The sequence below is a fragment of the Misgurnus anguillicaudatus genome, chromosome 9, assembly GCF_027580225.2.
Source record: "Misgurnus anguillicaudatus chromosome 9, ASM2758022v2, whole genome shotgun sequence".
Taxonomy (NCBI): domain Eukaryota; kingdom Metazoa; phylum Chordata; class Actinopteri; order Cypriniformes; family Cobitidae; genus Misgurnus; species Misgurnus anguillicaudatus.
In genome coordinates this window covers 1,571,831-1,693,726 of record NC_073345.2, presented here as the reverse complement: position 1 = coordinate 1,693,726, position 121,896 = coordinate 1,571,831, and the positions used below count along the sequence as shown (strand labels likewise).

The window sequence follows — 121,896 nt, the reverse complement described above, 5'->3', positions numbered from 1 at the left end:
GAGGATCAGTTGGGAGGACAGGCGCATCAACATCAGCATCCTGGAAGAAGCAAACATGACCAGCATCACCACCACAATAATGCAGTACCAATTACGATGGACAGGCCATGTCATTCGCATGCCCAATACACGTCTTCCTAAACAAATTTTGTACTCTCAGCTAAAGGAAGGTAGTCGAGCAACAGGGGGGCCGAAGAAACGTTTTAAGGACAACATCAAGGCCATTCTGAAGAAATTCAACATTACATCGAGCAACTGGGAAAACATTGCACTAGATAGAAGCACCTGGAAAAATTCCTTGCAGGATGGTGCAGCACATCATGAAATAGAACTTCGTCGTGCCGCAGAGACAAAGCGACAGCTTCGCAAGGAGAAAGAAGAAAAGGCTCAACCACCATCAAAACTCACTACCTACCCCTGCCCACACTGCACCAAAGTATGCAGATCCCGCATTGGCCTTTATAGCCATCTGAAGAACCACAAGTAGACCCAAAAGAGAGGACAGTCATACTCGATTCGAGTGACCGCCGATGATGAGCAGTGAAAAAGAATACCCAGAGACAAGGCACGGGTGGTGGGTCACCAAAAGCTGACCTCCCCCCAGCAGAGGCCAGCTTTGGAGCTAAATAAAGGCAGGCCTGTTGGAGGGGATCCTTGGGGGAAAAGAGACAAGCATAGGTCCCTCCCAAGATGCCACCTGCTTCATACAAGGTGTGTTCTTTCATCTCTACATGGGACACAATCACATTCTATAATCTATTTGGACTGTCTGACTTTGGCTTGCCTATTGCCTTGCAGTGTCTGGCAGCACTGTGTTAAAGCCACCAGCACGAGCACCAGACGATGCTGATCCAGTGAGTACTCCATCAAAGGCATACTGTACTCTCTCTGGATTCCAGAAGGTATAAGGTATCATGACAAACTTGTGAAAGTACTATTCAGTCTACAAAGGTGAGGAGTCATCATTTGGATCCATCACAAAATCTCATTTCTTTTACAGGACCCAGTGTCATTGGTGGACTGGACTGCACACACATGGATAAAAGCCCCCTCAGGTGCCCATGAGGCAGATTTTGTAAATATGAAATCTTTTCACAGCATTAATGTTCAGGTGAACATAACTTTTTGATTTTTTCCATTGAACACTGGCAAAATGACCTGGCTCAGTCCATGACTCCAGAATCTTTCAGACCTCTGAAATCTATCAGCGCCTATCACAAGGTAAGCCACACAACCCCTATTAATAACCACTTTTTACATAATGTCTGTGTCAAGAATATCACTCTGTTTATGAGGTAGTAATGATGAGATTTTGTGTTGACAGGTGAATACTGTAGTGTGTTGCTGGGAGACTGCCAGCCTTTTTTCCTGACACCTTTCACAGACCCTCAGGAAGCACAGCAGGCCTACAACTATGCCCATGCCAGGACCTGGGCCAGAGTTGAAATGACCTTTGGCCTCCTGAAGGCACGCTCTCACTGCCTTCATAAATTAAGGGTCAGCCCTGTGAGGGCATGTGACATTACTGTGGCTGCTGTCCTCCACAATGTGGCCTGCCTGAGGAAGGAGAGGGCATCCAGAGTGCCGCCAGCCATGGACTGGGACAATCCGGATGACGACAGTAGTCGGCTGCTGAGGGACCAATATGTGTTGAATTATTTTAGTTAGTATGTGTGCTTTCAATTTTGTTTTTTTATTGATTTGGCTTCTTTTGATGTTTGTGCTGTATACTGTTTGTAATACAAGCTTGCAAGGAGGCTACTGCATCCATTAATTGTCTTGTTTTCAGTTGTCTGAAATTGTCTGTTCAGTTAATGTGTATGGATTTGTCCTGCATTTATTTCAGTGTGCAGACATGCAGGGTGTGTTATATACAGACCTTTGAATGTGTATTTATCCTTTGGTTGTATAATATGCTTTGATTCTGTGCTTTCCATCTTGTAGAGTCACTGTGTGACTTCAGTTTCGAAAGGAGCTGATGGTTTACCTGCTTTGTTTTGTCCTTATTCAATAAAGAAACATAATGTTACACTCAAACTTCTCGAAGAAGGTAAATCTTCACAGAATGTTGCAAAAGATGTTGTTTGTTCCCAGTCAGCTGTGTCCAAAATCTGGACCAAGTACACATCAAATGGAAAGGTTGTAAAAGGAAAGCGTACTGGTAGACCAGAAAGACTTCAAAGCACCAAGACAGAAAACTTAAAGCAATATGCCTTGAAAACAGAAAATGTACAACAAAACAAATGAAGAACAAATGGGCAGAAAGTGGAGTCAATGTCTGTGACCGGACTGTAAGAAATCGCCTAAAAGACATGGGATTTACATACAGAGAAGCCAAATGAAAACCATCATTAACATCTAAACAAGGTTTCAGTGGGTTAAAGAAAGACAATCTTGGACTGTGGATGACTGGATGAGAGTTATATTCAGTGATGAATCACGAATCTGCATTGGGCGGGGTGATGATGCTGGAACTTTTGTTCGGTGCCGTTCCAATGAAATTTATAAAGAAAAATGCCTGAAGAAAACATGCAAATTTCCACAATCATTAATGATATGGGGTTGTATGTCAGGTAAAGATATGGGAGAGATGACAGTCATTACATCTTCTATAGATGCACAAGTTTATGTTGAGATTTTGGACACTTTTCTTATTCCATCAATTGAAAGGATGTTTGGTGATGGTAGCATCATTTTTCAGGATGATAATGGGCAAAATCTGTGAAAACATTCCTACAGGAAAGATATATAATGTCAATGGCATGGCCTGCCAATAGTCTGGACCTCAATCCAATTGAAAATGGTCCACGAAAAGGCTCCAACCTGCAAAGCTTATCTGGCAACTGCAATAAGACAAAGCTGGAGACAGATTGATGAAGTATATTGTTTGTCATTAGTTCAATCCATTCCTCAGAGAATTCAAGCTGCAACAAAGTACTAGTAGTGTTTTTATTTGGTGATTCCATTTAATTTTCCTCAGATTTGTTTGATTCCATATTTTTTTCCTCTGTTTGATCTGTAAAAACAGTTGTAATTGACTATAGTTATCTTTCTTTGGTTTTTTAAAAAGTACAGCCAGAAGTTTGGATTGTTGAGTGAACATTATTTTGTGTCATATAAGTGCTTGTTTTTTTTTCAACACAATTAAACATTTGAACGAACATCATCTGAGAGGGGTGACTTCATACTTTTCACCAGGGATTGTTGTTCACAGTCTTTGTAATGTGTTTCAGCAAAACACTTTAAAAAATTTTACTGTGTTTACAAACAATTCTCTGAAATGACTTTACAAGGACCTTTGTCTGAAATTCATTGGCTCCAAGTGAAAGTTATTTTCATAGCTCAAACTTAGTGGGGGTACATTTTAATACAAATTACTAGACTATGATACCAGTGGTTTGAAGGATTTATAGACATTCAGTATATAGCCGCTACGCATTAAACCTTTACCGACATTGTTCAAAATAAAACAATAGATGTGTTTCACATTGTATAGAAGTTCTGAGCTGATCGTGGCTTGTTTTCATTGCAAACATTTATTAAAATTTATGATGCAACAACGGTATCTCTCATAAATGCATGGAACAGCTCATGGAATGACAGATGAAACATTGAGGAAAAGTACAGAAAAATAAAATGCATGTGATGTATGTGCCATTCCACTGCAACGTGATAGAAAAGGATCAAAACTCCACCCTTTGTTTTTCACCCGGTTCTGAATGTTTTTACACTTAGCATGTTGTGTTTATTAAAAAATCTAATAAAACAAATTACGAAACAAGGCATGCATAATATTTTAATCCACAATGAAATTAAAAACCATATAGGACATCTTTAAAAATAAACTCATGTATGGCATTTATATAAATTACACACGGTCCGTTTTATTGGTTACTTTCTGTGCGTTGAGTATTTCTCTCCAATTCTCATTCTTGATCAAGGCAGCTATAGTAGAACTGCTTACATCATCAAGACAACTAGATTTTCCACTCCTTGCTATTGTTATTATTGGTTAGCGCTTAAATGTTATAATCTATAGGTATTTGTGTAAGTGGTGTGCTGCCCCCTTGCTCAGACAACTATGAGACACTTGTGGTCACAGTAAAGATATTCTTCCATAGCTTTGCTGTTTATTGACATGTGTATCTTAAATTCCAAGCCATAATTAAAAAGAAAACGATTGGTCGATCCATTTCAAGAGGCTTTGAGTATCGGAATGTGGCAGTACATTTAACTTCTAGAAACAAAAACAGATATGCAATTCAGGATGACCACACCGACAGACTCTTGGCACAGACAGTCAGAACTTCATCCTGAGGACTGTGGCCACTTATTCCTTCCTGTTTGAAGTTTCTATTGTGATTTTGATGCACTTCTATTAAATCTTTCTGAACTGGACTTGACGGTACACATGTAGCATCATCATTTACAGTAGCTGCATTCTTTTTACAGCTCTAGAGGTGAGAACAGAAATGGATAAATGACATAAAAAACACCAATTACAAAGAAAGTAGATGTTAATGCAAAGATTTCATTGTTTTGGATTTATCAGAATCGCTGATAGTTTGTTACTTTCATAAGAAATAACGCGAGAAAACGGTTGATCAACTTGGACCCATGAACAATAACAGTCCATTGGAGTTTTTCTGAGAGTGAAGGCAGGCTGTATGTGGCGCTGTTCGATGGCTCGTTTTCTAGTCAATGTATTGCGAGAGCCAGCGGAAACCTTCGCCGTAGCCCTGTCTCTTCAGCACGCTGCACATGAACACCTCCAGTGGTCTCGTGTTCAGCTCTTTGAGAGGAACGTTGCCCTAAAGAGACAGACGAAACGCATTCATGTAAGAAATAACATGATCTGTTAGATATCCCCAATATATTTTGTAGAACTTTAAAACATGGTTAGTTCCAAAAAAGTTACTGTCCATGCTGACATCTTACCTTGCCTGTTGTCTGACCGTATAGTCCAAAGATCTCACGTAGTTTCTCCTCACTAATGGCTTCTGGTTTATCAATCTTGTTGCCAAGAATTAAGATTGGCACATTTCCAATGGTTTCATCTGTCATGAGTGCCTGTTATTCATGAAAAAAACGATACACAAAACGCCATGAGATGCCACCCCATCCTGCAAACATGCCATGAGTATTCAAGAAAATAATGTTCTTAAGCTTACGTCAAGTTCTGTTTTGGATTCGGCCAGCCTGCCGTGATCTATGCAGTCAACAAGGAAGACGATGCCATTAATGGCTGGGAGGTAGTTCTTCCATACCCGTCGAGCTGAACGACAATACAACCAAACTATAAGCATGAGGCCAATCTCATTTAGACAGACGCTAAGGTGTTTATTCATCTACTTACCTTGAGCATGGCCACCCAGGTCAAAGGTGGTGAAGGTCATGCCAGCAATCGTCAGCTCTTCTGAGGCTGTAAAGGGAAATAGACAAACAATTAAATCAAAGACTGTGGCCTGATGCACAAAATGAGCTTAACAAACACTTTTTTTACTTCATAAAACCTGATAAATCCAACTTGGGTTAAATTGACTTAATCTCTCTGATTCTGCTGTTTATCCGGTTTCTTAAAGGGCCTGTTTATCCTGATCCCATTTTACAAACTTTAGTTAGTGTGTAAAGTTGTTGTTAGAGCATAAATAATACCTGTAAAATGATAAAGCTCAAAGTTCACCGGCAGGCGATATATTTTCTTTAACAGAATTCCCCTTACAAAGCCTACAGTGAACGAACGGCTGGTTTGGACTACACAGTTCTCTACTTCCCGGTTGAATGACGTCAATAAAAAGTTTTTGACCAAACTCCGCCCACAGGAATACGTCAGTCGCCAGCTAAGCTCAACGGCTCTGGCTAAGCTAAGCTGCTGTCGAATCACAACACACTAAACAAACTACACAATCAGAACTCGTTACGGATTTCTAAAGGAGGGACTTCATAGGACAAGGAAGACATCAGCCCATACCATGAAAACAGCGGTATAGAGAAAAGTTAATTGTGTGAAAAATACTGTGTTTTTACACACAAAACATGAACACATATTACTGTAAACACAATCACAGCTTCAAAAACACAGGAAAAACGGGATGATAATTACTCATACACGTGTTCTCATTAAAGGCAGACAGATTCAACAAAGGAGGAGTTTAAACCCACGTTAAAGTCACCATAAAACGTAAGTACTGATTGTCTAATTTTTCCAGTGGTGACATATATCCGTAACGGTAGAAAAAAGGTGGAGCTGTTCTTGAATTCGTCCATCAAGAATTGATTGGATCGTTTGAAGTAGGGTCATGATGCTAATTGCTGTGATCTTTTCCCGGACTCCGCCCACTTGGCATACCATATGAGAGATCGTTTCGAGGAGGGAAGGAGATTTGCATTTTTGATTAAAGATTGAGGCCACGTGAATTAAAAAAAAATACTGAAGCTCATAAATAAAGTCATTTGTAAAAAATATTCCAAAACAAATTACAGTTTTTAATTTAATATCGACTTTAACCGCAGAAAGCAGTGTTCACAGTTTGCTTTTGATAAAAGCCCAAGTTCTCCATTGATAATAATAATAAATTTCATGTAATTATAGTTAATATAAAAATATGTTTAACATTCACCCAATTTAGTATTAGTGAAAATAATACATGTAAAATAAAATGTTAATAATGACAAGTCCAAGATAATGAAATCGCATTCTGGCCCCATCAATTCCAAAGTAAACACAATCCTCTTCCACTGATTCAAGGTCCAGTTCTGACACTCGTGTTCCCATTTTATGCACTTTCAGTGTTGGACAGGGGTTACTATAGCTGTGTAGCCGTAGATGCACTGTGTGCTGACATATTACTCCCATAACTTTGAATAGATTTTTATATTGCTTGTTGTAAAGACCTTCTATTGGCTTGGACCAGACAGGACAGTCTTCGTTCATCATTGAGCCTTGTGCACCCAACCCTCTATTGCCAGATTTGTCTCTCCTTGGACCACTTTTCCTAAATTCTCACCACTGCTGACCTGGGAGCAACCCATAAGCCTTACCATAACAATTTGACAGGTGGTCAAAACCCCTCAGATCCATTTGTTAGAACCATTTTTTTTGCATCAAACATGCGATTATGAGAAAGTAAAAGTGACAAGCTTGTCAAGTATGCAACGCATACTCGAAATGTGAGCTCTGCATTTAATCCATCCAGTGAGTAGTGAACACACGTACTGCAAGTCTTGAACACACACATAGAGCAGTGGGCAGATATCCCACCGCCCAGGGATCAATTAGGGTAAGGCGCCTTGCTCAAGGAAACCACAGTTGCAACCCGCCGGCCGCGAGCCTCGGACCGGCAAGTGGTTACAAGCCCGATGCTCTAACCACTAAGCTACAACTGCCCCGAACTGATTTGCTTACCATCTGATCTACCCAGAAAAATGTGTGGCCTTATTAGATGATCAATGGCTTCACCTGTTGTGATTGATCATAATGTTTTTTTTGGCTCATACAAACACACACGTTCAACACACCAAGACACCTGAGCATTTTAAGAACACATTGGTTAAAATAACATTACCCCCAATGATACATAATTGACTTTAATATCAGTGTGCAATGTTTGGCAGTAGAAATTTAATCTATAATAAACCTGTATTTAAATATTAAAACCATTATTCATAATTATGAAAAAAAAGTGAATTAGGAAGTGTAATTCTCCTTTACTTTGATAAATTTTGTTATGTACTGGCCTAATACTACAATCATTGAAATTCATTGTTTTCTCATTAATCTACACTTAATTTCCCATAATGACCAAGTGAAAACTACATTTTACAAATGTCTGTAAATGTTTTCAAACTAATTTATGAAATAGCAATATATACTTACTTGGGTGTAAGGTTGGCACGTGCTGACCCAGTCTGTCATCTTTAAGCATATGGAGTAGGGTCGTCTTGCCAGCATTGTCCAGGCCAAGAAATACTAGTTTGCCCGACTTCTTATACAGCCCTAAAACAAGGAGAAAGAGACTTTATAGAGTCCTCAAGCCCTTCATCAAGATGATTTCAAAATGAAGAAAGAACGAACGAACGTTGACAAACGACAATGAACACAAAACCACACAAGTGCAGTCTCAACAGCAGCTGCTCATAGTCATAGATTTCCTATATGCTATACGTATAACAATAATATATCACCTATAAACAATTATATACTACTAAATTAATGCCAGTTATTTAGACATGGTTCAGAATTGCAGGGGTCACAAAATCGCTAGCCTGACGTCGTGGGGCTATTGTGCCTTCCATTTGGGTTACCAAAATGTATCTCTGCCATGCCCATCGGGCTATCTTAGGGAGGAAAAATATTATTTAATGCTTTTGCATTCTCTCACACATTTGATTGGGTAATTATGTTTTATGTAATCCGGGCTTTGAAATTGCATTTGAATGGGCACTCGCTTGTTAGTTTTACTTTCCATTCACGATTGCTCAAACTGTATTGATTTGTCATTGATTTATCTGGATCTGTGGCACATTCCCTCCAATTTCCTCCAACTTCGTCAGCAGTTTGAATGGAAAACACACAACATAACAGCCTGAGTGACACTTTTTCTGCACCTGTTACATCTGTTTGTGCATGAGGTCATGTCCATAAATCACGCAATAAGTCAATAAAGGAATTATCATGACATGCCTAAGGTCATTTTCTAATAACACCCTAATAACTGAACACAGAACTTGCCAGCATCGATCAATAGCGATGTTCTTTTATTTACCATGAAAACTATACCTGTTAAAACGTAATAACTACAGTTGAAATGTATACAACTCACTTATGTTACGTACGATTTATTTGTTTCAGGTAAAGACAAAAATGCAGACATCAGACTGCACAATGTTTGATGAAAAAGGAAACATAAGAAATACATGATATTTACAGTGTGAAAAACAACTTTGTAAAAAACTTAATACAGTAGCAGAATACAGTTACTAGTTGCAATCTCTATAATTTAATTACAATTATTTTCTTACCAAAATACAAAAGGCAATATTCTAATTCTGGTGAATGTTAAATTTGAACTGATTTTAAAATTCGACTCAATTATGACTGAACTAATCTCTCCATTCAGTCATCAGGGTGCCATTAAACAAAGAGATGAACACAGAGAACATGTAACGACATCCCGATGACTGAACAAAGAGATGAGCTAAAGACACCCCGAACACAGAGAACATGTAACAACATCCCGATGACTGAACACAGAGATGAGCTAAAGACACCCCGAACACAGAGAACGTATAACGACATCCCGATGACTGAACAAAGAGATGAGCTAAAGACACCCCGAACACAGAGAACGTATAACGACATCCCGACGACTGAACAAAGAGATGAGCTAAAGACACCCCGAACACAGAGAACGGTTAACGACATCCCGACGACTGAACAAAGAGATGAGCTAAAGACACCCCAAACACAGAGAACGTATAACGACATCCCGATGACTGAACACAGAGATGAGCTAAAGACACCCCAAACACAGAGAACGTATAACGACATCCCGATGACTGAACACAGAGATGAGCTAAAGACACCCCGAACACAGAGAACGGGAAACGACATCCCGGCGACTGAACAAAGAGATGAGCTAAAGACACCCCGAACACAGAGAACGGGAAACGACATCCCGATGACTGAACAAAGAGATGAGCTAAAGACACCCCGAACACAGAGAACGTGTAACGACATCCCGATGACTGAACAAAGAGATGAGCTAAAGACACCCCGAACACAGAGAACGGGAAACGACATCCCGACGACTGAACAAAGAGATGAGCTAAAGACACCCCGAACACAGAGAACGGTTAACGACATCCCGACGACTGAACAAAGAGATGAGCTAAAGACACCCCGAACAAAGAGACCGGGTAACGACATCCCGACGACTGAACAAAGAGATGAGCTAAAGACACCCCAAACACAGAGAACGTATAACGACATCCCGATGACTGAACACAGAGATGAGCTAAAGACACCCCGAACACAGAGAACGGGAAACGACATCCCGACGACTGAACAAAGAGATGAGCTAAAGACACCCCGAACACAGAGAACGGGAAACGACATCCCGACGACTGAACAAAGAGATGATCTAAAGACACCCCGAACACAGAGAACGGGTAACGACATCCCGACGACTGAACAAAGAGATGAGCTAAAGACACCCCGAACACAGAGAACGGGAAACGACATCCCGACGACTGAACAAAGAGATGAGCTAAAGACACCCCGAACACAGAGAACGTGTAACGACATCCCGACGACTGAACAAAGAGATGAGCTAAAGACACCCCGAACACAGAGAACGGTTAACGACATCCCGACGACTGAACAAAGAGATGAGCTAAAGACACCCCGAACACAGAGAACGGGAAACGACATCACGATGATTGAACAAAGAGATGAGCTAAAGACACCCCGAACTAGGGATGGGCATAATTAATCGACGATCGATAATTGATTGTTAAGAATTTCGTCGATCACGTTAATTTGTTATCAATTAATCGAATGCATTTTTTTATCTAACTCCTGTTTCACAAATACTCCGTATGCAGTGCGTTTGCGTATATGTGCAGCGAATCCGTCAAGCACCCGTTGCAGTGTGCTGCTGACCGCTTATTCTGCATATAAAACGTTCATGTGATTTGACACTTTCTGTGAACACTTTTCCGCATAAACAATAGAACAAAGCATCATTTTTTTTCACAAAACGATATATTTTAGATATTATTTGACAGACTAGTAAGTGTGGATTAAGGATGTTTAAAATCTCTAGCCTGGTGGTCAGGATCTGAATGGATCAAATCAGCAGTTTTGCAATGCTTTATTTATCTCCACATATATCATAAATAAAAATAAGCAGAGTAACTTTGCAACTCTACCCTTCCACATTATATATTTCCTACTATGTATGTATATGATTTCCAAATAATAAACGAGAGTATTCAACGACAAAAATCGTCTCATATGGAAATAAATCCTCACAATATTATTATTTCTCAAAACTTTATGACAAAAATAAGCAACTGTATTCCTACAGTTATTCAAAGATGCAGACATTATTCCGCATATAATTTGAATATTATATAAAAGTATTCATTTAACGGCACGTTTCATATGGCAAATAAATATCCTCACATTAACATAACAGCATAATGAAATTAATAAACAGACAATGAAACAGGATTGAAATATAAATTGTATTATTATTACCGGAAAAAAGCAATATTGCTAAAATAATCTCTGAGGTAAATGCGTCAAAAACGCTGTTACCCGCACAATAGATCTAAATGAGCAATAACAGTGAAAAAAAGCATTATTAGGCCATGTCTCAAAACTTTATATGACAAAATATATTTAAAAGTAATGTATACTTACAGTTATTCAAAGATGCACACATTATTCCATATTACTCCCGTTTATGAGCACGTTTGTCTCTGGCCTCGCTCTGTTATGTAATAGATTGACAGGTGCGCATCTCCGTCTTTCAAACATATATAATTTTGTAATTACTACCTTAGGAAAATTAGCCATGATTTTATCATTGTGAAAATGTTTTTTTTTTTTTGCAGATAAAAAAAGTTTTGTATTTACGCAAATTTACTACAAATAACATGGGTATGGTATATTGTGGAGTTGGAGACCATAGTTAATTTGTGTCTACTGTTGTTTTACAACAAATAAAAACTAAAAGACTATGTTAGTATAATTAAACAGTGAATGAGGCTCACAAAACGCACGCTGTTTCACACATACTCTGTATGCGGAATAAGCCAAGTTAGCGCTGAGGTGCATCCCAGTCAGTCTCCTCAGAGCGGCTGTTTTCGGCGGCGGCTGGACTGACGGTCACCATGGGTTGCGGTCGCGTCTGACCCCAAAACATGTTTTTATTTCTCAAAAAAAAAATCAGTAGACTGGTGCAGAAGTTTTATGCGAGTTACTAAAGTAAGTTATTTTTCACGAGGCTTTAATGCCTAATTTGTTATAGCCTAATGTTAGGAAGGCTAATATCTTGCACTTTCTTCTGGCTTAAATAATTTTGAGTTACATTTTGACAAAACCTTTCAGATCTAAGTATTATGTTTTTTGTTTAATTTAATGTTAAACATGAATCTGTTTTTTGTTTTTTGTTTTATTTTGGAACTAATGAGGTCTCTGTTTAAGAACGCTGGCTCGCAGCTGCAGGTTCCGCTGCTTTAGAGCACCGCACATGCAGGCACATATATGTTTGAAACATAGTTTAACTGTCTGCCACAAGTTGATCTTGTAATAAAGGTCTCATCGAGGAAAAACACGCTGTATATTTGTATTCATTGCATTTTTTAAGTATAAAAGTTAAATAACAAATTTTATTATAAAAATATTAATGATTAATCGATAGTCGATCGTTAATTCTCCCGACGATCGACAAAGAAAACTTAATCGAATGCCCATCCCTACCCCGAACACAGAGAACGGGTAACGACATCCCGACGTCTGAACAAAGAGATGAGCTAAAGACACCCCGAACACAGAGAACGGTTAACGACATCCCGACGACTGAACAAAGAGATGAGCTAAAGACACCCCGAACACAGAGACCGGGAAACGAAATCCCGACGTCTGAACAAAGAGATGAGCTAAAGACACCCCGAACACAGAGAACGGGTAACGACATCCCGACGACTGAACAAAGAGATGAGCTAAAGAGTAAAGACACAAAACACTAAACAGAGATAAATGAATGATTGACACTGTGATAACTGAACACAGAGGGAAGCTAATGACACCCCAATAAATACATTTCACCTAAATAAATACATGAGTGTTTTAAACAGAGGAGCAGAAACAGCAGTTAATCATCATTTAAATATTTCACATTGTGTTTTTGTATATATAAAAAAAACATTATGTAAGAAAGAGGGGGAAGACAAAAAGTGAAATATCAAAAAAAAATGTTTCAGTTTGAATAAGTTAAGATAAGTGTTGATGCTTTGATACATCAATCCACTGAGGACAAACAAGAAAAACAAGGTCTGCAGGAGCAGTCGAGAGTAAGTTTTCCTGCAACAGAAAACAGGACATGATTCATCTGTGACGTACTGATACTTCCCAACAGCTTGATGGCACAAATTGCAAAGGCATCTGACTTGATAAGAAATCAGTTTATTATATCATGTATATTCCTCCCATTACAAATAAACATAAAATCGACAATGCAATTAGTTGTTGCAGCTCTAGGGGAAACTATAACTTTGCAATCAAAAGGGGCGAAAAAAACATCAGATAGTCAGATAGATGGATGGATAGGTAGGTAGATAGCTGGGTGGATGTATGGATGGGTAGATAGAGAGGAAATTTGTTTCCATGATAAGTGCCATCAGCTGCTTTACGCACCTACTAGGGCTGTGCAAAAAATCAGTTTCATCAGTAAAGCCAGTTCCGTGAATAGAAGTAAATCGTAAATTAAAAGTGAAGCGACATTTACTACACAGAGCCGTGGTTCACATAGAAGCTAGGCAAAATCGCATTTATAATCGAGGAAAATCGACTTTGCATAACTTCTCTGTGAACTACGGCTCTGTGTAGTAAACGCCGCTTCACTTCTAATTTACGATTTACTTCTATTCACGGAACCGGCTTTACTGATGAAACTGATTTTTTGCACAGCCCTAGTAGGTGCGTACATAACACAATCACAAGCATAACATGATTATAATGAATTGGGTCACAATGACAAGAGAATTGCAGTTTGAGCCTCAGAATCTCTCAGGTTTCACTTGTGCTGCAACTAACAACTACTGTGCACTAGGGATGCTCCGATCAGGATTTTTGCAGCCGATACCGATCACCGATTTGTAATCTTCGTGATCGGCCGATACCGATTCCGATACCGATTTTTTTAAAGCTGATATGCAAGCTTTTTGATGACTAACTGTTACAATCTTTCTAAATAAAATAATACCACTGATGTTGCCTTTGTTATATTACTTGCAGTAATTAGGTATATTATTGTTTTAATAGAGACTCAAATAAATAAGCACAACAAATATTTATTCTGCAAAGAGAAATTTAATATGGCTTTAAAAAGGCTTATGTCTCCTAAAAGTACTGAAAATAAAACACTTCACAGACTTTACTGTAGTAATTAAATATACACGCATTCGTATGAAGTATAAAAATTCTTTAGTCAAGAGCAGAGAGTGATTTTATTGAGAGATGAATTAGGTTACTGCAGCTTTAAGACGTGAGGGAGAGATCGCTCTGTTCACGTGCACTGATGACAGGCTGCTGTGTGTGTGGCCGGCGGCTGAACGCAGACAAGCAGCTGTGAGGAAAATTAAAGTTTAAACGCTCAAAACTTTAAGACGCATGCAAATAAGAAACTTTTGGCATGAGGATGCAATTGTCCGTGATAGATATGTGTTGTATACGCTGTTTGATGGGGTTGTGAAGACGCCTCGCGCTGTTTACCGGAGCGCGTCCTCATACGCATATCTCTGTAAAGGCAAAGAGAGACATACAAATCTGCACGCTGCACATGAGCAACAGGTTGTAAAAATGCTTATGATGCTTTACAACCTGTTGCTCATGTGCAGCGTGCAGATTTGTATGTCTCTCTTTGCCTTTACAGAGATATGCGTATGAGGACGCGCTCCGGTAAACAGCGCGAGGCGTCTTCACATCCCCATCAAACAGCGTATACAACACATATCTATCACGGACAATTGCATCCTCATGCCAAAAGTTTCTTATTTGCATGCGTCTTAAAGTTTTGAGCGTTTAAACTTTTATTTTCCTCACAGCTGCTTGTCTGCGTTCAGCCACCGCCTACGTAAAAAATGTCTTTAATTGCAACCGCATTCAGGATCCTTTTGATGACAAAAGTAAACAGAAAGATCGGTTTATGAGATCGGCAGATTTAGCGAGCACCGATCGAGTCATTTAATGCCATTATCGGCCGATACCGATCGGCGGCCGATCGATCGGAGCATCCCTACTGTGCACCAAGGTCGAAGTGCTGCAAACTAAGTGCTCTTCCACCATACAATATAGTTCTCATTTTTTATCCACTTAAAAAAATTTCCACGTTTTATTTTGTGCCACCAAAGTTACTGGTGTAACTACTCATGTAACAGTCTTTAAATAGGGAAAACATGGAAGTGTTTGGTGGCTTCTAAATTCATCCCTGTTTGGATCCTAAGGAATAAATGGGGCTAGGCTAAATGCTAACACATTCACAACATGCTGTACAGAGATTAAATGTACGTATTGAAAAAACATAGGTATGTATTAATTTGTTTAAGTTGAGGTAAGAACATAGCAATATATTGGAAAACTGTTGTGTTTGAATGTTTGATTAAAGGGCACCTATTCATGTTTTTACATTTCTGTGTTGTGCAAATGATGACACATCGTCTCCAAGGTAAATCTCTTTTTCTGGACTACAACAAACACACGGATTGTAGGCAACAGTTAACTTCCTGAGATTGGTGATGTAGACAAGACCGACATTATGTTAATTATGTTAATGAAATACAGCCTGTAAGTTAACTCCTGTTTGCATCGCATTGTGACCGAATCTTTCAAACATGGTATGGAGCGTCACATTTCTGGCTGACGTCAGAGGTATTCAGGCCAATCACAACGCACGGATTAGCTGGCCAATCAGGGACACATCGCTTTTCAAATCGATGAGCTTTGTACAAAATCTGTGGGTTTCAGGAAGAGAGTGAAATCTGGAGCTACAAAAATGTACGGTATGTGGAAAAGAATGTGTTTTTTTAACCATAAACCATGCAAACACATTGTATTATACCAAATACACAAAATAACGTTGTTTTTTGAGCAATGAAATAGGTGTGTAACATTATACTAGACCCTTGCATCACAGGAGATCTTAAAGCTGTCTGTCTCAATGTCAATAAAACATATTTAATAAATATTAATATAGTTTAATTTTTGTGCGTGCCAAATCTATTAGTTTTACAAGTAATTTTAATGTATGGATGTGTTCATTTTAGTGTTCATTTTGCAATTTTCTCTGTCAACTTAAAACATGTGTAGTGCTGTCATGTTTTGTCAGATTCCAACAAATCATGCATTGTTTTAAAGTTTTTTAATAGAGAATGTCAAAATATAAAAAACACATTTTTGTAAATTTGCTCATTCCGACTCAATTTGCCAGCATGGATCACAAATGATGCAGCAGCAAACAGAAATGGAGAAAGAAAAGGGTCCTCTGAAAGAAAAATATACAAAATAATGGCTGATGGTTCTGTTGAAAATGTAAACAGGCTGGTGTGAACATACATTTGCATAAAGCATCTATATTTGTCCACACCCATGTTGATTAGAGTATTAAAAATTCTTCAATAATGTTAAATTAGGGTAAATTCGATCATGCAATTAATCTAGATTAAATATTTTAATCGATTGGCAGCCCTAAAATATATATACACACACAAACACATACATACAATACTGTGGAAACGTCTTAGGCCACCATGCCACCATTAGATTTGTCGTTTTTGAAATGGTGATCATATATAATTAATCTCAGTCTCCTTATTAGAATACAACCAAAAAATACAGGAAATGTGTATATAGTATCAAAAACAGTTTAAAGTATAAGCTTATGTGTCAAGTTTTTAGGGTAAACTCCACTTCCACTTGAGCAATAGCAGGATCTCCTTAACCTATATGATATAAAATCCTAATCTCTAATTCTAATCAAATGACTTCAGTCTACTCATAAAAGCTCATGATGTGTTTAGTGACAAGAGAGGTCACACTAAATACTGACTTGATGCCTGAAGACGACATTTAGCTCTAAAAATTGTATTTTGTGTACATATTTCCTGTATTTTCTGTTTGTTTCTTCATAAAAAGAGTGAAGGAGTTATATGAATGGACTTTCAAACTTCGCTAAAACAACAAAGCTGTTGCACAGTACTGTACATACATGCTTATATTAACATTTAGACGACACTTTTATTCAAAGTGACTTAGAAAAGCAAGGACAAAACAAACAAAGGTTTAGGGTTAACAAAGGCAAAAACAGAAAAAAAACAAGAATTTAATAACTTACTTAGGAAATGTAGAACGCTACTGAAACCACTATAAACCCAATCAAATATGAAGGACATATCCAGGCCGTCAGAATTCTCGAAAGGAAATTAATAAAAAAAAGTTTAAGAAAACCATGTGACACTGACCAAATTACAATTAACCAATAAAGCAATAAAAACATTATAAGTACCAGACAAAGAAAAAGTGTTAAAGAGCAAAAGCTATTCAAACATCAGAAGAGCTCATTTAACATATCCACCAGTTCTCATTAATGGTATAGTTCACACAAAAATGAAAATTCTGTCTTCATTATGGTGAATAAATAATATTGTTACAAAAATGCATAAAGGTCTTTGTTTTGTATGTATTTGTATTTTCATTTTTGGGTGAACTATCCCTATAGATGTTAGTTCTAGATTCTAGACACAGAAAGACAACCACTGGATTCAATAATATTACCAGGTAAACTTTAGATACATCATCACTTTTTTTACTTTAAGAAATGTGCATGTCTAACATTACTGATGCTTTTAAAACTACTAGCCTACTGAATTAATTCTATGTAACATTAAGAATGGTTCATAAGTTGATTAGTGCTACAATAAAACACATGCACGCGCACAGGCATGGTAGAAAAGCTATGTTGCTCATTCAAGATAAGGTTCAAAAACAGGTATGAATAATGCAAAACAAAACTGATTCTCCTGGTGATAAGCCTGATTTAAAACTTTAAAAAGCATAAGTCATAGTCTAGTTGTCCACGTGGGCTTCAGGTCCAGTGTTTGACTGAACGTCAGTAGATATAACAGAATCTGTGTGACAAGCGGCTCAAATTACACAAGCTGTCATTAGTGGACTAAAGAACAGCAGTAGTAAAGGTGAAGGACACATGTTGACAGATGAGATACACGTCAGCACGTCACCGCCTCTGATCTGTGGATCTGACACTGTCTGTCTGTTACTCACAAACAGAGGAGTGCTTTCTAAACTACAAATACATTCACTAACAGAAACAAACACAAAAATACAGTACTAACACAAAGTAAGCTAATTTATAATATATCGTATATAGAAAACAAAACGCAATCTCACTGTGAGATTACGAATTCTGCCATTCATAGTAGTTTGCTTTAATATTCTGTCATTAGACGAAGATAGATCATCTAAATACATAACCAACAATAACCAATAAAATATGAGTAAAAATATTGAAAAATAAAGAGAGAAGTATTCAACGATTAACAATTGAATGTAATCATTAACGAGTAACAAACAATACGTGAGCGTATTTGATCCGATCTGGTCTGGTGTTAATTTGAGCGTAATGTCATTTGTAAGGATGATCTTAATGATTGTATGCATGTGTAAGTTATGTACGTACGTGTCATTGCTGATGATGCTGATCTAGCAGCGCTACACAGATAAAGCCACGTAAACATCAAAATAGCCAATCAATCACATATGTCAGTTCTCATAGGAGTGTGATTGTGGTTATTGGATATAGATAAGTCTGATTTGTGTTAACTTAATAGACTTCACTGTTACACAACTGTATGCGGCTAAATTCTAACATTAGCTTTAGCATGAGCGCCCGGCAGAGGCGAAACGTCACACATCGAGGAGAAAAACACATAATAAAACATGTTCATTAACATTAAACATACCTCGAATGTATCAACAGATGGGTGGAAGTTTTTTCTCTGGTGCTGAATGAGTGAGTATTAAAGAAAAGTTGGGTGAAGATACTCTCAGCTCACAGCCACGACACACAGCAATGGCTCCACTTCCGCTGCGTGTCACACTCGAAACTGTCCGGCACTGAAACAAGCTACACAAACAACCATGACAGCACAAGACCTATTTGATATAAATGCGTTCACAAGGCTTAGTCTATGCCTAATCACACAGAGAATTAACAACAATTAATTTTAGATATGACATTTCGGTCTATTTAACTTATGCATATAACTTAGCATAATAAAGACACAGTAAAATGATAACATTGAATGTAATAATTCAACGAGCAACATTTTTAGTAGTTAATTACAAAATAATACATTTGCATTTTTGCGACACATATTTCTTAAACGGTAATTGCATACGGTTTGCCCTATTATTTTCTAGAATTTTAAAGAGTTAATGTCGAATACTTTAAGGTGTGTTTTTAGAAACCCGCTGCCACGGGACGTGTTTCCGTTACGGGCGAAAGCGATACTCCACAGGAAATGCCACGTGTACCAAGTGCGCATGCGTGATTTTAGAGCTAGCGCTTGACTTCCGGCGAGCGGAAGGTGCTGGTTTATCGGGTGTGATTACGAGTACAAGGAATGGACTGAACCATGGGTCAGTGAAAGTGGCCCGTATTATACACACCGCTGAACATTTATTTTATTTGTCAAAGTGTCACACATCGCGAGCGAGGTGTTTGAGTGATTAGACTGGTCACGTGAATCTGCGCCTTTCAGAATGTCCAACAGCGGTTTCGCTTCACAGAACGGCGCTGGAGGGACTTACACGAACGGTAAATAAAACTGAATTTTACTCTGGTAGTCATACTGTTGACATGACTGAAAGTCACCATGTAGTAAATGTCGCCTGCAAGCGCTTTATGTATATCAAAATAGCTGCCAGTAAAGTGTTTCGCAACCTGTTTCTTAGGCCGAGTTCTTTCAATACTTTAAACTCGTAGCGTTGCTTTCACACTGCTCGCGACACGACACGACACGACACTCTCGTGACTGTGTGTTGTGTTGTGTGGCAGCTCAGTTGATTATATTGTGTGAGCGTTAATTGTATCGATGTGAGTCAGGAAATGCTTGTGATTTAAGCCGAGTAAAGTTCACAGCTAACTATCAGTCAAGGTAGGGTAAACCAATCTGATTGACGTTAGTTAGTGGACAGATTTAAACTTGATATGAGGCAGCTTCTGACAGCTACTGTGAGAATGAAGTCAAATGAGTTATAAACTGTAAGGAAAGAGACAACAACGCTGTTACGTCAAAGTTTAAGTTTTAGTACTGGTGTAAATATATTGTGTATCAGATGATAAACTGCTTTCATTTCGTCTGAGGATAATGTATTTCTTACCAAACCATCCAGTGTCATTTACGGTACTTGAATAAAAGATACACAGAAAGCAAAACAATGCTAGTTGACTTGTGATTTTACTAAGTATTTAAAAGTTGACAAATGTGTTGTATTACAAGTATTTCTGACACATTTTAGGGATGCATTATAATGATCAAATGAAAACGACAATTGAAAGTAGATTTGGTGAAGGACTTGATTCACTAGAATAATTCATCACAAAAGTTATCATGTTACTACATGCCATATATACAACATGCAACTCTTATTATAACTATACAATTAAATGATATAACCTTTATATAACTATGTAACTTAAATAAATAAATTGTTTGTAGAATATATACTTTAGTACAATGTTGTGGATCAAAGTAGTATTTTATTTTGACCCAAATCACAATTTGATCAGTGTTTGAACTTTGATAGATATTTGAGATCGAAATAATAAATATTACTTAGGATGTAAAGTCATACATAAATATTTTTAGGTCCGTTTCATTTCAATATTTATCTTTTCTTATTTTTTTAAATGCAGTTTTACTATAACTAGCTGTTTATTGTGAAAAAACATGTGCAGATGAGATGCTTTTTTGGAAAAGATCTAGTAACTCATACCGGTGTGCCTAAATATTTTTTCGAGGTCACACGCAGCCATTCAGTTATCAATGCTCTCAAATTTGTGGTATAAACGTTTACGTGCACGTGGCTTCGTCTGTCTCGCACACCCACACTGGTGAATCCATTTATCATCGCACAGCAGTTTTTTCGTAACTGTAAAGCTCCATGACATATTTCTCTTTACAGTGTGTCGCTCAAGCCATTTACGGATTGTGGTTATATCAGATCCATAATTCATCTCTAGTTATGCTATAGCAAGCATTAGATTAGTAAGACCATCTATATACATACTAGTTAATATTGACAGCTTTCTCTGTAGAGATAATACAGTTTTTATTTTTTAAACAGGGTTGGTTTTATTTGTAACACTGTTTACTGGTTCTTTTCCCCTGTAGGTCCATCACCGAATCCCGTTGCGTTTTACCCCTCCAATCAGGGCTATGTACCACCAACTCAGGCAGCCTACATGAACAGCATGCTGGCAAAGGCTCCAACACCACCAGGGCTGAACACCAGTCACCACCAGCCTTCACCTGTCGGCATGACCCAGCACTCCCCACAGCCTGTGCCCCTGCATGTGTCCCCGAATCACAGAACTGCACAGGCACCTGGCTCACAGAGCTCGCCCAGCCCACTGCTGTCCAATAGCTACTATCAGCACCCTCAGCAGCCCCCAAGCTGGCAGTACGGGGGTACACCGCCTCCTGTAGCCAATCACGTGAGCTCCTCTCTGAGCACGGCACCTCAGCAGCCCTCATACAGCAGTGGAAAAAGCACACCTCCTGTCTTCCAGAACACTATGCAGCCCGTCGGATCAGTGCCGCCCTATTCCTCTTTGAGCAACCCAGCTGTATCTGGTATTACTCTTACTTGAAAATTTTTGATCTGAAGTTTTATGAATTTACAAATGTTTTGCTGAATATCAGCACAGCTGTGATTGCCTGTGCCAAATAATAGCCAGAAAAAGAAAACACAAAAGCTATGGCTGATACAGGCTGCCGATTTTCTTGAGACGATATTTGAGCCGATACTGCTTTTGCTCACTCAATAGGCTTTATGCTCAGCTGCACTACTTGCTGAACTTCAGCCAGCTCCTTGTTTCCTGTCTGCCATTATTAGACAAACTGATTAATCCAGGTGTGTCTGACCTCAGTAGTCACAACAACAATAATCAGACACACCTGGATTAATCAGTTTGTCCAATTATGGCAGACAGGAAACAAGAAGCTGGCTGAAGTTCAGGAAGTAGTGCAGCTGGGCATAAAGCCTATTTATATCATAAAAATAACGCAATGATAGTGCCAAATGTTATAAGTCTCAATTTAAAAAAGTAACATTTATTGAACTAAAAAAAAACCATATTTAACAAATAGGAAAAACAGGTGAGGGTGCATGAACTGCGCTCTCCACAATGATGAGGAACTATCAGCAAAGGATATTGATTTATAATGCCAGAAAAAACTATCGGTGAACACAGTTGACACATATCGGCCAATGCCGATACACATAAAACTCGCAAGAATCGGCCTGATTTCTCGGCCGTGCGATATATCGGTCTATCACTATACTGAATACACCATCGCTGGGACTGGGTATTGCGACCACTCTGACCATTAGATGTTAATCTTTTTTTCTTATGATTTAGATTCTATTCTACCCGATATTGATTCGTTATCAATATTTCGTTAAAAATGTTTTGCAGACACTTTAAGAGCTACATGTAATGCACGGACCGATATACTGTTACACGTGCGTTTTTAATTCTGAATTGTTCACATTCAAACAACAGACTACATTTATGAGGATAATTGTGCCATTTAAAAAAAAATGTAAGTATGCATGTTCAAGTGCAAGGAAACATGAACCCAGTTTTCACACGCTTCCTCAAATCAATATTGTTTTGAATTGAAAATCGATTACAATCAAAGAACCTGTATTTTTTACCCAGCCCTAATAAACATGTCTGGCAAAATGTATGAATGTAAATCTTATGTTTTAATGTTTTACAAAATTAAAAAAGCGTCCCCTTCCCTAACCCCACATGTTGATTCAGTAACGGATTTTCTTATCACTGTAATATTCATGTTTTTACAAGTCAGCAGATTACAGGCAGTGTGCATGCATTTGTTAAATTAAAATTAATCAGGTGGTATACATGGAAATAACTGGTATTATTTATTTAATTTAAGCTGTTCTAGCCTGCTGAACGTTTTGTACCATTTTATTTGTAATAGCACCACCTGCCCTGAATGTTGTGGCACCACAGACCCATCATCAATATGGCCTTCCACCCACAGTTGGACCAGCAGCTATGAGAGGAACCCCACCTCCCCCCGGCCCACCAACTGCTGCTGTACCACCACCGCCACTCGCCACCCACAATGACGGTAGGAAAGCTTTTTTGCACATTATTCGGGTGGTTTCCTGGACAGGGATTAGAAAAGTCCTAGACTAAAACAAGTGTAAGAGCTGTCCAAACTGAAAACAACTTGCACTGACATCAGTAATGTTATTAGTAAGGCATGTTTGGTAAAACTAGTTATATTTTCCAATTAAGGGCCTAGTCCTGATTTAAGGTAATCCCTGCCCAGGAAACCACCTCATTGTGTTTTAGATCAAGTTTAAAGTCAATATTGCATTGATTAACATGAAGAGACAAAACTCATATGTGGTTCTTCATTGCGTGGCTCGGCAAGCTTTAAGTTGTGGCTCACATGGCAGTAAATAATACGGTGATATGATCATGAAGGCATGCGCTTTTTCTGTCTTTTCTGATCCAGAAGCTAACTTTGTTAGAAAATCATACCCATTATATCAAGACGTGTGACGATAAGCATGTTCAATCGTATGCTACGCTTGCACAGAGCGATTGTCATATGACAACAAAGTACCGTGCGGTCAGACTGCGTGTTATGCTTTTGAATTGCTCTCGCGGGAAAGTAATGTCACTCGTCTTTTGGAAATCATCTTGTCTCATTAACAAATTTGACTGGTAAATGATAAAAAATGATTTGCCCTTGTATTTACTGCATTGCAACAGTTTGATAAGCAGACATGCTTTTTATGACTGGATGTAACTTTTGATTCTTTGCTGTACAGGCGGTTCTCCTAATGACTCTGACCTATCAGTGTGGCTCTCATGAAAAAAACAGTGAAGACCACTGATCTAAAACATTATTTTAAAAATGCTTTCTTTGAAATTAGATGCAAGTGTTACTTAGATGTAAGTCTCACTAATTGGAGTAAATTATCACAAATATTTTCCATTCACACCCCATTCACACATCACTTTCATGGATTATTAGCAAACGTCAGACGCTGTAGATAAAAAAACTAAAAATGCAGGACTGTAAATACATCAGATGTCTTTACGGGACCTTTACGTTATGTGTGTGTATACATGCACAGATCCCAGAAAATCATTAGCAGTCTGAATAAATCTGAATAAAGCATTTTCTGTGTATTTCCGTGTAAAAGGGCTTTGTGGTCTTTACTGTAAGTTATTCAGAACAAGAGCATTTTTAACATCAATTTGGTTTTATTTAGTTGTTTTGACACATGAATATGATCCAAATATTTTTTTTTTAATAGAAATAGTTTTTTACTAGTGAAAAGTGACACAATGCTCAAATCAAGGTATTACCTAAATATCGTTGTCCATAAATGTTTGGGCGAAAACTGCATTAAAATTAAAGTATTTTTCCTGAAAGATAACAAATCAAATACACACTCATTTGCAGTCTGTGTTTTTTGCTCAGCACAACATTCAGTAGCGACTATGGTGTCAAAGCACTTTTTTAGGACAGATTTGATACACCACCAGGCTGTCCCAATTTATGCAAGAGATGATCCGGTCACACTTTATTTTACGGCGTCACTGTTACCGTGTAAATTATACATTTAAGTACCAAGTAATAATCATTAACAACATTTACTTACTATAGGGTTGGGGGTTAGGATTAGGGTTTGGTTTAGGGTTAGTTGCATATAATTATGCATAATTAACTGTTATTACTATAATAATTACATGTAGCATGTGTAACAAAGACATTGTAAAATAAAGTATTACCGATGATCCTATCAAATCAATGCAGGATAAGATTCGTATTTTACCTAAACTTAATTGAATAAATGCTTCTGCATGATGTATGACTGCTCATTACTTCATTACTTAACTTCAGCACATTTTTGCAGATAATAATAGTTTTCTTGAACGTTACATTTTTTTAATAACTATTAAAACAAAATCTGTTAAATTTGATAACTAATTGAAGCATAATATATTTGGTATTGTTTAAATATTTCTTCTGTCTAGTTTTGGTGTGCTACTTTCAAAAAGTGAGATTATTTATTGGTTTGTAGTTTTTCAATTCAGATTTATTAAACTGCTTACATTTCTAAACAATTTGACTCTTATTGGCTGCTTTTTGTTCTGTATTCATTTGCTTTAAAATATAATTAGGAAATTGACCCGCAACCAAGTCATAGTTCTCGTAAGTGTGATGCTAACTAATCACTTAACAAATGGTGCTTTTCCTCCATAGCAGGATCATATTCTACTCCACCAGGACAGATAAACAGACCAGTGGGCACTGCTTACCCCTCGGGCTTACAGCCCAATCTTTACCAGAGCATGCCGGGCATGCAGACGTCACCACATATGCACCCTACACCACAGCAGTCCAGTGCAGTACCACAGCCATACCAGCAGGTACCAGTCTGATCCATGTCCTCTCCTCATCTTGAATATTTTATTATGGTTATATTTAATAGAAAAAAGCAGGAGCATTGCCCTGTTATCTCAGCACAGTATTTAGTATTAATACGGTTTTCTTTGGCTCACTAACATTTTCTGAATTTAGTGAAGGAGTGAATTTTCATAATTTTACTTTATATTTTTTGTTTTGTCTCTAGCCATCCTACAGCACAGCTCAGCAGCTCAGCCCGTCTTTAGCTGGATTAAGCCTGCAGTCAGAGACCCCAGAGGCCCTGAGGGTGGTCAACCTTCTTCAGGAGCGAAATCTTCTTCCTTCAGGAACGGTCACAGCGCCGACGCCCTGCCTGCCTCAGGACCTGCAGAAACTAAACTGTAGTCCAGAGTGAGTCTCATTCATGTGGACACTGGCTTGGATGAAGGCTTTTGTTTGACCATTTGGTTAATTGTGGGAATTCTCATGAACTCCACAGGGTTTTCCGATGTACTTTAACCAGCATCCCTCAAACACAATCTCTGCTGAACAAAGCCAAGCTTCCCCTCGGCCTTCTCTTGCACCCGTTTAAAGATCTTTCTGTAAGTAATCCAGTGAAATCTACACCTTTCTACCAATTTGTTTTCAGACAGCTGTCGTCTGTCCCCCTTACTCCTTCTATTCACTTAGGCAAGTGCCAAATTAACTCTCGTCTCTCGACACAAGATGGCGCCCTCAGTGCTGACCAAGTGTCACAATTCACTCACATGTTTTCAATGAACTCTTAGGAATGTAGGAAATTGTATATGGGGACTATTTCGGACACATCCATGGCCTACTTAAAAGGTTTAAAATGGTGACAAAATTAGGTCTCTAATAAACAAATAATAGAATATTAATTCAAATGTTTGAATATGAAAGCAAAGACTATTACGTTAAAGAGAAATACCGAAACCATACATTAAAGGTCACATAACACAGCTGTTTCTGCTAATCTTATGTGAATCTTAAGTACCTATAGAGCAGTAGACCAGGTGTTCTTAACGTGGCCCACATGTCTCTTTTATCTGACAGACTCAGTTCAGTTCATGGAGATCTCTTCTAATGAGCTGATGATTTGAATTGGATGTGTTAAATAAGGGAGATATTAACGTTAAGAACCACTGGAGTAGAATTACAATCCATATTTTAGAGTCTTTAGTTTTATCAGATTTATAAAAGACAAATCAGCTAATTTCGAAAAAAGCAGAACTCCTGAAAATGTACCGCAGGTGGAATGAGTCACGAGAAGGCAGTGGCGGGCGGTCCGTGCATTTCACACCTAGGCCTTCAACCGTCTTATGCCGATTATGCTTAATAATCTGATCATGTGTGAGGTCATGTAAACACGTAAAACTGTTTTCTTTTGTCTGGGAAAGCCCGTAGAAGGCATATTTGCAAACGATCAACACAGGTAGTTTTTTGCGCATTACCCCAATTTTGCTTGGCATGTAAACACCTTAATCGGCTTTCTCACGGTTTTGTTCATGTGCGCATGTCTCTGCGTGTAAAAGATAAACGTCACACGTGGAAGTAAGCTCATAGTAACGCATAAAAGTCTTCTGCAGTTTTATTGATTTGAATGTAAACGCATGAAAACGGTTTTCTTTATTAAGCAGATTTTTGCTAGTTATTCGCTTATTCTGTGCACTCAGTGGTGTCCTATCTGAATGAATACATCTCGTAATACCATCATTATGACGTCACGGCAATAAATACACATTAACAGTTTAATTGCAAAATGGAAATGACTGTATTTTACACCTCAAGGAATAACAGTCGAATTGTACTACAGAAATTTTATACAGAAACCTGTTTGAAAGGAATTTGAAATGAAGTCAAGCTCTTTTTTTGCCAAAGAAATTGCATAAATGGTTCTTGAAAAAGCTTACAAAGTGTTTTAAAGAATCACAATTATAACAAAGTACGTTGTTGACAGTCTATTGTTCAAAAATAATGCAAAGAGTTTCAAAGGTTTACTTTTAAAAAGTGATATTCACATAATTTACATTTCACAAATATTATTTGCTTACTAAAGGAAATGCTAATCCTGAAAGTCGAGACTGTCCAGTAGTACTTCTGGCCTTAAAGTTTAAATTCATTGTAGGGCTGAGATTGTCCGCTCGACCGAAGCATTGGAGACAGGAATAATCACCGCCAAACATGTAAATCATACAGCTGTCTGTCTGTCTGTCACATGCTCACACACAGATTTTTATGCTGAAGGAAATCAAGGTTTTTAACAGGATTTTTGCTTTCAAAATCAGTCATGTCATACATCAGTCAGTTTTGTTTGTAGCCAGGACAGATAAAATAATGTTCTGTGACTCTGAGTTAAGCTGGAGAACGCTCGCGGGAACTTTTTCCGATATGTTTGAAACTGCTGGGCGTCAATCCAATCAAATGATGCGAAAAAGCTGACATCATTGTAGGGCAGTGAGCTGGCTCTGGCGACGCCAAATCGAAATCTGATTGATTAATGCAATGAATTCATTGCCATTGATCTTAAGCTGAAGCCGCCAGCACTGAAAATCCTGCAGGCCTAGGCCGATTTCTTTGACCCTGGCTACATGGGCTGCGTCCGAAACTGCCTACTTCCATACTATATAGTAGGAAACAGTAGAAAATAGTAGGTAAGGTGAGTAGTATGTCCGAATTTATAGTATTCCAAAAGCAGTAGGCGAAAAATACCCGGATGACCTACTACAGGGGTGTCCAATCCTGCTCCTGAAGGGCCAGTGTCTCTGCAGAGTTTTATTCCAACCCTAATCAAACACACCTGATCCTGCTAATCAATGTCTTACTAGGAAGAATAGATACTTTGAGGCAGGTGTGTTGAGGGAAGTTTTAGCTAAACTCTGCAGGACAGGACACCCCTGACCTACTACTTCCAGCAAGATCCCAAAGTGTTCATTCAATGGACACTTTACTATCCCATGAGCCCTCTGGAAAGGAGTTATCCAACGAAGAAGACAACAGAGGGGCATTGTTTTGTTTAAAAATGCCCAAAAGCGGTGATGCAGCTCTCTTCAAATGCAAATACATATATTAAACAGCTGTCCCTTGTGGTTAAATTGCACTTGTTTAACGTCATTCCAGTTAACGACTAACTTGTTGTTATTATGACGATGTATGTCACATGATGTATCAACATGGCAAATGTAACTTGTACGAACCCAGAAGTGCATTCTGTTCATTCGTTCTCTGAACCTTTGCCCAATCCAACTCAAGTCAGAATGCATGAAATACCATCATACCCCCCTCCCCTTCAAATATAGACTGGTGAAAAAATGAACACATTTCGGCTTTAATTTACAACATAGAAATACAAAATGAAAACAATAATTTACCAAATTTAAAACTTTGACTCTGACAGTAGCAGTAACTTTAAGAAAGTCTTTGTTTGTATATGTCATGCCGCTGAAACTGAGAAATGTTAGGGTCATTGAACTTCTCTCTCCTCAGCAACTTCCTGTGGTGACGTCCAGTAATATTGTGCGCTGCCGCTCTTGTCGGACATACATCAACCCATTTGTTTCCTTCATGGACCAGAGAAAATGGAAATGTAATCTGTGTTACAGAGTTAATGATGGTGAGCAAAAATTGTGCTGTAAAAATATGTTGTGAAAAGAAATGTGCAGCAATAAAATAAGGTTATGACGTATATGCAGTATGTGAATGTTTATGAAGAATTGAAAATGGTCTGTCATGTTAATAACTCGGTTTTCTTCTTCTCAGTTCCAGAAGAGTTTATGTATAATCCTGTCAGCAGATCGTATGGATCGCCTCACAAAAGACCAGAGGTTCAGAATGCAACCATCGAGTTCATCGCCCCATCAGAATACATGGTAATCTGTCGCTTTCATACAGACACCAGTTAAAGTCACGGCACCCTTTTTTACGCTTTATTCTAAACTGATTGATTCACAGCAGCTTTACGTAAGTAGGCAAACATGGTGCAAATTTCAAAGGACAGCTGCACGTATAATAATGCAAAAACAGTTTTTTTCAAATTTGAATCAATTTCAAGTTAAGCTCTTGACACTTAAAGCAAACCCACATTGCATAATAGCGAGACTATTGTGGTGTCTTGAAACTTTAAGCCCTTATAATACAAATTAACTTGTTGTATGAGATGGGCCAGTTATAAAAATGATTAGTTATGTTTAAAAATGTGTATGTTGTCTGTAGTGTAATGGGCAGAAATTAACAAATAAATAGAATTTTAAATGATACAAATGATGTTATGCAAATTTTTTTGTGTATGTAAATGCGAAATTTGAGTTTGCTGCTTTGTCCCTAGCTAAGACCACCACAACCTGCTGTATACCTGTTCGTCCTCGACGTGTCTCACAATGCAGTTGAGACTGGATATCTTGATGTGGTCTGCAAGTCACTTCTAGACAACATTGACACGTAAGTGAGCCATATTACTTGCTGTTCATCGATAGGGAATTCATTGTTCAGTATGTAACTGTGTGTGTTTATGATGAAGGCTACCTGGAGACACTAGGACAAAAATTGGTTTCATCACGTTTGACAGCACTGTACATTTCTACAACCTTCAGGAGGGACTTTCTCAGCCTCAGATGCTCATTGTTTCAGACATTGAAGGTAAACTGAGTTTTTTCATCAGAGCACAGCATAGATTTAAAGGTCCTTTCACACCAACAGTGTAATGGTGCATTCACACCAGACGCGTATGAAGCGTTAAGCGCAAGTTAAATTAATGCAAATTGATATCCTGCGGTGTAATTCGACAAATTGAGCGTTTCGGGCAAATCGCGAGAGTAAAAAAATCTGAAGTTTGGCAGGTATTCACGCCACGTTAACCAATCAGGAGCTTGCTCTAGTAGTGACGTGACTACGATATAGCGAGCTGCAGGGCTTAAAGTTTTCCGGTGTGCCGGATCTCCGGCGTGCGGCGCTGGGAGCGAATGTAAAAAAAATCAGTTTAAGTTAATGCGTTCGCCTACAAATAGTATGAGAGCTACACATATTTCACTCTAACAAACTAGCCAATCAGAAGTAGGATGGGGCGGGTCTTTGAAGTGTGGTTGAGAGCCATCTGCAGATGCCGAGCAGAGACCGAAGACATTTGCTTGCTGCTTTGACCATAGATATGGCTTTGACTATGTAAATATAAGGAGTGTATAAAAGCGTTACAGGAATTCTCGTCGAGTTGAAATGCTGTCTCGCAATTTCAGTATAAGGTTGCGTTTGTGTCAAAATGTTTTGCTTGTATTATATTATTCTGTAACGCGTTAACGCACGCATCCACGCAAACCATCACCCTGACGAACACACGCATACATTCGCGCCTCTTGATGGTTTGTTATTCTAGTGCGTGCATGCGATTACAGAATAATATGATGACAAGAAGCTCGCGGACGCGGAACTCTTGAGGCAAAAGACAAGTGCACTTGACTGGCTTTCAAGACCCCTAGGAATGTTTAAGTCGCAACATCATTTGAATTAAGTAACTTCAATGTTACATTATCCCCTTCAAATGAAGGGTGCAACGATTGTGTAATAAATATTAGATAAATATTAGGGGTGTGACAAGATCTCGCGAAATTAATTATGTGAAATGTTGTCCGTTTCTTAAATTAAAGACTGCATCCTTCAGAGGTTGGATTTGCAGACTGCATAAAGACTGTCTTATTAGGGAATATTAACAATTATAAAGTTTACTAATTGTATTTAGTTGATCGCATTGTTGTAATATGTTTATGACTTGCGAATGCAATGCTCAGTTAATTGAAATAAACCTTGATGACGTATGCATGCATATGCAACGTCCGGAGGATGCAGCTTTCTGTTTGAACATTTTACAGTGCTTGCATTATATTCTGTCTTTGGCAGCATGTGCTTTTTTTGTTTGGGTTTCCAATAATGTTCGTTTGGGAAATCAAATCGTATAAAGTCTGAGACGCGTTGTGATTGTCTGTTGATCATATGTTGTCTCAGTCAGGAGATTAAACCCTTATCTGAGTTTACATGAGTTAATGTCTTCATGCTCTTGCTCAAGAATGTCAGTGGGTGTATCATTTCTAGTGTAAAGAATTTGACAAATATTAAAGATTGAAATGAATTTAAACTTAAATAAGCATTTTCTCCGTCTAAAGTGAAAGTGTAGATAACATCCGCGAGACGAGTCCTCTAGCGCCATCTCCAGGCATTTATTATAATACATAAAGCTGGTTTATTACACAGGCCACATATAAATATAATGTGTTTGTTATTGTAATGTTGTTTAATGTAACTTGGTTTTGATACTTTATTTACAATTATTATTGGATCATAATTAATTATTATGTAATTTTAAGGGTTATTTCTCACTTGAGTATATTTTTATTACCAAAAATATCAAATTACTTAACTATTAATTAGCAAAATAATTGTCAGTGACAGTCCTAGATTAGTTAAATCATTTAAAAATAATGTGATTTCAGTTTCCCATTTATTTAATCACTGAGGATTTCTTAAAAAGTGTAAAAATCTCATCTCCTTCTCATAAACCCAATCTCGTGTCTCGTCACACGCCTAATCTCATTTAACATGTTGTGTATGTGGCTTGTGTGCCCTATTATTACCATACATACATACAACTAGGGCTGTCACTTTTGTGAAAAAAATCATTTTCGATTTTTAATATATAAGTGTTCATTGAATCGATTGTAAAATCGATTTTCCATGTCTAAAAAAGACGTTTCCATTTAACGCCAAATAACAGACAAATGTAAAGAGAGCGCCTGAAACGCACACGTCAGCAATATTTCTTATTCATTGTCATTAAGTTTCGTGCAGAATAAAAAACAGCAACAGTAGTGCAACATTCTCTAAAAAAATATGCAGAGTGGATGCCATAAATGAAAAACATTACTGCAGGTTCAACTGGCTGCTTTTATGATTTAGGCAATTCAAAAATTATTTTAAATAATGATTCGATCCATTTCAAACAACTGTTCAAAAATGAAACTTTAAATAGACTTACTTGAAGTTGAGAACATGCTGTGTATTTTTTTTATTAAACGTAACCGACACTTAGGCGGCACTAAGCAGGCATAATGAAATGCGCAAAAAGGCTAGGGCCATTACAAATTATTGGTCAGGAAAACAAGTCGATCAACATTTTAGGGGTCAAGAGCAGAGCGCTTTTCATTCACTATATGTCCATCTGTTGAGAAGACGCACTCCGACCGCACTGATGTCCCAGGAAAACTCGGGTACTTCGTTGCCAGCTGCGTATTTCGTACTGCCAATCTTCCATCACAAAAGCGGGTCGCTGTCAGCTCGCAAGGGTGGCTCCTTGTCATAACTCATCATCTCCTGTAAGCTCACAATTTCGACGCTATCTCGTGTTGCACTGGTTTATTGACGTTGTCCTCCATTTTCTTTGCAAAACACTAGATGCAGCGATTGAAAGCGTGAAACTATAGGTGCGTAAAATTGCTGGGTATTTTCTGTCTAGCTTTCGCACACCTACTGCACTTTCGGAATTCTTTATTTTCTTTTTCTGCTTGTTTGTGAGTTTTGTTACATCTATATTTTAACTGTTTCATTCTTTTAAAATTAATAGTGTACATATTTGGTTAAAATCGACTGCCTATTTTCGTTTTCGAAACGTTTTTTGGTTGGTCCGATCGATTGTGCAATCGATTTTCGAACGAAAAGTGACAGCCCTACATACAACCAAAGATTTTACTAATAGAGCACAAAATTGTTAATAAGAACGACTTATTTTTACTCTCATAATGCACCGCATTGATGTATTTACATTTAAATGCACAAAGTGACTGATTTTATTCAGTCTGATGGTTTACTTTTGGGCATATAGTAAATGAACAATTTTTGTGTTTGCACCATATTTTAGTGAAATATATTTTGAGTAACCTTTCTTTTGTATTGGTGTTTCAAATAGCCCATCATAATCTGTAGTTTAAGCTTGTCAAGTGTTAATGGCAGATATGTTACTAGTTAGTTTCAACAATGTTTTCAACAATGTGTCCACCCCCGCCCCCGGAAAAAGTTCAGGCTCAGGATTTTTTAGCTTTTAACCCCTGGAGCTGAGACAGAAATACAAAATAACAATGAAGGACAACCCAGAGCTGTACGACACATCTTCAAACTTTTATAGAAACAAGAATAAAAAAGATCTTGCTTGGAAGAAAGTGCATGAGGAGGTCGGACAATCTGGTTAGTTTACTAAATTTGAGCTAAATAAATACATAATGAGACTACAAGCTAGCTAAAGCCGGCAAATTGAGTGTATTCGCGTCAGAACTTCACACGCAATTGACACAAATTTCACACGTGAATGACTAAAGCGAGTTAACTCAAAATGTTCAAGCATGATTTATTCGCTTCATTTGCAGCTGGTGTTAATGCACTGATTTCTAGGTGACACTGAATGAAAGTAAATCTTGAAGAAATAGAGAAGAAGAATAAAAGTTAGTGAACCAAAAAAAAATGATTATTGGCAAATTTAAAAAAAAAGTATTTCTCCACTAGCAGTTTGGAAGAGTTGTGTTTGAAAAGTAATCACCCGAAATTTCCCATGGTGATATTACACTGCTAAAAATTGAGAAATATAGCTTGAAATCCAACAGTATTAAAAACTTCTGACACACACATATTGGCTTTGTCAGTCGATGCATTATCTGTTGATTTAATCCGGGAGCTTCTTCGCACTAGCCTTGGTTTCCCCATGCTGCCTTGTGCGCAAATTTATTCACGCTGCAAGTCTAGCATGGAAACTATGGACCTATTTTGCCCCTGAAATAGGGAACCAATCACAGAACCGAGAGGGGGCAGCAAAACGATGACGACGTCTATGCGACACACCGATTGGCTATGAGCTATGTACAGCCGCATGTGATAGACATTTGTAGTGCCCAATAAAAGGCTCTGGGCATTGGTAAACCGAGAAAATGAACATGTGGTTCCCAGACCATGTCTCATTCTCTATTCTCTATAAGTGTTAGCCAGGCTATCTTAGCACAGACATTTGCAGTTATTATTTGGGTTTACTTTGAAAGTAATGCATCAGAATTTACATTGCTTTCAACTTTTTGTCCCTCAGATGTGTTTATACCGTTATCTGACACCCTTTTAATCAATCTGAAAGAGGGCAAGGAGGTGAGCACATACACACATATCATCTTGAACTTTCTGGGATTCAATGTAAATGCAAGTGGATGTGTCTGTAACATGAGTGTTCTTGTTGTAGCTGGTCCAGGATCTGTTGAAGAGTTTGCCACAGATGTTCAGTAAGACGATGGAGACTCAGTCTGCTCTGGGCCCAGCACTGCAGGCTGCATTTAAATTACTGTCGCCCACTGGCGGGCGAATGTCTGTCTTCCAGACTCAACTTCCTACTCTGGGCGCCGGGGCTCTCAAGCCGAGAGAAGAACCCAGTCAGAAAACGTCAGCTAAGGTTTCAATATCACACTTAATTTCTTTGGAATTGATTTATTGATTGTGTATTGTGTTTCCAATACAAAACAAGTAACACATTAGAGTAACTCACAAAATTAACATGAGTATGCCCAGTCAACAGATACCAGTATAACAAGTACACTAGTTTAATTAACAGTAGTTGTTCAGTACTCTTCTAATTGGTTTTGTAGTTCTTTTAGGATCTTTATTGTGATTTTGTTAATTAAAAAATTAACTTGATGTTTTAAAACACTTTGAACACACACACACACTTCTTTAAAATCGCTTTTCCACCATAGGGCCAAATCGTTGCTTAATTGTTTCAATTTGTGCCGATTCTGCTGGCTACAGATATGGTTTCATTTTCCATTGTGGGACTGTAAATAAGGCATCTGTTGTTGTCTTCATATTTATACCGTTCAGCTGTCGTAAAATTTTCCTCTCTGCCCAGATTTCAATTACAGCATATATTTCCTCCACAGACCAAACAGCCTCACTAAAATTCGCACGAATAACGTGCTTGGCCAACTAAATGGAGAAATGGGTAGCCAGCCAACATATAAATAACAAATCCAAAGTAGTGATGCTAAAATCTCAAGACCGAGGATGGTTTTTAATCGTTTTGTGCCGAACCGAGCTCAATCGGAAATTTAACTGTATAACGTTTCTTACTGTTTTTAGAAACATTTGACCCGATGATGAAAATGTGATTTGTATTTAAGCATTTGGTTTAATATTTTATAGCGTATGATTGTGTTTTATTGCAGGACATTCAGCATCTCGCTCCTGCTACAGATTTCTATAAGAAACTGGCTCTGGACTGTTCTGGTCAGCAGGTGGCTGTGGATCTGTTCCTGCTAAGTGCACAATACTGTGATCTTGCATCTCTCGGTCAGTCACACAAATGTGTACAACTACAGATTTAAAACTCATCTTTAGCTACTCCACAGACTTCAACACTATTTCATAGCAGTTTATTTCATATGTATTTTACGAGGTGGCTAATTTCGTATGAATTCAATGATCCAACGTTTTTAAATGATCTGTACTTTTTCTAATGATTGTATGTTTTTGTACAATTCACATGCGAATTAGCCACCTCATAAAAAATATGTACGAAATTTTGTGAAATCAAGTTTTGTTTCTCTACTTTACTTGGGACGAGTAGCTTTTTTCAACGATTGTTTACAGATAGATTCACTTTTATGTGACTACATCATTATTCGAGAGGGTCAGATGTTTGAAGTGAAGGGTCAGAAGTGATGTCAAGTCTTTAGACTTTTTAGCTTCAGTTTAGCTTATAGCAGTCGATTAAAGGTGGACATGTGTATGAATTTTAAGATGATATATGTTATGCCTAGAGTCATGTGAAAAGGAAAGTTCACCCTCTTTGAATTCATTGGTTTTGGTCATCTGATTCTTTCTTTTTCAAGTGACTTTGAAAAGAAACAAATGCTTTCGTAAATAAAAAATTTTTTCCAAGTGTCCTGAAGGCATACTCCCAGGTTCTCTATTCAAGAGTGTAAAGGATGCGTTTATTGCTTGAAAACAAAATGTCTAAAGAGTACAGATTGTCTATTGTTTTCTACGAATTCACACAGCTCAGTAAATTGTTTAAAAGATTTTGTATATAATTTTTACATTTTCTGTTCCTGCAGGTTGTATATCCAGATACTCAGCTGGCAGTGTTTATTACTACCCATCTTATCACAACCAGCACAACCCATCTCAGACAGAACGCTTTCAGAAAGATCTCAAGAGATATTTGACGAGGAAAGTCGGCTTTGAGGCTGTTATGAGGATACGCTGCACAAAAGGTCTCTTTAACATACATTTCCCTACGTTTGTTGCACAAAATCGTTTTTTAAATATGACCTTTGAAAGCCTTACACTTTCTGTTGTTTAATCTTCAGGCCTGTCCATACACACTTTCCACGGTAACTTCTTTGTCCGTTCCACGGATCTGTTGTCTTTGCCCAATGTGAATCCCGATGCTGGTTTTGCCGTGCAGATGTCCATTGATGAGAACCTGCTGGACACGCAGGTGGTTTCGTTTCAAGCCGCTCTGCTCTACACATCCAGCAAAGGTCCAGAGCCCTAACGTATCATTCACGCATCAGAATCGTGTTGTCGTATTTACGTGTTTATGACATCATGCCGCTGTGCTCTTTCAGGGGAGAGGAGGATTCGAGTGCACACATTGTGTTTGCCTGTGGTCAACTCTCTGTCTGACATATTTGCTGGGGCTGATGTTCAGGCCGTCACTTGTCTTCTGGCTAGCATGGGTATGGCTTCCTGCATTACATACAAAGAAAAAACATATATATATATATATATTGGTTAATGTTTTTGAGGTAGACCTTTTGGCTGCAAAACAGTCCTTTACAGTGGCCTATAAGGAATTATGGCGCTTTTACCATTTTTCATCTCGTTTGTTATGTTGTTTTGTTTAGCCGTGGACCGCTCTGTGTCAGCCAGCCTCAGTGATGCTCGAGACGCTTTGACAAACGCAGCCATCGATTCATTGACGTCTTACCGCACATCAGTGCTGACGATCCAGCAGCCTGGTCTGCTGGCACCCGCTTGTCTGCGTCTGTTCCCCCTCTACGTCCTGGCCCTGCTGAAACATGTGCGTCACCCATAACCAGCCTATCATTCCAGCACATCTGCAGTCATGTCACAGCACTGATCATCATCCTTTCTGTTTCAGAAAGCCTTTCGAACGGGAAATAGCACCCGGTTGGATGACCGTGTGTTTGCCATGTGTCAGCTGAAGTATCAACCACTGGAGTATCTCATGCTCATGGTACATCCAGCCCTGTACCGAGTGGATAATCTGACAGATGAGGTTAGATCATGTTATTTTCAGCAGGATGTTTTATTTGCCCGCCGCTTAAGTCATGTGATCAGATTTGTCGAAATGAATTCCATAATCTGAATACCAGTTTGTGCTACTTAACAGCTACTTTATGTGCTTAAAATGCAGTTGATGGTTTCCTACTTATTTCTGTGCGTTCACACCAGATGCGAATAAATCACTCTGTTCGTGTAGAGTTGGACCATAAAAAAAAATTTAATTTCTCGTGTGAAATTCACGTGGTTTGAAATTCAGATGCAAATACCAGGGTTTCTCGCAGCACATTTATGTTAAGGCGTCCGCCTAAGCTTGGAAACCCGACCGCCTTAACTAGGTCGTCCAAAAAAAAAAAACAATCTCTGAGATGCACAACAGGCTGTCAAGTGCATCTCAGAGAAGCGGGCCACACGGCCAAGATGAGATGTTGTCCGTCATGTCTTGAGGATAGCCAGTTGATAAAACGCGTGTCCATGAGAACTGTAAGTGTACTTATGTTTTGGGGTTATTTTTAAGCCTGTTATTGTATTAGTTCTTGCAGTTTTAAAGTAAGTTAGCTGGTGATTTTGTTGTTTGAGCAACCTGCTAGGGTTGCACGTGCCTGTTGATTTGATATAATTGTTGAGCGCTCTTGCTCACGTTATTTATGTGCATTATTTACATGCTACAGTAGTTACACTCCTTTAAGATAGTGAAATAATCAGTTTTTAACCATTTTTGCGCTATCTATTATCGTTCGCCAGACGTTCTACAACATCTGCTTCAGTTTGTGTTTATTAACCCTTTAGTTTCACTTCATCACGCAGCTATTCCCTTTAGAGGTATCTGTTAAACATTTAATTCATTAATAATCTAGTATGTGTTCATTTTCTGTCATAGTTTCTTCAAAATTAAGTTTTATTTGAGTGTTTTAAAGCAACACTATGTCGTTTTTTTACCTTTAAATAATGTCTCTAAAATTATTTCAGTGATTGAACAACTTTTAACTGGACAAATTGTACTGTTTTGTTGCAACCTGAGCAGCCTCCTAGCTGCTACAAGCACACTCTGAAAGTGGCGGTGGAGGGTAGAGCACACAGCCCCGCCCCTCCCCCTGCCTACAGAAGAGTGTCTGATACCAGGCACTGTTGCGCTTTTCAACCACATGGGGGAGCTGTAAGTCATTTTTACATGGAAACTACATAGTGTTGCTTTAAATAAAAATATTTTAATTTTCATCATGACACATACGCCCCGCCCCTTTGATTGCCACGCCCTCGGCGTTTGTTACATCTTACCAGGCCTCCTCAAACACTTTCTTCCAAGCAAGATCCTTTTTATTCCTGTTTCTATTAAAATACGAAAATGTGTCATATAGCTCCTGGTGTCCTCATACAGTGACAATGATTTTGTCCTTCATTGTTGTTTCGTATTTCTGCATCCGCTCGCTACAACGAAATCACGTCACTACTAGAGCAAGTTCCTGATTGGTTAACGCGGCACGAATAATATCCAAAGTTCATATTTTTCAACTGAACCTGTCAAACGGCCAAAACCCTTAATTTGTGCCGCGTCATTCACGTGAATCGCGCTGTAGGATGTCTATCGCGTGTTTGCATTGACTTAACATTGTAAATCACCCACGCTTAAGGCTTCATTCGCGTCTGGTGTGAACGCACCATTACTGGTACCTTTAGATTTTTTGATTTATGTTGTTTTTAGTACTTTGCTTGTTTGTGTTTACATCTGTGGATTTGTAGTCTTTGGCTGCTTGATAAAATTTTGTATGAATGTGTACATTCGTACGTTGCTTTAAAAACATCTGCCTGTTATAAACACCATATAAGCATGGACATATACGTGACATTACTCATGTTGTGCACAGGGGGCGCTGAATGTCAACGATCGTACCATCCCTCAGCCCAGAGTGCTTCAGCTTTCTGTGGAGAAACTGAGCAGGGAAGCAGCGTTTTTGATGGATAGTGGCACAGTAAGTACAGGACAGTGATGAAATGAATCTTGCCCGAGTTTAACTTGGCATCATTAAATTGCATATCTCTAAACCTCTTTCAGGTGATGTATCTATGGATTGGAAGAAATTGCAGCCCAGATTTTATCACACAAGTCCTGGGAGTCCAGAGTTATGCTGCTATTCCTCAGAGCATGGTAAAGTATACCCACCTGTTACATAATACAAACCTTAAGACAGAAAATGGGAATTTCATAAAACATTTTGGGTTATAATAATTTTGGATTTGTAATAAATTGTGATTGTCTCATTAAAATGTTTATAAGTTGGTGTTGAAAGCTGCAAATCTTTGTGTTTTGTCTGTAGAATCAGCTTCCAGAGTTGGACACAACAGAATCATCCAAAATCAGAGCCTTCATTGATTGGCTAAGAGAACGACGGCCGTTCTACCCCACTTTGCACATCATCAGGTCTGATCATCATCACAATATATTAACCTCAAGTATTGTTAAATAGGATGATTATTAATCTTATACAAAGGATGTGTGTCCATCCACAAGCGCGTATGACATTTTGGTTTCGTTTTTAAAGGTGCCGTAGTAGAATGTAAAATTGTATTAAACTGGCATAGATGAATAATGCGAGCGTTTGTTTCCTTTTTTTTATGTAAACCTCGTGCAACATAAGTTAAAGTCGAGATGTACGCCCCAACATTAAATTACACATTAAATTAATTACAATGCTAAGTTGTGACTGCTGAGTTAGCAGCACTATGTGCTAGTTAATGCTATATGCTAGCATTTAGGCTGAAATTCTACTATTGACATTATAGTTAACTTTTGCAGGTCAATACTGAAAAAAAAAACGTACCACTCAGAAACGTCCATTAACAATCTCTAAACAATTAATCCTCAAATTCTGTATCTTTGTCTGATACAGACTCAAACATAAGGTCTGTGTACACACATGCACACAGCTATTCAGAAGAGCTGCTCTGACGAACAGCCAATCAGAGCAGAGCTCAACATTATTATTCATGACCCTTTCAAATAAGGTAATATTAGACCATTTAATTCTAAGGAGAAATCCTAGGGTTGTATATGGACATGTAAAACTGTCTATGAATAATTTTTGCACTTAATAAAGCCACAAACCTTTTATGTAGATATCAGAGAACAATTTAAAAGATTATTTGAATGCATTCTTTGGCACCTTTAATACATGCAGGAATCAGAAAATAAAGTGCAGGACTTGCTTGACGTTAGGAGTTATTAAGATAGTTATTTTTCTTCTGTCTGAAGAAAAAGTTGAACATAGTTTTTTCCTATAGATATTGTTTTTATCTTTGTGTGTGCTAAATCTCTGATTTTAAGGTATAGATGCGTTGATTTCTGCTTTTGGAAATGTAACTTATTTTTTCTTAAAACTGATTTTGCTGACTCTATCAACTAGCTTTGTCATTTCTTATCAGATTCCGACAAATCATACATCTTTTTTATGGAGAATGTCAAAATATAAATAACTCCTTTTTGAAGATTTGCTCATTCTGACCAAATTTGCCAGCACTGTTTTTTTCCTATGGTACTGTGCTGGTCTCACGACAACTGATCACATATGACATTATAGTACTGTGGGAGTGATTCAAATGTACACAGAGAAGTCTGCTTCTAAGCACTTCCTCTACACCCTGAACGGACCCTTGCAACATCGAATAAAGCCAAAGACACCTCTTATTACTGTGGTACTATAGTCTTAAAAGCAAACAGTGTTATTTGGCTTCACTTTGATTAGACGAAAATACAGTCAGATGCAAAATGTGCAGTGCTGTCACAAGTTCAAAGCGTTATCATCATGTCATATTGAAACATTATGTAACAGTAATCAAATGCCATGTTAAATGCTTATACCATTTTGATTTAAAGGATTACTCCACGACCATGTCATGCAAAATGTTGATGTCTTTCTTTGTTCAGTCGAGAAGAAGTTATGTTTTATGAGGAAAACATTCCAGGATTTTTCTCATTTTAATGGACCCCAACACTTAACAGTTTTAATGCAGTTAAAAATTGCACTTTCAAAGGACTCTAAACGATCCCAAACGAGGCATAAGGGTCTTATCTAGTGAAACGATTGTCATTTTTGGCAAGAAAAATAAAAAATATGCACTTTTAAACTACAACTTTTCATAAAACATTGTCACGTCAAGAGGTCACGGATGACGTATGCGAAACTACGCCCCAGTGTTTACAAGTGTGGAGAAAGAGGACCGTTCCGACGTTGTTGTATGTCGAATGATACTAATTAACTAAATGTGCATTTCATATATGTAACACGTGACCTTTCTACGTAATTACGTGAGGTTGCGCTGGCTCGTCACACAGCCGGAGGAAGAGGAGAATTTGTGCTTTAAAATTGCATATTTTTAATTTTTCTTGCCAAAAATGACCCTTATGCCTCGTTTGGGATCGCTTAACAGTCCGTTGAAACTGCAATTTTAAACTGCATTGGAACTGTTGGGTGTTGGGGTCCATTAAAGTAAAAATCCTGGAATGTTTTCCTCAAAACACATAGTTTCTTCTCGACTGAACAAAGCAAGACATCAACATTTTGGATGACATGGTGGTGAGTAAATTATCTGGATTTTTTTAAGAAAACGTACTAATCCTTTAATAATACGATTGAGATGTTTGCCCATTTTATTTTTCTTCATCTCAATACATCATACTAGAACTTATGCAACATTGGTCACATCCAGTGTAAAAGTGTCCTTGATTATAATCTGTAAGTCTTTTAAGGTCATGTCATTGTGTGTGAGCTCATCAATTTTGGGTTGTTGTATGCATGCATGTCATTTTTTTATTCCTTATGTTTTCGTCGTATTTTGCCAGTAATTTTAGTGTTTGTTTGCAGTACTCCATGAGTTTGACATTGACACAATCCTTTTGTGTTTACAGAGATGAGAGTCAACTGAAGTCTGATTTTATGCAGAACATGATTGAGGATCGCACCGAATCTGCGCTCTCTTACTACGAGTTCCTCCTGCATCTACAGCAGCAAGTGTCCAAGTGAACAGACACCGAACCACAGCAGTATTGAGCAAAAACAATCACACTTAAACACAGCGATGACGTTTCCTTACTGACCTGACCGCTCTGTGTTTCTGTCTCTTTAAGAAAGGGTAATGGATGAAATGAAATGACTCCAGCGGTTCACTGCTTGTCCAAAGTTCAGATTTTTGAGAATCAGATAATCGCATTTTAATGTGAAACTGACCGCACCGCTTAGCCATTGCGTCACACTTCTAACAATAAAGTATCATTTGTATCACACTAAAAGTTTTGTGCGGAAGTGTTGCTTGTTTTTCAGGATTACGTGGACACAAAAACAACTCCTGATGCAGTCATGTTGTATTCAAAGATGGGTTTTAATTATATTCATTATTATCATTGTGTTAGATGAATCTGTATGCACAGATCTTTGATCTAATCATTTATAATTTATTGCCTTTTAATAAAGAAAAAACCTAAAACGTAGGAAATGCAATTTCTAACAGTTCAGTGCAATTCTGAATTCATTTACACATTTGTATGTGTTCAAATTTAAAGCCTGTCTGTTTTCTTGTAATTATTGTTTTAATTTATGAGAATGGCAGTTCAGTTCAATTCATTATTTGCCTTAACTGGGAGTTTATTTTGTTGGAAAACACTTTGTAAGTATGTAATATTTTAATAGGACATGGGAGAATTCAGACACTTAACATTGTGATCTTAAAACATGATATATACAAACGGATATTGATAAACTTACATTATACTTGATTTTAGTACAAGCATTATTTAGATCATGTTATATATAAAAAATAAACTGGTTGGGACTTTTAAATCTGGTTTTGTTTTATTTTATTCAGGATTCACAATAAGCTGACAGATGTGCATGGACTGTTTTTCCAACAAAAGATCTTTAACACTAAAATTGGATAGTGTATCTAGAAGTTTCTCTGAACCATTGAAAATATTCTTCTGCTTTCTCTACAACTAATAATTGTTTATCTTGAGGGACTTGCTATGAATGCAGTACTGTTGAAGGTCCATATTCTTCTAATATCAGACATACTTGTCTTCATTATGCGTGCAAACATTTCCAGGATTCTCAAGTCACTGGAACACAAGTCCTGTTTTTTCTTAAGAACATTTTATCTGCAGGGTTCCCAGTGGTGATGGAATTTCTGGAATATCATGGAATTTATAAAAGGTCCAATCAAGACATTGAAAGTCAAGGAATTTTATGTTTTTTGTCCACATCATGAAATATCAGGGATTTTGTCGCTTTAAATTTTAGTTTGCATTGATCAAAATGTAATCAACTTGTTACGTTGTGACGTAAGGAGCGCTGTTTCTGGGTCCAAGCCTCCATTGATTTCAACGGATACTACAATCTAAACAGCCGTTGCAATTACACAATTATAAACTCACAGTTTACACTACATTATCAGGCTTTTGGCATCATATGTCAGTGAAACTCAGGGAATTTGACTTGGAGTGGGAACCCTGAATCTGACATAAGATGAGATACAGTATTGATATTTGTATTACAGTTTTGTAAGTAGACAGAATTAAACCGTCATCAAAGAGGAAAGCCTTGTATGAGCTCTCCTGTACATTGAATGTTTTCTGCTTACTTTTATGCATCAGCAGTCCACTTCAAAATACACTCAGTATTATGGAAATGGAATTACGTTATGAGATTTGTTTATTCTCATCCACATGTTGTTCTAAACCTGTATGAGTTTCTTTATTCTGTTGAACACAAAAGAAGATATTTTGATAAATTATGGTAAGCACAAGTTGTAGACTGTACCCATTGACTTTTATAGTAGGAAAAACAAATACTATGCAAGTCAATAACGTCAACTGTGTTAAAGGTGCAGTGTGTAATTTTTAGAAAGATCTCTTTTGACAGAAATGCAAAAAATATACAAAACTATATTATCAGAGGTGTATAAAGACCTTTCATAATGAACCGTTATGTGTTTATTACCTTAGAATGAGATGTTTTTTTTATCTATATACACCGAGGGTCCCCTTACATGGAAGTTGCCATTTTGGGCCGCCATGTTTCTACAGAAGCCCTTAACGGACAAACTTTTATTACTAAGTTGTCTCCGACGATTACCTGTTTGTCCGGTGGTGGCTACCGTAGCTTCTCTATGTGTTTCAAAAGCGAGGGGTGAGCAGTGGACTGAGCTGTTGGTTGCAATTCACAACCTCACCATTAGATGGCGCTAAAATTTACACACTGCACCTTTAACCATCCCTTCTATCACAATTAAGAAACTCATACAGGTTTAGAACAACATGTGGATGAACAAATAATAACATAATTTTCATTTTGGGGGTGAACTATCCCTTTAAGTTGTGATCATGAGAAAACAAGCAAGCAAAAAATAATAATAGTTAGTACACGACCTCTCTCTGTACATGTCAGAGGGCTGTTTCATGACACAACACTACGAAAAAAAACAGGCTAATTTTGTTTAGTTTGGCTTACTGACAGTTGATTCCATTTCATAAAACAAACTTAAACTAGTTCATACCCGTTTACTATGTCAACTTATGCTTGGAAACTAACCCGGTCCGGGGCAGGCTAACAAAGTTTGCACACTAATCAATAAAATCTTTATATATAGTGGTTCTAGAATTCTAGAGCGAGTACCACTTGAAACATATTTTTCCCAGACAGGACAGACTATCTTAGTCCCAGACTAAAATTAACGTTTGAACTGCCTCAATTTACAAAACACCTTGTAGGCTACTGACATACTGTATCTTAGCATATTTCAGCCCTTACGTAAATTAACCATGGTTTCAAAACATGGTTACCACAAAATAAACCAGTGTAGTAAAACCATGGTTTTGCTGATACTAAGCAATACACCAAAAAAAAGATGCACACCTGTATTGTTTTTGAAAGGTTTTCCCTTTGACCATTTTAGCTGGTCAGAGGCACTGACTTTGTCCTGAAATATTTATTAAAGGGGACATATCATGAAAATCTGATCCATGTTTAAGTGCTATATTTGGGTCCCCAGTGCTTTTTATCAACCTAGAAAATGTAAAAAGAGCAACCCAGTTGCTTGTGATATCAAAAAGGGATCTTATCTTATTATAATAATACCGCCCCTCTTCACTATCCAACCACGGCATTCAGGAGAGAGAGAGAGAGAGAGAGAGAGAGAGAGAGAGAGAGAGAGAGAATAATAATTGACCACACACCTAAAAAGTGGCAATTTTAACATTTTAAATATAAATTATCTGTGGGGTATTTTAAGATAAAACTTCACATAATACTCTGGGGACACCGAAGATTTATTTTACATCTTTAAAAAAAGTATTGTGCAACGTCCCCTTTAATTTATAAAAATGACAAAGAAAATGAAACTAAAACAGAAAGAACATGTGTCCCACAGTTACGATTTAAAATATTTTGGTGGGTCTTTAAATAGAATACAAATCTTATTAGCTGGGTCCTAGATTTAGCACCGACTTTTATTTTGAAACGTATTTCGTCATTCTTTGGGGACACATACGGAGCGTGACGTCATTGCGGCGCGCGCGATTCGCCACCCATCAATTACAGAGGAGACTATTGATATAAGAATATATCTGATTTATCGATAATAACACGAGGTATGGAGTCAAATGAAGAGAGCAGCGAGCAGCAGGAGAAAAGCACGCGCACCGCCGCCCAGAGACGCGCGGAGATCCGAAGGAGAAAACTGCTGCTAAATTCAGAGGACCGAATGAAGAAGATCGTGGGCTTTAACAACAGCGACACTCGTATGTTCTTCTATATACTCATCATTACAGACATTATCACAAGATTATGCTCGATAATTTGTTGCATTTTGCTTTAATGACAACACCGTGATTTGACATAACGTAACGTTACACTGATCGGTCTGCGTAGCGTCACATGAAGCATCTTAGCATCTAAGAATCTTAATGGAAGTAATCTGAACTCTGGATTAAAGTAATTTTTAGTTATTATCGGTTAATGACACACAAAAGCTTTGTGCTATGTCAAGTTTAAATTAGAATTTGAATACCGTGTTTTTCATTCTGGCCTTAGTTGTCACGGGACTTGGTTGTGTCTGTACAAAAGAAAAACAACTGGAGCTAAATGTGCCCCACCCCAGTCTTCCTTTTAAATACCTTTTATTAACTTTCTTCAGATTTCTTCACCTGACTATCTTCTTTTTGACGTTACCCTTACGAGTCAGGCATTTTAATAAACACTTTACAATAAGGTTGTATTTGTTAACATTAGTAGATGCATTATCTAACACGAACTAACAATGAACAATAATTCTGCAGCATTTATTAGTCTTAATTTATGTTATTTTCAGTATTTACTAATACATTTTTTAAAATCTAAAGTTGTAACTGTTAACATTAGTTGATGCACCATGAACTAACACGGATAACTGCATTGTCATTAACAAGTTAATAAATGGTAAAAACGGTATTGCTTATTGTTACTTCATGTTAGCTATTGCATTTACTAATGTTAACAAATACAATCTTACTGTAAAGTGTTGCTGAAATAGTTACTTCAATTCAATTTATTTTATATATAGCGCTTTTCACAATTGTTAATTGTTGCATAGCAGCTTTACATGAATAGATGTAGAGGAGAACACAGAAAATCAATAGATAGGCTAAGGTTAAACCATACAAGCAAGCGTATTAATAATGTCACGTATACAGTAAAGTGCTAAGTTAAGCCAAAGTTGGCTGACTCTCCCTGGGACGAAAAAAACCCCTAGGAGAAAACCCGGTGGGAAAAACTCCTAGAAGGACAAAAACCCTTGGGAGAAATTAATATATATATATATATATATATATATATATATTAGATAGATAGATACGGTAGGAATAGGAAGCGGGTAAGCGGATTAAACTGGTTCAGCCGGTGGTCGTTGGTCGGGCATCGGCTGGTCATCACGTTGAAGGACAGCCAGTGGATCAGTGGTGCGAAGACCTTCACAGCAACAGGAACTGGGTCTGTTTGTCTCATTGTCCTCGGGGTCGAGGGGAGACAAAAACAGAGTTCTATTAGCGTAGGGGCCGTTCGCATGTAATGCAAGTGTCATACATTGTAGTGGTTTAAGTCAGCTCGGTTCCAGACAGGCTAACTATTGCGGCAATAGTATATTACCCATATGAGGTATGTGAGTGCTTTGTTCTAGACAAAATAACCACTGCGGGAAAAGTACATTTACTGGACATTTTATGTGAATGCTTTGTTAAAGAAGAATGTCTTAAGTTTAGATTTAAATTGATTAAATTACTCCTTTAAATACACCTGGGATGCCATGAGGGGGTGTAAATGTGGGTGATATTTTATTCTCCGGTGAACTATTCACTTAAGTGCCACATGTTTCTCTGTTTTTTGCACATTAACAGCAGCTAGAGGTGTTGTGGAGCCTCGCTTCCATCTCGATCTGGACAGGAACGAGCCCTGGTCTTCATCTTCCTCTTCTAAAAGACTCTCGCCACACGTGGCCGAGGCTTCTGGGATCAACAGCGAGGCGTCTGAGAGAAATGTCTGCGGTGATGCCGTAGGTGAGGATGAATTGTCTCGTGGAGTACGACATAGACCTCACGGGGAGCTGTCGGGGGACGAACACTCTCGCTCTCCTCGCAGGGGTTTACAAAAGTACCTGTGTCGCTTTGATGATGCAGTGAAGCTAAGAGGACAGCTGGCCAATGAGAAAGCAGCTCAGGATGGCAGTGTAGATGTAGAGGAGCTGGACACGTTTCGTTTCTTCAGGCTCGTCGGAAGCGTCGCTCTTGCTGTCTTTGTGCGCATCTTTGTCTGCCAGTACTTGGTAAGTGTTACAGAGGTACAGTAAATGGGACGTAAATGTTTTCTCTTTTTTTAAATACTAATCTGAATACCATGTCTTCTGTCTTTCAGTCCATATTTGCACCATTTCTGACTCTTGAGCTGGGCTACATGGGATTGCATAAATATTTTCCAAAGGTTTGTTATTTCTGTGGTATTAACTCATCTGTGTTTTATCATTCACCACTGATTAGATGTAGCGCCATTATTGGCCATTCAGCTCCATATGATATCTATAACTGATTTGTTGGGCTAAATAAAACCTTGATAATTACCTGGGTTTTGTTAAAGCTCACGTAACACACGCTGTTTCTGCATTTCTGATGTTAATCTGGAGTACCTATAGAGTAGTATGACATCCTTTATATCTCCGAAGACTCTTTAGTTTAATCAGATTTATGAAAGAAAGATTAACTTTACCGAATCTTTCCGATAACGTACGAAAAAATGAAGAAGGAGGAGTTACTTTCGCAGGAGGAGCGAGTACGAGTCATGCAACACTATACAACACTGTTTTAACTTATGATTCACTACATGTTCGTGTCATTTATATAATATGCACGCGACTATTTCCAACATAAGACAGAAGTCTTACTTACCGCATGCAACTCGTCATGACCCGGTTGGGAAAATCCACTGCATCAAACACACACACAAAACTCCACTGCTCCTAAACTATAATCCATTGTAATAAACATATAATCCATGCTAATAAACTATATCCATTGTTTCCATAAGGCTGGATGTCTTCTCCTTACATCCAAAAACACACTTATTCTTTCGTGCAATTGTTGACTTTTGAAATTAAACAAAGCTGAGTGGCGTGATAAGCTGTTAGCAGCTCTAGCGTCTCCCGCTGATTGACGGGTGGGCGGGGTTTTCCGGGGGAAGTTTTCCGGGGGAAGTGCCCATATAAAGAAGTGATACGTATCGAAAACCCCTGAAACGTCAGTTAGAAACTTGCCGAAACTTGTACGAACTCTGGCGAAGTGCATTCGGCACAGAAATACTCTGTAACACATCCAACTGCTGTTTTGACACTTTGCCTACTTTTAGCATGAGGAAACAACTCTATAACTGTGTTAATAAGTCAGAATGCTTGAAATACCATTAAACCCCCCCTTTAAATCAACATGTAAATTATTCACTATAAACTTCTGTAATATCTCATAGTGAAAGTAGAAAACAAAATCACTGGTTTATGAGAAGTGGCCATTCTGTACCAGGATGGGGTCAGACTAGTGGTGGCTCGTGACTGCTCATCCAAAGGGCACAAATTAAAAATGTGTTCAGTGTGTTGTGTGTTTTCAAAATATGTGTTTGTTGTGTGTCATGTGAACCATGTGCATCACGTGTTTTGTCAAAATAAGTGCCTGCTGCACACGCGTCAAAACCGTTTATCATAAAAGAGATGCTCACATTCTCTAACTCTAATTACGCATGAGATTATGCGAGTATCTGGCAAACGCGTCTCTTTTATCATAAACCCTTCTGCAGCAGGCACTTGTTTTGACGGGACACGTGATGCACATAGGTTCACTCGACGTGCAGAACACATATTTGAAAAATTACGAACCACACACATAACAGGCTACATACATGTTGTGACGAAGTTCGCATCGAGCGCCCTCAAAAAAAGAAGCCACTGTGTCAGACTGGAATCTGAGTGCATTCAGTGCATTTGGGCTTAAATAGCTGATTAGATTTAGCCATTATTCATTAGCCCAGCTGATGTGATGTCATCTTAAAAGTCACTGAGATGGGAAACGTTATTACTAACTTAAGTCATTTATACAAAACAAAAATGTAACTACTATTTTGTATTTTAATAAAAGATTATAAAGGCACATGCTGTTTTTGGAGAAAATGCCTTTGATACATTTTGGTCAAATCACAAAAATCAAATCACATACTGATATGTATCATTTTATACAGTACTCTGCAAAACCACCCTGCCACCATTTTTTAAAGATCTGTTGCTTTATCAATGGTAAAATAACCATATATTAACATTACACTCCCTTTATGTGTATACAACCACAATTAAATAACTGAAAAACAGCTTTTATAATCTAAAATGTCAAGTATTAACTTAAATGTGATCTCATCTTACACTTGAGCAATAGCAGGATCTCTTAAATGAAAGAGTTTTGAGTGCTTATTGCCAGGAGAGGTCACACTAAATACTGACTTTTGCCAGACATTTTGCTCTGAAAATTGTTTATAAATTATATCATAATCATAAAACAGCTTTGACACGAGTGTATTATCAAAGGATACAGTTGTTAAAAAAACTACTTTGAGTCTGTGTCCACTTCGTTTGATGAAAACGAGCTCTTGTGAATGCCACCCAAACCTTGGTGCACACGAATCAAGCGGACCAAGACCACTGAAAAGCTGAGTCTCGGCCCATTTCCAAACTCTAGTGCGCTTCAAATAATATGCGAATGCAACACTAATGAAAGACATTTTAATGAACAAAAACGAGAAGTGTTTGTGTTTGGATTCGAGTTGGAAAAATCTGTTAAAACATTTCTCCAGGAACATAGTGCTACATACTGACATTAAACTACATAAAACAACACAAAGCTAATTTAAAATTCATTTTATTTTTTAAAATGGTGTATTGTTTCAAAGCAGCTTTACAAGCTTTAAAAAAACAGAAAAAGAAGAATTATTAATGTGTAGTATAGCTTAAAAAATATATGGTATTATTGCAAATCCCATAAATAAATTATTAAAATGTTTTTTACTCTACTTTGACTAGAAAGCGTTTAGCGAATTAATATGATGAATGTCATGCTTCATATTAAAGGGACAGTTCACCCAAAACTAAATATTTTGTCATCATTTCCTCACTCTCATGTTGTTCTGAACCATAGACTGCAAAAAAAGATGGACGACGCCCGTTCACTCTCTTCCATTGCTGAAAAGTGAAGTCGTCAGTGTCCCGATGTGGCGTGATGACATCTTGGGCATAGACATTATATAGTACGTAGACACCTCGTAGACTGAGCTGCCTATTGGAGCTGACGTATCGCGCGGCCGCCATCTTGGACGGGTCTCCTGTGCGCTCCCTTGCGTTAATTTCTAATGAGGAATAATCATAACTACTCTAATTTTTACCGTATTTTCACACGGTTTGAGTTGTTATAAGCGGCAGAGATTTAGTTATGATACAGGACGCTGTCACACATTGAAAAATACTGATTTCATGCTAAAATACTTTGTATTATGCTCTTTAAATATGGCATATTGACAGAGGCAGACACTACTTAAGTATTTTACTTTCTACATAAAAGTACATTTTCAAGTATCTGTATTTTATCAGTGTTTTTCTTTAGAAAACTTATATTCCAAAGCATATTATCATAATTTTTACTCCACTACATTTCATAATTTCAAGTTTTTGGTTTAAGTACATTAAACATCTACTTTTTTACTTTTACTTAAAAAGTACTTTAGTACACAATTTTTATGTAATTTTTACTTAATTAGGTATTTTATGTAATTAGGTATTAAATTAATTTTAATATGAATGAATTGAGAATGAATTGGCTGTGAGAATTTTCATTCCAAATAGCGGCCGCGCTATTGAAGCGCCATCTAGTGGCTGTTGCTAAAAACGAATCAGAGTTTCCCCTCTTGTTCTTCTATACTCTTTGCTACAGAGCTTTGACGACTCTGTCACAACAAAACCCTCCCGTTTTATAGCAACTTCCCATTGCCTCATCATGCCTGTATCACTGGGAAACCTTCAAATGTAAAGAAAAAACAGCGAGAGATCATGAGAGAGAGTACCAGTTCCTGCTGAACATTGACATAATATTATAAATAATAACGTAAAATAACCAAAATGATTGTTCAATCTTACTTGTGAAATGTAATCCCATGTGATCTGGAATCAATATTGCGCCGGTTATTGCAACCGTAAGCTGCACAAAATACGGCCATAGTATGCTTTCTTTCCGTTAACTCCCATTGACTCTGGTGCTAGCGTACAGTGAGGAGACCCATCCAATATGGCGCCGACGCTTGATGCGTTCTAGCACGTCATGAGGTGTCTATGTATATAATGTCTATGATCTTGGTTCTTGAGTCTGCACAGTAGCGATTTCGGGACCAGTCCTGCGCAGTAGTGAACAGGAAGTAAAGCCGCGAAAGCAAGGCCCCGCCCTTGCAAAATGTGCATATCACAGCTGTCAATCATGATGTGACACCACCGTTTTTATAGCATTAAATAATTGACTAAAACAAACTTATTTAAAAAAAAAACTCTTGAATTTACATCAGCATGATAAAAACTACAGTAAATGACAGAAACATTGGGAAAAAAGATGTGAAGTGTAATTAAATAGTCCCATTGAATAACATGGGGGAGGCGGGGTTTATGACCTATCCTGGGACCAGTCACTGGGGGGTGATCGAGACGTTTTGGCTTCACTTTTTAGGGCTTGTGTGGCACGCTTGTTCTATACCTGTATAAATGTCTTTATTCTGATGAACAAATGATGGTAACCACACAGTCGACTGTACCCATTTGCTTCTATAGTAGAAGAAACAAATACTATGGTAGTCAATGGGTACCATACAACATTTTTTTTAAATCACAATGAATTTGAAATGAAAAACTGTAATTTTCTGGGGAATATTGTGGTATTTTTTTTTTTACAAATGACTTATCTGTGATAAATTTTTAATTTATACATTTTTAACACAAATCTCCTCCCCTCCTCGAAACAATTTGTTATGGCAGGTGGGCGGGTTCGGATAAAGCTTGCAGTGATTAACAATTAGCAACAACTTCAAACGATCCAATCAGTTCTCAGTGGACAAATTCAAGTCCAGCCCTAACTTTTTTCCATTTCAGAAATTGTTTCAATCGGATATACGTCACCACCAGGAAAAAAAGACACTCGCTTCTTCCGTTTCATGGCGACTTTAACCTAGCCAGACAGGTTCTATTAGTTTTCCTACTAGTAGAAAAAGTGCCAGACAAAAGACAACAACAGTACAGTACAATACACTACAAGACAGGTGCATTTAAGATTTAAAACAGCACTGAAATGTAATTGACATAAAAACAGTGTGATGATGTGCAAGACAAATTTTATTTTATACTGTGCCCTAAAAGTATGCACTGTTTTTGTTAGGGGAAAGTATTTGTTTTTCCTTTTTGGTCTGGACCAAAAGAACCAAGTGAACCGAATTTCAAGTTTGAACACAACAGTGCAAGGATGGATAGATGGATCTCTTAAAGGCACAGTCACAAAAATAGACTATTTATCCCCTGTCAAAATAAGTTTACAAACATTATTGTGGAACTTATAAAAATAAAATAAAAACAGATCCTACTATTGATTAGTGATTAAATAGAGTGCCATTTATATTCTGGTTTGTTCTCTTGTTTTAAAGGATGTTGCTTTTTTTCTGAGATCATTCTGCAGTCTATGGTCCTGCTTAAAGTGTCTTGTTTATTTGAATAGGTGGAGAAAAAGACCAAGACGACAGTGTTGACCGCTGCTCTCCTGCTGTCCGGGATTCCAGCTGAAGTGATCAATCGATCTATGGACACCTACAGGAAAATGAGCGACGTCTTTTCAGACCTCTGTGTTTACTTCTTTACGTTTATCATGTGTCATGAGCTGCTGCTGCTGTTTGGCTCTGAAATGTCTTGATGGAGCAAACCACAGTGTTTGAATGGTGTCTCATATCAGTTAATGGCTACTTCAACACTAAAGATTTAAACCTTCAGAAAATGAGTCTGCTGTGATATATTGACACTGTCTGTACACGAGGCCTGTGAAAAAGTTTACTTCTTACAGTATTGTTTTGATCTGACTTAAAAATATTTTGTTTTTGTTTCCTTCACAATATATTTATATTTGTCTGCTAATATTAATTTTAAGTAGTGTTGCAGAACAGAGGTTAGAGTTGACCAGAGAAACTAGTGAAGTTCTTAAACCGTAGTAAAGTTTGTTTAGTGAATGCTCTTTTGACAAGTCTGTCAAGTCCATGTCATATTTCTCAATAACACCAAAAGGAAAAAAGAAAATAATATGCAAATTAGAATTACGATTGTTTGTAAAGAATTTTAAAAGTTACTTTCTTACAATAAAGCCCCCCGCCACACACAAACATATAAATGCACATTACTAAAGTTTGAATAATTTCTTGGGGATCCTTAATGATCTATTTATTGTTTTGTTTTTTATTGAGATTTAGTCAAACTCACCATTTGCCCAAAATTATAATGCTGGACCAACAAAACCAGTCTACACTACTCTTAAACAAAGATTTATAACTTAAAAAAGTGAACTGCTTCCAGCTTTTAAGAACAAAAATGCTCCCATCTAAAATCTTAAATAGCAATTTGATGAGACTTCAGAATTATCTTCTGAGAATGTACACACTATCGTCATCATTGCCTTTATAGTTGTATTAGAACATTTTTATGTTGTATAGCTGTGCATTTGTGCATTTGTCTTTAAAATGACTTTACTTGCAGTTTAACGTGCATTTATTTTAATCTGTTAATTGTAACCTTATTTATTTGGAAATTAATATAGAATTGACCATTAGTTTATCATTGGTTCTGATGATATGTCATAATCCTGTGAACCGTACTCTGATGTATTACTGTGTTTTTATTTGCACTGCTAAGTTGAACACCACTGCTTGCGATTGTAACGATGTCTTTTATTATGAAATGGATTAAGGAGGAGCTCCTGCTAAATCCATGAAATAAATAGTTAATTCTGACTTGTGTCTGTCACTATCATGTGTCTATATTGGATATATAAAATGTAATATTAAACGCAGCAAAAAGTTTACGCAAAATACCATAGTCATTCTGCAATAAAACGTTTATCAGTTAAACTAACACTATTGTTTAAACCGCCACTGTTCTAAGAGAAGTAGGACACGCTTTTGTGATTTAGCAATACGCTTACAATTTTTAATTCAGCAATAACTGGATTTCTCTTTTTCTATGATTGTGGTGTATTTGTTAATGTAGTTAGTATGTTCATTTTTAGAGACTTGTATACGCTTAATTCTATTGACGTTTATGGGCTTATAACACAAGGTGGTATTTTTTACTTATTTAATAACAAATATTACACGTATATTATTGTAATTCCGTTTAAAACTTTTTTTTTAATATAATAATAATAACAACAACAACAACAATAATAAAACTAAGCAGCGGAAGTTGTCACTCTACAGCATCCGGGTTACAGAGTTACTCGCGACATCATGGGACGAGAGTCTCGGTAAGTCTTCGCATATTAGTTCACTTTTATTTCATTTGTGTTTTACATGACATATTTAATACTTGTCCATAAAGTATAAGGTACATTTATTATAAAATTATTAGTGGAGTCCATGTCTTTAAATAGACAGCAGTTTGTGTTAGAGAGCTCTGTGCTAACTGCACAACAAACAATGATTTCAGACAACTGAATTTATATTACTTGCTCTTTAAGAAGCTCTTAGCTTGTGATTTAATGCACATACTTTATATGTGTTACAAGTGATTGTTTAGCGTTTTTTACCATTATGAAGAGTAAATATACCATTATATAATCATGGTTGCCAACTCTGACGCATTTGGCGTGAGACGCACGCTATGGGGCTCTAACGTTATCTCACACTGCCAAAATAAATCTCGCAACAATTAACAAATCCAGCCTAAAGAAAATATAGCATAGCCAGAAATCTGTTTTTATACGACTGTCTCGCTTAACTGTTCTGCTTAAGCTTCACACCTTCTTATCTGGACAAATTTGAAACAGCGGAGATGTATCAGTCGCAGTTTGACAAGTGCGCCGTCAGTGGCGGACCGACCATCTAGAGCACCGGCGGGAGGTTTCCCGGTGTGCCGCTGACAATGTGGGCCGGTGTGTTCTGTGACTACAAATAATTCAGTGCAACTTTGCCCAGGATTCTTATTCGCGAAATAGCCTTCAGATTTTACTAGTGTAAAATAAACAGGGACGACGATTTGACAGTCTCAACTCACCCTAAAGCAGATAATGATATGAATTTGAAATAAGATTAGTTATTGAGATCATTTGTAATCGTGCAGAACAATATAAATGTATAAATGTCAGTTTTTTTCATTATGCAACACAGAGGGACATGATACAAAACCTGCGAAACAGTAAAAAGTAGTTGGTATTATTAAAAATAGAAATATGGACTAAGTCATACATTTAATACATTTAAAATTGTATGTATTTAAATAGTTGCGTATTAATCGTTTGATTGTATTTAGGGTTAGGGTTGTGAAAAGATGAATCTGAACATCATACAGTCACTGGTGAACAGGGTTCAAATATTCAGAAGATTCTGCAGGACCTGAAAGATTTTACTGCAGATTATTGAACGTTTAATGACTGAGGACAAACAAGAAACAACTCATAAAACAATCACAAAACATACAAACTTTCATTGATTGACCAGGTAACATTGTGCAGTATTAAAGGTGTCATAGCGTGAAAAGATTTTGTTTTGGTAAACCTTCAAACATTAACAAACATTAACTACTTCCATACTATATAGTAGGCAAAAAGCAGTAGGCAAGGTGAATAGTATTAGGGCTGAAACGATTCATCGAGTTACTCGATTTACTCGATTCAAAAAATTCCTCGAGGCAAAAATTCTGCCTCGAAGCCTCGTTAAATTCCTATGACGCGCACTACACGCGCCAAGATCTGATTCACACGGACCGTTGTTCAATGTTCAGGAAGCACATCATAGCGCGTGGTTCATTTTGAATTTAGTTGGCGCGATGGCGGAGCGAATATGTCCATAAACGGCAGAGAGAGACTGTCTAAAGTTTGGGATCATTACATTCAGCATCTGAACTGAAAACATCCACTGTTGTTTCACCAAGCGTCGATGAAACAAGGTAACATAGCTTCCGCTGATTTTAATCCCATACTGTATTTGTAGCAATGTCGTTATGCGGTTTGACTAGATATGATGTTTAGCTTTGATGTTTTTAAGGAGTAAACGTATTCACGTTCAATTGCAGGACAGTATAGATTAAAAAAGAACCCCTTGACACACACGCATGCACTACAGGTGTGTGTACCAAAAAACGGCACCACAGTGCAATCATATATGGGCAACTTGTAATCTGACATATTTTGTTCAATAATAATAATCTCTGTTTTATTGGAGTTTAGCATAAGGAAGTTATTCTCTCTCACGCGAGTCAGACCGATCGCGCAATGCATCACATATGCTTAAACTTATGTAGCCACGCAACAATAATTTCAGCATGCATTCACTGTATACAGCGGGACGTGATGTTGTGATTTTTCGAGCGGATTCTTAACCTAAAATGCACCGCAATGCAAGTGATGCAAACCAAATGCAGCGTTCTATTGAAAAGTAATGTATGTATTTCTGCAGTACCAAAATGCAATGAAGCAACTGAACGTCTGACTGGGGAACTCTTCCTCACGCACAGAACGCGTGCACACGCACAAACACAAGTGCACGTGCGCGCACACACACAGGTTGTTACCATAGCAAATAGGCTCACCCCAGAAATGATATATTATATGTTAAAAGCCTAATGGTAAATGCTGCAGGTGTAGAAATGTACATAAACCAGATATTTACTTTGATGTCAGGGCTAGATTACAGCATGAAACCTGTTGTGCATATTAAGAAATTAAAGTGTTTAATTGTTGGCACTGGCACTTATAAACACTAAATGGGTAAAAATTGAAATAAATAGGCTTATTTCTTGGAGCCAAATACCTCTGTTTTTTTTAGAAATAAAAGCCAAATGCTTGAACATTTTACAGCCAAGTCATTTTCGTTATGCATTATTTGTTTTGGTTGTTTAAAAACACACAAAAAAATTATCCGATTACTCGATTAATCGATCGATTCAGTACTAGATTAATCGATTACAAAAAGAATCGATAGCTGCAGCCCTAAATAGTATGCCACATAGTATTCCAAAAACAGTATGCGAAAAGTACCCGGATGACCTACTACTTCCGGCTAGATTTTGCAGTGTGCATACAATGGACACTTCACTATCCCATGGTGCCCCGGGGGCGGAGGGGTCTATGCAACGAAGAAGGAGAGGTGAAACTGGCGATGTGGCTGTTTTCGCACTGACATGACATGATGTGATGACCACGTATGTCACGTGATGTATCAACATGGCGGATGTGATGCTTCCGAATCGCATTCATACTACTACCAGGATTCATACTATACAGTACCTACTGTTTTAACGGTCAGTAAGTAGGTACTTAAAGGAACAGTATGTAGGATTGTGGCCAAAACTGTTATTGCAATCACAAAGCTTGTGGTTAAAACTGGTACTGCAATCACACAGCTGGTGGCCAATACACAACATGACAACATAAACATCAGTTGAGGGCTGCAACTCCACTTTTTAAATGACAATATCCTTGCCAGACCACTGTTGTCAGTGATATAATATTTGAAATGAAAATGATTTCTTAATGTTTAGTGACATATCAGGGCCATTTTATGATTAATTGATATACATTTCTTACATACTGTTCCTTTAATCTCATTCAGTACCTACTGTACAGTATGCGGTTTCGGACGCAGCCATTGATTCTCTGCAAGCATGTGAAAAATTAGGTAGTTTAGATTTCGCCTGTTTTGTGACATAGGTAGCGAGTCTTATTACAATAACACCGCCCCTTAATCTGCACTATCCAACCACGGCACTGCCACTTAGTGCAGAGAGAGAGGAAATAATTGACACAGTTGAGCACAATTGAGTTTCAATTTCAACTGAGTTTAATTTATTAGGGTATTCCTCTAGTGCAGTGGTTCTCAATCCTGGTCCTGGAGGCCCACTGCTCTGCACATTTTGTATGTTTCCCTTGTTTAACACAGCTGATTCAAATCATCAGCTCATTAGCAGAGATCTCATTGTCTGTCAGATAAGAGAGACATACAAAATGTGCAGAGCAGTGGGCCTCCAGGACCAGGATTGAGAACCACTGCTCTAGTGGAATGAATTTGACAAATGAACAGACAAATGCGCTAAATTAGAGAAAATGTGAGTGGGTCCAAATTATCCAATATCATTAGTCTTAAAGTGGTCTTATAATGGTTCTGACGCTAATGTTCAAAATGTGTGGAAACTGCAATTAAATCTGTACCATATTAAATTGCATAGCATATTTTTTATTGCATCATACTGCATTGAATGACATTGTGTTGAACCAAATAAAAATTTGGACTGCAGTGCATCGTAATGGGGTAAATCACATTGTATCGCATCGGTAGCTGGTTCATATGTTTAATGTAATGTATCGTATGCGTTACGCATCTCGATGCATAGCCTCGGACTCGGTTATGGAGATGCACATCCCTAATGTAAATTTATGAGCTGGGTTATTTTTATCTTTGTTGCAAACTTTCTGGAAACATTTCTCATGTGAAATAACTTTCAGGGCAGGACTGAATTAAAACCTTAATCTTTAAAAATTCCTCTTCCAAAATGTTCAGCATTTTCTTGATTCTGCAAGCCAAGGTGTATGTAAACGTTTGATTGCAACTGAAATGTGTACTGATGTGAATAAATACGTTTAAACCATTTGATATGTTGCAGCCATTACAGGAAGCGATCAGGTTCGAGGGGAAGGTCCGGCAGCAGATCTAAGAGCAGATCGCCAGACTCAAAGCGATCCAAGAAAGATGATCGGGCTGGGTCACGGAACCGCGAGCGAAGCAGAAGAGAGAGATCACGCAGCCGAGACCGCCGAAGATCACGATCCAGAGACAGAAAGAGACCGAGGTCGCACGCAACCCCTATTTTGAACCTTTACCGTTTGTGTGTCATAGATAACACAAAAATATTTCAGTATTTATACAGTATGTGTGTATCTTGTAACTGTGCATTCAGACCGCCACCGGCGAGAGCGTCAATAAAAGCTCTGGCTGCCCTGCCAACGACGCTAAAGAAAAGGTGTAGTGGACGCTATGACGCTCGAATGCATTCTCTGAACTCCTCTTAGGCGGAGGTTTCCGCCATCCGATTGGTTGCCACCGAACATTTCTGCCTTCCGATTGGTTGCCGCCGTACCGTGTAAGTTGAGCTGATTTTAACTCTCCTCGACGCTCACGCTGTACATGATGTGCCGCTGCTCACCGGAGCTCGCCGCCGGCTCTCATTGAAAATGAATGACTTCCGGCCACATTGACGCTCTCGCCGGTGGCGGTCTGAATGCACAGTAATATTGCTTTATTTTATCACTGTAAAGTAGATCCATCCATCTGGTCTTTATGTGGTGTTATTTATAACATACATGTCTTGTGCTTTTCTAGGCGCTCAAGGAGTCGGGACAGGAGGCGGTCAAGGAGTCGAGACCGCAGGAGGAGCAAGAGCAGGAGCAGGGGAAGGAGGTCAACATCTAACACGCATGCACACCACATCCACAATCTACAAAACATCTCAGTTTTTTTCTCACTGTGTATTTAATTTTATTGATTGTTTGTCTAATGTAATTCTGGAAATTACAGCAAGGAGAAGGTGGAAAATGGAGACCAGTCTACAGACAAGAAGAAAATTAAGGAGGAAAAAGAAGAGGAGAAGGTTGAAGATGTAAGTGTCTGTGATTTGCTGGGTTACGTTTGAATCAGAAAGTCAGAATTATCAACGATTTTTGCGTAGAGCAAAGGTTTGCTTTGAATTGATGCTTTTTTATTCTTATTATTGTGCCGACCATAAAGATCTCATCATAAAGCTGATAAGAACACTACAGTATTTTCTAACAAATTTTGTATCATGTTAATGCATAAAACTCTGAAGCGAGAAAGTTTTAGATCCCATACTTTATTGTGGGATCATTTGAGTACCGTTTGGTCTTAAAAAAAATATTTCAATTGTTTGTTGTGAGCTATAATGATAAATAAACACTTTGTGCAAAATTTAAAGAATGGTCTAGAAGTTTGAAAAGTAGATTTTTAATGAAATTCTACTATTACATGATTGATTCGGATTAGTATCTGATAAGTTTTTTAATAACCTACCAATTTGTAAAGTTTAGGGCTTGGAGCTTCCCAATGATGATTATTTTATGCTGTCTTTCTATGCATTTATCAACATTTTTAATGGTTCAGTATCTAGATTTCTCTGAGATTGTCAACCGGTAAGGCGAAAATGTTGATCTGTAATTTGGTTGGGAGACTGTTGTTAATGCAAACTCAAAAGCAAACAGTAACGCTACTTTTAAGTTTTCCTATACGTCGGCAATGACCAATGTCTTGATGTTAGGATATGAGGGATGTGAAGTAAGATAATCTCACGTTTGATGAAATGCATGTAACTCCTTAATTAATTTTGTCATAGTTGAATAAGTGATAAACTTGGAAAACTATCAATTTTGCAGCAAGAATTTGACCAGAACACTTTGGAGGAAGAGATGAGAAAGAGAAAAGAGCGTGTGGAGAAATGGAGGGAGGAACAGAGGAAGAAAGCCATGGAGAACATTGGAGAACTCAAAAAAGAGCTGGAGGAGATGAAGCAGGGGAAGAAATGGAGTCTGGAGGATGATGATGGTCAGATTTGATTTATGAATCACACAGACCTAAATTTACTTCAATAATCTGTAACCCAGAGCCTCTATTTGCTTATGTGTGCGAATCATTAACCTACACACAGGATTGTCGTTGTTCTTACAAATCTGTCTACAGAGTTTGTATTGAATCTGGGGCTTTCCTTCTAGCAGGAGTTTAAATAGATGTTTTTGTGTGTTCAGATGATGATGAGGAGCCTTTAGCCCCAGTGGACCAGGAAGAGGAAGAGGAGGAGGAGGAGGAGGGAGACGGAGAAAAGGACAAAGTCACAGAAACCGAGACCGCCACACGTATGGAGGAGGAAACTGGAGAGGAGCTGGACCCTCTGGATGCCTACATGGAGGAGGTGAAAGAGGAAGTCAAGAAGTTCAACATGGGCACCATGAAAGGAGGAAATGACAAGGTCAGAAAACAAGGATTTTTTTGAATGTGCCTTTATTATCTTTTTATTGTTCAATCATTCATTCCAAACGTGCGTTTTTATGTGGACACAAAAGGAGATGTCTGTTTTTCACACAGTGAAATAAATGGGATGTAACAGCAACATTAGTGAATGATGATGTGAATTTGGGTCTGCACACAAAGCTTTGTATGACTTCAGAGGACTTGTAATATTATGCTTGGTACTTTTCCCCATTTGCTGTAAAGTGGAAATAAAGCAGTCAGTCATGGTAACGTTATTTGTAAACCAGACTTCCGCTGATTTCCTGTTGCTTTCCAGTGTCCATTTTTTTCTGTCTGTCTTTAAATGTCTCTTTATCATTGTGTCTGTTAAACTGATCTCACAGGCTATGGTCTACACGACGGTGGTGTCCTCGCTACATAAACTATAACAAAACATCTTTTTTTCGTTTTAATGCTTACATTTATCATGTTAGTTTTGATTAAAGTCCAATTACGAAATTATATAATCTTGACTGACTGTTTCATTTCCACTATGAAAAATTTATGGAAAAGAGCAGCATAAACCTTCTGATCCTCTTTAGTCACTTGTGGAAAAGCATCATATTGTACTTGTTTGAAACGAGTGTGAGTAAATCTCGTAGACAGAATTGGTTATATAATGCTTTCATCATGGTTGCAGCAGACGTGAGTGCAGTGACTTGTGTTTTAACAGAAAGGAGGCATGACTGTGACGAAAGTGGTGACCGTTGTGAAAACAAAGAAGATGCCCCAGACTGGCAAGAAGAAAGGAGAGCTTATGGAGAACGATCAGGATGCCATGGAGGTACAGTCACACTACTGAACTTTTTAACCTCTTTCTACATAGAGATATTTTCTGACTTTTTTAAATAGTACAACCCAGCTTCAGATCTGCAGGTGTTCACATTCCGAGTTGATTCTTGCACTGTTACTAAGGTCTGATTCAAGGATAACATTTTCCAGCTTCCAGCATTGGCTTGTATTTACACAGAAGGCTCACTGGCAGCTTTTCAGAATTAAAGCCCACCTTTGTCAGAAATGAGCTACTGACTGATTAACCTTATGCTCTCGGCACGTATTATACGTTCATCAAATACTTTTGCTTTAAATCTGCTTAATTCGGGGCTAGGACTGTGACGGTTGTCAAACTATGAGAAATATAAAATAAAATCTTTAAGTTCATGTGAATGCAAACAGCCAGCAGACTCTGAGTTAGTGGGCTGTTTGCAAGGGGAGGCAACTGGTATCAGTGATGAGGGGTATAAAAATGCTGCAAGATATTCTCTCTGGGTCAAGGTTGTGAAAAAGTATTAATCTGCGTTACCAGTACACCATCAGAAGGCGTTTTCGGTGCAGCTAGAAACATTATAACCCCAGTAAGGTTCCTCACAAGCTTAAAAGAAGAAACATTATAGATTTTTTTTAGCTTTCTTTGCTCATATTTACCAAGGATGCCCAAACTTTTGAACCCCATTAAAAATTAACGCATTTTAGTACAGTGCAAATACATTAAAGAACCATATGAGTACTACTGAGCATTAACATGTGTTTTATGGAGTAGAAGATATGATGATTAGTTGCCTGTAAGTATTGTAATGGAGCAGGGCTGCTGCTGGCCAAATGGGTGCCCTGTGGTGCCCCCTTTACCCCCAAAAAATCACACACAACTATATTATGTGTGAGAATAGAAGTTTATAAAAATGCTGCTATTATTATTTATAGTTGTATTTTGACAGCAACACAATTATACAAATATGCAATTATATATTGTAGCCTATATTGTCATCACACCCAAAAGACATCTTTCTTGTGAGTGGGTGTGGTTTCAGTGTCAACAGAGGACACGCCCCCAGAGCTTGAGCGCTGCGTTTCACAAGACTTTGATGACTTATTTTGTTTACTTGGTGTTTTTATCATTTAAATTTGGCTGGGCGGTTAATAACACATTTTTTCTGTGGTGTGACCAATTCAGAACATGTATTCAGGACAGACATGAATAAATGAAATGAAGAAGGGGGAAGAGTTCCCAAATACATAGATTCAAACAAATGAAAACTCACAGAGTGAGTTTAGTGAGAAACAGGAAACCAAACTTTGCGGTTTTATGGCCAAAAAAGAGTTTTGTTCTTTACTTGAGGTTTGTTTTGTGCTGTGTGTGTTTTAGTATTCATCAGAGGAAGAGGAGGTGGATCTGCAGACGGCCCTCACAGGCTTTCAGACCAAACAAAGAAAAGTCCTGGAGCCTGTTGATCATAAGAAGATTGAATATGAGTCCTTCCGCAAGAACTTCTATGTGGAAGTGCCGGAGCTGCTCAGGATGACACCTGAGGGTACAATCAAAAAAATCTTATTAAAGCTAAACCGGCTTGCATCACTTTATTGATAAGGAACTGCAACATATCACTTAAAAAATGATTTTCTTTTAACTGTGTTTTCATGCAAAGGTTAATGGACGTTATATTCAGGCAGAGCTGTGGGTCATTTTATGATTCAATTGAATTGTACAATGTGAACGTAAAGACACTGAAAGTTTTTTTTACTGACAGCCCAAACTAAATTTGAGGTCGTCGCAACATTAGCAAGAATCAATCAATCAATCATTTATTTATTCATAGAGCACATTTAAGACACAACCGAGGTTGACCAAAGTGCTTTGCAAGGGATAAAAAACACAATATAAAACCAATACATGAATTCCAGACAAAGCAAAAAACATTCATTAAAATAAAACCTAGATACAAAAAGCAGACTACAGTGTATTAAAAGCAAGAGTGAATAAATGAGTTTTCAGCTGAGATTTAAAAGAGTAGATAGACTAGACGGAGCATACCTAATAGGAGGAGGAAGGCTATTCCACAGCTTCGGCCCAGTAACGGCAAAAGCGCGATCACCACGTTTTTAAGGAACTGTAAGATTGTCGAGGTCGGAGGATCTTCAACTTCTGGATGGAGTGTATGGGATTAGAAGATCCGTTAGATATTTAGGTGCCAAACTATTAACAGTTTTATAGACAAATAATACAATTTTGAACTCAATCCTATACTTTAACGGGAGCGAGTGCAGAGACATTAAAATAGGTGTTGGTCGTATTTTCGCTTCCCTTCAAGTAATTTGCGTTTTGAACCAATTGCAGACGAGAGATAGAAGCCTGAGGAATGCCATAATACAGTGAATTGCAGTAGTCAATTCTAAATGTAACAAGCATGTAGCATGATGTCACATGGATAGCTGTTTCCAAATTTCTCCTCGATAAAATGGGTTTCACCTTACGAAGAAGGCGGAGTTGGTAAAAGCAAGACTTGACAACTGCTGAAATCTGTTTGTCAAATAGTAAACTGGAATGAAAAATGAAGCCCAAATTCCTGACACACTTTGTGTTATAAGTGGTAAGGTAACCCAAATCATAATCAAGAGCACAATTTTCCTTGTGGCCAAAAATATTAAACTCCCATTTATTTTCATTTAGGTTTAAAAAATGACTTGAAAGCCATATTTTAAGTTTGTTTAAACAGTCTAACAGCGGCTTAAGAGTATATTTATTATTGCGTTGCAAGGGAAGATAAAGTTGTGTATAGTCGGCATATAGATGAAAGAGACATCATATTTTTTTTTAATAGAATGACATTTTTTAAAAAATGACATTTTTCATGAACGCAAAAGGAAAAGCTTTTCTGTTTTTCAATACATCGCTGTCATGTAAACATAGGCTTACATCTGTTCTTCAAATGCAATTTCAGGAAAGATGAACAACAAATTTCTAACTAATAATTGAACCTGACTGTATCATTACTTGTGCTTGTTAACTCTTTAATTTTTATGATTAATTTATGATTTCAAATGTTTTTCTTTAAATATATAAAGATACATCATATCAAATTAAAGAAAAGACCCTCTGCTTTAAAAAAGTTGTTTCATCCTACCTTAATTTGTTATCTTTTTATTATACAAATAAATAAAAAAAAATTGAGCAAAACGCTAAAATACAGATAATTGCATTTTTGTAAAGGGTTTTTGATAGAGATCAGATTCAGAGCAATGATCAAAACATAGACAGAGTTTAAACAGTTTGCCCTAAGGGAATACTTGCGGGTTTTATAAATTGAGTAAGAGCGCCACCTGGTGGATAATAGCCAAAATACGGATTGCTGGAAAAACCTGTCATTGGCAGGGAAAGAGTTAAGTTCAATGTCTTACTCGGTTGTTATTATTAAAAATATCAAGGTTATATTGTCATGTTATTTTTTATGTAGAAAATGGTAAATCTGTGACTTGAGCTGGGTTTTCAAGTAAATGTTTTTGTTTCAGAGGTGAGTGAATACCGCCTGGAGCTGGAGGGCATCACAGTCAAAGGCAAAGGATGTCCAAAGCCCATCAAAACCTGGGTACAGTGTGGGATATCCATGAAGGTTCTGAATGCACTAAAGAAGTGAGTTCTGCTTGGTCGATCAGATTTCCTAAATATTTCATACACATTTACACCTGGAAAAATAAATGAATCCTAACAAACTTTCTTCAACTATGTCAACAAGACACAATTATGAAAAACCAACCCCAATCCAAGCCCAGGCCATACCGGCCATCATGTCAGGGCGCGACCTCATCGGCATCGCTAAGACTGGAAGTGGAAAGACTATCGCCTTTCTCCTACCCATGTTTCGCCACATATTAGACCAGAGACCTTTAGGGGAGGGTGAAGGTCCCATCTGTATGTTCTCTTCATCTCTTTATTGATCATATTCATCAGGATAATAATCTCCAGCACACTCATAACAATGGGTTTTGTCTCATCAAGGTGTGATAATGACCCCCACACGAGAACTGGCTCTGCAGATCACCAAAGAGTGCAAGAAGTTTTCCAAACCCTTGGGCTTGAGGGTGGTCTGTGTTTATGGGGGCACTGGCATCAGCGAGCAGGTCCACACACACGCTTTCTAGTTCTAACCAATTCGGCTAAAACTTCACTCAGAATGTACAGAAAGTTGTCTGTTTGTCTTTTACAGATTGCCGAGTTGAAGCGAGGTGCAGAAATCATAGTGTGCACACCAGGAAGAATGATTGACATGTTAGGTGCCAACAGCGGTATGGTTATCATTCTTTTCTTGATAATGCTACATGTGGTGTGTTGGGACTGTTTTGCATAATTCATTTTTGCAATTGGTGTTTATTTACTCATTATATTAATTGGGAATGGTCTGGCGTAAAACAATGAATGATAGCATTTGTGGCATAGTGATGATAAACTAGGGCTGGGTAAAAATATCGATTCATCAATGCATTGCAATTATTTCTTTCTCAATTCAATATCGATTCATCCAATCCTATGAATCGATTCATCAAATCCTATGAATCGATTCAGCCCCCCGGCCAGTGGCGGCGCTGTGGGCAACACTCTAGTGAGAGCATTCAGCGTTGTACAAGACGCGCTTTATCAAAACAGAAAGATCAAAGATGGCAAACAGCAGCACTTCTTTCAAGCCTGCACCATCAACGTGATCAAACATTAGTAATACTACACACATTATTTAAAAATATACTCGGGTACTTAACTCTTTCACCGCCAGCGTTTTTTAAAAAAAGTTGCCAGCCAGCGCCAGCGTTTTTCATGATTTTCACCAAAGTTTAATGCCTTCCAGAAAATGTTTTTCTTTAAAGGGACACCATGAAACTTTTGGCCACTAGGGGGTGCTAGACACGTATTTTTCACTTCTAGCGCCCCTAGAGCCCACAAGCGCCGCAGCACTGTCGCAAAGGAAAGGAACTGGCCAACCTTAAAACTAAACTAAAAACTAAACATTTAAAATGCTAAACGATCAACATTTTGAGACAACAGGGAGAAACGCAGTCATGTTACAACTTTCTGATGAGGAACTCGTCGTGGCAGAAGCCATTTCTCAATCTGAAGGTTGCAGCCTCCGGATGTCGTATTTCTAATACGTCATCAAGACTGTCTTATTTCACAATATTAACAATTACAAAGTTGACTATTATACTTAGTTAATCGTAAATTGTTGCAGTATGCTTATGGCTTGCGAATGTAATGCTCAGTTTACCTTAATAACCCAGGCTTGATGACAGAGTCACATAATAGAAACTGCTCTCTACACTCCTTAAGTAGCCTCCAGCAAAATTCACGTTAAAAACAAATTGTGTGGAGGAAGTGACGTATGCCGTAAAGCAGTCGAATTTTGTAGTTTTTTTGTGCTCTGGTTACTACCACAAACCCTAAGTTTTAAAATACGAGTGAAAGTGATACAGACCCCGTCAGGCTATGGTAGACATGTCATTCAACCTATTTAAAGTCGATGTGCTATCACAAGGGTCTTGAAAATGTATTATGAAGGTTGAAAAATTACATGGTGTCACTTTAAATATATAAACATACAATATATCAAATGAAAGAACAGACCCTCTGCTTTCAAACAAAAAAAAAACGTTTCATCCTACCTTCAGTGGTTCTTTTGTAATCAGCTATTGAATATGGTTAGATTTCTGCAAAAACACCACATTTTGAGCAAAAAGCAGAGTTAATTCCATTTTTGTGACGGACTTTTCATAAAGATCCCATTCAGAGCGATCTTTAAAACAAACACGGACATGCAGCCCCTTGCCATAGGGCAATACTTCCGGGTTTAAAAAGTTGCGGAAGGTGGATAATAGCGGTATTGCGGAAAGACGGAAAATCTCGTCATTGGCGGGGAAGTGTTTTCTCTTAATTGACGAGATATCTCGTCAATGGCGGTGAAAGAGTTAATTGCTTGTGCATCGACTTATTACCGAATCGATACCGAAGCAAGTAAATCAATATCGGATTGAATCAAATCGAATTGAACCGAAGCCTCAAGAATCGAAATCGAATCGAATTGTGAAATTCCTAACAATACCCAGCCCTATGATAAACATGATTTTGTTTCTCATTTTTTCAAAAAGAGAAAAAACATTTTTGCGGTACTTTTTTTTTAAAACCACTTTTGATTCTTCAAAACAGTGGTTCGTTTCGCGCGAATGAGGCAACGCAAATTGAACATTCAGGCGTTTGTTGAGTGTAACCTGTGAATCACGTGAGTTGAAAAATCTGAACTTTGGTGAATATTCGTGCCGTGTTAACCAATCAGGAGCTTGCTCTAGTAGCGAACATAGTGAGACATAGGGAGCTGAGGCAGAGATCATCGTTGCTGTATGTGGACACCCGCATGAGCTGTACGGCACATCTTCATATTTTTATAGAAACAGGAATTAAAGAGATCTTGCTGGGAAGAAAGTGCGTGAGGAGGTCGGACATTCTGGTAAGTTATAAAAAAAGGAGAATTTAATTGAATTTACAAAGACCAGAGTTTTATCAAACTCTTGTTATAGAAATAGGTCACGCTGATAAATAACAACACTGAAATAATTTAATTGATTTTTACCTGCACCGCCTCTCTACATGTAAACGCAGCACAGGTTTGAGATCAGTAACATGAAGCATGTTGCACATTTAAGAAAAAAAATCTCAAAGAAAAATCCATTTTACAGGTTTATAGGTGAGGCAAAGTAAATAATAATTTCCTGGTTTTTATATCAAGTTATTTTGTTGGCATAATTTAATTCATTTAAATATTTTAAATGAGCTGAAAATATTTAATCAATGTTGTGCCACAAATGCTGTCTCTATATTAAACCCGTAAAATCTTTTTAAACCTCCAACAGTAATTGATGAATGAATATGAATATGTCAGTAGGTCAAGTCCAGTTATATTTACACCTGTTCTGGATGAGTATGCAGCAAGCCGTTTTATTGGCTGTTCATGTGCTGTAAGAATAAAAGACATATTAAGGGTGTCCGGCAGTCACAGTAGGAAGGGTTTGTTTTGTTTCCACACATGCGAGGTAATCTGTAATATGTTTCTTTCATAGGTGAAAATCCGATCAGATAATGCTTGAGGCGTGACTCCATCTCTTTTATTGTATGATGTGGCTCTATTGAATTTTACAGGTTCTCCATGCCCCTGAGATGGTACGCAAGACAAGAAAAAACCTGCCAGGAATATCATTTAGGCCAAGAGTAATTGGCTGTAGTGTTTGAAAGAACCTTACTTCCTGTTAGCCAGTGTTTTGTACTGCTTGTAAACACTGCTGTCCATTACATTTATGTTCTCTCATTCAGTGCGTTTCTGTTTGGCCACTCAGGTCGAGTCACTAATCTACGAAGAGTGACGTATGTGGTGATGGACGAAGCAGACCGCATGTTTGATATGGGCTTTGAACCACAGGTTTGTCTATTGTTTTACTAGCCGTAGACGTGAGAAACCAAAATAAATGATCTCTGTTGCTGTATGTGTAGAGTTAAGAACTTACTGGGGAAGATTATTAATGTGTTTAAGACATTAAATGGCATTCTGTTCTTCATACAAAGCTTCAGGAGAATTCATTGTAAGTGCATATAAAGAGCTGTCCGTGACTCAATCGTAATTTCTTCCTTTGTTTTTATCAAACAAAGCCATTTGAGTTTGAATGGAACAAGGGTGATGATGAGAAGTTGTTTGTTTATTTAAAGGTGCCGTTTTGAATTCACAGTTTAGAGTAATTTGTTGATTTGCAGGTGATGCGTATCATAGATAATGTTAGGCCAGACCGTCAGACCGTGATGTTCTCCGCCACTTTCCCACGAACTATGGAGGCCCTGGCCCGAAGGACCCTGTCCAAACCCATTGAGGTGCTTGTGGGGGGCAGGAGTGTTGTGTGTTCAGATGTGGAGCAACATGTGGTAAGTTCAATTCAATTTTATTTATATAGGGCTTTTTACAATTGTTAATTGTTTCAGAGCAGCTTTACATTAGTAGATGTAGGGGAAAACACAGAATAATCGGTAGATAATATAAGAAGTAGAACACAGCGGCTAATATTAAACCGTACAAGTGAGCGTAGTAATAATGTAACGTATACAGGAAAGTGCTAAGTTAAGTCAAAGTTGGCTGAATCTCCCGGGGACGAAAACCCCCCCTAGGAGAAAACCCAGTGGGAAAACTCCTAGAAGGACAAAACCCTTGAGAGAGATACATATATATTTATATATATAAACACGATAGGGATATGAAACGGGTAAGCGGATTAAACTGGTTCCGCCGGTGGTCATTGGTCAGGCATTGGCTGGGCATCACGGTGTAGGACGGTCAGTAGATCAGTGGTGTGATGACATTCACAGCTGCAGGAACTGGTTCTGTTTGTCTCATTGTCCTCGGGGTTGAGGACGAGACAGGGAGAGAGAAACAGGATCCTATTAGCGTAGGGGCCGTTCACATGTAATGCAAGTGTCATACAGTATTGTGGTTTAAAATCCGCTCGGTTCCAGCCAGGCTAACTATTGCGGCATAAGTATATTACCCAGATGAGTTATGTGAATGCTTTGTTCTGGACAAACCAGCTATTGCAGGATAAGTACATTAACTGGACATTTTATGTGAATGCTTTGTTACAGAAGAATGTCTTAAGTTTAGATTAAAAGTGATTGATTTAATAAGTCATGATTTTAAAGTATTCAGTTAGTTTGTAGGAAGAATAAACGTTAGAAGCTGTGACCTAGTCCACTGTGTACGCATACTCAAAATATATGACCTTCATCATGTTTAGATTTAATTCACCCTATTTTGTCCTATCCAGAGTGCTGTGTATAGTAAAGAAATCCCAATTTTGTTTTATTAAAATGGTACATTTGACTAATTACTAACTTCTTTACTAGTGTTAAGTTACCATTTGATTGTTTAAAATTGAAATGACAATGTGTCTCATTTATTAATAATTATGTACGTTTTCTGTATTTATACGCACATTTACATTCTCATGAAAACTTTCTGCACATGAATTAGTTTTTATACAGGTTTTCTGTAAGTGAATTTGGAGTGTTCTGAATGACAAGGTTGATTATTTGCATAATACCCAAACAAGCTCCATATAAGGACTTCTGCAGTGCTTATCCACAGAAAATGTTAGAGCAGTTTGTCACCAAATCAAAAGAGCGGTAAAGTTCTGTTTTGCAATAAGAAAAACCTTTTAATATGACTTCACTGGAGACATTGATCTGTATCTTAAATAAAACAAGTCTAGATCGAGCGATTGATGTTTGGACTTCTCATTACTTTTTTCATTTACATTACATTTAGAGTAAGCAGACGCTTTCATAGAGATTTAAGAAGTGAGGAAACAAAGCATTAAGATATCATTATGTGCTTCTTTATATGTGAAGGAAAAATAATGCAGCCTATATAATACTGAATATAATAATAATAACAAAGATAATGTATGTAATAATATATAGTAAAGAAAATAATGTAATGTAAATATATCACTGTTATCGCATACATTATAATTATAGCCTATTTAGAAGAAACTGCATTCCAGTTTAATCATGATTTATACGTAAAAACGCCTGTGTTCCAAAGTAGAGAAATTCTGGGCAGTTTCCTCTTTTAACATCCACAGTCAGATATATCATTTAAGACACCATACAAAAGCATATTTAATAGACAACAGAAAAAAAAAGACCAAGTCATGACAGAAACGTCGTATCACCTCGACATGAGATGAACTAAAGTCCAGGTTGTTGATGGATGCTTTGGTCATCTGCTGCTTGAATAGATTGTAATCGAGGAGGAGAAGAAGTTCCTAAAGCTGCTGGAGATTCTGGGTCACTATCAGGAGAAGGGCGCTGTCATCATCTTTGTGGATAAACAGGAACATGCTGATGGGCTCCTGAAAGACCTGATGAAAGCATCTTACCCCTGCATGTCATTACATGGAGGTACAGATGGACACTTGCCTTATTGAAATGTCATGATATAAACGGTTAAATGTCATGTGACTGTGTCATGAGAGGAGCGTCATTGATTTCAGATGCAGTTTTTCAGTGCTAAATCAGTCTTGATGTGTGAACAAGCAAATGTGATCTATTGCTTTTAATTAAAGCACGCCGAGTGTGTAATGCATGAATGATACATACTGTGTTGTTGGTTTTTTTTTCACAGGCATTGATCAGTACGACAGGGACAGCATCATCAATGACTTTAAGAATGGAGTGTGCCGGCTACTGGTGGCCACCTCGGTGGCGGCACGAGGCCTGGATGTGAAGCACCTCATTCTGGTGATCAATTACAACTGTCCCAACCACTATGAAGACTACGTTCACCGCGCCGGGCGCACAGGCCGAGCGGGCAACAAAGTGAGTGAGAAGAATAGATATGTGACGTGGTTCATTTTGAAACCGTAGGAGACGGCTAACTCAAGTGTGATCGTTGTTTCCTAGGGATATGCATACACCTTCATCACTATAGATCAGGCCCGGTATGCCGGTGACATCATCAAGGCTCTGGAGCTGTCTGGATCTCCTGTTCCTGCAGAACTCGAGCTGCTGTGGACGAGCTTCAAAGAACAACAGAAGGCTGTAAGATCTGCTGCACTCTTCATACTGGCAAAAGACTCCTACCACCAGATGATTTTAAAATCTTATTGATCAGAATCTTTTTATTACTTTCTAAGGCTGTTGAATATGATCATTTTAACGATATACCACAATGCAAATGTGAATGATTACTGCATGGATGACTAAAAAAGCAATGCTCACCCATGTCAAGATCAAGCTAGAGTCTTATTCTGAAGGAAAGACCCGAGTCTAAGATGACGATCCTAAATGGCAACCCCCTCATAACACCAGTTAGGTGGTAATGTATATTGATTGTTCCTACAGGAGGGTAAAAGTATCAAGAGCAGCAGCGGTTTCTCTGGGAAAGGTTTTAAGTTTGATGAGACTGAACATGCACTGGCCAATGAAAGAAAGAAGCTGCAGAAGGCTGCATTGGGCCTGCACGACTCGGACGATGAAGACACCGCTCTGGATGTAAGGTTTCTGTTTATCATGAGTCAAAGGATCCTGAGTCCGCCTTTAGAGGAATAGTTCACCCCAAAATGAATATTAGCCCATGTGTTTATGATTTTCTTCTTTTAGCCAAACACATTCAGAGTTTTATTCAATGGTATCCTGAATCTTTTCAGCTTTTTAATGCTGTTGGATAGTGCCCCATTTTAAAAACTTCAAAAAATCCTCCATACATTTATTAAATGTCTTCTGAAGTGAAGTGATGGGTTTGTGTATCATTTGTTCCATTGCCATAGTTTATCAAATTTGAAATGTAAGTTTCATTACAGAAAGCCATTAAAGGTGTTTCCATCCAGTCAGGGTTTGCTGTTATATGAGTTTATTGAAGGTTGTGTGAGGTTTTTCACAGTGTTGTTGTTTATGCTGCTGTGTCTGTTCAGATTGATGAGCAGATCGAAAGCATGTTTAACTCAAAGAAGCGCGTGAAGGATTTCTCGGCTCCAGGCGGGGCTGCGGGAGCGCCTGCTGTCGGGGTAACGGTCACTGCCGTGTCAGGTCAGAGTAGTGTGGCAGCCCCATCTGCTGGAAACATCCAGAAACTAGAAATGGCCAAGAAACTCGCTCAAAGGATACAAGTGCAGAAGAATCTTGGTGCCGAAGCCCAGGTAATAAAAGGAAAACTTAGATTAAACCTTACATTACATTACAAGTTTGTCTTGTTGGAATTTTATGTTGGAGAAAAAATGTTTTTTTGTGAACCTCGTTTTATTTTGGCTTGAATATTAATCATCATGCTATCAAAGAAGTTAATGAATAATTTTTTTTTTTTTTTTAATGTTATAAATAAATTTTAGGACGTGATGCAGCAGGCGACGAACGCCATCCTGAGAGGCGGTACGATGATCGCTCCTTCGGTTTCGGCCAAGACCATCGCAGAACAGCAGGCAGAGAAGATCAACGCCAAACTCAACTACACACCCGTGGAGAAACTGGACGAGGAGAGACAAGCAGCCGAGGCAGCAGACACTGTGAAGCGATACGAGGAGGAGTTAGAAATCAATGACTTTCCACAGGTGCTTCTGCCTAAAATAATTATTTTTCTAAACATGTTGTTCAGGTTTTTCCTCCTCTGCTGTTCAAGTGAATGTCAGATAATAATATTAAAGTCTTGTGGTGTATCGGGAGGGCCGAGTAGTGGTTAATCATTATTTGTTTTGCAGACGGCTAGATGGAAAGTCACGTCTAAAGAGGCCCTTCAACGCATCGGCGAGTATTCCGAGGCGGCCATCACTATACGGGGAACATACTTCCCACCAGGCAAAGAACCCAAAGAGGGAGAACGCAAGATCTACTTGGCTATTGAGAGTATGTCTGTTTACATGACTGTTTGCTTTGTATTGTACGTGTCCTTTATGGGGGTGTCTTTTAGTTTTGATTAAACAAATGGGAATTTAATGTATAACTAATATGTATATTTTTAAAGGTGCTAATGAGCTGGCTGTCCAGAAGGCAAAAGCAGAAATCACACGTCTCATCAAAGAGGAACTCATCCGCTTAGTAAGTTCACTTCTTTTCGCCTTTTTATAATGTCAGTAAATGTTTTCGCATAAATCTTTTGTTGATAATGTTACATTCTTTCAAATGACCTCACATGTCATTGTGGTGCTGAGATATAATAGAAGAACACCTTCTTTCACTGGCTTAAGTAAACCTTTTATCAGTTGCATTCTGGTTTTGAGAGATGATTTGAGTGCACAGACAAAGTGAAATAACGGCCACCTTAAATTCTGGTTGCTAAGCAGTTTGAAGGCTGTTACTAGATGAATGCATATTGGTGGCTTGAGTCAAAGATGCTGAGTTCAGCATTTGATCTGTCCTACCCAGTAACAGCACATCTTTTATCTGTAAATGGTCCGTTATGCAAAAGTACAGTATTTACTTTTACATACTGAGAAACATAAGCAGTAGTGAAGCTTCAGTCCTAAAGCACCACTAAAAATGTATTAATTGTTGAATTGAATAGATGTTGACTCTAAAATTGTTGTTTTTTGTCTTTTTCACATTTCAGCAAAACTCATACCAACCAACCAGCAAGGGCCGATACAAGGTTTTGTAGTGCAGAAAGCAGAGGATTATCGCTTGTTTCTCCTTTTCAACAATACAACACTTTTTGTTTTGTGAGATGATTTTGCTACCTTGAAATTTCTGACACATTTATTCTTTTAGTATGCATTGATCATGCTATATATTTTAGAAAATGTCATGTTAACTGCCTAGTGAACTTCATTTGGAAATAAAGTGTTTTTCCTCGTGTATGTTTGCTATATAATATCAATCAGTCCACTGTATTCGCTTATAACTTTGCCTCCAGTTGCTTGCCGTAATACATGAAATGAGTTGTATGTTTAATATTTCTATGATGTTCTGAGTTCATGTGCATACATATACATCAGTCTGCTCTTAACACTTTCCAGATGATTGCCAGTGTCATTTTATGCTGTAGTTTTTATTATTTTACATTAAACTCGTTGTAGCAAAAAAGCAAATAAAATGAGTTTTTTTAATGAGTAACATGTTTATACAAATGATAGCCTTCATTTAATAAAATTTCTTTTCACACATTACACAGTAATAAAAGCCACAATCAATACTGCACTTTTGCACAAATAAAAAAAATGAATACTGAACACTTCATATGTAGGTAATGTTATGTAATAAACTAATCATTCAATTATAATGGTAAAATAATGTTTGTCACACGTATAACCATTACATAATCACATGAAACCGATATGTTCATTTATGCGACGCATTATTTACACGTTTTAAGTAATTATTCACAAACCAAGTAGTTTGTCGTCTTTGTTTATTATCGACGCTCGTATTGTTTTCGATATCGCGATAGCTATACCGATTGGAGCGGCGTGCTCTGGTGTGGGACATTCAGTTCAGTTTCTTTGGTTGATATCGATTCCTAGGATGTAAATATTTGGATATGAATGCATTCACTGCAGTGGGAAACGTTTGTACTTAACTATTTTCTAAAGTATGAATCGCGAACAATCGTATTTTTGGCCCATAAACCCCAATCATATGTTGAGACAACCTTACTTCTGTAACGTTATGTGATTTGTTGACTTGTAACTGGCATCTTCCAGTGGAAACGGATGTGATTAGTTTATCCCGATCAGTGCTGAGAAAGGTAACAGATATCACGTGACAGCGCTGTGCGTGTGCATGGTCTCAGCAGCTAACGTTATAGCAACAACATCGATAAACTCGAATACACATTTAATTAAAAACAAAGCGAATACGTGACAACGACAACTTTTTGGACACATCATTTTCAACTCAAAGATTTGCAAATTACACCCGCTTGTTTTGTGATGCGAGAAGCAGCGTATGACTCAGTGCGCATGCGCCTTTCATTTTTTTCCGATTTCTTAATATTTAATATCAATGGCTGCCGTTAGATTTCTAAAGCATCTCTTTAATCAAGAAGGAAACTTACAACACATTCGCTGAACGTCAAGGTGAACATCAGTCTGTTTTAATTGAATTTTGACGACTTCTCATAGGAGCTTATCAAATCAATTTTATCTCCAAAATGGGCTTAAAATTTCACATTTAACCCGTTGTGCTCCGCTGTCGACATAAAGCGAGGTACAGTTAACGATCGTCTTCTTTAAAATGATGTTTCTGTAGGTTAGCATAGACAAAAAAATGTTTATTTAGATCCAGATTATGTCTTTTTCCTGTGGGGTTAACGTACATGGGAAATGTGTAAAGGGAAATAAAATAGGCTTTGTTTTATGTGGGTACATAACAGTTAGGTGTCTATATAATGCTATGCGTGCCAACATCACAATAACACTACTGACAGATGATCTGGTTTTATAGATCACGTATTTATAAAACGGGGTATGCATACTGTACACAGTTTAGGCATATTTACCAATCAATCTACTCTAAATAGTTGCAAATCAACTTAAAACCAAAATGATGGTTTTATGGGGTTTATGCCATGCCATGTCTAAAATTAAGATTGTTTTACTACAGTTGAAACAACAAAAACATGATAAATAAAAAATAACGATGATTGTGCTACAAAACCCATGATTAAACCATGGTTACTGTAGTAAAATTGTATTCAATATGCCATATAAACATGTTTACTATAAAAAAAACTTGGTTCATTTTTAATATGCTAAATTCAGAGTTGACCAAATTTAGATGAGTGACAGATTTTTTGTCTTTCCGACTACAAAGTAGCAAATCATTAACCACAAACATCTCTGATAGGTCGTTCCATTATGAATAACCAAACATTCATAACGAGAGCGAACATGCTTGTGTTTTAATTTGATGAAATCTTAAAAAAAAAAACAAGATTAGATATATTTCTTAAAAGGAATTCACATGATTTAATTTTTCTTTATCATACATGCATCCAAATAACTTTGTGTCCACAGAAGATGATGCGTCAGGTGTCCGGTGGCAGTGCTGACTACTGCATTAGTGGCAGGCCTTCGTGTTTAGCAGAGGATGGACGACTCTCTGTCGATCACTTTGATCTGGGCTCCACAAAGTTTTATCCGTCTTTAGCTCCTCAGCGCTCGCGACAGATGTGTCTCGCTTACCTTACCCCACCAGCCCAAATCAGCCCTAAACCCACAGCGTGCCATGTGGAGTTGCCGCAGTCCCAAGGCCTCACAGGTCTTCAGGGAAATGAGAAAACCGGTGACTCTAAGAAAAAGGGCGTGGCCGGGAGGTCTGGGAGACGTGGGCGACCAACAGGTACTACTAAATCAGCTGGTTATAGAACCAGCACAGGCAGGCCTCTGGGCACCACCAAGGCCGCTGGATTTAAAACCAGCCCGGGGCGGCCGCTGGGCACAACCAAAGCCGCTGGTTATAAGGTGAGCCCTGGTCGCCCACCTGGCAGCATAAAGAGCCAATCACGCCTTGGCAAACTGGCCTACAGTACGTGCAGTGGAGCTGCGTTCCCCTACAACATAATGCACAAACCTGAAGCATGTGAACCTGCGCTGAAAGATAAAGAAACTAAAGAGTAAAGTGACTTCTTGACTTTTTCGTTTGTGTGTGTGTGTGTGTGACCCTGGCTGTTGTGATGTATTGTTTTCTAGTCATAAAATCCTTCTGCAGTACATAATGAAAAGAACATTATGTGAAAATACAATCTAGATATCTTTAATATTGACTGAGGAAGATCATGTTATCAATAAAATCAATCAGTGGAATCAAACTTTTATGCTCCTGATCTAAAATATATGAAACTCACAAGAGCAGCTTGAGCATTCGACCTTGGAGTTGCATGGAAGAAAGTCTGCAATTTACTTAATCAGAGAACATGCATACAACAAAAAAATGCAAAAATATATGAAAAAATATTTTACTACATTAATTTTGGAGGAATTTTATTTAATTGATATGTTGTTTTCTTTTTGTTTAGAACACCAAAACTGTCATTACAAGCACCACGGTTCCTCCTCAGTGGCTTCCCTGTGCGAAACCAAAAAACATCGCCGTCAATCAGCAGTGTGACATCAGAGGCTTTTTCTCGAGCAGCCGCGTGTCCGCCTGACAGTCAGTCCAGAATCTCACTGACATTACCACTCCACAGTGCTCTACCATCATATTCATGAAGAGAAAGAACAATAGTTGACTATGATTATGAATTGAATTTCTTTCAAACAGGTTATTACTTTCATATCAGTTCATTTAAAGGATTAGTTCACCACAAAATGACTATGTGTCGGTCTAAACCACCAAGTCCTCCGATTGTCTTCAAAACACATCTTTAGATGTTTTTGATGTAAACCAGGAGGCTTGTGAATGTAGTTAGATTTTCACAATCAAGACCACTTTTGTGCGCAAAGAAAAAGAGGCGGTTTTGTTCAGCGGTTTGTTCTCCTTGGTGGTTCAGTGCGCGTTCACGAGCAGACTATGGCGCATGCTGACGTAGTTGCCAGTGTACAGACACAGAATACAATGGCAAGTCATTTGTGCATTCTGTTTAAGTATTGTTTATGTTTGCATAATAGCTTAAATAAAAAGGGAGGGAAAACGTTGTTAACTACATCAGCAGGTCAGGGTGCATGGGCTATGGTCTGTTGTGGGCGCGCGCTGAGCTGCCGGGGGGAACGGGTTGTTGAATAGAATTGTTTATTTTGTTTTGTTTGCGCACAAAAGTGTTCTCATCGCTTCATAATATTATTATTAAAACTACCGATTGCACATGGACCTTTTTGGCGATGTCTTTCATTCTTTTCTGGGCTTGATTGTGAAAATCAAACTGCAGTCTATGGGAGAGTTACAAACCCCTGGATTTCTTCAAAAATATCTAAAAATGTGAGAGAACAGAGAACTTGGTGGTTTAGACCAGGCGATTTATGATAAAATTGTCACTTTTTGTTGAACTAACCCTTTAACATTGATGGGATGGAAAGCTTGCTTTTTTAACCCTCTCCTCCCTTGAATGTAAATACTATAACTTTGCTGTCTGTATTCACTTTCAATGTCCATTGCATGCCATGTTGGAAGAAACTGTAATTTAGGGTTAATTGATGGAGTTACTCAATAATGAAGATGCTAAGAACTTTGGATTCTTTATTTCCCATTTCAACACTCAAAATGATTTCTTATAAATGTGGTTTTAAAATCAGAAAGTTTTCCTCAGATATACTTTGGCAAGAAGAAACACGCTTTCTTTAATAACATATGTTAACCATCAAAAGTCTTGTAATATTATTTACTTGTGTTGTATTGCTCAAATGATTTGATTGTGTGGACGTCATGCTCTCTGCATTTTGTTACCTAGTGAAGTATAAATGTTCTTGTTGTTTCTATGTTACAGTGCTTCATGTAAGTCAGTGCCTGTACATAACTGCATCCATAACAGATTTTGTTAAATACCTGTTAAACATATTCAGTGACATCCAGTATCTTTATTTCTCCTTTACTTTGGAAAACAGTTAGTTTACACCCTTGTGATCACAAAAGCTTGAGAATTGCATACATTTTAGGATTTTTTAAATGATTCCCTCATTTTGCATGTGTGCTGGATTTTCCCCCTTTGCGTAATAAACTAAATGTAAAATGTGAATGAAAGTTTGTTGCGCTAAAATATCAGCCAAACGAGAAAGTTTATTTTTCAGGGTTCAAGTTAGTGAAAAAAAACCTGGAAACTAAAACTCAAAAAGAAAAAAATATGATGCTAAAAGTAGTAGTTACAGGGTGAAGCACACTAATGGCAAAAAAATTCAGCCCAAGATTTATTTTGGGTGCTTGCCATCAAATTTGTTAATTGGTCATTCAGAAAGTTTGATCTATCAAGAAGCTTTTAAGTCATCATGAGTATTCCTGTGTGAAACAAATAAAGTAGATCTTCTTTGAAAATGAAAATAGGCGTTACGTGATTAGACAACATTCAGCTTTTTTTTGTCAGTATATTTTTTCTTGCTGTTTATTTTTTCAGTCTTAGATCTTTTCATAGCTTTCTTCGCCTTTCCTCCTGGTGTATCATCTGCAAACGTATCTTCTCTTCACGCAGCCTAGACAAGAATGTGTAAATATATATATATATTAGATCTAGAGAAACCAGATACAGATGATTCTTTAGCTATTGCAGATATAGATGTCACCTGATTCTCCTCTCTTTCTCTTTGGCACGTTCAGCTACAGTCATGCGGTCTCTTGGTATCATATCTGCATTGTCCAGAAGCTCCACCAGTTTGCTCTCAATGCTCGTCAGCATTTGCAGAGTGCTAAGATTTCCTGCAGTTTCTCCCACACAGCAGCGATACACCTCCTCAACTTTATCACTCAGTGACTTAAAAGTGTTGTCCTGAGAGAAAGACCGGTTAAAAATGAAAATTTAGTCATTGTTTAATCGCCTTTGTCTCTTGCAAACATTCTATGGCTTTCTATGTCCCAATTTGAAGGATGCTTAAATGAAGCCTCAAAATGCGTCCTTATTTCTCCACGCTGTTAAGGACAGAACAGATGGATCCTTCACAGCCTAGGCTATCTCATTGTGCACCTGTAACCCTCAATTTCCACCGACTGCGGAGCGGCTGCGGATCCGCTGCGGAACGGGCGGAGACAGAACTAGATATCGCGCGATCTTCATGTGAATTTGCGAGAACTCATGGGTCCTCGTCACTTCAGCACGCAGCCGCTCTGCAACAAATACGGAACCGGTGGGTATTGGCGGACGGCGGAGTGCGGAGCCGTAACGCAGCGGAGCCGCTCTGCAGCCGTTCCGCAGTCGGTGGAAATCCGGGGTAATGGCTGAATATAACGGACGAACAAGACCAAGTGCGAGCCTTTTGAGGTTGAATCCTTAGAAGGTCGCAGCCCTTGAATTGGGACACAGCTATCCTCTAGTGTAAGACAACATAGGGACAAAACGCGCTCTCTAGAGCAATTTGAACGTTTAGGGCTACTGTAAAAAGATGATGGCGCCTTCCGTGTATGTAGATGCATGTAGATAAAAAATGTCTCATTGTCTCATTCTATGTCTCGATGTTTCAATCTAAGTTAAAGGTGCTCTAAGCGAATTCAACCGTTTTAGACCATAAAACATTTTTTGTTACATACAGCAAACATCTCCTCACTATCCGCTTGCTACCTGACCGCTGATTAAACTGTAAAAAACGCGATCTCTGTATACAGCCCAGGCTCCACAAACTGCGATAAAAACACAGTGGCCAAACCTACCACCACGAAACATAACAAAGGGTTCCAGCCAATAGACCCCTTCAAGGTTTGTAAACATTGTATGACGATCGGGTGCGCGCGCAGCATGGGGTCAAACTGTTCATAGTATCCAGGCTTTATAATTTAATCTAGCAGGGCTGAAGAATGATGACTTACCTCAAATAAAGTGAGCACTACAAACACAAGCCTCTTTGATATTTGCATTGTTCCAGTCTGCATGTTAATTGCTTGCAGCCGCAGATGTTGTAATTTTTTGTTTTTGAGATTCTGCATGAATTGCGAAAACTTAACGGAAGACCTGGTGCAATTTTCACAGCCCACGACGTAAGTAGGCATTTTTGACGATACCGAATAATACGCAACTCAATCTGCTGTAATGGCTGTTCTGACCCCGACATGCGCAGTGGGAACCGCCTGTGACGTGAACCGCGAAGGGGTCTATAAACGACAAGAAGGATTTGGGGGTGGGGGTTGGTCGCGTTCATAAAAGCACGGAAGGGAGAGGGAGGGGAGGAGCTTAGAGCGCCTTTAATAAAAACAATACTAAAATAAAAAAGTTATTATCTTTATACACCACTGATAATATAGTTATGTATATTATATTGCATTTCTGTCAATAGATCCTCCTAAATTTTACACAATGCACCTTTAAAATAGCATGTTGATTACTATATATATAACAACTAATTTTATTATGAATTGATTAAACAAATTACCTGCAAAATCAGACATTAAACCTCTTAACTGTAATATAACTGTTTTTATATTTATTGACAAACTGTAATTCATAATGATTTAGGACGTTTCAATATTTGATTTGTAATGAGAGTAATTTCTGATTATAGTAATTTTGTTAATACAAAAAAATACAAATAATGTCCTTATAATTTACTTTTAACTGTATGTTACAGTTACAAAAAAAAAAACATGAAATCCATTATCATGTTTTATTTTTATATTACATTCAACCATGTTATTTTAAGGTTGTCAACGAAAATGTATTTAATTAAACTTAATTATCTTTAGTTTGAGGTAGAAATCATAGCACTTGTTCCAGTATAGATCAGACTGCTGCGCCTATAGTCAGATAATTGACTTTTTAAACTGGTTTAATAGATATGCGTAAGATTCTCCTGCATTGTTGTGGCTGTTTACTGAAGCAAGAGACCTTGAAACCAACCTCTGGTGCCGGGAACAACAGCTCATTTGCATTTAAAGGGATACACACAAAATTAGTGCATACTGTGAAAAAATGATGGACGTAGTGTCCGTGACGTCACCCATAGGTTTGTGAAGAGCTTTTCTAGTTGGCAGGGCCTGCCGTCGCCATCTTGGCATCGAGTCACTGCGCATCACTCACAAACAACCAAAATTGGTAAAGAGGCGGGACGTGTGTGAAGCTGAGGTGGCTGGTTGCTGAAACCACGCCTGCCTAGCTTGACTGTAGTGACAGCAGTGGTAGTTCACACATCACTCAAGTGGCCACGCCCTTAATTATGCAGAACTTTAAGGCTTAATATAATTTAAACGGATGAGTTACAAAAAACATTACAATGGGTGCTGACATTTTAACAAAAACATCATTTTGGAACCAAGGCATGTGCAGAAGGAATCGTCCGTGGAGGATGGCATAAAGTCAAAACAGCCAGAAATACTGTAATCATACTGTGATCAATGACAGAAGAACACAACAAAGACAAAGATGATGTACTCATGTTACCTGGTCCTCTGGTTTGTTCTTTCCAAAGCCAAACAATTTGCATCTCTCTTCCAGCTGTGCTGTTCTTTGGGTTTCTCGCTGTATTGTGTCTGTCACGACATCAATCTGCTCTTTCAGCTGTTGTGACTCAGACTCTCTACATATAAACAAACAAACAAACAAACACGAGAATTTAATATCTACCGCAAGTAAAACCTGGATTTGAGCAATTTTAAGGAGGGTGCGCACATTTTTTTTTTAGTCAGCTCAGCGGTCTGCCTGAACTCCTCCAGAGACTCTTCAGCATCTCTGTTGTTCTGGATGAGAGAAAGGGTTTGCTCTTCAAGTTCAGCCATCACGTTCAGCAGCTCTTCAGGATCTGTGAAGAACAGCTCTGGCTCCTTCTACACGAGACATCAATTTACTTTACATTTTTTTCTATAGCCCTTTCACAACGTCTCATTGTTGCATATAGCAGTTTTAGAGTAAATGTTAGTAAAGACAGTGGAGGTGAGGAAAAAAACTAAAATCATAAAAAAGAAGAACACGTATGGATTCAGAACTTCCGATAACAATTTGACAAAGTACTCCTTCAGTTAAAATTGTAATATTTGAATAAAAATCTATCAATAACACATCTATAAGTGTATACAGTCTAAGGTGTCTTCACGTAGACATGTTGGTAAATACTTACGTCATTATCTGAGGTCTCAGGCGCAGGTCTAAATGAAAACACAGAATGTTATTAACTAGACATAAATGTTACAAAGCTGTGTATTCATTGTTATGGCTTACATATACATTTTGTCGCTCTGATGGCTGGACTTTTTTGGCTCATGAACCACTTGGTTTTCTCCAGCTATACGTGAAAGACAAGAAGCCGACGTCACACAATGCTTCAAAATAATCTACGTTATTATATGGCCTTGTTGTTTCATCATTAATTGTTTTACATCTGCTGTCTGAAGTGGTCTTTTCCATTTGTTTCCCATCAGTCTTAGCTTTCATGTCATTGAGGTATCCGCTCTTGGATCTCTCTGGCTGTGACAGCATCAGCAGAAACTCTTCATATTTTCTATACTCCCTTAGGATGTCCTCATATTTAGAGATGTCACTACATAAAAGTAAAGGAAAAACATCAGGCGTGAAATAATTCTAGAATGCAAATCATGTCATTAAATGAGTAAATGGGAAACCTCTTGATTGACACTATTTTGGAGGTGATCTTCTTGATTTCAGCTATTTTGTCCAGCTTCATTTTTGTCTCTTGTTCAGCCCTAAACAGTATTTAATGGTTATACACATTATAATAACAATATGATAATCAAATTGTCGAAATTTATTCAAAGGTTTCAAAAGATAGTCAAGGTTTTTTGGTGGCAATTTGCATAATACATTTTAATGGCCTCCATTGAGTTTTTGTCATTTTCTTTCAGAAAGTCTTCAAACAAAATGGTGTTGTCTTCCAGGAACTTTTCAGCGCTTGTCAATTTCCTTTCTTCTTCTACAGCCATCTGCTCCAGGTTTTGAATCTCTCCTCTCTTTACCGCCAGAGAATACTAACAGAGACAGAGAGTTTTTAGGAGACATTTATATTTCAAACTTTATACACTATGTTCATAAGAGAGCTGGAGGCTTTGACCTAATGTTACAAAAAACATTGCCTCACTTCAGAAGACGTTTAATAACTATGGATTAGTTTTTGATAGATGGACACACTTTTTGGAGCTTTGAAATTGGGGCACTATCCAATGCCATTATAAAGATGAAAAAGGAGCCTGGATATTAAAATATAATTGAAAGAAGAAAGTCATATACACTCACCTAAAGGATTATAAGGAACACCATACTAATACTGTGATTGACCTCTTTCGCCTTCAGAAATGCCTTAATTCTACGTGGCATTGATTTAACAAGGTGCTGAAAGCATTCTTTAGAAATGTTGGCCCATATTGATAGGATAGCATCTTGCAGTTAAAGGAGATTTGTGGGATGCACATCCAGGTCACGAAGCTCCCGTTCCACCACATCCCAAAGATGCTCTATTGGGTTGAGATCTGGTGACTGTGGGGGCCATTTTAGTACAGTGAACTCATTGTCATGTTCAAGAAATCAATTTGAAATGATTCAAGCTTTGTGACATTATCCTGCTGGAAGTAGCCATCAGAGGATGAGTACATGGTGGTCATAAAGGGATGGACATCAGAAACAATGCTCAGGTAGGCCGTGGCATTTAAACGATGCCCAATTGGCACTAAGGGGCCAAGAAAACATCCCCCTCACCATTACACTACCACCACCAGCCTGCACAGTGGTAACAAGGCATGATGGATTCATGTTCTCATTCTGTTTACACCAAATTCTGACTCTACCATCTGAATGTCTCAACAGAAATCGAGACTCATCAGACCAGGCAACATTTTTCAAGTCATCAACTGTCCAATTTTGGTGAGCTTGTGATAATTGTAGCCTCTTTTTCCTATTTGTAGTGGAGATGAGTAATACCCGGTGGGGTCTGTTGTTGCTCATCCGCCTCAAGGTTGTGCATGTTGTGGCTTTACAAATGCTTTGCTGCATACCTCAGTTGTAATGAGTGGTTATTTCAGTCAAAGTTGCTCTTCTATCAGCTTGAATCAGTCGGCCCATTCACCTCTGACCTCTAGCATCAACAAGCCATTTTTGCCCACAGGACTGCAGCATACTGGATGTTTTACCCTTTTCACATCATTCTTTGTAAACCCTAGAAATGGTTGTGCGTTAAAATCCCAGTAACTGAGCAGATTGTGAAATACTCAGGCCCATCTGGCACCAACAACCATGCCACGCTCCAAATTACTTAAATCACCTTTCTTTCCCATTCTGACATTCAGTTTGGAGTTCAGGAGATTGTCTTGACCAGGACCACACCCCTAAATGCATTGAAGCAACTGCCATGTGATTGGTTGATTAGATAATTGCATTAATGAGAAATTGAACAGGTGTTCCTAATAATCCTTTAGGTGAATGTACACCTATGATGGCTTGAGGGTGAGTAAAATACGGACTAATTTTCAACTTGGGGTAAACTATTCCTCTGCTGGTGACATTTGAAGGGAAGCTTCTATGCTCATAATATAGCTTTTTAAGATTGAATTATCTACATTATCACATTTTTTTAAAGAACTAAAAAAACAATTAAGAAAAAGGTATAATTTAAGGACGTACATATTCGAATCAGAATTGACGAATCTTGCCTTTAGTCAACTGATAGTCGAATCAACTATGTTTTGTGTGTGTGTCTGTGTGTGTGCATGGGTTGGTAGGGGGACCAGAGAAGGAGAGAGAGAGAGAGAGAGAGAGATAAAGAGAGAGATAGAGAGAGAGAGAGAGCCGTCAGTCCTCATATATCTTACCTCCATTAAGAACAGCTCCCGTTTCTTCGTGATATATTCATTCATGCTTCGTTTATCAATATAAGGGTCTAAAACATAAATAACACTAATAAAATAAATAAATAAATAAATATTTACAGTAAATAATAATCCATTCCAGAACTGTACTGTAGCTTGCTGTGGTTTTGCATGTTTAATTTTCACTCTTTAAGGTCTCCTCACCTTTAACCATAAAAATCCTTTGTGCAGATTTGTCTTGAAGCTTGTGTTTAATGTGTGGGAAAGTTGTGCTACTTTCTTTAATTTCCTCCATCAGTCTTTGTCTGGCCCTGCTTCGGCCTGTAAGTGTAACCTTCTCATGGACGGGTAAAGCCAATTTTCTCTGGTGTTCCTGCAATGAAAGAGGCCATAGTTTCATCATGACGCACTTGATCACTTATTTATAGACGTGTTTGATAAATGTATTATTAGGATAAATAAAACAAACAAACCTGTTCTTTCCGACTTTTATCTTTGTTCATCATCTGTAAAAGATTGTGTTGAGAGATTCTGAAGGGATTCGCATCATCACTGCCGATCTCTACACAAATACAAACAGACAGAAACAGTCAGAACATGCACTGTTTTATAAAAGGCTACACATAATCTCAACCTTTAACACAAACCTACTGTAAATCCAACCTGTTTTTTATTATTATCTAAAAGAAATTATTATAATCTTACTGTGTGCTGAGGACTGAGGTGACAACATGCTGCTCCAAAAGTTACTAACAAAATATCTGTTTTTCCTAAATTAACTTAAATTTTGCACCAAGTCGTGGATATAGTAAGGTAAAGATTACTGAATTAACTTCAGATTACATATAAAACGGAAGCTACATACGGATTATACGAGTAGAGAGACTTTCGCGTCTGGTTGCCTTGGCAACTTTCCTGCTCATTTCTCCTTTAACAGTAGGTGACAGAATACTGCAAAAGCTTTTTATTATTATTATTATTATTATTATTTTATTCAGAAATGTCATGTATGAAATACAAGTTAGCACATAACACAAAATGTATTAACAATACATTCATAGTCATCTGAACAAATAAAAGAGAAGAAAGAACTGCAAAAGCTCGAAGACTTGTTCAACTTCATGTGGCGCCGCAAGAACCGACAAGCGCATGACGTAAAGTTACCGCGAGAGCGATTCGCGAATCATACTGAGAAATCTAATTTCGAATCGCTCTCGCGGTACATTGACGTCATTCTTGCGGCGCCGCATAAAATCAAACAAGCCTCTCGTTTTTAAGTGTTTTGGAGCTGCATGGCCCTGGCACGTGGTTTCTGATACGTTTCTCAGCACTGGCTACTAAAAACCATTCACAGTCAAGAAACACAAGCTTCTTTTTGATTTTGTCACTAATATAGTTTACCTGAAGAAGAGAGTGAATTAATCGTTGTGCATCGTGGAAATAAATAAGTGCACTTAAATTTTGAAATGCCTATTATTCCTTCTGGTTTCTTTTCCAAACGCTTCCGTCATGACTCCTTTCGCTCGCTGTAGAAGGCAGTAAACAAGCTCACCCGGAAACTGAACGTTTCCCTTCTAGTTCATCAGGAGCAATGCAACAAATGATCAACGTCAAAAATTTAAAGAGTAATGCGTTAACTGCGCCAAATATCCGCTGACATCAAAATGAGCTCAGCATCAAACAGATACCGCAGTTTTGCGCTGTTTGCGGTGTTTATCACGGGAGTTGTGAGGCTGTCGTATGGAGGTAAACACGCCGCTATAAAACACTGAATACACATACAAGATAATATAGCTCTTAAGAATCCTGTTTGTTTATTTATTTATTTTACACTCGTGTAGTGGCCAATTTAAAGTGATCGTGTGTTATGCTGCTTGGCTTTCCAGATGTTGATGAAATCCCTGAATTCAAAGCTCCTGAGAAATCCGACCAGGTTCAACCACAGAGACAGTTTAAGACAGCTGAGATTGCAGATGCAGTGATGGGAACAGCACATTCTCCGGTGATTGAACATCTCATTCCTAAAGACCTACAAGAGTCTCTGATGGGAGAATCGTGTGTTGATGAAGACTGTAAAGCTTCATCAGATCTTGAAGAGACCAGCATATCACAAACACACGAGTCAATACTGTCAGCTGTGATTCACACTGACACCAAGGAAATGAAGGACCAGAACTTAACTGAGACTTCAAAGCCATTCAAGGTCAACTGTGATAAGAGGAACATTACTGGAATGGAGAACTTCACAGTCCAGGTTCTCAATGCCACTCAGGTACACATGTGATACCCCAACATAATTTGTGACCATTTTTTGTCATGGTTCAAAATGAAGCAATATCTATATTGGGATCCATTGATTCGATTCTAAGGATTATTTCATTGTGAAACAAGGCCGTAGAGAGCGAGACACCCACCACATGTATGAGAACTGTATTACGTAGTTTAGCACTCATTTTAGCAAACACATTTTTGATGCCCAGAATGCCTCAAACAGAATCAAGTAGTCTATAAAGATGTGTAATAAGATTATTGTAACCATTGTATTGGTGTAATGTGTAGTAGAGTACTATATCATCTAATTTCACTGTACTAATAACCTTTGCACTACAGGGATAGTATACTATCCCTTTTAGGGACTGAAGTGTTTGTCATTTGGATAAATGCATTTTTTTTTTTGGTCAAAAATTAGTCTAAAGTCCTATTTGGACCGTAAGTGTTTCTCGGGGGGACGTAAGGTATTAATACAAATTTAAAATGTATTCAATTCTACATATTACATAGATCATGTAATGAACCACATGAGGGACGCATTTAACAGATGTTTAGATGAATAAACTCACACATCCGACGCAAATTTATCTTCATCCAAACGCAGAAATTTTTAACACTGAGAAGGCATGCAAATTGATTTTTACAGACATCCTAATGAGAAACAAATACCGTCCAAATAAGCCGTTGATTCCCATTTTGCTGTATTGACATGGCAGTATTGGTTTAACCAGTGGTCTGAGTTTGGGGCAGGATTGTCTGTCTATTTGGGAGAACCTGTTTGAAAAAAGTCAGTATATTGCAATTCTGTTTGGTAAAATTGACATGAAACAAATGATCACTGCATTTTACCGCAACAGAGGTTTTTATGGTAAATCATTAGATTTAATATGAGGGCAGTTAAGGATTTGACTGTTAAATATTATTTATCCCACAGGATCTGATGGACCTTTTGAATACCAACAGTACAGAGTGTTCCTTGGTTCTCTTTTACACAACGTGGTGTCAGTTTTCTGCAAATCTTGCTCCTCATTTCAACGCATTGCCACGAGCCTTTCCCACAATGCACTTCATTGCACTTGACGCCTCTCAGCATAGCAGGTTATTAAACATACTTGATTGTACTGTCAGCATGCTGAAATGTACTGTGTGATTCATTTAATTTTGCATGACTTTCTGTCTTTTAAGTGTTGCCATCTCTTTAGGGTGGTTTCTATGTACATGTAATGTAGCGTGAGTATATCTTGCTCTTTTTACAGTCTATCAACACGGTTTGGAACAGTGGCTGTCCCCAATATACTTTTGTTCCAAGGTGCCAAACCGATGGCCAGATTCAACCAAACAGACAGGACATTAGAAACTCTTACATCTTTCATAACAAACCAGACAGGTGCGTTTTTCAATTTCTAATGTGTTGTATGTCTTTCCCTGAAACTGTTGTATCTTCAAGACCTAAACTAACCTTTTCTTTTCTCTCAAACAGCTATTGTTTAGAAATAGTGAAAACTTGTATCTTGTTATAAGCACCTTTTGTACTAGTGCCTCCCTGGGACGCCTGGCTTTTAATGTTTCCTAATGTTTGTAAATCGCAAAAGCGTCTGCTAAATGTAATGTTGTTAATGTCACACATTTGATGATCACAGTCAGATGTGCTAGAGAAGAGAGACATTCAAAACCCCTTTTCCAAATGGCACCCTAAATCCTCACTGTGTTTTTTACATTTCTGCAGTCTCATGATGTAACACCACTTTGACAGTTGAGAAGTTTTTTTAATGCAAAGCTCACACAAGTGATTGAAAATCACATTTTGATTGAAAAGGGGGCACCCATGAGCACCTTAAATGACATATGGGACACCCTACGGCAGAGGTATTCAACCCTGCTACTGGGGACCCACTGTTCTGCGGAGTTTGACTCCAACCCCTATCAAACACACCTAAACCCCCTAATCAAGTTCTTCACAATCACTCAGACAATTGTATTGGAGCAGAGTTGGAACTAAAGTTTTCAAGATAGTGGGTCCCCAGGGGCAAGGTAGAAGACCTTTGCCCTACGGCTTTGTGGACTTAATGGACATGGGTACACGTCAGCCATTACAAGTCCACATAGATGGGACAGGACCAAAACGTGCATAGCATTGGGCCTCCAGGAACAGAATTGTGAACCACTGCATTACACAATATATCAACTCTATTGTCTCCTACTGACCAAAATGTGCAATTTGGGCAAATAACAGGGCTTAAAGTCATGTAAAATAAACCAGCTTTAGGGTTAACTAAAACATTAACCCAAAGTTTACTCAGAGTGTTAGTTGATAGTAATATTCCCTCATTTGAAAGCACTGTACAGCTTAGACTCTAGATCAGGGGTCTCCAACCTATTTATGAGCAAGGGCTACCACAATGGATAAAACAATCTGGAGGGCTACTTTTTGATATAGTCTACTTAAACTTTTTTGGTTTTACTTGTTTATTTTATTTTATTTGACTTGTTTATATGTTTTAGTATTGTTTAAAATGTTAACATACGTAAACCAAGCCAAGCTAATATAAAAAAATATGTAATGAATAAATATTACAGTTGAGACTATTAATAGAATGTGCTTTGGCGGGCACCTCACAGACTCTGTGCGGGCTGCCTGGTGCCCGCGGGCACCACGTTGGTGACCCCTGCTCTAGAGGTTTATAGAATAAAATGATGAATTAATGAATAACCAAACCCACAAATTTAAGTTGCCTGATTCTTAAATGCATACATTGTATGGTAACCTTTTTGTCATTATTTGTTTACATTTTTTTTAACACACTCTAGGTTTTGAACCAAGTCCAGATCAAGCTGTACAGGGTGAAGACCATATAGGGCCGCTGCCTGCAGTTCCGGTGAAAAGCATCGACTGGCTCTTTGTATTTTCAGTTTTATTTATATCTGGCTTTACACTATATGCAATTCTTTGCACAGACAGCATTCGGTGGCTTATACCAGGACAAGACCATGAGCACCAGGATTAGATGAGGTTAATGCATTTTCAGACCCGAGTGTTGTCAGTGTCCAACTGTTGTGTTTTGTGGTTTAGTGTACATACTTGAATAATAAAAACGTACAGACACATTGTAATGCAATCAGCCAGTATTATTATTTACTTGTTTGCATTTCATTTTATTATGTTAAGGGTACTTTTAAGTCTGAAAACAGGGGTGGCTCAGTGGGTAGCACTGTTGCCTCACAGCATAAAGGTTGCCGGTTCGAGCCCCGGCTAGGGCAGGTAGAGTTTCTGCATGTTCTCCCTGTGTCAGCGTGGGTTTACTCCGGGTACTGCGGTTTCCTCCCACAGGCCAAAAACATGCAAGTTAGGCAAATTGGAGATACCAAATTGTCCCTCCCCCAACTTGTGTGTATGAATCAACTTGTCTGAATAAAACTTGTGTATGGATTAGCTGGTTCTCGCCATGAATATAGCCGTAGATGCTGGAATGGCGTTAAGAAATAAAGGAAGAAGTCTGACAACAGATTTTAGTTAGCCAAAACAGCTGCAATATATATTTTTTGGAGGTTCAGTTGCATTGAAAGTCACTTCTTTGGAACTTATTTTCTAAAGTAGCGCTGTTAGAGGTATTTATTTGCTTTGGAAACTACTGCCCCAGTCTGAATTATGTAGCTCCGTTTTTGCTTATAAGCTAACTTAAGAGAATGGCTGTGTGTGAATGGCATACTACCATTCTACTCATACTATTTTTGGAGTATATAGTGAACAGGATGCAGTTTATCTGTATGCATGGAAAGGTTGAATGTTAGTTCCTGCCTATCTTTGCATTCTTCCCCATATTCTGAGAGGGAGGAGTTAGGATAAAATAAATTTGGGACAGAAAATAAAATAAATGAACATAGTGAATGAGAAGCTTTCACTACATAAAATTAAGTAACCCACACGGCCAGTGTGCACAACCTCATCTTCCATTTCCAGTGTGACAAGGGAGGAGCAATATCAGCTTTGTGTTTCATCCTTTACCAATTTTTAATCACACTACCAAAAGATAAGACTTTTAGATTATAATTTATTTATAACCCGAGAGTTGCCAGTTCAAGTCCCAAAGCCGGCAGGATGCAATTGAGCAAGGCACCTGTTTCTCATTGCTCCCTGATAGGTGCTGCAGTGTTTGTAGTTTGAAATAAATGGAGTATTATTTGCATTATTAATGTAAGAAATAAATGTGAATAACTCAATGTGGCTTCATTCTCAATACTGAACTATATTTAAAAACTACCATGCTTTGTTCTTTGCTTTTCTTTGTTTCTGTTTAATTTTAAGCTGCTGTGTAAGAATTAACAATTGTGAAAAGTGCTATATTGAATTAAATTAAATCAAAAAGCCCAAATTGTTGTTTGACAAGGACAGGATGGAGAAAGGCATTTGGTCAGTGTCTCAGTTGATGAATTTGTTGCATCTTATATGATAATTTATGTCTAAATTTGGTAATAAAGAAACATTTATATCTATAGCTAAAGGTATTGAAAGAATCATTTTCAAACAAAACACATAGAAATGCATTTGATAACATTCCTTATACTCTAATACAGTACAGACATTTTTTAGGCTACAAACAAATATTTGTGACTCTATATGAAATCCAGGCTAAATTTCCCTTAATTTTAAATACATGCCTATGTTAACAGTGCACAAATTGTGTTTACTGTATAGAATACAAACATGCCAGCATTTTATGATTTACTGGGTATTTCAATTTTATTTTAGCTGGACACCACTTGCCATCGTAAATGAAGAATGACCCTAATAATAAAATCCTTATGCTGGGAAATTTTGGGTAAAGTCCAATAGGAAGTGATCAACCTTATTCCCTTGGAAGATTAAAACTCTCTAAATTTTAGTAAGTAATCTTTTATACAGTGTGTTACGACGCAAATAGTCATCAGATTGTAGGCGATAAGACCTTCATGCGAAATCTGATGTAAACAACAGACTATGTATCTATATTTCACGGATTATACGCATTTGTGGACAAAAATGGTCATTGGATGTATTTTATTGGACTTTCATGGATCATTCACACATCTGAAACAGACTGGATTCGATTCGCGATCGTTGTATCAACACAAAAGGTAACAAGTCACGTTATATTTTGCATGTTGTCATCTTCTGTCACAAAATACTACATTTATGATGCTAGAGCATCTGTATCTCAAAACAGAGACCATACATTGATGCTAATCCCGTAAATTATACCTTTTAAATGTATAGTGATGTTAATATTATTGTTTGTAGACAGTAGGCTATATAGATATTTTTGCAGGCTAGATAATTTAAACCGTGGTTTCGAAAGTTAAAAAAATATTTAACGGCTTTATTTTACAATTCTACAAGAACTAAGTAATAGTGCTTTGCCAAACGAAAAGTTTTTTGCCAAACTAACCGAGACCGGGCCTTACCGCCCCGGCTTTTCTGACGAGGCTAACCCCCGAGACTCTCATAACTTTATGGTCCGGACCTCCCGCTAGCTTCTAGCAATTAGCACGCGGTCCACAAGCTGTATACATCCCCGCCGGGTCTTAATTTCTGTAATTTGCGAAAATAATGCGTTTGAAAATGTTTTATAACGGGAATATGTCCAGGGAAAACGAGTGTATTGTTGAGACGGCTACATCACAATTTACGCTGGAATCTTTGTGTGTCATGATGAGTTTGACACACCGAGACCCTTTTCTGACGAGGCTAACCCCCGAGCCTCTTATAACTTTACGGTCCGGACCTCCCGCTAGCTTCTAGCAATAAGCACGCGGTTCACAAGCCTTATACATCCCCGGCGGGTCTTAATTTCTGTAATTTGCGAAAATAATGCGTTTGAAATGTTTTATAATGGGAATATGTTAGCATTGTCCAGGGAAAATTGTTGAAACTGCTACATCACAAATGACTCTGGAATCATTGTGTGTCATGAGTTTCTTCTCCTGGAGTGGACTTATTAGTGATACTTTTCTGCATGATTTGTCTGTTGGCAACATAAACCGTTAATAATAATAATATATAACACAATAACACAGTATGGTCTGTACTGCTCTGCGATATCACTATGCACGCGCACATGACGTTAGTAGTGGGGTGTGATCAAAGGAGCAGCAGCTCATAAATATGTAATGACAACCTCAAAACGGCACAATCTGAACTGCCCTGAAACAGAGGCTCCTAGAGATGGGTAACAATCTTTTCCTACAAGCTATTTCGAGCAAACAACTTTTGAAACATGCTTTATTGAACTCATACACCTATTTAACCTGTGGAAAAGCAGTCATAAGATGGGCACTTTAAGATATGCCAAGTTGTTTTCGAACAAGACAACACTAATTCTGGTCTTGATATGATCAGCATGGGAAGCTGGTGCTGACCACCAGCACCAAACCAGCATGGGAATTATGCTGGTCTATGCTGGTGCTCACCAGCACCGAAACACAACATTTGCTTATGCTGTTTTTTCAGCAGAGTGGCCTTTAATGTTTTCTGTTTTTAAATATTATTAGTTGACTGTGTTTTAGGTATTTTTTATGCACCTGGCCGTTCTGTTGTAACGTAAGCTGTATAGCCATGTTGTTTGTACATGACAAATTGCTTAAATCATTTTTTTGTTTTTAAAAAATCTATTTTGATCAGGCAGTCTCAGGGACAACTCTCTACATTGTTTACTCGCTGCTGGATTCGCAGAGGGCGGCGATGAGTTGGTTAATGTTTACTCTGAGTTCAGGCCGTCAGTGGCCGAGTGCTTTTATCAAACTGATTCGCTGTTATATGTCTTCAGAGAGCTGCACAGGTTCAATGGTAAGGCGTATTAATTTATTTTAAGATGTTCAAAAGGAGTCCGTGCGCTCTTTCAATGCTGTGCTGACACGCTTACGTCGGCTGAGGACCCAACCGACCAATCAATCAGACACTTCCGCGCTAAACACGCGCTGTTTTGAGGTCGAACTATATTCGCGCACCTGCAGCATCGCAGATTATAAAGAGAGCGTTTGTAGCGTGTTAGTATTGTTAATATTAGTGTTTGTATTTTATTTAAATTGTTTTTTAAATGCATGTAATAGCACTTACGACGTGCAGCATATCTAGGTTTATGAAGAAATGTAGTTAGTGAACCTGTTATGAATCTAAAGAAAACACACACCAGTTCACAGTTTTTTCAACAGTACTAAGACCTCTGGTGTTTTTAGGGTTGAATAATATGAATTATGTAAAATAACAACATATTTATTCACTTTAGTGAACATTTTTCTTTATAGAGTAAAGGTTTTTATCTGTAATTTAGTAAATCAGAAACAAACACGCACGATAATCGGCTTTGCATCATTCCAGTCATAGACTTGTACTTATAGGTACTTTATATTTACAGTATGTGGCTGGACAGATACACTATGATTTTTTTGCCGTTTTGTCAACGTTTATAACGCTGCTGATCCACCAGATGGCGCAAAGAGACTTAAAGAGTGACCCATTTAAACATTTTGATAAAACATACGATTACCTATTAGGTGACTTTTTGGAAAGCCAGAAGCTTTTCAGATAACATTGTGCATTTTCATTTGTTTTTTTAATTTTGCATTGCTGATGCATTTTTACTCTGCTATTTTTATTTCGACTGTAATGAAAATAATTATAGTTTAAGGAAAAATATGTTTTTCCTAAAAGTACATGGGAAACATACATGCTTTTCCATTAAACAAAATCGTTTTTAATAAACACTTAAATATGTTAAGTAAATAAAGTTGGGTTTTTGGACTAGATATAGATGTTAATAGAACATGGCACAATGTGTAACATCTTCAGAGTTACCTTTTTTTTACAAATTGGGTAAACATTGAGTCCCATTATGTTCAAATCATTAAAGAAACACATAATTTGTTATCTTGTGGAGAGCTATTGGATATTTTAGACACTTATTTAGTATTACTGATATATATATATATATATAAGACACATATAATAAATGTAAATATCTTGTTGAATATTATAGAGATATTCATCATAAAATATATGGTAAATGACACCTTTTACTTGTAATGTAATTTTAAAAATCTATTACAGTTTCTCAACTCTATATATTAATATTTTTTTAGAGTTAAGCAATTGACAGGTTTTTACCATTGCATTAAAAAAATTCCCCTGTTAAAATTAAGATTTTTTTATACTGGATGGTTGTCCCCATTAGAAAAATATTGGCTTACATTTCTCAAAGTTCAGGAAAAGCAAATAACAAGTAGATAAATTGCCTTTTTTACAAAAAGTGTAGCACTGTTTGCCTGCATTAGTTAAAGCTCAAGTTGTTTAACCATATTTCAAAGTCTACTTGAGGCACAAAGGCAGTGACATTTTGTCTACTGCTTAGTAAACACTTCAAAAAATAAAACAAATAAATAAATAATAGTTTACAGTAGAAGTACTTTTCAAACATTGACGTCATTAAGGAAGTAATCGGTGTGTGGTTGGTAGAGTTTTCGTCACATAGATGCCCTTGCGCAGTGCATGATGATTAAGTATGATGAATAGGCTTATAATAATGTATTAAATGGTGATCTTTACATTTACCCAGGCCACAGACTGGCTGTCGCCAGCTGAGAGAGAACAGTTTCTCATGGAGTTAAAAGCCACGGGCTGGGTGGAAGTAGACGATCGAGATGCTCTATACAAGGAGTTACACTTCAAGACCTTTAACCAGGCGTTTGTCACCCAAAACAACTCTTCAAATTCAAAACAATTGTTATGCTTTAAAGTTATAACACTCTTCTTGATTTGTAATCACTTCTTTAGATGTGTCTAGTATGTGCAGACAATAATTGCTGCAGTCTCTCGTCTGTTCTTCTATAGCAAATAAAGCTGGATATCCATTGAATCCAGTGCGCTTTCTTCTTTCTTTCTACTGAATATTCTTCAAATTGGCATTACTTTCCAGGGATGTTGTGGTTAAATGGCTTTTACAGAGAGATTCAGCAGCTACGTTGCAACAGGAAAACCTGAATACCTATAGTCTATTAGTTGCAGGTGTAAGCCAGACCACATCTTTTTGGAAACTCTTTATTTATTGTTGTTTTGCTTTGAGCCAAACAGCATAAACATACAAAAATAGGTTTACTGTAGCTAATGTTACAGCTCTTCTTTTTTATTCAGAAGTGGAGTGTCACACCACGATTGGTTACAAAAGCACTACAGTACGTGCTTGTCTTACATGTCTCTATGTGAGAAGCGCTAGGCCACACTTTGCCTGCCCCCCTTTTACTCTTTAAACCCCCCTCCCCCCAAACTCCTGACTCGTGTCAGTCTGTATTACTGTGATTGAGAGCAGAGCTGTGCTTGGCATCAATTGAAGTTTTGATCAAAATGATTTCTTTCACAAACAATCAAATTGGTTAAAATGTTTCATCTGCCTCAGAAAACCACTAACTATCCCATCAGTCTGTATGTTCCTCTTTTACACGGACTTTGTTTGCTTCTCTATGTAATACTGACCTCATAGTTTTCCATGTGCACATCTCACTCAAAGTTATTTTCTCTTCTGCATGTAGTTAACTTTCTGTTGGCCTTGCATCCTTTATGTCCTGGCTTCACTCTGGACTTTACATAGTAAATAAGATCTCTAAAGCAACATTATGCTTTAATATCGCGTACATTAGGAATTCAAATGTTATCGCAATCCTTTTGTTTGAGCAGCCGGGTCTCGTATAACACCGTTGTGTTGTGAACCTTATTTTTGATGCTGCTGGTGTGCAGTAAATACACATTGTTTATTGAATCTCGGTTTACAAGCAAGCAACCCATCTGTTAAAGTTTCTTTGTGACATTATGCTATTTATGTTGCAGAAGTTTCATTAATCTCATGAAATCCCATTTGTTTGTGGGATCAACATTTTGTTAGATTTGGTACATTTTTATTCCACATAAAACACTTGAGTTGTTTGGCTCTGTTTCATTGATGTATGACTAAAGCAGAAACCAATTGAGGAAATCAAATTCCTGCTATTGCTATAGACGGTTTCATCGGACGCACGTGTGTCGACGCGATACACTTCTGGATCCGAACTTTACTTCTGGTTTCGTTTTTTTAATGGTCTGACTAGTTGCTAAACTGATTTCTTAAACAAATGCCTCGTCGAAAATAACAAATGTTTTGGTTTCCTAGGTAATCTATGTGTTGTTTTTTGCTTGTTATTTAAATAAACTACTTTAAAGAACTTTCTTGTTATTTATTTTTAGCGGAGTTTACCGGAAGTTACGTGCGGACCACGACATCCGCTTGTTTATGTTGTTACTGCTAAAAACCGTCTATAGCAGTCACTGTGTTTCAGACCAAAGAGAACAATTTCAATGATCGGCACTAAAAATCAGCTACCGAGTTTAGAACCAAACGTTGCTTTGTGCTTTTTGATAAACTTTTATTTCATAGTATTTCATTGTTTTAGGAATAAACCAAAATGAAGACACTTTGGGGCGGTTTCCCGGACAGGGATTAGACTAGTCCTAGACTTAAACACTTTTAAAAGCTCTCCAAACTGAAAACAACTTGCACTTACATATCTTAAAATACATCAGTGCCCTTTGTTTTACCTTAAAATGCACACAGGTAATGTTTTAGTAGGGCATGTTTGTTAAAACTGGTTATATTTCCTAATTAAACTAAGGCCTAGTACTGGATTAAGCTAATCCTGGTCCGGGAAACCGCCCCTATATAATATTTATTGTTAGATAGTCCTCTGAAGTGGGTCAGAAGTTGTATTATTTAATGGGGAAAAATGAGTTAATATTCATGCGGTTTACAAGCCATAGTACAGTTTACAGTAGTAGGTTTGTCTTATGTTAGATAGTACAGTTTACAGAGTTCTCATGTGTTTGTAGAAAGTAATAATCATGTCCTGAACATGAGAAACTACACTAACATTGTGTTACATGTAGTAATGTGATCTGATAAAATAAATGTAACATTGCATGCGCTAACATTACATGAAGTAACATTAGAGGTTGTGTTTGTTTATGACGACACATTCATTTCATGCTTTCAGGGGAACTTTGTTGAAGCAGCCTCCGTAGTCCAATCTGTCTACGTTTAGGCGTAGCTAGAAGATCCTGTGTCCATAAGCCCTATATTCCACTACAGAAAACCGACCTGTAAATATCAGGCACATGTGTTCGAAACTATGGCCATATTTACGGCCTCATCCAGTGTTTTATGACAATCATGCCGTAATAGCACAAAATGCCCCTAAAGTGGCGTGTAGGGAAACATGCTCGCTGGTCCTGTGGTGGTGGTTCTGATTATTTGAGATGAGGGCCTGTAACATGTCAAGTCTAATTACCTTAACTCCTGACAGAGTAAAAGTGGCTGTGGGCTGAGGCGTTGGCTACGCACAATACAAAGTAAACAAAAGACCCAGAGAACGATGGTCCTTGACCTCCTTTGAGTGGGAGTCAGAGACAGTGCTCCGGGTCCGCTTTATTGTTTCCTCTTCTTGTCCTTAAGTGTCGAGAATGAGATTTTAAGTTTTTTGAACATTTTAACAAGAGATAGGGTATTTTTTCTTATCAAATTTTAAAAACCGCCCATTCAGAATTTGACGAATATCAATCTTTTCGAAGAGATCAAAGATTATTAAAACCTTGTTGTCATGGGGTTTTTTACCTGTCAGAATAACTCATAAAAAGCGAACATTTTGAAACAAATTATGCCTTGCTATTTAATAATTACCAATATTCTTAATGAAAGTTGAGCAAACGCAGGCTACATGTTTAAATTGGTGGTGGAATTGAGTTTCAGGATTCTGTCAATCACTTTAATTGGATAACAGGACGGTTTTCTTGATAGATAATTCAATAAAATAGCTGATTGTGTTACATCACGTGTTAGTGAATAAATTCCCCAAATTGCTTACAATATCCTCGGCTCTGTAATTTCCTCTTTTTTTTTTTAAGTACCCCGGTTTCATTATGAGAGAATTTGGCCAAGCCCATGGATCTCTCTGCAAAGATTGAAACTTGTGTACAATGCTGCTTCAGTTGACTTAATTAGCTAAGGAAGTATTTAAAGGCTTAATTGAGATTGCAATGGGAAATTGCTCTAAAATGGCCAGTGCATTTTTTTCTTGTTCACGGCAGGTTCAGCTTGCGCAGGGTCTTGCCTCCCTTTGGAGTTCTGTAGAATAACGGCGAATTGGAGCACACAAATAGAAGAGAATGTTTGGGTTCACTTGTGAAACTTAAGTTTAGTTTTAGTTTTTTTTTTGCACAATAATGGTCGTTGACCTAGTATCTAGTAAAAAAAGCACTAGACAATACAACAGTAATAAGATAGTATGCAGAGACAATTACATAGAAAATAACATGTGAAGGATGTCTCACAAATGTTAGGTCTTCTCTAAAAGGTAGATTTTAAGTTTCGCTTTAAACTGAGACTCTGTTGTGATTTCCCTTATAGATAACGGTAGCCTATTCCATAAATTGGGTCTGGCTTGGCAAAGGCCTGGTCTCCCTTTTTTAATCGTGACCTGGGAATCACATTTAGCAGATATATTAATAGTTACAAGTTCAGATAAATAAGAAGGTGCTAGCCCATTTAAAACTTGACTCTTCTGTAGTTACATCGTGTACTAAGACCGATGGAAAATTAAAAGTTGCAATTGGCCATATCTGCCTAGAAAATCGCAACTTTTAATTTTCAGTCAGTCTTAAGTTTTAAATAGGAAAATATCGAAACTCTTTGGTTATTTTTTAGCGCGATGCTAATGGTCTAATCAGATTCAATGGATGAGCATATTTTCAAAAAAGTGGATTGTCCCTTTAAGCTGTCTGTTGTCTTTTCTCAGGCGTTTGGCTTCATGTCTCGGGTGGCTCTACAAGCAGAAAAAATGAACCATCATCCAGAGTGGTTCAATGTTTATAACAAGGTAATAATAAGTTTGTAATGTTTATACATGTTTATCGTGATATGGCTTTGAATCAGTTTTGCAAGAGGTCTTTGAGTACTGCATTCACACAACAAATAATGACGCTACATTAGGTATTGTACTAGCCCTAAAGAAAAAGTGGAGACTGAGAGCCTTGTAAAATAAAGATTTGGAAAAAGATTACACTTTGTAAAATAAGGTGCACAGGGCTTGTGTAAACCTCCACAGCACGCCAAGGAATTGCACACAATTCTTTTTATTAAAGTGGCTTCAGTACAGGTACCAAAAGCTCTTCTCAATGCTTTGATTCTCATTAATGTTTGTTACACTATAGAAATAAAAAGATATCTTTTAGTATTGGCTACATTAATTACTGTTTTTCAGGTGCAGGTCACTTTAACGACACATGACTGTGGAGGACTGTCAAAGAAGGACATTCGACTAGCCAAATTTATTGATAAGGTGGCACTGTCCTTGTAGCCATCTTTACAGTTGTCTTTACGGGACACAACATTTTCAAAAGATTAATAAGATTTAAAGGTTGCAACTGGTATCATTTTTTATTATGAAATAAAGTATTTTTGCACTTGAAATGAAAAAGTCGATTTTTTTATATTTTCATTTGGATCCCCTCAGTTTAACTATGTTGTGAAATCCTTGCTTTGGAAATTTCAAGAGCAGACAAACCAGATAATCAGTTAGAAACTGGGAATTATCCAAGTAATACAAAGTCTTTCAGTCCCCAATTAGGAGTTACATAAGCCCTCAACTGTTAAGGAAAATGTGGTGAGAAACAGCCTCCATATAATTAAACAAAAACATGATTGGATGGGAAAATACAGTACAGTACATGTGGACATTTCAACAGATGTCTTTATAGAACTTTTATCAGATCCTTCATAAACTATAAGAGCAAGTATAGTCACTGAAACAAAGCCATTATGCTCACAATAATTTGAAACAGTCCGTGGATCTGTTAAGGAAAGGAATAGATTATTAATGGAGTCTTTTGCAAAGAAAGACCTTTTTGATTTCACTGGAAGGAACATATCTTTTTTGTAAACATTTTGGTTTTCTTTTAATTCTATTTTTAAAAAAACGAAAACTAGTGTTTTTCCTTGTGAATATTGTTTATACCTTGTAATAGTTATTTAAAATACACTTGCATTCTGAAACCCTGCCAAACTGTAAGATATTCAGCCATTCTGCTAAAGGTGTGCAGTGGCTATTTTTAAATCCCCATGTGTCAACATCATAAACTGCTTACAATGAAAACTGTGTTTGTATTATTGTAATATGTGTACATATCTATGATTACTGTAAGAATACACACACTGAAAGCTGAAGGTTTCCAGAAGTTTACAAAAAAAAACGAATTCAAAATATGCCTACATAAGCCAGGTCATAGAGTGGTTGAAGCCCAACATGAGATTACAAATGGTAGCCTATTGTATTAAATGTTAACTATAAGACAGCATTGTAAAGCTAATTAACAATGCAAAATGTGTAAAGCGCTATAGAAATACATTTCTATTTCCCTTCTTATGAGAGCTACATATGGTCATTAGCTGGATCAACAGGATCTACTTTTCAGCTGTACTGCATGATGATGGGGCCAAGATCAACCTGGTAGACCTTGATTAAGTAAAGCTGACAGACCTCACTAAACTGATAACAACTTTGCCACTATTTTTTAAGAAACCAATTGATTTGGCAATACACAAGCCAAAATAGAACATCACAAGTAACTGATACTTTATAGGCTAAAAATAGGGCACACAATACCCCTAGGTGGGACAGCCATCTTGGTAATACTCCTGTGCATAGCTTTTATGTGAACAATATACCAAATAAATCTGCCTTTTTTTTGCTTGAATGGGGAAAGACCACAGTATATATAACTATTAATAATTTTACTGTTTTTTCATTTGCTAACAAGCAATACTGAGGCCACATCTTTAAAACTCTTCACACAGTTAGCGAAACAGAAGTCAATGCAGACCAAACTGTGAACAATTTTTCATTGCTTTCAGGCAACATGCATTCAGTGACCACACTTTTAAAAATGTATTAACTCTTTTTCCAATTCATACTCCAATATGTATTTTCAGCACATTTTTCTAATGCTAACACACTGCATTCAAAATGGTTAAAAACACATTCAAAACAGAATGACGGCAATTCCCAAGCTTTTATGCAATAATTATTTTAAAATATTTTACATTTTATAGCCAAAAATAAATAATCATTACAAATTCATAACTGAAATTCCCACAGGTGTTCCGCCTTATGCTATGTACACACCAAACGCGTAGCATTGCGTTGCTCGCTCTAGATTACTCGCATGATTTAACTTTGTGTCATGCGAACTTTTCGCTTGAGTTGAATATGTTTAAATTGCGCAAAGGGCGCGTTTTCACGGCAATCGCATCACCCCGCGCCAGGACGTGTCTAATCGCGTCTTTGCACTGACTTTGTATGTAATCTACTCGCGCAAATCGTTGAACTCGCGTTTGGTGTATGCCCCATTAGACTCTTTAGTAAAATGGGATAGTTTGGAACTGAATTTGTTGGCAAATATGGATCAAAGAAGAGTGGTTCAGAGAAGGTCTTTCCAAGATGCATGTCAGAGATGACATTTTTTCCTCTTTATTCCCCTTCTGGTTGTAATTTTAGTACTACATTCATACATTCATTCATTCACACAGTAAAGTATAGAATTTTTCATATGGATCATTCTTGTTACAAATGATTTCAATAAGGTGAAAATGTGCTACAGTATTCTGATTTATGCAGATATCATTCAAACTTTAAAAAATAAAAGTTGAGTATGTACTTTTTTAGGTCGGTGTGTTGTGAATGAAATGAGTGTTTTATGAATGAGAATTGTTGCAGTGTTATGTTGGTCTAAGTGAGTTTTAACTGTTTGGCCAACACTCATGCTGGTAGTGCAGACTGTGTGAAGAGTTTTGAAGATGTGTTTTCAGTATTGAACAATGCTTGTTAGCAACTGAAAAAAACTGAAATGGTTTAAATATGATCTAATTGCTATCAATTCAGTCATTGTTCTATTTTACTGTCCATCAGTCACTATTTATGGATAGTGATTTAAAAAATGTATAAGGACTATAAAGTAGCATAAAATTAGTTTGATGGTATGCTATAATTAAGTCTATGAAGCTTTAAGAGCTTATATGAGGAACAGGCCCAAAAACGTTGTTCTTTGCTGATGATATTTCCTCTGATTAGCTGATTATTTGATGCTTAGTGCTGAAATGTTTCACTTTAGCTTTAACAAATTTGATAAGAAAGCTGGTGACTTTATTTTTACCCGTATTGAATGACTGGAAACCTGATGTTTTGTATGGACTTATGTTGCACCTTCATGATTACTGACTCCTCACACTCGTACTCCTTATCTACAAATGAATATAAAACAGAATTCTGTAAGACCTGAAATCTGAATTTGCTTTGGCATATTAAACTGAAAAACAGCAAAACATCAAAAAGGCACAGTTATGCCTAAACAAGCTTAATTCATCTACCCTTTACAGAAGCCAGCAAACCTTGGAGAATGTGGTAAAACAGACAATGGAAAACAGCTACTTTATTATTATTTTATTTGTTTTTATCAAATCTGTCTGAAAGAAATCTGTAAGGACTTTAGAGATTGTTTGTTAATGAAGAGTCATGCTTGCAAACATTTTTACTCACATCTGTCTAGTGTTTATGTTTATCCGTGATATTTAAATGTCTGTTAATCAAGATTAAAGGGTCAAAGCAACCACTATGTCCTATGAATATAAATGTTTCTTATTTTTATCATCGCTTGGCTACTCAGTAAAAATCAAGTCAAGCAGAGCTTAAGATAATAATATTATTATTATTATTATTATTATTATTATTATTAAAAAAATACGCTTATGAACAGCCATTAGAAATGTCTTTATTTCAGGCTTGAAACAAATATTTATTTCTCGTTTTATTTGTTATTTCTATTTTTTCAACTCCATTTTCTATTGTTTGTTTTTATTCATGTCAAAGTATCACTGAGCGAGCAGTCTTGGTGATATATTCATCATTATAAGAATTTGCTTTGTAGACCTCACATATACAGTGCACAAAGTTTACATTTCTGTTACAGCTTTAACTTTCAATCGAATAATGGTTCTGAAACAGATACTTAAATTTAGAGATGGAGAAGCGTTATAAGATGCTCTTAAATACAGATTAGTAATAATATTAGGACTCGTGTCTGACTAATGTGTCCTTCACAGACATCCACTGAAAACACAGCAGAAGCAAGATAGCCCCATAAAGAAGTAAATAGCTCATTCTTAGCAGTGCTATCACAAAACAACTTGGTTAATCATTTCCTTCAGACAGGATAACAGCCAGTTTTGTGAGTATATAAAAAGCCGTGTCGGCAGGTAAGTTTGCTTCAGGGTTAGTAGATAAGCAAGTATTTAAAAGTGACTTTATGTTTGGTGATTTCCTCTTTAATGTCTGATTGGAAACGTTGTTTAAATGCATCAAAATAAAATACGAAACTTATATCAACCATTTCAGGATGTAAATATTCTGATAGCAATCATAATATTATGGCTGTCACTGTCTTTATACGAAGAGTCGTTTTCCTTTTCTAGACCTTTGTTTTTTCCAGCAGAATTACTACTCAATTACACTATAATATCTCACATTACAAAGTACAATGATAATTGTATTTTATAACATAAACATACTGAGTTTTATTTCGAGAGATTATAATTAAATATACACATTTGCATTTTTAAGTGAATAGAAGTCCATATTGAATTTTCTGTTTATTGTCACAAATTTGTAGCAGCTCTACACCGAAATTATGAATTTTGAAATTAAGATGGCAAAAACACACAAAAAGAGTACAATTAGAAAAATAATAACAGTTTGAGTAACGAAAGCAAAAAGATTATAAAATGTATTTAGTGTTGTTCAGTCAAAAATGCTGCACGCAATATAAAGTCAAACAAAATTTCACATTACTGTTATTATTGTTGTTGTTTTATTGTTTTTACATTTCCTGCTTTTAAATACTGTTAAGGCAATGAATGAACAAATAAACTCTGTCGCAACCGCTCTAAAGCAAATAATGAAAAACAAAATCCGATATGACCAACTAACTTCAAATGTAAAAACAGGCCTAACCGAGACCATATGGCTTGGAATCATTAAAACGTTTTTTTTTTTTAGTTTTGCCGTAAGGGAAACGTTAGTTATCAATCTTAAATGAAAGGAAATGTAAAGTGTCAAAGTATGCATTTCTTAAGAAAATAAATAAGATTGATTTTGGATTAGTAATTAAACGTTGATATCGCACACATTGTCTTCTTATCATGATCGATTAGAATAGTACACAAATTCGCTTGACTGCATATCAATGATTGATTATCTGAGAAGATATTGTTCACCGGCAATTTACGGACAATAAATTAGACCTGGATGTCATTTATACTGGGCTGAAAACCAAGCATCAAGTAACTTAGAGTTACAATAATCATGTTACAAAATGATTTCAGAAGCTTTTCCTTTATAAAGACGCGATAAATAAATATATATTCTAAATAACTTGAAAACTAAAATTTTCATAAACACAGCTTTTGTTTTGCTAATCATTTTATGTTTTTTAAACAAATGATTAATTTCAAAATTCATACCATATTTCAGACTATATTCGTAACCACTGGCCAAAATAACTCCGATCTTACTTACATTACACCACACATCGGCCAGAAAGGAAAACAATTGTGGTTAACTGCTATTTGCTTTTATCAAAACCTACTAGAAAATTTCTTGACGTCCGAAAAACGTTTTATGTAAACAAACGCAAATTACCCCTGCCTTAAAATGTTTTGGATAATTTTAGCAAGCGTGGTAGCGATTAAACACCGTTTTTTTTTTTTTTTGCAGTGATCGCTAGCATTTAATATAATATCCTCTGCATTACATTGATGACCTGATAGCAGTTCTATCACTGCTTTGTCATTGTGATGTCCAGACAGTTTGTTTGACTTGGGTAATGGGTTTATTAACGTGTCCTTGCGAGGCATGTAAACACTGCGTAAATTCATTCTGATTTAACTATCAAGCCAAATGAAATGATCATTAACATGGGTCGACCTTTCAGCAAATTAAATGCATTATTATCGACGACAGGAACGACAGGATCTCAACACAGACAGTCAAACAATGTTTGAAAACCACGAAAAGGAATTCCTGTATTGATTCTGACGTTTGCACCCCATTTCCTAAACTCCGATGTGGGTCTCTTTATCTGGTTACTTTGGAAACAATTAAGGCAAACAGTGTTTTAGAGGTAAACTGCAATGACATTGATACATTAAATGGACAATGGCAACATGAAGTTTAACACATTAAAAGTTGTTCCATTATAATTTAACGTAAACACAATCGAAGAGAACGAGAAAACACACTCGGTTATAAGAATATTAGGCTAAAGCTAAACGCTTAAATCCATATGAACTCGGAAAATAAAACGGAAAAATCAATCACTTAATATTATATAAAAATATATTGCTGTGAACCCCAACAATATAAGTATGTCAATTGTGTTTCACATAAGATGCAATTTATACAATAACCTGCCTAATTCTTCTGATGAATCGTTTCAGAAATTCTTGCATTTGAGGTTTATTTAAACATTATTATAAACATATAAAACACAGTTTTCAATCAACAGGATAACAATATAAAGTTATAGCTTTGTTATTTAGTCTACACATTCATATGATTTTATACCAAAACATTTTTTCACTCGGAATAAGCATGCGGTAAATTTATTGAAGCAATCAAACAACTACGAGAAGATGGACCACACAACCTCTGCATGAGACATACAAGTGTACCCCACTCACAGACACAATTTAACAGTAGTAGGCTATGGAGGCCTACAATAAACACGACGTCCTAGTAACAGGTTTGTGTTTTGACAAACCCATATTGTTCCCATATAAAGCACCTAATAATTTTCAAATGGTGCAAATGTTCCATTGTTCCACGTTTATATAACCTTTAGGCTATATTTACATTGTGTAACTTTAACATGTCTTCATAATGTCAAATCCAAAATCTGGACAATTAAATTGTTGTGCAAGTTTAGGTAAACACAGACAATCCGCATAATCCGATTGGAAATGCCGATTGCATCAAATCCAGTTGTCCATTGTTCAGGTATCCGTTTATTGGTATGTAATTCGTCAACTATTGTATTGGCATGCGTTAAGACCAGAGCCGGGACTCTGCAAACCGCTATATCCAAAAGATGGATGCTGCTTGGATTTCAGTCTTAACGTCGCAAGGCTGGAATTACAAGTGTCCCTGTACACACTGTAAGGTGAGCCAGGAGGCCCATACGGACATGTGGACGAACTCATGGCCGAATTTATTGAGGAGGTCCCGATGCCGTTTAGATTGCCGATGTTATTTAGACCTGTTGCTGACATGCCGGGCACGGCAGAATGTCCCATCCCGGATGCCATAGTCATGGATGAGATGGAGCTTGGGGCTGAGAACATGGACTGGGATGTAAGGGGACTCATAGAGTTAAAGAAAGTAAAGTTTTTAGTGGCCAGTGGGCCTGTCGCGAGTCCTTTGTTGGTCCAGTTGTTGTAGGTGTACGCAGGATAGACATCATCGTAAGGTTGCATTAAACCGCTGAACTGGGGTAGATAGCTGTTCTTACACAAATCCATTTGCTGGTTGCGCTCTCTCTTTCTCCATTTCGCCCTTCGGTTTTTAAACCAGACCTGTGTAAAAGAAAGCACATTTCGCATTAATTAGCCAAGTATAAAATACTCTTAAGACATTCTAGAACTTCGCGGTACTGCTAGTGCGCATACATTTGTCATTTATTGTAAACACTTTGATGCAGCGCATGGGTAATGTATTTAGCTCAAGCCTATAACTCCATTCGACCTTTATCGCATGCATAACATGTATTTTCTTTTTGGTCAAGTTGTAGAATTGTAGTTGTAATTAAATTGATTATGTTGTAATGTAATAATTAGACATTGGCGGTAAAACACTGAAAGGCCTATACCTCGAATTTCGAATATCAGCGAGATGTTTTGCATATCAAAAACCAAAAAAGCATTTAAAACATACAATTTAAATTCTATAGACAAACTTAAACGAGTCTTAAATAAATGTATCATTTACATTGTAATAGCTATATTTAACCAATTGCAAAACCCCCGTCTTTTCTAAACATATTAATTCTCGGTCTGTTTATTAACAACCTGCAAAATCTGTTTTTAGAATTTAAATGCAATGAAATGTAAACTGCCTAATATATATTACGAAACATTTCTGAGAAAAGGGACTAACTCTACATTAAGATATTTTAATGGTTTCAACAATTTCCTTAAGCTTCGTAACTGAATAAGAACATGTCAAATTCATAAAAAGATGAACGTAACTGAGAAAAATACACAGAAAAAATAAACTATAATATATAAACAATGCGCCAAATGCATTTGAAATATTTCCTCTATTTATGAGTGATTTATTTGCAGTGCATTATCATCCCATCCACTGAAATAAATTAGATAGTCTTGAATTGTGTCTTAAATTGTTTGCAAATAAAATGTAGCACATATGCAAATGATAAAAAAAAATCAACATGTGTGCATTGCCTGGTTCATTAGTTCTAATATGTATACGATGGTTCATCTGTTCTCTTACCCGGACTCGGGCCTCTGTGAGATTAGTCCACACCGCGATCTCCTCTCTGGTGCTCATGTCTGGATACCGGTTCCTCTGGAAAGTAGCTTCCAACTCCTGCAGTTGCTGGCTGGTGAAGTGAGTCCTCTGCCGTCTCTGTTTCTTTTTCTTTGATTCGTCCGCGTTTCCATCGTCACTCCTTTGCTCGACAGATCTCTCCTTTTCTGGGGAGACCGAATCTTAATTTATATCTAGACTCAGTGCTCAGGCACATCTATTTTTCCAGCAGCATTTTGAAGCAGATGCAGGCGGACAGAGGTGCTCGGGTGCTGTGGACGGCCAAGCCAATACAATCCGAAAATATCCAAGTCTCAAAGAAACTCTTTTTCACAAACGAGAGCTGAGACAAGGTTAAATAAAATATTTTACAGCACAATTTGTGTTCTAACAAATATACAGGAGCCTATTTGTATTATCTATATTTATAGGTTCAAGCTGTTGTGGAGTCTTTTTAAGGAAATATGTCTACATGTATCTCCACTGATGTTGTTGTTAAACAGATATATTTACATATCTTTTAAAAAAAATATTCGAATTAGAATGCAGATCGTGTATCATTTAAACCTGCGACATTAGGTATGACGAAGTCGTCTAAACTGTGCCTAAGGGTATTTTTATGTAATAAAACAAACATACAAAATCCACAACTTATGTAAATGTATGTTTTAAGTAGAAAAATACTGCAAACACTGATATGTTTTAAGCACGAAAGTGATGTGGTATAGCATGTAAAGTCCTTTTCTGCTGTTTCATTATCAGAAGACTCGCTGCTGGTGTTTTCCAGCGTCTCTCGTGTGCTGGTGCTTCTCGGCAGATGAAACGATGAGGCCATTTCCAAAGTCATTCCACCTTTAAAACAATCATGCGTATTACAAAACCTCAAACCTCAACGAGCCACAATACAATAGCTAAGAAATCCACAATCATGCTCTAGTAAAAATACGTGGAGAGCGAAAGTTTGAATGCGGGTTTTCCTTAAAAATACTAAAGGTGTAATGTTTAGAAGTAAGTGTTCTGTGAACGCAAATGGAAGCGCCCACAACCGCTCACAGCATAGGATCCACCCATCCTCTCCTCCCCGCTTCCACTGTCAGTCCCTCCCACAAAGTAAAATCAGTTGAATGCAACTAAACCTTTTATTCAATATATCTCTTAGAGACGCTTCTGTCAACATTGTTCTACTTTGTGTCGCAAGAACATCCAAGAAAAATGTGTTTTTTGCATTTTGCTTATACAGAAATGCACTTAGCCTATAGTGCATTCAGGCGATGTAGGACACACGCACGCACACACACACACACACACACACACACACACACACACACACACACACACACACACACACACACACACACACACACACACACACACACACACACACACACACACACACACACACACACACCCTGTTGACAGTCTTTAATATATAAAAAATACAATTTTTAAGATATTCAGTTTATGGGGACACTTCATGTATAGCATATAAAACATTTCATTATACACTATGAAATGTCCCCGTAAACCACATATACCCCCCACACACACAGTTAATGTCTGTTAAAAAAAATAACGTGAATAATATGGCATGAAGTCTGCTTTAAACCAACAAACCAAAGGGAAAAGTGTCTTATTACTTAATTAGGCCTATAAGGCTACATTACTGAAATGAGACTTAATTCAAGCTACCAAACACAATTTTCCCAAACATTTTGCCGTCACGGACCAAAATAAATCTAAGAAATAATGTTAATTCTCCATTTCAAAAACATTTACATGTAAACTTCTGTCATAGATTAAAACAGTCTTACTCTTTAAATAACTGAAAAATATCCAGACTTCAACGGTTTGCATTACTAATGCTCTTACCTGGGCACTATGTAAAATCACGCGTATGTAATATTGTTATATTTAAATTCGTTGTTTTTATTGGGGTTATTCAGGTCCGTTCAGTATTTGAAGCACTAACCACACCAAGCCTATACGAATTACACTCTCAAATGTAATACATTTAGATATAAATCCATAAAGACCCTATTATTCAACGTACATTAGGCTACACATGATGACTAGTTCATTCCATCACGAGGAGATAACAGCAGAAGTGCTACAAACAAACAAACAAAGAATATTAATTTAGAATGACTTACAGGGTCCGTTTTCAGAAAGGCTGCTTGTTTTCTTCTGTAAAAATCGTCTCCATGCAGTTAAAATATTTCGCTACTCGAATATGTGAGTGTAAGCAATGTTCAAGAATATGTGTGTTGAGATGCAGCACAGACGCCAGTATCAGGCTGATGGGTTGACGTCACTCCCACACGCTGTTCTGGGTGACGTCACAGTCTCACGTTCAAAAAACCTAGTAGAAGATGAGCTTCTGAAAACACGTTCAAGTAGACGGTAAGATGAAAAATCTTGAAATGATAGGCCTACATAAATTTTCATTTTTTAACCAGTCTCAGCCTTGTGTGTGGTCATATGAGGTTATTTATATTTACATATTTTTATACATAAACACGCATTCATACTTTACATTTTTACCGACTATTTGTTATGTTTAGACTACATATAGTGTTGTCTTATTGTCGTGGAACAGTTATTGTAATTCTGTTTTTGCAAATGAAAAGAAAGATCGCATTGTATACTATACTACATCAAAATTCTATTATATGGTTATAAAACGATAATACGATGATTCAATTCAATTCAATTCAATTTTATTTATATAGCGCTTTTCACAATAGTTAATTGTTTCAATGATACATTTTTTGCTATGCCATTTAGTGCTATAATTATATGCTATATATCAAGAACGAATGTTTGCTTAAAAGGCTAAAAATTGACTAAATAAATAGCCTAATCCACTGTCGATTATTGATAAATTTAATTTTCGATTAATTTATAGTGCGCTAAAGAAGTGTGATTTTCAATAAATTACTAATACAAACTAATCGCTGACGCATAAATAGAGTAACAATTTCTTCTATATTTCTTAATTTTTAACACATATTTTATAATAAACCACCTGCATGATTCATAACCGGTTACACTTTATGAAAATATTATATTTGTTACCATTAGTAAATCCATTAGCTAACACGAATTAACAATGAACAATATTTCTACAGCATTTATTCATCTTAGTTCATGGTAATTTCAGCATTTACTAATACATTTTTAAAATTAAAAGATGTTTCTGTTAATGCACCATTAACTAACATGAATAGCATTATTCATTAATAAACATAAATTAATTAAAGAATAAACATTAATACATAGCATTAACAAAGATTAATAAATGATGAAAAACTATAATGTTTGCTATGCATTTACTAATGTTAACAAATACAGCCTTATTGTAAATAGCAGCATAAGGTGAAAAAAATCTCTCTCTCTTCATTTTCTTCTTTTTTTATTTAATAATAAAATATCCCTATAACCCAGAAAAGACAATTGAATAAATTTATAAAATATAAATAAAGAATAAATCTGACCAAGGTTTAAAAAGGGAACAACCACCATGGCAACCATCATATTCAACCGGCAATGTCACATTACTTTCAAATTTCTCATGGTTTTAATGAATTAGCTACCACTGAGAACTCTAAGCCATGCAACCAATAAATTGCTGTAAGGACTTCCCACATCACCATTAAGATGGCAGCTCTGCTTATGTTGTTTTTTCTACGGAATTGTTTAAACAATGTGAAAATCATAATTTTACCCCGCAATACAAGATTTGTTTAGTCTGAATGGTCGCTGATTATCTTAAACCTTATACTTGTTACTTTACACTTGCATTCTTATTTGCTGTTCAATTCACATTATTAACGTATATCTGTAGAATATTTTTGACATATGTAGACTTTTCACAGCTCCCTTAATTTAGTGAAGCAAAGAGATTGGCAAAAATTTATTTTGCCTAATAATTTCCATGAGTCGGCTTTGGGTTTATAAACACAGTGATTATTAAGGGATCACAATTTAGTAAATATGCTATAATATGGACTAAATTATGTGCGCTTTCTAGTTTTTTACACAATTGGTTTCAAACGTCCTCTTATGAATCATTTCCCTGGTTTAATGCATAATGTGTTGTTTTAATTATGAAGTTTCACTTGGTGTATTTTCTTTTATTGTGATCTAGCTCTAATGATTGTAAACTTGTAAACACTTTTTACTTTTTCATTATTTTATCGCAAACGAACTCTTAACTCAGGACAGTGACACTGTTTGTCTCATATTGTACATGTGTGTGCACGTACAAATCTCACATGTGGGTCTTCTTGGTCAGCATTAGTCGTTGGGGCAGTTTGGGGTTTCGGTCATTACATGTTTTTTACTGAGCTCTCCAATCATGAAGGACCAAGTGCAGATGCCCTCCAAGGTGCTATCGAGACGGATAGCAGTCCAAAACGCATAAGATGAGATGTTGTTAGATGCATCTGGGATTTTATCTGTTTGGAGCAGGGAATTTATATATTTATGAATTTAGACTTAGATTATATTTAAACGTGTAAGATGTTTACGATACAAATGGATGTTTTTGATGGATGTTAGGCTATTTAATCCATATGATTTCCTATTTTTCATTTAACTGATGCGCAGTCTGGACAGTGCTGCTTTTTGTTTTATATGTAACTCTTTGGTTTTGAAAATAAATAAAATAACTTTTTATTAGTTAAGGCTAGAATTCTATGGTTTTAAGAAATGTAAAGAACATGCGGCTCATTACGGTTGATTTTTTACTTTTGTAGTTCAATCCTTTATGCATTTACTGCGCGTTGTGCTTTGCGTTATGACCACATACCACTAAATGACTAAATAGCATCATCACTTAAAGTGAACCTGGAGAGAGAGATACGTGTTAGATTGTGTTTAATTGAATAATCAACATTTTACTTTTGTTTTATAATTTGTTCCTATAAATGCTCATAAATATAACAACCATATACAATTATTCTGATACATTTTAAGTGCATTCAATAGCAAATGTATGTTATCTAATGTTTAAATTATTTCTATGTTTGCGGGTTCCCCTGATTCATAACAGTAGTAAACACATCATATCACACAGTATCACAAATGACAAAGTGCGTATAATCTAAAATCTAAATTTTATTTATTTTTTTATTTATGCCATAACCCTAAAATGCATACATTGGGACTCTTTAGTGAGCCGGGTCGTCATAAAGTAGCAGTAATTGTTTTTTTAAGTTAGACCTTCACTTTCTTAGTAAGTTTCAATCTATTTATTATCAACAATTTAACACAAAAGAAACATATGTGTAATGTAAAATGTTTTTTTTAATAAAATTATTGTAAAACTGTAAAGGGTAAACTAATTTATGTAATAGTGTGAGTTATACATGATAACATTAATTAAACAAACAAACATTTATTATGGTGACTAAAATGAATGGCAACGCAGTGGTTCAGCTGCTGCTTCCTAGTAAAGGGGTTCCTGGGTTGTGGTTGAGTCTGAGTCATATGGAGTTTACACGTTGTCTCTGTATTAGCCTGGTTGTCCTTCTGGTAAGCAAGTTTCCTCTAAAACATACAGATGAGGTAAATTTAAGTCACTTAATTGCTTCAGGTGTGCGATTGTGTGTGTGTGTGTGTGTGTGTGTGTGTTTGATGGACTGATTATACAGGGTGTAGCTTGCTTGTTGCCTGAGATTCTAGGCTCCAACCCCGCCTGAAATTTTGTATAAGATAAGACGTTTTGGAAAATGAATGGATGGATGAATGGACTTAAATAATTTGAAAAAAAATTGCAGTCCTCTGACTATTGGTGCATGCATTATTAGTGTGTAAATTTAACAGTGACGTTTTGGTCATCAAACTGATGTAAAATGTGGGTACACAAAGTTTAAAAACATGCTTTATCATTTTGTAATTGTTAATGAATTATTAAAACAGTTTTATACTATTGGGGCAGTTCAGAAATGTGTTAGCTAACATTCTTGGTCGGCAAAGACGCGAACATGTAGGCCTAATAATGATTTGTGAAACAGTCATGCTAGTTGTGCGCATACACTTAATTGACATTACACAATTCTGGTTATGCAATTATGTTATGTTTTGTAAAATGCTACTATTTTTTGTTAATGTATTTTGAAGCATGAAGTCATTTAAAATCATTTTAATAGTAGATAATTAACAAATAGGTCTACTTAATTTGTACAATTTCTACCAGATTTGTAAAACGCGTTTTCCTATAATTTATTTCTGAACTCAATGTAGGTCGATTAAAGACACCAGAAAAATACACGCTTCACAGCTATTCAGAGACTTTCTCATATAGGCTTATATGAATGTACCTCATAACACACATTCATCTTAACGATCTTTTATAAATCACTATCCTGCCCGAAATCAATTAGCATTGCAATTTACGTCAGAAGTAGCAACTGATTTACTTACATATATCATAAAACTGATACCGACAGATAAGCAGAAAAGCGGGTGGATGATTATTTTGATTGTCAGTCAATGATGCCCTCTGTCGGTTGGGAACACCAACATGACCGCCCGAACACTTCCGGTGGCTTCTGCAGCTCAGCTCCTGTACGTCGCTAGTGGATCAGTGGTTAAAACCCACCCAACATAATGGGTGAACCTGTAACAACACGTTTTGCATTCATCAATAATTCAAATGTACGATATTTACAGTAGATTTCAGTAAGTTGTTATGTATGAAAACCAGTTAGTCTAAAACAAAGCATCTCAGTGCTCCAGAGCCCAGAAGATAATCCCTTTACAGAGAGGACATCAGCATGCCTCTGTAACACTAATATAGCCTAGACACTGATCTCAGAAAACAGCTTCTTAAACTGTTTCATGGAAAAATTTTAGAACCTACTCTTTCTGTTAATTGCCTGTTGTTAGAAGTTGAATTTACACGTGGCAGCTCATAACTCATGAAGGACCTCAAAAGGTCTATGATTCTCAGGCAGCCTTTACTTGTCTCTTTGAATAATATATGTAGAGGATGTACTTTGGGCACAGTTCAAATTAACACATTTTGCTGATTTGTTAAAATGACAATTCCAGTCCAGTGCAGTTTTAACACAATTTAATTTTTCCAGACAAATAAATGTATCAAGGTAAATCAAGAGCCTAAATACAGCAGATTCTCTCAAAGTCAGCTCAAAGCACCATATAAGCACATAATAATGCCCTGGCTACCTCCACATAATCCTAGAATTGTGGTGGAGAGCGTTGCACATGTAAGTTAGTATTATATCAATCAAACACACTTTGTTTTTCCTGATCTGATCAGTGTATCAAACAAGAAATGTTTCAGACCTAACTCAAAGCAGACTTTTATAGTTTATTTTTTTCAACTGGGGAAACAACCACATTTAAAACATTTATTTTGAAAGCGAGCAGATACTAATAGATTGTTTTTGGCCCAAGTGTGTAAGTTTAATTTTCTACAAACGTGACATTTTGTTTTTTATGCATTATTATTTGCATTTTATGGGATGATTGTAAAGAAGTTTGTTCTTTTAATTTGTCTTTACTGTATTTGTAGACATTACAGTACTACTGGCAGCTGTTTGCCAGTAATTTCCTGTAGATTTAAATGTGTGTTATTTACTGGCAACAGTTTCTTCAAAGTTAAATGAACACTAAACATTAAAAAAAAATATCTTTACAGAATAAAACTAAAATAACAGCCTCATGCAAAGCATTCTGTGAACCCAAAATCTATAGAAAAAACCTAGATTTAAATGTTTAAATAACATTTAAATATACAGTAAGTTACTGGCAAACAGCTGCATAACTAGCAAATGTTTTACAGTGCTGATAATCAGTTGTTTGACTTAAATCAGTTGTTAGATGATGGGTTTTATTAAATTTGAAAGAAATGTTTTAATCTTTGTTCAATTCATTATGTTAAAAAAATGGGTAACAAAAACAATGCATTTTCAAAATGACAGGTCAACGTCACACCAATACAACATAAGCTTGTTAGACTGGAAGTTCAGTTTTATTTCTATATCACTAATGTGCTTTGTTTTAAAGCAGCTTTACTTAGAATTTTTAAGTAAAGTCAGATTAAACAATCAAGGTCATTGATTGTTGAAATTTACATTTTCATAATGTTTAATATAAGTAAACTTACTTATAATGAATACATTTATCATCATTGTATGCACACAGTAGTTGATGAGGTTAATGCATTCAAGCTATAATTTTTTATCAACTTGTGTTCCTTGGATTAAACCTGTGATCTTTGCCTTGTTAATACCACATTTTGCCAGTTAAAAATGACATTAATATGGCTCTGTAAACTTTTTAACTTTTTTATATTAATTATGATTTCAAAAATGTCATAAATCATTCAGATCAATTCAATACCTTTTATCTCAAACTGAGTATGTACATTAATGTATTTAAGATGGTTCACACATAACACCCATTACATGGGTTTCTAAGGTGTACTGTATGTTTGGGTGCTCTTTACAGGGTTGCTTGGGAAAAAACTGAGAAACTCACCTGTGGGAGTGCAGCATTTTTAAGCCACAGCCTCTCACTACTTTGAGATCTTTGTGTGCCCTGACAATAAGATTTATCGAGCAAACATTACCGTTGTGAAAAATACATATTTAAACAAATTTTTGGACAAACAAAAAGACAAAGTAAGCCTAGGTTGCCGTCACACAGTAAATGTCCTGAGGTTGGGTGTAGTGGAGTGTGAGGACAACTCAACAGTCTTAATAGTCTCGCTTCATGGCATCTGAATAAGGGGAAGGTGAGGTCTTCACTTGGCACACTGTCGAAAGACACAAAAAGATGGAAAGATGATTAAAAAGCTGTCAGGGTGTGTGCTAAAGACAGAAAGAGAAGTTAAAAAGGTGTGCTTCCAAAAGGCAAATAATAAAGTCAATACGTGGGTTGAATTTAACCCAGTGCAATGAGCTATTAATACTCACCTTAAGGAAACCATCATTAACACTTTGTGTTTTATGTTATTAGCATTTCACAGATTTAAATCTCAAGGGAAAGTAAATGTAGGGAAGCCGCTTATTAGAAAAACTAACACATTGACTTCTTGATGCCTGACACCTGCCGACAGTAGAATAAATGCCCTGAATAATTTCCTCAATGAGTTGGGAATTATTGTTTTAAGAATTTTTTCATATATTAAACACTTATATATATGTGTTATAGCATTTATTGAATTGAAAAATACTTACTTTGTTGTATTTCTATATGGCAGGCCATCACAGAGACTGGTGTGGAATTACAGGAAAGTATAAGTTTGAAAACTATTACGAATATAGATTATTTTAAAAATCTTATAGATTATATTTTAAAGACAGAATGTATGTACTTGGAACACTGTTTAAAAGATTCTCCCAAAATCCATACTTGAAAAAAAAGAAAATCTTTAGCATATTGCAAATCAAATTGTAAATGCAAGTATTACAATCTACAAATCAACACAGCTTAGTTTATATTATATTTAAGAGACATGTGTTTGTAGGAGTGGTTGCTTTAGAAACATTTCAGCACAATGTCTTGTAATAACTGGATCTG

At 37.2% G+C, this 121,896-nt stretch overlaps 9 protein-coding genes across 20 annotated transcripts; 6 read left to right on the top strand and 3 right to left on the bottom strand.

Moving 5' to 3' along the window:
* Nucleotides 1–3,517: 3,517 nt before the first annotated feature.
* sar1b (secretion associated, Ras related GTPase 1B) lies at nt 3,518–19,385 on the bottom strand. Its single transcript, XM_055179635.2, has 8 exons — nt 19,252–19,385; nt 18,766–18,929; nt 17,121–17,196; nt 7,877–7,996; nt 5,357–5,422; nt 5,172–5,275; nt 4,939–5,070; nt 3,518–4,811 (listed from the first exon to the last, which is right to left on the bottom strand). The coding sequence occupies exons 3-8, from the start codon at nt 17,176–17,178 to the stop codon at nt 4,695–4,697; spliced, it is 597 nt and encodes a 198-aa protein (XP_055035610.1). The 5' UTR covers nt 17,179–17,196; nt 18,766–18,929; nt 19,252–19,385; the 3' UTR covers nt 3,518–4,694.
* Nucleotides 19,386–19,481: 96 nt separating this feature from the next.
* sec24a (SEC24 homolog A, COPII coat complex component) lies at nt 19,482–43,658 on the top strand. 2 transcript variants are annotated; one of them, XM_055179634.2, is made up of 22 exons: nt 19,482–19,622; nt 21,202–21,663; nt 23,041–23,193; nt 25,354–25,517; nt 25,721–25,905; nt 25,994–26,096; nt 28,999–29,125; nt 29,272–29,381; nt 29,837–29,949; nt 30,029–30,147; nt 34,619–34,674; nt 34,766–34,972; nt 35,742–35,865; nt 36,633–36,791; nt 36,888–37,061; nt 37,149–37,259; nt 37,428–37,603; nt 37,685–37,822; nt 39,693–39,797; nt 39,881–39,973; nt 40,143–40,246; nt 42,731–43,658. In XM_055179634.2, the coding sequence occupies exons 1-22, from the start codon at nt 19,568–19,570 to the stop codon at nt 42,843–42,845; spliced, it is 3,153 nt and encodes a 1,050-aa protein (XP_055035609.2). In that variant the 5' UTR covers nt 19,482–19,567; the 3' UTR covers nt 42,846–43,658. The 2 variants fall into 2 exon arrangements, with proteins under 2 accessions (XP_055035609.2, XP_055035608.2); XM_055179633.2 differs by having other exon boundaries at nt 25,351–25,517.
* A 2,681-nt stretch (nt 43,659–46,339) lies between these two features.
* Nucleotides 46,340–55,445, top strand: camlg (calcium modulating ligand). The gene is made up of 4 exons (XM_055181050.2): nt 46,340–46,612; nt 48,242–48,666; nt 48,756–48,821; nt 54,170–55,445. Exons 1-4 carry the CDS (start codon nt 46,465–46,467, stop codon nt 54,359–54,361), a joined length of 831 nt encoding a protein of 276 aa, XP_055037025.2. The 5' UTR covers nt 46,340–46,464; the 3' UTR covers nt 54,362–55,445.
* A 442-nt stretch (nt 55,446–55,887) lies between these two features.
* ddx46 (DEAD (Asp-Glu-Ala-Asp) box polypeptide 46) lies at nt 55,888–76,857 on the top strand. The gene is made up of 23 exons (XM_055181042.2): nt 55,888–55,957; nt 60,310–60,495; nt 61,026–61,103; nt 61,221–61,302; nt 62,090–62,258; nt 62,459–62,679; nt 63,394–63,504; nt 64,864–65,029; nt 67,005–67,125; nt 67,229–67,404; nt 67,492–67,613; nt 67,700–67,778; nt 70,866–70,948; nt 71,278–71,442; nt 73,311–73,473; nt 73,697–73,890; nt 73,975–74,112; nt 74,416–74,565; nt 74,985–75,209; nt 75,399–75,617; nt 75,765–75,909; nt 76,028–76,101; nt 76,613–76,857. The coding sequence occupies exons 1-23, from the start codon at nt 55,941–55,943 to the stop codon at nt 76,658–76,660; spliced, it is 3,132 nt and encodes a 1,043-aa protein (XP_055037017.2). The 5' UTR covers nt 55,888–55,940; the 3' UTR covers nt 76,661–76,857.
* Nucleotides 76,858–77,468: 611 nt separating this feature from the next.
* c9h5orf24 (chromosome 9 C5orf24 homolog) lies at nt 77,469–81,492 on the top strand. Of its 4 annotated transcripts, none has more exons than XM_055181054.2 (3): nt 77,469–78,207; nt 79,020–79,615; nt 80,018–81,492. In XM_055181054.2, the coding sequence occupies exons 2-3, from the start codon at nt 79,020–79,022 to the stop codon at nt 80,208–80,210; spliced, it is 789 nt and encodes a 262-aa protein (XP_055037029.1). In that variant the 5' UTR covers nt 77,469–78,207; the 3' UTR covers nt 80,211–81,492. The 4 variants fall into 4 exon arrangements, with proteins under 4 accessions (XP_055037029.1, XP_055037028.1, XP_055037027.1 ...); XM_055181053.2 differs by having other exon boundaries at nt 77,470–78,077; XM_055181052.2 differs by having other exon boundaries at nt 77,470–78,207; nt 79,017–79,615; nt 80,018–80,449.
* On the bottom strand, nt 80,055–89,916 carry cfap100 (cilia and flagella associated protein 100). Of its 5 annotated transcripts, none has more exons than XM_055181047.2 (13): nt 89,776–89,916; nt 88,848–88,936; nt 88,579–88,747; nt 88,378–88,445; nt 86,381–86,544; nt 86,182–86,262; nt 85,939–86,099; nt 85,781–85,844; nt 85,680–85,707; nt 85,235–85,389; nt 85,007–85,142; nt 82,209–82,411; nt 82,015–82,118 (listed from the first exon to the last, which is right to left on the bottom strand). In XM_055181047.2, the coding sequence occupies exons 2-13, from the start codon at nt 88,878–88,880 to the stop codon at nt 82,055–82,057; spliced, it is 1,326 nt and encodes a 441-aa protein (XP_055037022.2). In that variant the 5' UTR covers nt 88,881–88,936; nt 89,776–89,916; the 3' UTR covers nt 82,015–82,054. The 5 variants fall into 5 exon arrangements, with proteins under 5 accessions (XP_055037023.2, XP_055037022.2, XP_055037021.2 ...); XM_055181046.2 differs by lacking the exon at nt 89,776–89,916 and adding an exon at nt 89,080–89,346; XM_055181044.2 differs by lacking the exon at nt 89,776–89,916 and adding an exon at nt 89,240–89,312.
* A 58-nt stretch (nt 89,917–89,974) lies between these two features.
* txndc15 (thioredoxin domain containing 15) lies at nt 89,975–93,761 on the top strand. Its single transcript, XM_055181049.2, has 5 exons — nt 89,975–90,120; nt 90,261–90,646; nt 91,580–91,743; nt 91,902–92,032; nt 93,454–93,761. Exons 1-5 carry the CDS (start codon nt 90,039–90,041, stop codon nt 93,648–93,650), a joined length of 960 nt encoding a protein of 319 aa, XP_055037024.2. The 5' UTR covers nt 89,975–90,038; the 3' UTR covers nt 93,651–93,761.
* A 1,814-nt stretch (nt 93,762–95,575) lies between these two features.
* LOC129424400 (pterin-4-alpha-carbinolamine dehydratase 2) lies at nt 95,576–104,844 on the top strand. 3 transcript variants are annotated; one of them, XM_055181057.2, is made up of 5 exons: nt 95,576–95,757; nt 97,301–97,465; nt 99,231–99,356; nt 103,489–103,569; nt 103,954–104,844. In XM_055181057.2, exons 1-5 carry the CDS (start codon nt 95,674–95,676, stop codon nt 104,047–104,049), a joined length of 552 nt encoding a protein of 183 aa, XP_055037032.1. In that variant the 5' UTR covers nt 95,576–95,673; the 3' UTR covers nt 104,050–104,844. The 3 variants fall into 3 exon arrangements, with proteins under 3 accessions (XP_055037032.1, XP_055037034.1, XP_055037033.1); XM_055181059.2 differs by lacking the exon at nt 95,576–95,757 and adding an exon at nt 96,768–96,848; XM_055181058.2 differs by lacking the exon at nt 95,576–95,757 and adding an exon at nt 96,830–96,848 and having other exon boundaries at nt 97,305–97,465.
* Nucleotides 104,845–108,390: 3,546 nt separating this feature from the next.
* Nucleotides 108,391–114,651, bottom strand: pitx1 (paired-like homeodomain 1). Of its 2 annotated transcripts, XM_073871016.1 has the most exons (4): nt 114,495–114,651; nt 113,092–113,196; nt 112,309–112,514; nt 108,391–111,371 (listed from the first exon to the last, which is right to left on the bottom strand). In XM_073871016.1, the coding sequence occupies exons 2-4, from the start codon at nt 113,189–113,191 to the stop codon at nt 110,823–110,825; spliced, it is 855 nt and encodes a 284-aa protein (XP_073727117.1). In that variant the 5' UTR covers nt 113,192–113,196; nt 114,495–114,651; the 3' UTR covers nt 108,391–110,822. The 2 variants fall into 2 exon arrangements, with proteins under 2 accessions (XP_073727117.1, XP_073727116.1); XM_073871015.1 differs by lacking the exon at nt 114,495–114,651 and having other exon boundaries at nt 108,392–111,371; nt 113,092–113,428.
* Nucleotides 114,652–121,896: the final 7,245 nt, after the last annotated feature.

What these genes read in the sequence shown, in the direction of transcription:
- LOC129424400 (XM_055181057.2), top strand. Translation starts at nt 95,674, where the DNA reads ATGTATTTTATTGGACTTTCATGGATCATTCACACATCTGAAACAGAC. An exon ending in AGAGCTGCACAGGTTCAATG is followed by an intron (nt 97,466 to 99,230) that starts GTAAGGCGTATT and finishes ACATTTACCCAG; the next exon opens with GCCACAGACTGGCTGTCGCC. An exon ending in GGTTCAATGTTTATAACAAG is followed by an intron (nt 103,570 to 103,953) that starts GTAATAATAAGT and finishes ACTGTTTTTCAG; the next exon opens with GTGCAGGTCACTTTAACGAC.
- pitx1 (XM_073871016.1), bottom strand. Translation starts at nt 113,191, where the DNA reads ATGACTTTGGAAATGGCCTCATCGTTTCATCTGCCGAGAAGCACCAGC. An exon ending in GTCTTCTGATAATGAAACAG is followed by an intron (nt 112,515 to 113,091) that starts CAGAAAAGGACT and finishes ATTCGGTCTCCC; the next exon opens with CAGAAAAGGAGAGATCTGTC. An exon ending in TCACAGAGGCCCGAGTCCGG is followed by an intron (nt 111,372 to 112,308) that starts GTAAGAGAACAG and finishes TCTTTTACACAG; the next exon opens with GTCTGGTTTAAAAACCGAAG.
- camlg (XM_055181050.2), top strand. Translation starts at nt 46,465, where the DNA reads ATGGAGTCAAATGAAGAGAGCAGCGAGCAGCAGGAGAAAAGCACGCGC. An exon ending in CTTTAACAACAGCGACACTC is followed by an intron (nt 46,613 to 48,241) that starts GTATGTTCTTCT and finishes GCACATTAACAG; the next exon opens with CAGCTAGAGGTGTTGTGGAG. An exon ending in TCTTTGTCTGCCAGTACTTG is followed by an intron (nt 48,667 to 48,755) that starts GTAAGTGTTACA and finishes TCTGTCTTTCAG; the next exon opens with TCCATATTTGCACCATTTCT.
- c9h5orf24 (XM_055181054.2), top strand. Translation starts at nt 79,020, where the DNA reads ATGATGCGTCAGGTGTCCGGTGGCAGTGCTGACTACTGCATTAGTGGC. An exon ending in AAAGATAAAGAAACTAAAGA is followed by an intron (nt 79,616 to 80,017) that starts GTAAAGTGACTT and finishes CTTTTTGTTTAG; the next exon opens with AACACCAAAACTGTCATTAC.
- ddx46 (XM_055181042.2), top strand. An exon ending in CAGATGTGGAGCAACATGTG is followed by an intron (nt 71,443 to 73,310) that starts GTAAGTTCAATT and finishes CTGCTTGAATAG; the next exon opens with ATTGTAATCGAGGAGGAGAA. An exon ending in AAATCAATGACTTTCCACAG is followed by an intron (nt 75,618 to 75,764) that starts GTGCTTCTGCCT and finishes TTTGTTTTGCAG; the next exon opens with ACGGCTAGATGGAAAGTCAC.
- txndc15 (XM_055181049.2), top strand. Translation starts at nt 90,039, where the DNA reads ATGAGCTCAGCATCAAACAGATACCGCAGTTTTGCGCTGTTTGCGGTG. An exon ending in GACGCCTCTCAGCATAGCAG is followed by an intron (nt 91,744 to 91,901) that starts GTTATTAAACAT and finishes CTCTTTTTACAG; the next exon opens with TCTATCAACACGGTTTGGAA. An exon ending in TTTCATAACAAACCAGACAG is followed by an intron (nt 92,033 to 93,453) that starts GTGCGTTTTTCA and finishes AACACACTCTAG; the next exon opens with GTTTTGAACCAAGTCCAGAT.
- sar1b (XM_055179635.2), bottom strand. Translation starts at nt 17,178, where the DNA reads ATGTCCTTCATATTTGATTGGGTTTATAGTGGTTTCAGTAGCGTTCTA. An exon ending in CCTGGGTGGCCATGCTCAAG is followed by an intron (nt 5,276 to 5,356) that starts GTAAGTAGATGA and finishes ATTGTCGTTCAG; the next exon opens with CTCGACGGGTATGGAAGAAC. An exon ending in AATCCAAAACAGAACTTGAC is followed by an intron (nt 5,071 to 5,171) that starts GTAAGCTTAAGA and finishes CATGAATAACAG; the next exon opens with GCACTCATGACAGATGAAAC.
- sec24a (XM_055179633.2), top strand. Translation starts at nt 19,568, where the DNA reads ATGTCCAACAGCGGTTTCGCTTCACAGAACGGCGCTGGAGGGACTTAC. An exon ending in GCTCTACACATCCAGCAAAG is followed by an intron (nt 37,062 to 37,148) that starts GTCCAGAGCCCT and finishes GTGCTCTTTCAG; the next exon opens with GGGAGAGGAGGATTCGAGTG. An exon ending in TCCTGGCCCTGCTGAAACAT is followed by an intron (nt 37,604 to 37,684) that starts GTGCGTCACCCA and finishes TTTCTGTTTCAG; the next exon opens with AAAGCCTTTCGAACGGGAAA.
- cfap100 (XM_055181044.2), bottom strand. Translation starts at nt 89,297, where the DNA reads ATGAGCAGGAAAGTTGCCAAGGCAACCAGACGCGAAAGTCTCTCTACT. An exon ending in TCTCTCTACTCGTATAATCC is followed by an intron (nt 88,937 to 89,239) that starts GTATGTAGCTTC and finishes GTATTTGTGTAG; the next exon opens with AGATCGGCAGTGATGATGCG. An exon ending in CAGAGCGACAAAATGTATAT is followed by an intron (nt 85,708 to 85,780) that starts GTAAGCCATAAC and finishes GTTTTCATTTAG; the next exon opens with ACCTGCGCCTGAGACCTCAG.